Source organism: Lynx rufus, unplaced genomic scaffold (assembly GCF_022079265.1).
Source record: "Lynx rufus isolate CCGP_SWC_20201006 ecotype Redwood Valley unplaced genomic scaffold, mLynRuf1.p SCAF_4, whole genome shotgun sequence".
NCBI classification, from domain to species: Eukaryota; Metazoa; Chordata; class Mammalia; order Carnivora; family Felidae; genus Lynx; species Lynx rufus.
Window position 1 is genome coordinate 62,235,020 of NW_025814856.1, and position 141,572 is coordinate 62,376,591.

At 52.9% G+C, this 141,572-nt stretch overlaps 3 protein-coding genes across 4 annotated transcripts; 1 reads left to right on the plus strand and 2 right to left on the minus strand.

The window, feature by feature from the left end:
* Window positions 1-425: 425 nt before the first annotated feature.
* CCDC201 (coiled-coil domain containing 201) lies at window positions 426-8,844 on the minus strand. Its single transcript, XM_047095529.1, has 3 exons — window positions 8,827-8,844; window positions 2,909-3,334; window positions 426-590 (listed from the first exon to the last, which is right to left on the minus strand). Exons 1-3 carry the CDS (start codon window positions 8,842-8,844, stop codon window positions 426-428), a joined length of 609 nt encoding a protein of 202 aa, XP_046951485.1.
* A 10,657-nt stretch (window positions 8,845-19,501) lies between these two features.
* IGFBP1 (insulin like growth factor binding protein 1) lies at window positions 19,502-23,264 on the plus strand. The gene is made up of 4 exons (XM_047094716.1): window positions 19,502-19,841; window positions 21,075-21,226; window positions 22,127-22,252; window positions 23,139-23,264. The coding sequence occupies exons 1-4, from the start codon at window positions 19,502-19,504 to the stop codon at window positions 23,262-23,264; spliced, it is 744 nt and encodes a 247-aa protein (XP_046950672.1).
* Window positions 23,265-34,382: 11,118 nt separating this feature from the next.
* Window positions 34,383-39,854, minus strand: IGFBP3 (insulin like growth factor binding protein 3). 2 transcript variants are annotated; one of them, XM_047094663.1, is made up of 4 exons: window positions 39,446-39,854; window positions 36,145-36,371; window positions 35,279-35,398; window positions 34,383-34,508 (listed from the first exon to the last, which is right to left on the minus strand). In XM_047094663.1, exons 1-4 carry the CDS (start codon window positions 39,852-39,854, stop codon window positions 34,383-34,385), a joined length of 882 nt encoding a protein of 293 aa, XP_046950619.1. The 2 variants fall into 2 exon arrangements, with proteins under 2 accessions (XP_046950619.1, XP_046950618.1); XM_047094662.1 differs by having other exon boundaries at window positions 39,428-39,854.
* Between the last annotated feature and the right edge of the window lie 101,718 nt (window positions 39,855-141,572).

Sequence of the window (141,572 nt, forward strand, 5' to 3'; positions counted from 1 at the left end):
CCTCCTCTCGACAGAGGGCCTGCACCCCCCCATCTGTTTGGTGGGACCCCAGCCCCAGGAACGCACTACCATAGGGGGGTTAAATTCTCACCACCCCCACAAAACCAGCGCCTGAACTGCCAGAACCACCTCCCGGTGAGTCGCGGTGTCTGACTTCCCCGGAATGCACCCTGAGCCTGCTGGGAGTGTGGCCCCAGCTCTGTGTTGGGGGGGGGCAGCTCACCACGCTCCCTGGTCCCTGGGTGGCCCTGGGGAACCCCCGGGGGCGGGGGCACCTGCTCCCTCCATCCCCTGCTCTCCGTTGGTGCTTCTGAGGGCCTCGCGTGGGATCGGAGTTACGGGAGCCTTAACTTGCCCCCCACCCAACCCAAGCATCACAGTGGAGAGGGAAGTGGTCAAGGTGAGGCCCGGGGGAGCCCCGAGGATCAGGGTTTGAAGCCGGTGGATGGAGGGCTGGCCGCGGGAGCCCCAGAACACAGTGCTTCCTGGCCCGGCCCCAAAATGCAGTCGTCCTCGATGGTGAGCTCGTGATGAGTGGCCTCCTCGATGTCCCGAAGCTGCCTGACTTCCCACTGCCTCACGCGCTCTGTCTGTGGGGGGAGAGGTGTCCCTGAGAAGGCTTACGTTGCAGGAGCCCTGGCTGTCGCTTGAGACGAGCCTCGTATGGCCAGCAGGTGCCCCGTGCAGGCTGCAGACCCCTGCCCCCCTGGGCTCCCTGGTCACCCGGTCCGTCTGCTCCCACGTGCCCCAACCGCCCAGAGGGCCGCATCCTGGTGTAGGGACAGGAGGGGTGGGTAAGGACCAGGGAGCCAGGTCTGACAGGGGTGCAGAGGGGCAGCTGGGGGGCCGGCTGGGCTTGTGTGGGACCATCGGCCTGGGGCAGACAGGTGACTGTCCAGGCTTGCGGCAGGGAGGCCCCCTGACCTGGGGGTCGGGGAGTGGGGAGGTGGGACAGGATGAGCCCTGCTTCTAAACAAGGGGGGCTCAGGCTGTTAGAAAGCAGAGCCGGGGCGGGGGGAGCTGAGCCAGACCACATGGGGGGCGTGCTGGGGCCGGGCCACAGAGGACAAGTCTGGAAGTTCTCAGCCCCTATGGCAGGCCCCTCCCAATTGCTTCAAAATGTAAAAAATAGTGACAACCCTCTGGGGGTAAATAAGGAGCAGGAGAGGCTGGTGCCCTGGTGTGCTGGGGGAGGGGGGCAGATGGTGGAACCGGAGGACGGGGCGGGGCCACCAGCTAGAGCAGTCAGCGCAGCTGGGAGCTCTGTGTCTGCACTGAGAGGGCTGCCCCATCTCTGGGGGCAGGTGGGGACCTGTGACCATCGCAATATCCGCCCCGCAGGGAGACCCTCAGGCCCCTTCCCTTTGTCAGCTCCAGAATATTCCGGCCAGGCTCACTCCCCTCCTGGCAGCAGGCAGGACCACTGGCCCACGGGGACACGCGCGTAGAGCTCCGCACAGCCCTGCGAGGCCGGGCTCCCAACTGCAACCAGGCGACTACAGAAGGCGGGCGGGGGCACCAGGGAAGCTCCCCCTCCCCCAGTAACGCCCCAGAGACGTGAGTGGAGCCAAGCGCAGGGGTTTGAAAGGCCAAAGAGAGGAGCCAGCGGGAGAGGCCAGGCATCCCGCGGTGACCTCAGAAGGTGGACCCCAGCACCCCTCTCGAGGGCAGATGAGGGGTAAGAGGAGAAAGCCACCGCCCAGGCCACCCCACACCCGACTTCCCCTGAGTTCCAGCAGATGTGGGGGGGACAAGGGCCTTGAGGGCGGCAGAGTGGGGATTTCCCCCAGGGAACCAACAGGCCCACTGTCCACCAGACACATCCCACCTCTGGTCAGCAGGACAGGCCAGCTGGAGCCAGCCGAAGCCCCACAGTACCCTTCTCAGAACCTTCTAGAACACAAGGGCGTCAGAGGAGAGGGTGACGCTGCTGTGGGCCAGGGAGCAGAGCTCACAGCAGGAAAGGGGCCCCGGGGGCCAGGGGAACGTGGGGGGAGGCCCCGGGTCTGCACTGAGCCACGAGGAAAGAGCCCACAGCTTCCTGGGCTCACCCACTCCACCTTAAGAAGGCCAGCAGGATTTATGGCAGCGTGTTCAAGAGTTTGGGGAGCAGATGGGAACTGGGGGGCACAGATGCTCCCCATGGGGTCACATGACCCCTCAGAGCAGGCGGGGCAGGCCCAGGACATCAGAAAGGTCTAGCAGTGAGGGAAGGGTAGCTGCCCTCTCTCAGGTCACAGCCACCTCCATGGGCCCTGAGCCCCCAGGTGGGGATGGGGTGGGGCTAAGCCGGGACAGGGCCAGTGTCCAGCTAAGGGCACAGTCAGGGACAGGGGTTGGGGACACAGGGATGTCAGGGACACAGGGACAGGGTTGGGGTCAGGTCAGGGACATGGTCAGGTCAGGGACATAGGGACAGGGTTGGGGTCAGGTTGGGGACATAGTAAGTGACAAAGGGCATAGAGACAGGGTCAGGGACACAGGGACAGGGTTGGGGTCAGGTCAGGGACACAGGGGCATGGTTGGGGTCAGGTCGGGGACACAGGGACAGGGTTGGGTTCAGGGTGGGAACACAGTCGGGGACAGGGTCAGGTCGGGGACACAGGTACAGGGTTGGGGTCAGGGTGGGGACATGGTAAGGGACAAAGTCAGGGGCACAGAGACAGCGTCAGGGACACAGGGACAGGGTTGGGGTCAGGTCAGGGACACACACACTCAGGGACACAGTCAGGTTGGGGACACAGTTGGGGACAGAGTTGGGGTCAGGGTGGGGACACAGGGACATGGTCAGGTCAGGGACACAGTCGGGGACAGGGTTGGGGTCAGGGTGGGGACACAGTAAGGGACAAAGGGGCACAGAGACAGGGTCAGGGGCACAGGGACAGGGTTGGGGTCAGGACAATCCTACCACAGCCGCCAGCTCCTTTGGGTCCCTCCTTCTCTTCCCCGAGGTGTTGGGGACCCCGGGCAACCTCAAGTGTGGAGACCGGCTCCGTGCTCCCCCGGACTCTGCCTGCCGCTGCCTCCGAGTGACTGAGGCGGGTGTAGGAGGATCTTCCTCGGGATCCCAGGGGTCGGAGGCGGGTGCCGGCCAGACGGTAGAAAGCTGCAGGTTCCGGAGGGTGGCCATGGTGCTCCAGGAAAGGCTTTCAGGCAGCGGGGACTCAGCGACGGGGCTCCCTTCCGGGCGGTAGGGGACACGGCCCGGTGGCCTCCTGTGCAGGCTGGGCGTGGCGTCCCGGGGGGTGCTATGCTTTGGGACGTTTCTCGGGGACAGCTGACTCGTCACTGAAGAAGGACCCTCATCTTCTGTGGTGGACTTCAGCCCAGACACCTGTGGAAACGGAGCACGGAGGTCGTTTCTCTACAAGGTCACAGCAGTGAGCCTCCAAGGGCACACCCTCCTCCTGGGCCTGTGCCCCTGGGTGGGGAGTGCGCCGCCCAGAGACAGACCCCAGCGCAGGGCGGGCCGCACTCCTCCGGCTTCGCCTGGTCTGCTGTTTGGTCAAAACCAAGCCCCAGTCAGAATGGTTTTAATGATAGAACCGAAAAACAGACGGCTTTCACGTACAGACACTTGTTTTCAGGAGAAAACTGCAAAAACGTCATCAGTGAATTCATCTTAACATTTACACTCAACATAAAGGAGCAGGAGTCTGGGCGGAGGTGCATGCATCGGGCAGGTGTGCAGGGTGGGGGGACACAGAGGGTCCCCATCCTGGGTCCTGAGCCCCCGGCCTGCAGCAGTGGCTTCGTCAGGGCTGGTTCTTCCTCCAGAACAAAGCCTTGGTGGAACCCCTCACACTCCTGTGCTCACGGCTTTTTCTAGATGCTAACACACTGTACTCGGCAAATAGTTTTATCATCATTATAAAGCCATGGTCTGCACAGTGCTCCTTGAAAAGCTGTCACATCAGGCACCTGTGGGGCTCAGTTGGTTGAGCATCTGACTTCAGCTCAGGTCATGATCTCACGATTCAGGAGTTCAGGCCCCACACTGGGCTCTCTGCTGTCAGCACAGAGCCCACTTTGGATCCTCTGTCTCCCTCTCTCTCTGTCCCTCCCCCACTCGGTCTCTTTCTCAAAATGAATAAACATAAAAAAAAAAAGCAAAGCTGTCACATCAAAACTATGTGACAGATTGAGCAGTTTGTTTTTTGTAAGCAGTTCTCATGTGTCTTTTCAATACATATCAATTCGTGCTGTTAATTAGCACTGCACTGCATCTAGCCAATCTACTACCATGCTAGGTCATGTTCAAAGTCCAATCCCACGTATGGAGTGGGGAAGAGTATCAGTGGACTACAAATCCAATAAAGGAATAATCTCCAAAGTATGTGAGGCATTCCTACAACTTGAGAGAAAAAAAAAAAAACCAAATCATCCAATTAAAAATGGGCAAGAGACACGAACAGACACTTCTCCAAAGAAGACATCCAGATGGCCAACAGACGCATGAAAAGATGCTCAGTGTCACTCATCATCAGGGAGACTCAAGTCAAAGCCATGATGAGACATCACCTCACACCTGTCAACGAAGCTAAAATTAACATAAACAACAGGTGTTGGCGAGGATGCAGAGAAAGGGGAGCCCTCGTGCACTGCTGGTGGGAATGCAAACTGGTGCAGCCACTATAGAAAGCAGTGTGGAGTTTCCTCAGAAGGTTACCAGAACTACCAATGACCCAGCAATTGCACCCCCAGGCACGTAGCCAAAGGGAAGGAATGCATCACCCTGAAGAAGTGACAGCACTGCCTTGTTCGCTGCAGCATCAGTCACTATTCATCTCCAAGCTGGATCCCCCTTGGCAGGACGTCCCATGTGTGTTTTCGGTGGTGGGAAGAGCAGTTTCCAGTGATAGAGTCCATTGCTGACAGTGCTGCCCCAAACCATTAAGAAAGTGGTTGTCGCACAGGGTGCAGGAGGAAGCAGAACTCTTTCAAAAGACCAAGTGTATAAAATCTCCAAGACGAAATGACGCCGACATTCTGGGAAGCCTGCTGGCACCATAGGCGTGGCAGCGGCATGTCCACCGGCTTCCACACAGGGTGCGAACAGCGCCAGCGGCCGGTGCACCACACTGCCACTTTGTGGTCCTTGAATTCCCGCTGTGATGCGTGCATGAAGGGGTGTGATTGGGTAGGGACTGGGGGGAGGCAGAGCTGAAAAGTGTTTTAATGATGTGGAACTGGTCAAGGGCTAAACTTGTCCTCGAAGAAAGCGCAGATGCTCCCGCTGTCTCGTTCGGGATGCTGCGGGGGAGGGAGACCGCGGAGCAGCCTTCGGTTTGCCGTCTAACAAATCACACCGGCACTGAGCGGCTCAAGGCAGACGTTGGTGGTCTGTTTCTGTGGGCCAGGGCCCTGGGGTCTCCCGTGGGGTTGCGGTCTGGCCGTCCTGGTTGAAGTCAAACAGAGAAACAAGGAAAACTAGAAAGTCCAATTTCAACCTCTCTCTGGTCCTGCCCCGTTAGCGATTTGTAACAAAGAACAAAACCATGGAATACGTGTCCCGAATGCAAAGAAGTTCTTGTGTCATAAATGGAATCCTGATACACATGGGTGTGTGAAATCACCGATGATATTCCATGTCCCTGACTCTCTGAATGAGACACACGGCATAGATGCTGTGAGAACAGAGTTAGGTGTCTGAATTTCCCACAGGGGCTGAGAGCCAGGCCAGGGCAGGAGACGGTCTGCAAGCAGTGTGGGGGGAGGGGTTGGGTCTTGCAGAAACGTGCTCAGTGGAGGGTGCCGGGCATTCAAAATCTGACCTCAGGGAGCAATCAGAGCATTCCTAGGAGGTGAGTGCATCATCACTGGGTGGCTCGGGGAGGCACAAGCCCAGCTGGAAACAGAAAACAGGTCTGGCTCCACGTATGCCCGCAGGAGACACCCCCCCCCACCCCCACCAGCCCCTGAGTCAGAAAGCCAGGCTGGAGTGCCCTCCTGGGAGGGGGCCGGTTGCAGAGCTTCAACTGTGTAGCTCCTGGGCTGCTCCTGGCACCTCGTTTCCTTTAGCAAAAGCTTTAGAAATTGATTAACGTGAACTCAAACAGCCCGAACTGGATTTGCTCCAGAGAATGAGTCAGCGGTCTCTCGACACAACTGCCCCGTCGTCGGGTGGCGTGGGTGCATGGGAGAATTCTAGGGGCTCCGCACCCTCCCAGGACCTGGGGCTGTCCACTCCTGACGTCTTCTGTGGCTTTCTAATAGGTGAACGGCACTGTCTCCCAGCGGCAGCGCGGGCTTTAACGACCAGCGGGGGCAAACGCCTTTTCATTTCCTCGCCACCTACATCCCACGTGCGCATCTTCTTTGGTAGTCGAAGTCCAGGCACCCTTGCCCTGGCAGCAAAGGCAAACAATACGCTCGCCTGCCAGCAGGCTGGCGTTGGGTTCGAAAACACGTCCAGCTGCGGACCGTATGTGAAGCTGTGTGGGAGACAGAAGGCTTCTGAAAGATCCAAAGCAGGATGACAAGAAAGGCCAGGCAGGGAGGGACCAAGTAAACACAGGCAGTGCCTCTGATGTCATCGCTGGAAAAGGCCGAATGCGTGGAAAAAGACCCAAGACAGCCCCACGGTGTGATAGGAAACAAAAGCCAAAATGTTTTCCTTCTGGAATTACCTTTGCAACACATACCGTAGCATCGACACAGAGCAAAATCCACAGAGACGTATGGAGAAACGGAAATAAACAAGTCATTGAGGCAAGCCCACATTTTATTTATGTATTTTTGTAGCCCCTGGTAGATCAAAGAGAAAGAAACGATCCAAGTCCCATGAAGGCAATTGGCGCTTGTAAAGGGAAACGCTAAGCTATGCTACTTTATACAGGGACCAGGCTCAGGGCACACGTGGGGTGTGAGCACAGACCGGGGCTTCCACTAAAAAGACACTACAGGGGAATGGGGACACATTTTCTGGTTAGCAGAAGTTACTTCGAACTAACCTGTTAAGGAAAGCAAACTGAGCCAATAAACGACCAAATGTCGATACGCTTCTCCATAAGAAGAATTTGATACATTTTTGATTAGACAATGCTGTCACGCTGACAGCTTACAGAAAGAAGTGTGTGTCTGTAGCGATACATGGGCAATGCAAATGATCTAGACACACATGTGGGAATACTGCCCGGGGAGCTGGGCTTCAAATGAGCAGGGAAGGGAGTTTTTTCCACTGCATGTCGTTGTTCTGCCGGGTTGGTCACTTAGGAAAACAAAAAAATAGCAAAGCCACGCCTCTACCTTGTACCCCACATGAAAATAAATGACAAGGGACTGAGTATTATACTCTTTAAAAATTCACAGGTTACTAGAAATAAAAACAGGATTAATTTTGAAAAATCTGAAACAAATTGGATTGTTAGATCCTCCACCAGGATAAATTCCAAATGGATAGAAGGGGTAAATTTTGTGAGAGGGGCAATGAAATGGGGTCACTTATGTCAAGGGTGTTTAGAGGGAGCCAGGAGGCCATGGGGGGGGGGCGGGTCACACTCAATTCTCATGGTGCAACCATGAACTTTGAACTGTGCCAACCTCCATAAACTCCAAGGACTCACCCCAAGACCCTGCAACTTACTACCATAGTGGACTTTGCTCGGTGAGAGACCTAGGAACAATTCTGTTCAGCCAATCTGAGTTTTCTGCGGCCAACACCAATCAAAACTGACATAGACCAACATTCCCCATTGTCTTAAAAAAACCCTGAGTTCTGTCCCCAGGGGGACATGATTTGGGCTGTTCCCGAACTACAATTCTGAGACCCCCACATGAACACTTTTGTTTTATTTCGGTCCTGCCTCTTTTCTCTGTGGTCAATGTCAACAAACAAACAAACAAACAGAACTATAAAAGCACTGGAAAGAAATATGGGTGATTTCTCTGTAAATCTTGTCAGAAGTAAGGCTTTCAAATGATAGCTCACAACACAGAAGCCATAAAGGAAAATAAGTTAAAATAAATACATTTGAAACTTCTGCAAAGACAAACCGGCAATGTATTCAGTGAAAACACACAGCCCACACCTCCCATGAAAGGTAAATGAGAGGTTAATTCTCCTCAGACTCAGGAAAAAACCAAAACCTAACAAACATGCAAAGACCCTGAGCAGGTGGATGGATGGATGGATGGATGGATGGATGGACGGACGGACGGACACACACACACAAACACACACGTTTTTCTCATACACTGATAAGAAAAGGTCCCTATGCTTTGGGTACAGGCTCCTCCCCACCCCCCCCCCCTCCCAAACTGAGGAAAACTACAAATGTAACATTCTAGTAGAACATAAAAACATCCTTAGCCTGTGGTGGGGGCTGGGGAAGGCTGCAGGGACACCCACATCTGTTTAGTCCCTTACCCCGACACCACGGGAAGACATTACCTAGCTGCAAATGAAGATGCGCAAGGATAGGAGAAAGGTCCCCACTTGTCTGGAGAGGGAACCAGGCGAGCAGAGACTTGGGGAGACTTGGGGCAGCCGCCCAGACCGGCCTGGGGAGTGTCCGAGGGGTCCCCTCCCAGCCACAGCGCAGGGCTCTGGAGGGCAGGCTCTAACTCCCCCCGGGGACGCCTCCCAGCCCGGCACCCCGCTTTTCCGTGCGCACGCGGAGCGGGCGTCGCACGGGCTCCCCGCGGGGCGGACACCGACCGATCCGGCCTCCCTGACGGGCTGGGGGAGGGGCGGGGGTGCAGGACCCGGCACCTGTCTGATGTGTCAGGTGAAGGCGCCTCGGGTCTGAGCGCAGGGCGCCCCACATCAGGGGACGCGCGGTGACTCGGAACCACCCGCCGCCAGCGCCCCCCATAACGGCCTACCTGCGCCCCGGACTCCATCCCGCCTCGGCGAGGACACAGCCACCGCAGCCGCGGGCCCACGCGCCCGGTCCCAGAAGTACCCGCGGGCGGGACCCCACCTGCGCGCCGCCTCCACCTGGGCCCGTGGAGGCGCAGGCGCAGGGAGGAGCGTGGGCGGGCCGAGCCCCGAGGGTGTCCACCTGGTCGGTTCCACGCACCTGTGTGCGCTTCTGGCCCGAAGAGGTCAGGGCCGCGGGGCCGTGGACGCCGGAACCTGAGCCCCGCGAGCGCGCCTGGCGCTGGGTGGTCTACCTGCCTGTCACAGTGAGCTAGAGAGGGGACACCGTCACCCCGCCCTGGCACCCACGGCAAGGTCCGTGTCCCTGCGTCCTGAGCTAGGGAGCGGAGAGCTGGGTGGTTGTCAGAACCCTGCGGGACAAAGGGGCACCGGCTGTCAGATGGGCCCTGGCGGCTCCAGGACTGGCATCAGGGTGGCTCCTGGGGCCTGTGCTAGCCCTCTGCCGGGGAGTGCCCCCCAGGACCCCCACCCCATCCCCCCTGCCGGGAGCACCCCAGCCCCCTAACCCTTCCACCCCATCCCACCCCACCCCATTCCCCCTGCTGAGAGCTCCCTCCTGCCCCTCCACCACCCCCACCCCATCTGGTACCCCCTGCTGGGAACTCCCCCCACCCCACCCCATCCCCCCTACCTCCTCCACCCACTCCACCTCCCAACCCCTCCCCCTACTCCTTCCATCCCACTCCCCTACTCCACCCCCACCCCCTTCCATCCTCGTTCCACCCCCTCCACCCCAGCCCACCTCACCTCTTACCCCCTCTACGGTCTTCCACCCCACTCCCTCCTGCCTTTGCCCCTTCCCCCCACCCCAGCCCACCCCACCCTACCCCCTACCCCCTCCACTCCACCTCCTACCTCCTCTACCCTACCCCAGCCCATCCCACCCCCCCTACCCCCTCCACCCCCCCAAGCATTTCTGGGAGTGGGACTGAGGGGAGGGGTGCAGACAAGAGGCTAGGGGCCCACCTGAACAGCCTCTGCCATAGTTCATCTACACACCAGGTCGGCCTTGCAGAAACTGAGAAAGATTCACAGTCTTGTGGATTCATGGAAATGGATGATGGGTGAATTTTAACATCACTGAAATCCATTTCATTTTTATGTAACCATGACATATAATTAGTAATAATTTTTAAAAACCTCCCCCTGTATAGTCCATCCTTTTCCCGATGGGGAAAGTGAGGGCCACCAAGGGGAAGAGTTTGTTCAAAGTCCTGGAGTGAACTAGGTGGGGCTGCCTTGACATCCCAGTGTCCTGATGTCTCCTCACCATGTCAGGCCAAGTGGCCCCTGTCCTCCTGGCTCCCAAGGGTGCCTTGACCTCCAACCTCAGGGTGCCCTGACCCCCTGGCACATGGGTAGTGCTCTGAGTGCAGCGTAAGGCTCTTCTGTTTGTGTTTGTGACCAAAAACAATTTTGAAATCCGCAGAGTGTGTCTAGGGTCATGTTAGTCTGGCACACGGGCGTCACCTGTCACCAGTGCCCTTTGTTGCCGCACCGGGCAGCCCTCTGAGGAGAAGCATGGGGGTCCGGGCCAGTCTGTGGAGGTCCCCGCCAAGGGCCCAGCACATTCCTTGTGTGGTGCCCGGAATTGGACACCTCTCGCTGTGCTGAGGCTGAATTCAGGCGTGACTCAAATCCAAGCTGTAGATGCACACGTGCCCACTGGCCCGCCACACCGAGACCTTCGTCACAGGTGCAAATAATGCTCTTGGTGTCGGACAGTCCGCCTCAGAGCCTGGCTCTTATCACTTTGAAGCTGTGGGCTTTGGACAAGACATGCAGACAGCCTGGGTCAGTGAGCACGGCGCGCTGGGCTTGCTGACCGTGTGCAGGGAACCCCCCGCCCCCCAGCAGCGCCCGGCAGGCGGTAAACTCGGCAACGACAGCAGCTGCGTCCACGGTACCGCCGGCCTTTCCTTTCCACCTGGCTTGGGGCTTTCAGAACTCCAGCACCCTGAGTGACTGTGGCTTCTGCACTGGATATATATTTGTATTTTCTGTATGTTATGATCTGGCGTCTTTCTGGCTGGGGAGAGGCTCCCCGCCTGCCTGGGGCTAGCCAATCCTTGGAGATGGAAAAGGATCCAGCTGGGAGCTTGCCTTCCATACGGGAACTAGGCGTCCCAGAGCCACACCTCCTCCTCCATCTGGACGCGCGGCCCAGGGGACGATTCTCTCTGGCTTCGTCACTCCAGGGCCAGGTGCCAGGTAACTGGGGACACCCTACAGCCCTCTGGAATTATTCAAGGTAGCCACGCCTAAGCCACTCTTCCTCCTCTGCCCTGCCTTTCCCGTGGAAACCCCGATAAGGACCGTGGGCTTGGCTCTCCCCTCCTCCTGATCACGCTGGTGCCTCCCGGTGGCCCTGAGTGGCATGCTGTGTCTCCTGTCTCTAGGACCCAGAGTACAATGAACTTTCTTCCTAAGCCCCATTCCTATCTAGTCCTGTGTCCCATGGACTTTACTATCCCATATCCAACACATATATTCCTTGGACAGATTCTATGCAACCACTATGCTTATAGTTGCATTTGACCCCAGGGTATAAATTAGAGGCTAATGACTAATACTTTTTGTAAAACAACACAGAAAAGAAAAAAAAAAAACAACACTGTAAGCTTCATTAGTAATCAAGTAAGTGCAAAATATCATATCCCAAACACTGTTTTGAAATTATTCAAATGTGTAAAAAAAAAAGTCAGAATGCCTTCTAAAATGGAAAGTACCAGGTTCACTGGTGAATCCCACTGAACATTTAAAAAAGAAATTATACCAATTCTTCACCATCTCTACCAGAAAATATAAGCAGAGAAAATAATTCTTGACCCATTCTTTGAGGCCAGCATTACCATAATACCAAAGACAGATGAAGACATTACAAGATCTTTCTTGAACATAGATGAAAAATTCCTTTAAAAATACTAGCAAATACAACAATGTATAAAAAGAATTATATGTCATGACTAAGTGGGATTTATTCCAGGTGTGCAGGCTGGCTCAAGATTTGAAAATCATCTGGGGCACTTGGGTGGCTCAATTGGTTAAGTGTCTGACTCTTAATTTTGGCCCAGGTCATGATCTCACAGGTTTGTGAGTTTGAGCTTCATGTCGGGCTTTGTGCTGACAGCATGGAGCCTGCTTGTGATTCTCTGTCTCCGTCTCCATCTCTCTCTCTGTCCCTCCCCTTCTTGCGTGCATGCCCTCTCTCTAAATAAATAAAATAAAATAAAATAAAATAAAATAAAATAAAATAAAATAAAATGGTTTGAAAATCATCTAAGGTAACCCACTGCATCAGGCTAAAAAAATATCATTGTATCAATAGAGGCAGAAAAAGAATTTGACAAAATCCAATACCCATTTATGATACAAACTCAGTAAAATACAAAAAAAGACATTCCTCAACTTGATAAAGAATACCTATAAAAACCTAAACTAAGGGGCACCTGGGTGGTTCTGTTGGTTGAGTGTCTGACTCTTGGTTTTGGATCAGGTCATGATTCCAGGGTTGTTGGATTAAGCCCTACATTGTGCTCTGAGCTGAGCATGGAGCCTGCTTAAGGTTCTCCCTCTCTCTCCCTCTCTCTCTCCCTCTCTCCCTCCCCCCCATCCGTCTTCCCCACTTGCTCTCTCTCAAATTAAAAAAAACAAAACACCTAAGTTAAAACACAGTCAATGGTGAGAATCTCAAAGCTTTCCCACTGAGATCCAAACAAGGCAAGGATGTCCCCTCTCATCAATACTTTTTTTTTTAAACGTTTTTATTTTTATTTTTGGGACAGAGAGAGACAGAGCATGAATGGGGGAGGGGCAGAGAGAGAGGGAGACACAGAATCGGAAACAGGCTCCAGGCTCTGAGCCATCAGCCCAGAGCCTGATGCAGGGCTCGAACTCCCGGACCGCGAGATCGTGACCTGGCTGAAGTCGGACGCTCAACCGACTGCGCCAACCAGGCGCCCCTCATCAATACTTTTTAACATCACACTGGGACTACTAGCTGAAGCAATAAGGCAAGGCAAGGAAATAAAATGTATACTAATTGGGAAGGAATAAATAAAATCTTCTTTGCAGTTGACAAAAAGGTTCAATGAAAAAACTTCTGGAACTAATAAGTGATCAAAGCAAGGTTGCAAGATACAAGGATACAGTCAATCCTTTTTGAATAGACCATCAATGATTAAGTGGAATGTGAAACTAAAAAGCCACCATTTACATTAGCACCCCCAAAATGAAACACCTGTGTATAAATATTACAAAACATGTACAAGATCTGTATGAAAAAACTACAAAACTCTGATGGATGGTATCAAATGACTAAATGGAGAATAGGCATCCCATGTTCATGGATAGAAGCACTCAATATTTTCAAGATGTCAGTTCCTCCCAACTCAATCTACAGATTTGATGCAATCCCAATCAAAGTTGTTGTAAGTTGTGTTGTAGATACTGATAAACTGATTCTAAAGTTTAAAAAAAGAGGCAAAAGACCCAGAATAGCCGACACAATATTGAAGAACAGAGAGAGGACTGGCACTGCCTAACTTCAAGACTCTATGGCAATGCTACAGTAATTGCAACATATGCATCTAGAGCATAGAGAGGGGTGCTGCTGAATTAATTGACAAACAGAACAATGGAACAGTTTAGAGAGCCCAGAAATAGAACCACAGTAAACACAGTCCATTGGTCTTGGATGAAGGAGCAAAGACAATACAACACAGAGAAAGATTTTTTAATAAATGGCACTGGAAAAACTGGATGTCCACAAGCAAAAATATGAACCTAGACACAGACCTTACACCTTTCTCAAAAATTAAGTCAAATGGATCTTAGATTTAAGTTTAAAATGAAAAGCTGTCAACCCTTAGAAGATGACACGGGGAACACCCAGATCACCTTGGGTATGGTGACGAGCTTTTCACTACCAAATGCGTGATCCCTGAAAGAAAAAATGTAGAAGCTGGACTTCAATAAAATTAAAAACTTCTGACCTATGAAAGAAAATGCAAAGAGAATGAGAAGAAAAGCCAAAGACCAGGAGAAAATATTTACAAAAGATGAATCTGATAAAGGACTGTTACCTAAAATGTTACAAGAACTCTTAAAACTCAAAAACAAGAAAACAAACAACCTGATTAATAAATGGCCAAAGGCCGTGGTCACATCCCCAAAGAAGACAAACAGATAGCAACCAAGCCCATGAAAATTGCTCCACATCGCACGTCATCTGGGGACGCAAGTTAGCACAAGGAGGTAGAAGTGAGCACCTGTTAGAATTGCCCAGAGACGCCATCAACACTAAGTGGGGACGAGCACGGGATGCCACTCGTGGTGTGCACAGCGTGACCAGGGTGACAGTACCCCCATGCGGGAGAACACCACGTCCGCGCTGTGACGCAGGAAGACACTTCCCTGACGTCCGCGCCGTGACGTGGGGTAGACGCCCCCATGGGGTCCGCCCTGTGACGTAGGGGAGACGCCCCGTGACGTCCGTGCCGTGATGTGGCGGAGACGCCCTGACATCCGCTGCGTGATGGGGGGATGCCCCCACGTGATGCACTAGACTGTAACACAGCAGCGGCTTCACGTCCTGCTGGTGATCCTCCCCTCTGCCCGCGATCCTCCCCTCTGCACGCGGCCCTCGTCCTGTGAGCAGGTCGCCCCGCTGGCGGAGCCGTGTCCCCCCAGGCCTGGCCGCACCGGTGCCCACGTTGTTGCCGCCCCGCGGGTGGGAGAGGCCCCCCGCCCGTGGACGGGTCCTCCGGGTTGGGGAGGGTCCGACATGGCTGTGGACCCGTTAGGTGACTGGGTGCAGAGCGCAGCCCCGGGCCAGGGCTCAGAGCGGGGACCCCGCCCCCGCCCCCCCCCCCCCCCCAGGAGGCCCCGGGCCGGTCTCGTGCAGCGTTCTCTCCTCGCAGAGTCGCGGACACTTCTGACCCAGAGATGCAGGACATCACCGCCAGTGTTCCCCGAACACTCCCTGCGGACGGCCGCTCAGGGCCCCAGGTTCACGCGGGGCAGTGAAGGGCACTAGTGCCCCCTGGGAGTCCGCCTGCGGGGGGGGGGGGGAGGGGGCGGGAGGCCCCGGGACGAGCTGGGGGTCTGTCGGCTCCTGCGCTGTGCTGCGCAGCCCACCCACCCGCCTGCTGCACCCCTGTTCGTCGCCCCCTCCCCAGGGGCGCCCTCGGGTTCTCGCAGGCAGCTTGCAGCGAGAGCAGAGGGGGTTCCTAAGCCCGAGGCTCAAGCTGGAGCTCGGGGTCCCCCAAGTCAATGTCCCAGGGGCTGGGAATGTGTGTCTCCACCCAGGCCCGGGTGCTGTGAGGCTGCTCCAGGCCCTGACACTTGGGTCGCACATTCTGGAGCAGGTCATGGGAAGGAATGTTTGGGCACCGCGCACGTACCTGCACTTGGTACCCTGATGGTCCACGGGTTGTGCACGCGGGTTGGGTGCCCTCCATCGCCCAGGAAAGCCCTGTCCTTTCCCGGGGCCCCTGGGGCACTGGCCTCGGGTGTGCCAGTGGGAGCCTGTGTCCAGGATCTGGGCTATGTGGATGTGACAGGAGCAAGGCTACATCCCCACCTTGATTAGCGGGGAGTGGGTGTGCCTCCGTGTCAGGACGGTGCCTTCACACTCGGGGGACCGGGCATCGCCGGGGGGCTTGCACGGATTTACATCATCCCCGGTGTTGGTCGGGAACATCTTTTTGTTTTTTTTCCCCCGCAGGTTAAAAACAACTTCCCTGCGAGGGGCCTCTGGATGACGCGGTCCCGCCCGTTGGGAGTTTCACTGCGCCCTTGACCCTGCATTGTTTTTGTGAGCTCGGATTGCCCAATTTTCCGGCTGCTGGTGGGTAAATGGCATGCGGTGTGGAGGCCGACCTGGGTGACGGAAGAGTCCGTGTGGTTTCATCATCTGGCGGTGCCCCCGCCCCTGTGGGGTCCCACGCTATAGCTCAGGGTGGGGGCCCCGCCCCTTTGTTCAGGGCTCACAGTGCCCCCTCACAGGTGGGGAGACCGAGGCCCGGATGTGGAAATCCCAGGTGCCAGCACAGACAGTCCTGCTGGGAGGCCCGGAACTTCCCCGACCTGCCCATAGGCTGTGCCCCGAGTCCCGGACGCAGCAGCTGACATCTGTTCCTGCAGCTCCCGCGGCCAGAGGCCGATAGGCAGGCAGCGCCCAGATGGGACTGGCGAAGACCATGCGTGCGGCCCAGGCCCTTCACGTCCCGTCTGCCTGGGGGCGCTGGCCACCCGCTCTGCTTTTCTCAACCTGGAGCAGCGGTTTCCTGCCCTGTGCAGGTGGAGACTGTCTCCCGGGAGGTGCCATGGCATCCCCCTGTGGCTGGGACTCCATGAGGCTGAAGTTCTTTCTTGCCTGGTGGATGTAATGTGTTCGGCACAGAATGCTTCCCGTGTGTACCCCCAGGCTGCCTTTCCACTCTGCCCCCGCAGATACACCCCGATTACCGCTGAATGTGGAGTTTGTGACCCTCCCTGACGTTGCATGCCCACAGGCTGTGATGGGGCCAAAGTGGGCTTCACCCCAGATGGTGAGATCCCAGGGAGGGTCCTCTGGCAACGCTGATGAGCATGGTGTGGTGCCAGCTGCATACAGTGTGTCTATAGGAAACCTTGATCCCCACTCCCCCTGCCCCTGCTCTCCTGGCTTCGTGGCTCCTGGGTCCAGTAGTCACTGGTCAGAGGGGCAGGGCACCCAGCCTAAAGGGACATCAGAAGGAGGGTCTCAGTGCTGGTCTCTGGTCTCCGGGCCTGCCACCCTGGATCTTTCTGGAGCTCTCTTCTGACCAGCACCCCTGGCCCTGCCTAGACCCTCCCCTGGTGGCTCTGGGCCTTAACAACAGGACCTGAGCCTGTCGCACAATATTTAGGGCCTTTGTCTCCTGTTCCATCTGCTGTCTTTCTAGCTTCTGGGCAGGAGACCCCTGGGTCCTTTCCTGAGCACACGGCCCTCTTCCTGGTCCCTGCTTCACCTACTCTACTGTTGGGGAGGCCCTGCTTCTCCTCCGAGACCTGCCTGGGCTGGCACCTTCTGTGGGAGTGCCCATGCATGGCTCGGTGCCCTCTCTCCTGCTCTTGGCCGCCCCGCTCTGGACTCTCCAGGAAAGCAGTCATGTCAAGGACCAGCCTGTCATCAGCCCTCACGGGGCATCCCTCCTGCCAGGCTGTGTGTGGTGATCGGCTAGCCCGTCCTCCTCACCTGGCCCCGTGCTTGCGCGCACTGCGAGGATGGCCCCCCCTCTTCGTGTTCTCTGCTGGGGGAAGGACAGGTTGCTAGATGGACACTCAAGACAGGTGCTGGGAGGCGCTGGGAGAGGTGGCTGCTGGAGGGATTAGGGATTAGGGGAGGCAGATAAGGCCTCGAGGGTGTAAGACATGCATAACATGATAGGGGCTCCCTATTGGCCCACCCTGCACTCCGTCTCTCCAGTAGGGGTGACTGGGCAAAGTGGCCTCTGACTGGGAGTCACAGAAGTCACGGTGGCATGGACTTGGGGACGTGAAAGGCCGGGCAGAGCCGTGACGCCCATGGGGGGCAGGAGGACCTGAGACTCACAGACAGGCTCCGACCCCTGGAAAGAGCAGCCACCCACAGGACAGACAGACAGGTGGCCCCTGAGGCCTCCAGGAGGACCCGCCCCACTTGTGTTGTTGTGGCCAGAGAAGAGGAGAGATTCTCTCTGGGTTTGGTGGCCATTTGGTTTCTTACTACTCCTCTGAGGCAAGGAGTGGCAATTGACATTTGGGAAATCAACCTACACAGAGAGGAACTTCCACTACGTGTTGGATGAGCGAGACCAGGGGTGGGGGTGGGGGCCTCACTGGGCAAGTGCACAACAGGGTGCACTGTCCAGGGCTGGCACTGGCCCACACACAGTAGGCGGGCCCTGAATGTGTATCAGACCGCCCTCTCTTTCACATACGTCTTTAAGGGACCATCTCAGGTGGACCCCACAGATTCTGAGGGGGGCAAGTCAGAGAAAATTCAGAGCACAAGTTCTTCTTGAGGGAATGGAATCATTGAGGAAACCACATGAAAACTAGCATTCAGGTAGTCGAAAGCATCGGTTGGCTCCTCACCCAGACGCTGAACTTTGCTCTGTAAAAATAATGACAAACACGACCTTGAACTTGTAACTGTGGTGATTTCCGCCGACCTTGTTTTGATTGTAGCTGGAGCCGTGGACAGGGATACAGCAGAGCAAAGACGAGGGTGCTTACGCCAGGCCCCAGGCCCGGCCCAGTAGCTGCAGGGGGAGCCGGTAGGTTAACTGTGATTTGGTTACTCTTGAGGTTGATGATGCGAAGGATATGCAAGTGTCTGACTGTGTGAAATGGTGTCGTATTCACTAGTAACGTAAATCCAGAAGGGTAAGAGTGTGCACAGGGGAGGCCAGTCCCTCAGGGACCTGATCTCTCACCCGTCCGCACCAAGGCAGGCACTGATCCCGGTGTCTTATCTGTTCTTCCCCCCTTTCCATGAATTTAGAGTCACAGAGACATGTCTCTATTCATATTACCTTTTTTATACAGACATTGGATATTCTGTACTGTCCCGGGGAAATTATTCTTAACTTATAAAACTTCACTGGTCTTGGGAATTTCTCTATGTGTGAATGTCGAGCTGCCCCCTTGTTGTTAACAGCCGCCTAGTTTCCGGGGACCTGGCGTCCACCTGCTGGTCCTGGGGATGGGCGGGCCCACTTCTCACTGCCTTTAAAGGTACAATGACTTTTTTGCAACCTCAGAGGATAGCCAGGAAATGGCAGTTTTCACTAAAGAAAAAGACTCGTTAATCAAGTCTGGATAAAAATTTGGTCTGCGTGGGAAAGTCAGGAAGCCCGGGGTCTGGGCTCCTTTCTGCAGCCCTGGCCCTGTCTCTTCATGGGCTCTGAGTTCTGGTCCCTTCTGGAAACCAGTGAGCAGTCTCTGGGGGCTGAGGTGACCCTGGGGAGGAGGGTGGCACCAGCCCTGGGGGAATGTCCCTTCCCTCCCAGCCTCCCTCAGGGGAAAGGCTGTGATGAGTGCAGGCCGTGGGACTGGAGGCCTTCCTGCAGACGGAGAAGTAGTTATGGGCTTCGTCCTAAAAACTGCCCAGGGCTCCTCCTTCCCTCTCCCTGGGCCTTGGTTTCCCCGTTTGAAAACTGGCAGATGGGCTGGCCTCGCACATCTCCTGACTTCTCCCCTCGGGTCTGTGGACGACCATGCTGCTTGGCGGGCAGGGGGATGCCCTTGAACAAAGCAAGCGCTGGCCGTGGGCTCCTGGTTACAATTGCACTTTTCTCCAGGTCAGAACAGTAACAACAGGACAAACACGGCTGGAAACCTGGACCGGTAACCCTCCCTCCACCCACGGTTTGCACAGGGCCTTGGGCGCACGAGCAAAACAAACTTTTTTTTCCAAACTTATTTTGAACGCCAGCCCTAAGCACGCAGCGCTGGCAATCATTAACCACCGGCTGAGGCGGGGCCGTCCCGCACCCTTCATAAGGTGCACGCGGCTCCCAGGGAGCACCGAGCGTGAGCACCGGCCACCGCACCCCCACCGCCCACAGCCAGTGCCAGTGTCTGTCCGTCCGCCACAGCTGCCTGACGATGCCCGGGGCCCCCGCTGCCTGTGCCTGGCCGCTTCTGCTCCTGCTGGCCACCCGGCTCAGCGCGACCGCCGGGGCCCCCCAGCCTTGGCAGTGCGCGCCCTGCTCGCCTGAGAAGCTGGCGCTCTGCCCGCCCGTGCCTGACTCCTGCACCGAGAGCGCCCGGCCCGCCAACTGCGGCTGCTGCTCCTTGTGCACGCTGCCCGAGGGCACTGCCTGTGGCGTGGCCAGTGCGCGCTGTGCCAGCGGGCTCAGCTGCCGGGCGCTGCCAGGGGAGCAGCGGCCCCTGCAAGCCCTCATCCGCGGCCAGGGCACCTGCGTGCCCACCGGTGGTGACACAGGTATGACAGACGCCCCCGCGGGGTCCCCCCCCCCCCGACCTGTCCTCCCACAAGACAGATTAGGGAGGGTGGACAGGGGCAGGGGCTCCACCGAAGGAGTGGCTGGTCGGGAGCAAAGCGGCCGGAGGCCAGAGCTCGAAGGGGAGAGGATCTTCCGTCACCCAGACGAGCCCCACCACCGCGGTCCTGAGGGAGGTGCCCAGGAAAGGGGAGGAGAGGTGGAGGGCCCCCACAGCCCTGTGGGAGAGCTGGGGGGGAGGGTGGCCGGCCCTCCTTTCCAGGGCCTGGATCCTCCGGGGAGGCCTGGCGTGGGGATCCCTCCTGCCAGACCCCTGGGGAGGGTTCGGAATGTCCTTTGTAAGGGACTCCTGTGCAGACTGTGCTTTCCCAGTGTTTACAGAACATAATGTGAACGCAGGCTGTAAACCTCGCTACGTTCACCGCCATAGAAAAACAGTGTTTGATGTGTATGTCGCCTCCAAGGACAATCAGACCTTTCCTGAATTTAGCAGCAATTTATTTGTAGTGGGAAGCAGAGGAAACACCCCTTCCTCTACCCCCTGTCCCCACCTCCCCATCAGCAGGCAGGCGGACGCACGTCCTCTGTGACTCTCTGAGGACTCCCACAGTCTCGTACTCTGGTAGGAATTCACTAGGGTGCGTGACCCTTCCGAGGAGGGACCCCGTTTTTCTGCTGGTTCTCTAACTTCAGAATCAGTAAAATGGAGTCACCTCAATGGTCCTCAAAGGAGTTGGGTCCCCAGGGGCCCTGCAGGAAAGCCAGTGGCTTCCCCCACCTGCTGCTTTAGGAGCAAAAACCCAGGAGGCCCTTGCTAGACCCCCAAAGCACAGAATTGCTATTGGGTCATCACATTTCCTGGAAACTGTCTGATGCATCTTTAAAGAGGAAGTGGGCAAGGGGCACCTGGGGGGCTCAGTCTGTTAAGCGTCCGACTTCGGCTCAGGTCATGATCTCCTGGTCTGTGGGTTCGAGCCCCGTGTTGGGCTCTGTGCTGATGGCTGGGAGCCTGGAGCCTGCTTTGGATTCTGTCTCCCTCTCTCTCTCTCTCTGCCTCTCCCCAAGTCATGCTCTGTCTCTCTGTCTCTCAAAAATGAATAAATGTAAAAAAAAAAAAAAGCTCGACCACCCTTGGGGTCCCCACCTGGATACACTTGAGGGGGCGGGCAAGGTGCTCGGGGAGCGCTCACGGGTCCGGGTGCTGTATCTTTCAGATGTGATGTCGTCCTCCGAGAGTGCAGATATGACCCAGGAGGAGCTCCTGGAGAATTTCCACCTGATGGCCCCTTCTGACGACGACACACACATTCTCTGGAACGCCATCAGTAATTACATGAACAGCGGGACTCAGGTCGACACGTGGAAGGTGAGGCCCGGGTGGGTGTCCAGTAGGGCAGGCAGGCTCCGTGGGGCCCCAGGAATCAGAGCTTTCCTTCTCAAGGCGGGTAGACGCTGCCCACAGTAGCTTTGTCTGGCTTTTCCCGCAAAGACTTTGAGCGGAGAAGCCTGCCAAGTGGCTTCGGCTGCAGCGTCTGGCCCCGGGCCCTGGAGCTCAGCACAGGACTTTATGCCCCGTCCACGTTTAAAAATGGTGGTCAGATGCGCATAACATAAAATTTATGACTCTGGCCACATTAAAGTGTGGTTCTGCCGCCGTCCCCCTCGAGAACGTGTATCTTCCCACGCGGAAACTCTGTCCCCGCTTGCTAAACTCAAACTGCCCGGTCCCATCCGATTCGACGGCCGTTTCCAATTCTGCCACGGGAGGGCGACCAAGAACCAGAGTTGGCGTGAAGAGCTGGTTTGTGGAAAAGAGCGAGAACATTGCTCTGGCCACCAGGCACACCCAGAAAAGCGGAGGTTCTGACCCATTTCCCTGACGCTTCAGCGTCTCATCTGGAAGTGATGGAGTGTGAAGAAAAGTGCTGTCTTATCTCCAAGTGCCAGGCGGACAGCTTAATCCTCGCTTGACCTGGCTTCTGTGAAATAATGAAATAGAGGAAAGGTGTTCATAATCCAGAACTCTGTGCTGTGGGAAGAGCTGTGGAGCCCCCACAGGGCAGAGGGGTAGGGGAGAGGCCGCGAGGGTGGGGGAGCTTCTGTCTCCCTGCAGCTGTGTGGCCTGCGTTCAGGGAGGGCACCCCATCTTCATCTTGACAGCTCAGAGAGCCGCCAGCCCCCTCCTCCGACGGGTTGGGGGGCAGCTCTGGCCCGCCCCCAGAGCCTCCCAGACCCCTCCCGTCAGTCCACTTTCCTGATCTTCCAGGGGCCCTGCCATCGGGATCTCCACGAGGTGCTGGGCCGTCTGAGCGAGGAACAGCAGTCGTCAGGACAGCTTTACAGATTCTATCTGCCCAACTGCAGCAAGAACGGATTCTATCACAGCAGACAGGTGCGCGCCTTGCCAAGGGCTATCCTCTTGGGGACCGTCCCGTCCGGGGCATCCCTGCAAAACCCCTCTTTCCTCGCCGGGGAGGGGGCCAGTCCCAAATACGCACCGTAAAGCCCCATAGCCGACCACATTAGGTAAAGAGCCACCCCTCGGGACTAGGGGCGGCCAGATCCCGGGAGCCTGAAGACCAGCTCCGTGGTCACGGCCAGCGGGGGACCCTGCGCTCGGCCAGGGGCTCTGGGTCAAGCCTGAGCAGGTGGGGGATGGGCCCCTCAGGCTCCAGGTCTGTCTCATCTATAACACAGGAGGAAGCTGGACTTAGGAGAGCGGGTGTCCCCTTGGACATGGCTTCCTGCCTTTCTCCCCACAACGGGAAACCGCGAACTTCGTTAAATACAGTAGCGTCCTCCAGCTTGCCACATAATCCATGAGATCAAAACCAAGCCTACACTTCATTTTCAGGGGCTCTTTAGGACTCAGTGAAACACAGGCTCTGGGGGTGTAGCCAGGGGAAACTGAGGACGAGGCAGAGCTTTCCTGATGAGGAATTTGCCAGGGAGTCCGAGGGGATGGCAGCCACCCACGGGATGTACTCCTGGGCTCAGCGACCCCACTGTCAAGGCCACAGATCAGACAGCCGTGCACACACTGTACCCTTTCGCACATGCGTGACGTCCTTGTCGACTACACACTCGGCCTCGGTCTCCATTTTACAGGGAAAGCTGGGTAGGAGGGTGTTGGGTGAGCCCTCGGTCACGGTTGTGGCCACGGCGAGCTGGCGTGCCCGTGGCCAGGCGCTCAGCCGTGGTGCTGGCGAAGCCCCTCCCCGCCCCAGCTTTGCGGGGGCCACCCCTGACCGTGCACCTCGTGTGTCCTGCCTCTGCAGTGCGAGACGTCGCTGGACGATGAGCCAGGGCTCTGCTGGTGTGTCTACCCATGGAGCAGGGAGAAGATCCCGGGGTCCGTGGAGGTCAGAGGCGACCCCAACTGCAGTCAGTATTTTAGCAGATAGAGCTGCCAGCAGCTGTGCTGTCGTCCGTCACCCGCCCCCCCCCCAAATATTTAAGTATGTAGCATATTTATACTCTAGAAACGACACACTTCCCTCTCCGTGTGTGTATGTGTATATGAGCACACGTGTTGCTGACACTTAAAGCTGTGTATTTATTCCATGTACATGTATCCTTCTACATGGTCACTCTGCCGTGTGGATTTGTATATCACGAGACACGTTCACGTCGCTGGGTGTAAATACTTGTAACTCCTCCGAGCGCCCTGCTCCTGCCTCTACGGAGCAGGGGAAATACAGCCTGGAAAGTGCAGAGCTGAAACGTGTGGCAGTGATTGTTTTCAGGTGACCTAACGGGGGTGGTTGAGCCGTGCCGAGAAAGGACTCGGTCTGTACCCACAGATCCGAGCGAGTGTCAGTTCGCAGGGAGAGTTCGGTGCCGATCGTGTGACCAGAGCTGCGCGTGGTGGTGTTACTCAGAGTTAAGATTGTCTGCGCAGTCAGACACACTTGCACGGGCCGACCTGGTCGGGACAAATACTGCACCCGGGGACACTGCGACTGCCGTAGACACTGGTTGAATGTACCTCCTTTGTTTCTGAAGTCCCTGTCACTCACCCCTCCTCACACAGCTTTGGTTGTTCAGGATCCCTGTCTGCTGCTGGCAGGTCTGCCCTTCCCCCACTCACCTCCTGGGGCCTAACCTTTGATGATCTGCCCCTTCCCTGCCTCCATGAGCAGGCCAGGGCTCCCCCATCTTACATGTGGGACACCAATACTTTCTTCATTTCCCCTCCTCCCCTGCTGCCTCTGTCTTGTGCTGTCCCCGTCATCTGCAGGGTCTTCGGGGCTTCACTGTCTCAGGTGGGCACCCTGCTGGCCCCTTCGGTGTGGATGGCTGGGTCCTGAGCGTGTGGGGCTTTTCTGCTCCTTGGATCCCTCGTTCCATCAACTATTCCTCACTTGCTTTTCCTGATTCTGCCCTGCACGCTCTTCCTTCCATATCTCACCCACCCCCGTGGGTCCCACCTGGCCTCTTGGCTGCCTCCACCCCGTCTCCTGGGAGGCTCCCTCCCTTGGCTGTGGGAAAAGGCAGAGTCTCCCTATCTCAACCCCCACCCTCTGCAGTCTGGCCTGCCCCCAGAGCCTCCCAGACCCCTCCTGTCAGTCCCCTTTCCTGCTCTTCCATTTGGGTCTCTCCCTCCACCCTGTGCCCTGTGGGTGCCATCCTCTCTCTGCCAAGCCCCCAGGAGTGACCTGTGAACTCAGCATCCAATTTCACATTATCTTAAAAGACAATGGACACAAAATCTGCAACCAAACACTAGTAAGCTAAACCTGGCAAGATATGAAAATATTAACGATTGAAATCATCCTGCACTATGACTAAGTGAGATTTATCTCAGGAATGCAAGGTCATTCCAACATCCTAACACCAATTAATGTAATAAATCATATCAATAGAATAAAAAACCAAGATCACATGGTCATCTCAATGGACTCAGGAGAAGTATTTGATAATACCCAGTACCCTTTCACGGTAAAACAAAACCAAAGCAAACAAAATAAATCTCAACAGACAAAGCATAGAAAAAACTTCCTCAAGCTGACAAAAGGGAGCTAGGAAAATCCCGCAGCTGACAGTGTAGTTAATGGGGAAAAGTCTGTGTGCCTTCCCCCACAGACAGGAAACAAGGTAAGGATGTGTGCTCCCGCCACCTCAATTCAACATTCTACTAGAGGTTTTATCAGTTGGCAAGAACGATAAATAAAAGGTATTCAGATAAAGGCAAAATAGGACTACCTCTATCGAAGATGATATGATCTTACATATAGAAAATTCTAGATAACCCACTAAAAGACATTCAGTGAGTTTAGCAAGGTTGCAGGATGCAAGATCAATATACAAAAATCAATTGTATTTCTGTATGCTTGCAACAAACAACCCCAAAATAAAATTTAGAAAACAATCTCACTCATTTTTTAGCGTTAAAAAAATAAAATACTTAGTGGTGCATTTAACAAAAGAAGCACAAAATAAAAACTACAAAATACTGTTGAAAGAAATTAAAGATCTAAATAAATGGAAAACATACCATATTCATGGAATAGAAGGCTTGACATTGTCAGCATTAAACACCCTCAACTAATCTACAGCTTAAACACAATCCCTTCTGGAATCTTAGCTGACTTCTCTGTAGAAACTGACAAGCTGATTTTAAAGTTTACATGGAATCGCAAAGGGCCAAGAAAAGCCCAAACGATCCTGAGAAAGAACAAAGCTGTAGGATTCTACCTCTTGATTGCAAAACTTACTACAAAGCTATGGTAATCAGTGTTACTGGAGTAAGGAGAGGCATATAGATCAATGCGATAGAAATGAGAGGCCATTAACAAACCCAAACACTGATGATTTTCAATGAGGGTTGGAAGACCATTTAATGAGGATAGAATAGGTTTTCTCAATAAATGTGGTTGGGAAAACTGGATAGTCACATGTAAAAGAATGACATTGGACCCCTACCTCACACTATATGGAAGATTAATTCAAAGTCAATAAAGACCTAAACATAAGAGCTAAAAATATAAAATTCTTAGAAGAAAACATAGCAGTAAATCTTCATAACTTTGGACTTAACACAAGACTCTTAGATACAACACCAAAAACACAAGTGACAAAACTAAAAAGATAAATCAAATTTTATCAAAATTTAAAATTCCTGTGCTTCAAAGGCCACCATCAAGAAAGTAAAAGAAGAACCCACAGAACGGGGGGAAATATTTGCAAATTACAAATCTGATAACACTGGTATCTAGAATATATAAGGAACTCTGACAACTCAGTGGTAGATTTTTTTTAAATGTTTATTTTTGAGAGAGATCAGGTGGTGGAGGGGCAAAGAGAGAGGGAGAGAGAGAATCCCAAGCAGGCACCGTGCTGTCCACGCAGAGACCAACATGGAGCTTAAACCCATGAACCGTGAGATCATGACCTGAGCCAAAAATCAAGAGTCGGATGCTTAACTGACTGAACTCCCCAGGTGCCCCCTCAACTCCGTAGTGTGAAGACAACCCAATTCAAAAATGAGCGAAATACGTCAATAGACTTTTCTCCAAAGGAGACACGCAACCAGCCAATTAGCCCATGAAAAGATGTTCAACATCATTAGTCATCAGGGAAACGCAAATCGAAACCCCAGTGAGATGCCACTTTGCACCCGTTAGGCTGGCTGTGGTCAAAACACCAGGCGATGAGTGCTGGTGGGGATGTGCAGAAGTCGTGCACCTCTAGGGTAGTCATGTAAAATGGTGCAACCACTTTGGAAACCAGTCTGGCAGGTCCTCCAATGATCAAACATAGAATTCCCATAGGACCCTGCAGTTCCCTTCCAGGTAGATAGATACATGAGAGAAGTGAAACGCGTGTCCACCAGACACTTGTGCCCGGGTGTTCTCAGGTGTGTTATGTCTAATGGCCCGAAGGTGGAACTACCCAAGCTCATCGGTAGCCAAATGCGCAAACCCAATATGATGCATCCGTTGGCTGCAGAAAGGAATGAAGTATCAAAACACGCCACAACACGGAGGCACCTGGAAACGGTATGCTCAAAGAGACCCGTCATAAACCATCTCACGTTACGTGATCCCGTTCACGTGAAAGTCCACGACGGGGAAAGCGGCAGAGACCACAAGTAGCTTGTGGTCTCATAGGGCTGGGAAGAGGGGGCTGGCGGATAACAGCTAGAGGGCACAGGGGTTCTTATTAAGTGACGACAGTGTTCTAGAATGAGTGGGGACGACTCCACGTGTTGCTGTCGATACCGAATGGTGCACTTTAAACGGGCGAATTGTGTGCTATGGGCTGTCTGTCTCCACAGAGCTGTTAAAAAAAAGACTTTGTTGGGGGCCCGGGTGGCTCAGTCGGTTAAGCGTCTGACTCTTGATCTCGGCTCAGGTCATGATCTCACGGTTTGTGGGTTAGAGCCCCGAGTCGGGCTCTGTGCTGACTGCACAGAGCCTGTTTGGGATCTTCTCTCTCCCTCTCTCTGGCCCTCCCCCACTCGAGGTGTCTCTCTACCTCAAAAATAAATAAACTTTAAAAAAAAAGCTGACAGAGTTGGGCTGTAGGAAGAAGACTCGGGGGGCAGATGCTGGATTCCAGGGCAGGCACAGGAGCCAGGAAGCCAGGTGGGAATGGCTGGGCACACGGTGGCTGCAGACATGCGGGGCCAGCATCTGGAGTCACCTGTGCTCACGGCCCAAGCTTCTCTCCCTGCTGTCTTTGAACCTGTGTTCATCAGCTTCAAGGCTCATCATAATCCCCAGGTGATAGCACACCCTCCTTGCGGGTCTGCGTTTGGATGTCAAGAAGGGGTCCGTGGTCTCACCCTGCAACTTGAAAACCACCATTCGGGCAATAATTTATGGGGAACGCGTTGCTCATGGCTTCACTGTGGATATAGTTGTACCTCATCTGTACTTATTTATTCAAGTATGTTTTCATTTTAGATGATTCTGGTTATTTTTTTTTAAGGTTTACTTATTTCTGAGAGTGTGCAAGTGGGGCAGGGGCAGAGAAAGGGGGACAGAGGATCTGAAGCGGGCTCTCTGCTGGCAGCAGTGAGCCCGACACGGGGCTCGAACTCACGAACTACATGATCATGACCTGAGCCGAAGTTGGATGCTCTACCGACTGAGCCACCCAGGCCACCCCCATTTTGTTTTTTTTTACCATCCTAAAAATGTTCCCATGCAGCATGTGATTTTCAGAGACTTGGTTTCTGAACCTCACATGACAGAGTGATGCGTCGTGCATGTGGCTGCAAGAGGGGGACCCTGCAAATACACCCAGTTTATTCTTCCAAGCTCCTCTCGAGGGGAATTAGGTCATTTCCAGGTTTTCAAAAGTTGTTAAAAATTGATAATCCTCTGTGACTATTCACTGTTGTGTAGACTTACATCCAGCTGCGTTGGTAAATACCTTCCTTATTCACAGTAACTTACTTGCCTGCAGACTCTGTTATGGTTTCCATGTAAAGGATCAGAACATCTGCAAATCCCATGTCTTCCGATTGTTATGTCTCGACGTTTTTGTCTGTGCGGGCCACCCTCTCTCAGGCTGGTGAAGGAAGCAGTAAACTACTCCTAACATCTCCCCACCTCTGACGGTGCTTGGCGGGTTTGGTGTTTCCATGGTCACACATTATTGGGTAATGGAAGTCCTCTTATACTCTTAACTTATTCGCAGTTTTTATTGTGTTGAGTTCTGTAAACTGCTCTTACAGTGTCTGTGTTAAAGTATTTCTCTTTTGGCTTTAACATACTCATGTGATTAGTTATATTTGCTCTATTTGTGGATTTTGTTTTCAAAAAAGTTTTTCTTTTTATGTTCATTTATTTTTGAGAGACAGAGAAACAAAGCGAGAGCAGGGGAGGGGCAGAGAGAGAGGGGAGACACAGAATCCGAAGCAGGCTCCAGGCTCTGATCTATCAGCACAGAGCCCATCATGGGGCTCGAACCCGCAGACTGTGAGATCATGACCTGAGCTGAAATCAGATGCTCAACTGACTGAGCCACCCAGATGCCCCAAGATTTTTAACATTTATTTATTTTTGAGACAGAGAGAGAGCATGAACGGGGGAGGGTCAGAGAGAGGGACACAGAATCTGAAACAGGCTCCAGGCTCTGAGCTGTCAGCACAGAGCCTGACGTGGGGCTCGAACTCACAGACCGTGAGATCATGACCTGAGCCGAAGTCGGCCGCTTAACCGACTGAGCCTCCCAGGCACCCCTATTATTATTTTTTTTTTTAGATTTTTTTTTCAACGTTTTTATTTATTTTTGGGACAGGGAGAGACAGAGCATGAATGGGGGAGGGGCAGAGAGAGAGGGAGACACAGAATCCGAAACAGGCTCCAGGCTCTGAGCCATCTGCCCAGAGCCTGACGCGGGGCTCGAACTCACGGACCGCGAGATCGTGACCTGGCTGAAGTCGGACGCTTAACCGACTGCGCCACCCAGGCGCCCCATATTTTTTAACATAATCTATTGTCAAGTTGGCTCACATACAGTGTGTAAAGTGTGCTCTTGGTTTTACGGGTAGATTCCCTGCTTCCAGCCTCCACTGGTGTCCACTGTTCCTTTTATGTCCTGGTTTCTTCTGTGTAAGACGGGTCCTCAACTGTATCCTCAAGGACATCTTCGCTAGACAGCCGTTCTGTTCTGTGTTCCTTGTATTTGTTCTTTGTTTCAACTATTAGACGGCGCCTGCCGCTGGTGCCCTTCAGTGCCTCGTCTTTCCTCCGTCTCACGTTGTAAGTTAATACCTCCCTGGCTCTTCAAACCTGCGCTCCCACTGATAGTTGCAATTTTGTTTCCAATGGAGACCATCTGCTTTTTTGTTACCTGTTGATATAATGGTGCTGCTCAAAGGTCTTGCAGCTGTGAACTCCCGCTGCCCAGGGCACCGCACTCCTGCCGTGTGGGTCTGCGTCCCCGCCTGAAGCCCTGGTGGACCGAGACTCTGGGATCGTCATTCTGGGAGTCAGCACTCGTACTGCCTGGCTGGGGGAGGAGCCTGGGGAGCAAACACTCCGGATGTCACCTCCCCGATGGCACCTGCCCGAGTGGAAGGGACACCCTGAGCTTGTAACCCTTCACTGCTCTGCCAGGTGTCCCTGCACCTGTGGGGCAGGGCTGAGGGTTCCCAAGCAGTGGGGGCAGTGGTGGGGGCAGAGGGACAGCGACCCCTGTCCTGTGGCTGCTTCCTGCTTCACAAGGTGTCTCTGGGCACCGCCCCCCCCCATTTAAAACAGCCTCAGGCTGCCGGCTCCGACTCCTCAAGTGTCCAGTGACCTTGACATTCTCCTAGGACCCCTCCATGGCTGCCCGGAGGGACCTGCCTGCCGGTGGCCCCCACCTTAACTGTATGGAGATCCTGGTGTCCCTCCAAAACTGCCTCCTCCCGTTTGCTTCTTCAGTTGGGGCGCTGTCTTGGGTAACTCAGTCTGTGTCCTTCTCAGCCCCCACATCCAGTCTGCAAGTAGGGGGCCCTGTGTTCAAAATATGCCCCGACTGCACCTCATGGGCCCCCGGGGGCAGCAGGGGTTTGGACGGCAGTGCTGGGCTGAGGCCTCCTTGCACACAGCGGCCCAGCACTTCCCTCTGCGGCCACCCACCTACCTCCGACTTGGGCCCTGCGCACCCCCCCCCACCCTCCTGTGTGGCTGGCTTGGTGGCCCCAGCACCAGGTGACTGCCCCCTGGCCTCCTTCCTTTGGTCCCATGACTCTTCCGTGTAAAACACAGAAAAGGAAAGGACGGGCCAATGAGGCCATGGGGCTCCCACACCCCTCACTGCGTCTCTTCAGAGCTCGGTCCCCACCAGCAGCACATCCCATGCACCAGTCTTGCCGGGTGTCTTTCTCGACAGGACCAGTGGTTTTGCACATGTTGTTCACCACCCGCGGGCCCTGTCCCAGAACACACAGTGTAGACAAACAGTCCTGGTTGAATTGGGGGCCAGGAGAGGCGACTGCCAGGGCTGGGAGAGTGCCACTCTGTGGGGGGAGGAGGGGAGGGGGGTGCCGTGGGAGCTGGGGCTGAGGGCTGGGGGAGTCGGGCTGTCACCTGAGCTACAGCAGCCCTGACTCCCAGGAGAGGCAGGCTTTTCCACATGGACAGGAATTCATTCGTGTCTCTCGGAAATTGTTGAAATTGCATGAAGTGCAAGTAAAACAAAGCCACTACCTACATTTGTGCAACCAGGGCTGACATTGTGCTTTATTTCCCTCTAGCCGTGCACATGTGTGCGCGTGCCTGTGTGTGCTCTGTGGGCACGTGTGTATGTGTGTGTGCTCTGTGCGCTCACCTGTGGGCACGCGTCTGGAAGGAATGCTGGGCTCCAGGCGTCCGGCCACAGGAGCAGGACAGGAGCAGGACAGGGGCGTCTCTGGCTGAGTTGCCGCAGCACAGAAGCCCCCTTCCCACGCCCTCCTCATTCATGACTCATTCTTCCATGTGTGGGTGTGCTGCTCCGACCCCGGAGGGTGCTGGGGCGGCTGTGTCCCCAGGCCCGGTGCGGCATACGGCCAGGCACGCTCGTTTCTACGAGTGTTTGGGGGACAGTGGCTGGGGTGTGGGGGGGGGGGGCTGAGGGCGGGGGCAGGGAGTGGGCACAGGATGGAGGTTGAGGGGGACACACGATGCCGCGCTCCCCACAAGGCAGCCCGGGGCCCAGCGGGAGCGTCACACGCAGCCCACAGCGCCTCAGGGGCCTGCTGAGCTCCTGTCCCCGATTCCCACACCTGCCAGACTGGTGCACTCTGCGGCCCCCTGGCATCTGCTGTCCCCACAGGCTTGCTGTGCTCACCAGCTCCTTCCCCTCGGGGTCAGCACTGTGCAGGCACAGCCCCCACCCATCCGTGGCCTGTCCCCCTACCCCACAGGCCACCCCTGAGATCCTTTGCGTTGTGACAGCTCCAGAGCTCCAGGCCAGCCTGCGCAGCAAGGCCCTATCCTAGATGCTTCTTTAGTGGGTTAGTAATGGCTCTAAACAGCCAGTCCTGTGACATGTGGTTCATCCTTCCACGCCCGGGGGCCCCTGCTCAGAACTGGGACTGGCCGGCTCCTGCCAGGGCTGCTGAGGGGGGCGTCCGCCCAGCATCTCGGGGTCTCGTCTCCTCCTGCCTCGTCCACTGCCCTCCAGGCAGGGGCTCAAAGGGCCATGGGAGAGGTGGTCCAGGGTGGGTTCCCCCGCCCAGCGGTGAACACTACCCAACGGGGACAGGTCAGCAGGGAACACCACCTAAATGCAGTGAGGAGTATCGGCCATCTGCTGGGCACACCCTCGGCAGAAACGGGGCCACGATCCGCCTCCTAGGCTGCAGGTTCCCAGCAGGTGTGGTCTGATGCCACTGTGGGGCCAGCAGAGGCCTGGGGGGGGGCTCGCTGGGGTTTCCCCTGCCCCAGGTATCCCCCCCCTCCCGCCCCGGGGCGGACTGGCAAAGGCATTTGTTAACAGACACTTGCTCTGTGCTCAGGACATCTTCCCCACTCTGCATTACCTCACTAGCGACACAAAGCCCAGGGTCAGTCACTAACACGGGGCAGGGGGGGTTCTTTATGGTAAAAACTTTATTTACTATTTATAAATACAATGCAAGACAAACTTTTCAAAAATACCTTTTTTTTTTCCAAAAACTTAATTAAAAAAATAAAGGAAAGCTAATAGGTAGGCAGAAGGTCTTGAGACCCCTTTGTGTTCTCAAGGAGGCCGTGAGCCACCCGTGCGACCACCCGGGGCATCCCCCACCCCCCACCCCCGCTCGCCTGCCGGAGCTCCGCTTCCCGGTGGAGGCTGTGTTTCCCACTCTTCTCTAGTGTCTCGTCTATGATGACCTCGCACGGGTTCTAGCGTATCTGGGGAACAGCTCGTGGAGAACATATTTCCTCTGCGCCCATGTGTGACTCAGGGGGGGACGAGGCCAAGTGTGGGGGGTGTGCCCCCAGTGTCCCCGACAAGCCATCCGTCTTTGTAGGTAATAAAACCGTTTTTACTCTTTTTACATTGTGCCAAGGAGGACAAAGGCGAGAGAATAAAATAAACATCCTTTGCCTTTACAGAGCTTGTCAAAAAAACAAAAAACCCTCTTTCTGGAATTGCTGAACAGGAAAACGCTATTTTCTGCGGTCATCAAAGAACCTTGCTCTCATTCCAGGGGAGTCCTGCTGCCCCGGTCCCCCACCCCTGCAGCCGGCAGCAAAGGCCAGTCACCCCCCTACCCCCGCGTGTCTCTGGAGTTGTTCCCTAGAACATTCTGGGTCTTCTTCCTCTTTTTTTTTTTTACATGTGAGACTCCACCTGCGCTCTCTGCCAGTTCCCCAGGACAGGCCACTCGCAGGTTTGCAAGATCTCTGTCACTTGAGCCAGGACGTCCAGACAGCAGGGTGTGGGGTCCCCATTCTTGCAGAACAGAGGCTGAGTGGGGACGGATCGTGCACTCTACAGGTGTAACAACTGCTCGGTCTTGAAGCGGAGGGCCAGCCGTCCCGGTAGACAGGTGGGGACAGCCCCCGGGGACAGGCGGGGTCCGGCCGCGCTGTGCTTGACTTACACGAATTTTTAAAGGAAGCAAGAGGAAAGGCCAAACTATGTCTCACAGACTCCCGGGGAGCGCAAGGGGCTCCAGTCCACCATCCAGAAGAACCCTAGCGCTGCAAACATCTCTTTCTAAACTTTGGTTATAAGAAAAATCAATTCACCACAAAAAGAAATATAAATTGGGGCTGTAACCAGCTGATCATGTCCTTGGTGGTCTCTTGTGCAAAATAAGGCGTTTCTGAGCTCCACGTGAACTAAAACAGACAGAGAAACAGGTTGAAATAACTCCCCCACGTCAAAAGGCTCAATTCCTGCCCTGAGATAACGGGTTCGAGACCCAGGCAGCCGGCACGTCGGGGGGGGGGGGGGTGGTGGCTTGTCCCACACACCCAGCAAAGCAAAGAGCACCTGCCAGTGGGGACATGCTGGTGGAGTCCCCCGTCACCCAGAATCGTGACTTCTTTCTTTCCCGCTGGAAGGGAAGCAAACATAACTCGACAGGGAAATTTCCTCTATTTACTTCAATTTCTCTTGAGGAGACCAAACACTCTGTTTTCCCCAATGGCCCTCTCGTTTATTAAGAGAGAAAATAGTACCGAACAGGACGGCATTCTTCAAAGGCAGGGTTTAAAAATCTCATTTTTGTGTTAGGCGCAAAACGCACTTTGCTACCATCCTACCAATCACAAACTGTCGGAATATCCCCAACGTGTTTTACAGAAAAGAACAGCCACGCCACTGAGTCGGAAGCATGTTCCTAGAGCAAGTCCCTGTGGATCAGACAGCCACCAGGAAGGTAAACCACCCATAGCCGGTGGGAAAAGCTCACTTTTGGAATTCCCTGCAGGTGTGTGAACGTAACACGTCCAAGATCCTTCAAGCGAGGGAAGGGGCCTCAGAGACACCCTGACCTCAGACCCCGGTTCCCTGGGCTGTGCCCTGCGGAAGGGTCTGTCCCCCGCTCCCGAGACGCTGGGGCCCCCGAGCCCAGGCCCCCAGGCTTACATGGTGAGCAGTGTCTACTTGCTGTCCATGCTGTAGCAGTGAACGTCACCCTTCCCCCTGGCGTCGAAGCCCGGCAGCGGCTGCCCGTACTTGTCCACGCACCAGCAGAAGCCTCGCTTCCTGCCCTTGGACGGGCGGCACTGTGGGAGGGCGCAGGGAACACAGTGAGCCCGGAGGCGCCACCACGGGGTCCCGACCCATGGAGGCTCTCTCAAGGCCCTCTGCGCTTGCGTGTAGGAGTGAGTCCTCCAGAGAGGCAGGGCCAGGGCAGTTCTGTGTCCCTCAGGCCTCGGGGACACCTGCAGGCACACCTGGGGACTGGAGCACACATCCCCCAGTGCACCTGTGTCCCAGGGCGCACGGCAGCTCGGAGTGCGCATGTCCCAGACTGCACGCCAAGAGGCCCACCCGGGTTCTCGGTGTGGGTCTGCTGAGCGAGTGACCAATGGGGACGAACGGGGAGCAGAAGTGCTGCTGGTGAGTGGGAACAAGCGTGAAGGTGAGATGGTGGCCAGGGCAGACGGGCTGTGGGACCAAAGCCAGGGCCACAAGCACTTTGGCGGCGGCCTCGCGAATCCTGCAGATCCGGTGGGGCCGTAATGCAGTACCAGACCCATAGAGACGCACTTATCGTGGCTTCAAGTAACAACGCCACCCACGTGTCAGGACCACTGGGCGGGATGGGCCGGGGGGGCTGTCTCAGGGACACTGTTTGGCCAGCGACCTCACGTCCCTATGATGGTTATTCACAATGTCACCCCTGACACAGTGCAGCTGTGTCCCTGTGCTGTCACATTTAACCAAGGGTCCCGGGGGGGGGGGGGGACAGCACACTGCCCGTGGGCGGGGGGAGGGCACGTCGGCCTCCCGTGGGCATCGGGCATGGGATGCTTGTGAGGACACCACTCACCTGCTTTTTCTTGTAGAAGCCCTTCCTGTCGCAGTTGGGGATGTGGACGCCCCTGGGGCTGAGTGTGTCCAAGAACTTGAGGCGGTTCAGGGTGTCCTCCACCTCCCGGCGGCAGGGCCCCTGGGTGGGGGGAGAGCCACGGGTCACTCGGGAGCGCTGGCGGCCTCACGCAGCCCCGCACACCCTCCGAGGGACCTGCCATGCCATTCTCACGAGGACCCCGACTATGGCTCCCTGTCGTGAGGTCCCCTGAGCAAGGCCTGGGGACGGAGTCACCGCAGGTCAGAGACCAGGCGCACAAAATATCGCCAGCCTCACGGACCATCTCTGTGCAGGGCACTGGGGCGCTCCTGCTCATGTCATCCACCTAGACCCCCAGAAGTTCCCCACGGTGGGAAGAGTCACCCAGTGCCTGGGGCTGGCATCCACTGCCCCCTAGGAGGGGGGAGGAGGAAAGGGAGGAGGGGGGAAGAGGAGGGAGGGAAAAGGAGGGGGAGGACACAGGAGGAGGGAGGAGAGGGAAGAGGGAGGAGGAGGGAGGAAGGGAAAGCAGGGGAGGAGGGGGGGGAGGAGGAGGGGGAGGGGGAGGAGAGGAGGGGGAGGGGGGAGGAAGGGGAAAGCAGTGGAGGAGGAGGGGGAAGAGGAGTAGGAAGGGAGGAGGGGGGAGGGGGAGGAGGGGGAAGAGGGAGGAGGGGGAGGAAGGGAAAGCAGTGGGGGAGGAGGGGGAGGAGGAGTAGGAGGGGGGAGGAGGGAGGAGGGGGAGGAGAAAGGAGGAAGGAGGGGGGAGGAGGGGAAGGAGGAAGGAGGGGGGAGGAGGGAGGAGGCGGAGAAGGGAGGAGGCAGAGGAGACAGAGGAGGGCGCTCACATATTCCGTCTCCCGCTTGGACTCGGAGGAGAAGTTCTGGGTGTCGGTGCTCTGGGACTCGTAGTCCAGCTTGTAGCGCTGACTGTCCTTGGCGTGGCCCTTCTTGATGACATCCATCTTGGTGTGCAGGGGCTGGAGCTTGGTGTCAGGCAGCCGGTGTGTGCTGGGGAAGGGCTGGCCCTGCATGCTCCCCGCACTGTGCTCCTCCTCCGACTCACTGCTGTTTCCTTGGAAAGTGCAAGGGACACGCAGATGTGACGGCCACCCACAGTCAGCGGTCTTTTCAAAACCTGACCGCGGCCACCGAGCCACGAGCCACGGCTAAGTGGAGATGTCATTCAGCGATTCCAAAGAACCTTGAAACCCCAGGTACTGGCAGCAGAGGGCAGTCACTGCGGCCCAGGAAGCCCGCTTTCTAAAATGGAATCTGGGGGTGCTGGGGTGGCTCAGGTCACGGTCTCATGGCTGGAGCTTCAAGTCCCACGTCGGGCTTTATACAGCGTGGAGGCTGCATGGCATCCTCTTTCCCTCTCTCTCTCTCTCAAGTTAAGTGAACTTACAAAAATAGAAATAAAGACACTGGAATGTGCGGACTGCACAAGGCGGGGCAGCGCAGGCCTCTCCCAGCCCAGCCGGCAGGGCTTGATACCGTCCACCAGCAGGGGGCGCACCTCCGACACCGCAGGCTACCCCAGGGCAGCCTCCCGGGCCTGGGGACCCGCGCTTCTGTCCCCACCCAACGCCCCGCTGAGTCCCAGGCGCCAGGTGGGGGCAGCAATCTGCAGGTGACAAGCCCCAGGGCCTCTGATCCCAGCGCTGCCTCGTGCCACCAGGCAAAACCAGCTCCCCTCAGAGGCCGGCTAGGTCCCCTGGCTCTGGGCGTTTGGTGGTGTGCCACCGGTGCCCTGGTCCCATCTGTCACTGTCCACGCAAGGGCTGGGGCGCCCAGAGGAGCTGCACAGACCCCACGCGGGCCGGAGCCCTCCATCCCTGAGAAGGACCCCCTCCCTAGCCGCCTCTGCGACCGGCGCCCTGACGCCTGTGCCCGTGCTGGACCATCCGCTGTGTCACTGGGATTTGGATGCGGAGCCAGACGCTGTCTGGGGTCCTTTTCCAGGATGGTGGGGGCGGGGGTGGCTACGGGGGAGCCCTTGGTAGGTCATCAGCAAGCAGTGCTAGGGTTTCCCTCCCGGGAGGGGGTGCTTGGGCCGCTGTCTGGTCCAGAATCTACCACCCCTGGGGTCCCCAGCGCCCTGCCACCCAGGGGCCAGCCCCATGTGGTGACGGCCTGCGGCTCTAGGTGACAGGAACACAGGCCTCCCTGAGGCTGGCTGGAGGACCCAGCGTCCAGCTAGATTCCGTGCTCTCCATGGGACGCGCCCAGGGCAGGTGCACTCCCCTGGGGCTCGGGGAACACTCTCTCCTCCCAGGCTCCACTTCCTCACCCGGGAAGAGCGAGCCCCAGTGGGTGGGGGGAGGAGCTGCCGGGCAGTGGAGCCTGACAGACTCCTCAACAGGTAGAATTTGGTTTCAATTTCCTTGAACCTTAGGGCTTTTTTCCCCTTCTTTTCCAGAGAACGACCGGAGACAAAGGAGATGCTAAGAGTATGTAAATAAACATATCTGCATTTCTTTTCCAAGAACCGAGTAGTTTCTGAAACCTCCCAGGTTTTCTTTCTCATGCCTGCTGACGTTGGCAAGAACAGAAAACCTCGGCATTTAAGCAACAGACGGTCTTAACTTCTGACTGCCACTTAAACTCCCCTCCCCCCACGGGTCTCCTCAAATCGTAGATCTTTTTGTCGCTTTACAGTGAAGCGTGTCAACCAATACTGTGGTGCTCCTACGTAGTAATCCCAACGCCCACCGCAGCCTAACCAAGCACAGCCGTGTCCAGAGGAACGTGAAGTCACCATCTGCCCAGAAAGCACATTAGGAAAATAAAGTGCACACAGCAAATGACCTCATTGCCTTGAGAGACAGACCCATCCAGCGATTTTAGGTCCGCTGGATAAAACGGTGCACGTTTTAGGCAACTGGACTTTTGGGTTTCCACCAATCCTGGAATGGTGTCTGTGTCTCCGGGATCAACGGAGCCAGCCCTGCCTCCAGAGACAGAGGCTCACCCCTGCGTGCAAGTGTGCAGAACTGAAATCATAAAGGGTCTTCCCTCCTGCGGGGTCAGTGCGGGGGCTGCCCACTAGCTCAGGCCAGCTTGGTGCCTGGAGGGCAGGGCAGAACTCTGCCCGCCTCCAGCTCAGCAGAAACTTCGCTCACAGAACCGGGAGGCTGGCCGACCCTGCTGAAATTTGGAGGAAGAGCCGCGGACTCCGCTTACACTTCTTCTCCAAGGGAACAACTCATGTCCCTCACAGAGCCCAGCGCCTGACCGCGGCCGAGCCCGTGGAGTCACTCTGCCAAACGTTAGGTTTTGTCCTCTTGGGCCCCCCCACTAGCGGGACCCCATCCCTTCCACTTCGGAGTAAGTGCAAACAGTCCTGAGGCTGACTCCACCCCCCCTCACCATCACTGAAATTCTCCGAGTCCACATCCCCGCAGTCCCCGCACCTGGCCTCGGTCTGGGGCCACCCACGCACGGGGGGCTGGGGCGGCGCCCAAGGGGGACGATGCGGGGCGTGGCAACCGGGTTCAGCACTCACTTTCCTCCCTGCCTCGGGACCCTGGAGAGTCACCTCTTTCTGAACGTCAGGTTCCCAAACGCGAAAGATACAAGTACCGGATTCCCACCTTACGGTCTCCCGCACACCGCGAGACGCGTCGTTGCTTCGCAAGCCGTAGGTCTGTGCCAATGTTGCCATCTTAGAGACGGACATCATTTCCCACAACGTGCCCGCCCACCCATCCCCAGTCCAAACCAGCCCCGACCACCTCCCTGCTCCCCCGGCCCCCGCCGCATCCTTGGCACAAGCACGTTGGCTCCCGGTTTGGGGGACGCGGAAGCCGCGTTCCGGAGGTGGGCCGCACCGTCCCAGCCCACGTCCCGCGCTGCGCCCGCACCAAGGGCGGGAACGTGCTCCCGGGCACGGGGTCGGTCCGTGACCGCCCCCTCGGCTCCGCTCCCTCGCAGCCACAGAACCTTTGACCCAGTTTTGCCGAAAGCGCTCGGCAATTTGCAGGCGCTCTGCCCTCCGAGAACGTGGCGCGCGGAGGGCCGGCTGCGGGGCGGGCCTCGGGCGAGCGTCCTGCCTCGCGGGGCCGGGGGTCTCCGCGCACACACAGCACCCGGGGCGGGGAGAGCAGGGGGTCCCCCGCGGCCGCGCACCCGGCGCGGGCGGCTCACCTGGCGTGGGCGGCGCGGGCAGCAGGTAGGCGCGCAGGCGGCCGGCGGCGCTGGCGTTGGTGCAGAGCCCGCGGCCGTCCAGCAGCGCCTGCAGCGGGCGCGGCTCGCCGGGCGGCGGCTGGCAGCGGAGGCCAGCACCGCAGCGCTCGGTGTAGACGCCGCACGGCTGGCCCTCGCGCAGGGCGCACGTCAGGCAGCAGCCGCAGCCGGGCTCCCGCACCAGCTCGGAGCACGCGGACGCGGCGGGCGGCGGCGCGCACTGGGCCAGAGCGCGCGCGTCGCACGGCTCGCAGCGCACCACGGGGCCCGCGCCCGCCGCGCCCGCGCCAGCCCGAGCCGCCGGCGGCCCGCGGAGTAGCGCCAGCGCGGTCAGCGCCGCGGCCCAGAGCGCAGGGCGCGCCCGCTGCATGGCGCCCACGGCGAGGGCGCGCTGCTCGGCCAGCCGGGGCGCGCGGGGACCGGGCGAAAGCGCGCGGCTCGAGGCTGCGGGAGCAGGGTAGGCGGTGGCCGGTGCTCCGCGCTGCGCCGTCCTTTTCGCGTCTGGGAGGCTCGGGCGCGCCGGCCGCTATATAGAAGCCGGTGGCCGAGGACACGCCCCGGAACGGCGCGCGGGTGGGGGGAGAGGGGGCGGGCCGGCGCGCACTAGGCTCCGGGGCCCGCGCGGCGCCCCGGGCGGCCGGGCGGCCGGGCAGGGGCGGGGGCGCGCAGCGCGCGGCCGCCCAGGCACCTGCTCCACGCGCGCACTCCCGCCCCAACGCCACCCCGCCGGCCGCCGGCACTGGGCAGCCCGGCCACCCCGCTGTTCGCGGCGCCTCCGGCCACCCCGACGCCGCCGCCCGTCTGCCTGCGGGTCTGGGTGAGGCCGCCCCGCTGAGAGCTGGTGTCGGGGACACTGGCGTGCTCGCTCCGCCCCGGGTGTACTTCGCAAAGCTTTGCAAAATTTAAGTCCTCGGGTCGGGACAGTCGTGGGACGTGTCTGAGTTAGGATACTCGATTTGCTTCGAGGTCTCTGGTTCTGTCTGCACGCGTGGGGCCGTTTGCACTAGCCCCCCCCACGCCCACCCCCCCGGGACGTACAGGTGCGCACGTGGTCCCCACCCGGTTCAGGCCCGCTCCTCAAAGAGGTGCAGCCTCACTGGGTGCTTCCTACCAAGTCCCCAGCTGGCAAAGGGGGCTGGCAGCGAGTGGGTCCTTAGGAGACTTGCCAGAGATTGACGTCACCACTGTTCCTGTCGGAGGGACGCTCCCTGATTATGTTTTCACATGGAGTTTATTTACATCCACCACAAGAAAATAATTAAAAGAATAAGGCGGGCACCGCCGAGGTGTATTTAATAACCGAATAGGCCTCACAGTTGGTTACTTTTACTACCGTTTTCCGGGCCGCTTTGTACTGGGTTGCCTCCGGTCCGCTGGAGTGGAGAGTGTCTGGGATTCTCGCTTCCCTGTGCAATCTAAACCCTGGGCACCAGCGTGGAAGTCCCAGGGCGCAATTGCGCCCCCAAGGTCGCGCTCCGGCCCGGTGGTTTCAAGTGTCTGCGCGCCCCTTCCCTGGGTGACCAACAGAGGGCGCCAGTGGTTCAGGCTTGAATCGACGACCGGGTCCAAGGCTCTTCTGCAAGAGCAAGTGGGTCAGCAATGCAAACCGAAGAGACCCCCGCGGGAAGGGGCTTTCCTGGACTCTCTCGGAAATGGATACTTGCCCTAGGAGGTGGGTAGGTATCTTGGAGGAGCGTTTTGCAGTTTGCAGTAGAAACTGCCCCTGGGGACCCCCGTGCGTTCCCCCCTCCAGCCCGGCCCGCCCCCTGCAGGGCTGTGGGCGAAGCCAGCGCGCACCCACTGTCTCTCTGCCCTGCCGTGTGTAGGTGCGCACATGGGTAGGTGTGTGCGGGCTCCCTTTAGAATTGGGGACCGATGTACTCTTGGCATATAGACATAAAGCAGGAGTAATACTTGCTCCACAGGAAGAGAGAGCTGGAACGCGCAGAGGGGCCTGCGTCCCCAGCCCCGCGGAGGCACAGCCACCCCCCCCCCCACGCCAGCGCGCAGGCTGTGCAGACTCGTCCAGGTTACCGCACACCGTGCGTCACCTCCTGGCTGCCCCCCGCCCCCATCCCTCCTTGTAGCTGCGTGTTATCTGCCTCAGCCTCCGAGAACAGGGTCTCGAATTGCATTGGAAAATTAGAAGAAGCAAAAAACAAACAAAAATCCCTCCGGGTTGGTTGCACGACTCCTTTCCTATCCACGGAGACCTGGATTCTGAAACAGCCGGCTGCGCAGCCAGATTCCTGAGCCTCTGTGTTTAGGCCAGTGTCACCAGGCAGTGTGGCCCTTTTGCAGCGCTGCCATCCGAGTGTGGTCGGAAAGCGCAGGGAGGACACCCGGGTCCTCCCCTGGTCCTGGGCTTCCCAGCACCCTCCCCTCACCGGCCTGGGCCGCGGCCGCACAGCAGTAGCCAGTTCCGCGCGGAGACCCTAGGGGGCGTCGAAGAGCCAGGCGCCGCGCCCGCGGGAACCCAAGGCTGCACTCCCACGAATGTTCCATGACCACGTGCGGCAGGGCTGTCGTCCCCCGCTCCGTGAGGTCTCGCGACAACGAGGTGAGTCTGTGGCAGGGGGCAGCGACGTGGGGGAGAATCATGTTTCAGTCTTGAGTCACTTTTTATTTGACAAAACTGCAAGGAATTTCCCCTCCCCCCCCAAGATCGTAAATGTCGTGGGGTGGACTTGGAGGGGCTGAAACTGAGCTAGGTGTTATGCTGGTTAATTTTGTCAGACTTTGAGTCATCTTGTGTTGGTGGTTAATGAACACACCGGGGGGGGGATGTTCAGTGGAAAGATTCCCCCCCCCCCAAGGTACCTGAATGCTTGTACAGTTAAGTGCAGCCAGGGGAACCAGAGAGACTCAGAACACATCCCTTTTCGCTAACACAATTCAGTTGGCCTGATTATGGGTGGTGATGGCTGGGGTCAGCCTGTCATCTTAACCAGGTGACATGAGCTTGTCATTTCTTTGGGCTCCCTGCTGTAGCTCACAGGCACTGCCTGCATGTGGCCTCCCTCTGCCCAGGCCCTGGCTGACCTGTCACCGAGGGTCCCTCTCCACATGCACATGGATGTCAGGAGCGCCGAGCCCTCTTCTGTGTCCCCAGAGGTGTGGCTATCAGGCTCTCCCGCCACAGGAAGGTCCTAACTCCCAGAGGCAAGTAACGTGGGGGCGATCTCATTTTAGGACTCGGTGGCGAGCTGCTTGAAGCTTCCAGCCAGGGGAGACAGGGGCGGGGACAGGGAACCTAACTGTCCCTCTGTCAGATGTCCTGCTGGGTAAACCTCCTGGCTCTGTGCTCTGGCTGGGAGGATGCGTTAGGACCGTACTGCTGATCAGGTGGCTAGAAATGGCCATGACCTGCAGGTGACACCCGCTACGGTCCAGCGGTCCATTCAGGCCACGTTACCGAGCACCTTCCTGCGCTGGCTGTGTGGTCTCCCGGGCTGGCCGGACCAGACAGCGGTGGGCAGTGGGCGTCTGTGTCCCAGGAGGGGGTGCCTGTGTGGTCACGGAGAGACGGTGGCTTTCCCGTGGAGTCTTACCAGCTGTGGACGAGCCCAGCTGAAGGGAAAAGACAGGAGGAAGGGTGTGTGCACCCAGGGGCCGGCGCTCTGGGTGCCTGAAGGGGTCGAGGGGCTTGGAGGGAGTGGTGTCTCCTGGCGGAGGTGGAATTCTCAGGTTCGGAAGGGACGGCAGAAGTCGACTAGCAGGGTGGTGCTGGTGCCATTGGAGACCCGTAGTCTGGAGCCGGGGACGCCAGAGTCCGTGTGTCCTGTTTGGCCCAACAATTTGGAGGTGGCTCAAGCTCCCTGAGAAAGCCAGAGGACAGGTCTTCCTGGGGCCCCACCTGCTGGGTGTTGGACTTTCTTGGGACCCATCGCCCTTTTATTCGCTCCAGTCTTCCCCCTTTGGGATGGCCCATGCCGTCCCACGATGTTTTCTGGAAGCAGCTGGCATGTTTTCTAGGTTAAAGGATCCACAGGGAGAGGAATTTTGCCCAGGATGGATCACCCATCCAGGCCATTTGGGCGGTTAGGTAACGAGGCTTGGAACTTTTTTACAGTTTACTTATTTATTTATTTATTTATTTATTTATTTATTTAGAGTGAGAGGGAGGGGCACAGAGAGAGGGAGAGAGGGAGAGAGGGAGAGAGAGAATCCCAAGCAGGTTCTGAGCTGCCGGCACAGAGCCCCACGTGGGGCTCGAACTCACAAACTGAGTCAAAACCAAGAATTAGCTGATTAACCGACTGAGCCACCCAGATGCCCCCCCACGCCTGGAACTTTTTGAGTGGATGGTACTTAGACTTTGGATTTAGAGTTCACTCTGGAGTGGAGGGTACTGAGATGAGCCTAACGTGCTTTGTGTGTGGGCCGCATGGTTTTGCAGGCAGAGGGTGGCACGTCCTGGGTTGGACAGTGTCAGCCAAACTTCCTGTCCACGGGAAACCTCAGGATGTGACCGTAGTTTTAAGTAGGTCCTTGAGGAGGTAATCGTTCGAGTTAAGAGGAGGTCATGAAGGATTAGAGTGGGTCTTGAGTCCACTGACCGGTGGCCACGCAAGCAGAGAGACACCAAAATGCGGAGGGAGGGGGGCAGAGATGGGAGGAGAGTGCCTCAGATGCCCCGGATGCCCCAGGGGGCTGTCCCCACCTGAGCTGGGGGTGGGGTTGGAGGACCTTGTGCAGAGTCTCAGAGGGAGTGGCCGTGCCCACACCCTCCTTTCACACTCCTGGCCTCCAGAACCTGGAGGTAATAAGTCCCCCGGTTTGCAGTGATTGATTAAGGCAGCCTTAAGATACAAATACATTTTGAATTTGAAACAATGAGATTTGATGTGATTTTCAAAGCAGTGAGCGAGGCCGTGGTGGACAGAGGGCCGGTGATGAGCCTGAGGGTTGAGAGGTCAGAAGAAAGAAGCCTGGGCCAGCAGTGAGGAAGGAGAAAAGCCAAAGTGGGCTTGAGGTGGGGGGAGAGGAGGGTGTGGAGGTGCGACTGGGGAGGGGGCCGCCCTGAAAAGAGGCACAGGGTCCTGGCAGCATGAAGGACCCACTGGGGTGTTGGGGATTTAAAGTGAGACTGGTCAGCATGACTCTCCCGATCCCTGGACTCAGCAGCAGGTGCTGGCCCAGGAGGTGGCTCGGCCGGGCGTGGTTTCCCCCAGAGAGGAGGCTGGATGGTGATGGGGGCCAGGGACAAGGACAAGCCAGCCGAGGGGCCACAGCACTTAACTCCAAAATCAATTCTCCTTCCAGTTTGATAGCCTTTGCTGCGTGTATTTTAAGGCTCTGAGTTCGGAAGACGCTTGGAGAATTTCTCCGTGTTCTTGGTGAAGCCACACTCTCACCCTGTCATCGTTAATATTCTTCCTTGTCCTGTTGATTCCTTGCTGTGTAACCCACTCATTTGATAGTAGTTTAGGTACATCTGTTTCTTTCTTTCTTTTTTTTTTTAAGCGTTTTTTTTTGAAGGAGAGAGACAGAGCGTGAGCGGGGGAGGAGCAGAGAGAGAGGGAGACACAGAATCTGAAGCAGGCTGTAGGCTCTGAGCCATCAGCACAGAGCCCAATGCGGGGCTCGAACCCACAAACTGTGAGATCATTACCTGGGTCAAAGTCGGACGCTTAACTGACTGAGCCACCCAGGGACCCCTAGATATGTCCGTTCCTTTTGACAGCTGTTTGCATGCTCCCTTTCTGTCCCTTTATTGTTTTTAATTCGCCCACTTAAGAATTAATTATTCTTTTACAAGTATTTGAAATTAGTCAGTAAAGTGATTTACTTTAATCACTTAATTTACCCAAGCTTAATTTACCCAAGCTATTTTCTCCCATCAATAATCAAGCTTTCAAAATCATCACTACATGTTCCCTGAAACATTATCGATGGGTATAATAAAGAGTAAGCTGTCATGGGTAGTCGTGTCTACTTTATAGTGAGATGCTGAAGGGCTTTTATAAAAGGTAGAACCAAAGGGCGCCTGGGGGGCCCAGTTGGTTGAGCGTCCGGCTTCAGCTCAGGTCATGATCTCACGGTTTGTGGGTTTGAGCCCTGCATCGGGCTCTGTGCTGATGGCTCAGAGCCTGGAGCCTGCTTCGGATTCTGTCTCCCTCTCTCTCTCCCCCTCCCCTGCTTGCACCCTGTCTGTCTGTCTGTCTGTCTCTCTCTCAAGGATAAACAAGACATTTAAAAAATTAAAAAAAAAATAAAACTGACTTATGCATAGATAATTTGCCTCAAAGAACTTCTGAGAAGCGCTGTATAAGCATTTACATTGTAGACGGAGCCCACGGTCTCCCCTGGGACCACCCACAGAGTCTACACTTCTGCTTGAAAGCCTGGACAGGGACACATCAGCAGGGGATTTGACTGCAGGACTTTGCCTCGGGTCCGGAGAGAGAGTGCCCAGTTTCATGTGGCTTTCAATCTTGAGCTACAGTTAGGCTGTAGATCCACACTCAACCCAGAGTCAGCCGTGTGGGCGTTTTGTGTACACTCTCCAAACCCTCTCCCTGCTCCGGGTGTCCCGGCTCTGATGCGGACCTCAGAGGCGCCTAGGAATGCACGCGCTCACGTTCAGGGCAGGAGGAACCTTAAGGTCCAGCTTCCCCCGGAGGTCCCAGAGAACACATGCCCGCATCTGGGTTGGCATCCCGCCACTCAGCAAAGCCTCCTTCCCTTTGATCTGTGTCCTCAGTCACATGCATCCCTGTTCCCTGTCATGAAATGTGTCACATTCTCCAGCTCCTTCTTCTCTTATCTTTTGTTTTCTGCGGTTGGGTCATGAAATATTGGGTATGGTTTCATTTGAGGTTCTCCTTAATATCCTTGGTATTTCTTACTTCCTGAATCTCTAAGTTTGTGTTATTCACCACCTTGGGGAAGTCTTCAGCTAAGTTTTTTTCAAATTCTTTTTTCCATGCCAGTCTTTTCCTCTTTCTCTCGCATTATTTTGATTATCATTGTCACTGTTTTTGGTTTTCTTTTTCTCTGCGTTCTTCACACTGGGCAATTTCTACCTACCCTGTTTTCAAATTCACAAAGCCCTTTCCCCTACAACGTCCATTTTGTTATTGAGCTGATCAGGTGAGTTTTTAGTTCATTTACCACATTTCTCTCCTCTCTGATCTCCATGGGGTTATTATTTAAAAAAAAATTTAAATGTTTTATTTATTTTTAAGACAGAGAGACAGAGCATGAGCAGGGGAGGGGCAGAGGTGGGGGGGGGACACAGAATCCAAAGCAGGCTCCAGGCGCCGAGCTATCAGCACAGAGCCTGATGCGGGGCTCAAACTCACGAACTGTGAGATCATGACCTCGGCCGAAAGTTGGACGCTTAACCGATTGAGCCAGCCAGGCGCCCCTCCGTGGGGTTATTTTTTAACACTTCCTATCTCTGTTGGGAACCCCAATCTTGTCTTTCACTTGGAGTTTTTCCTTTGGCCTCCCAGCGTGGTGATAGAAGCTGCTGGAAGTCTGATCATTTCTGCGTTTGGGCTGTCTAGAGGCTGGCCTTTGTCCACTGTCTTTCTTCTAGAGATTTGTTCACTTCCCTTGGTGTTTCTGGCTGTGTCCTCCATGGGGAGTGTCACGTTCCTCAGACTCTCTGTGCAGGGTCCCATTATCATCTCCTGGAGAACGCTGATGCTTTTGTTTGCTTCCTTCCCTGAGCGGGATTTCGGCTTGGTTATCAGTAACAAGTTCTGTTTCACCGTCTGTGGCCCGTGGTTCTAATCTCGGCTCTGCATTCAAAGCTTTGCTGTGCTGCCTTGGGTCTGTCCTACTGTGTGCCCCTCAGCTGAGCCCGGGACTTATGAAGCTTCGTGCTCAGAAGCAGGCAGCCTTTCTCTGGAGTTGCCCACCGGCTCTGGCCCGCAGACGTCCCTTCCCTGGTGGCTTCTTGTACAGCCGTAGCTGTAGCTCCCGGCCGGGGCCACACCTCTGGGCAAAGCTCAGAGCAAAGAGAATGAAAGAAAACAGGCATTTACCGCTGACGCTCTTAGCTTGAGGGGCAAATTCTCTCCGTTCTTCTGGCCGGAAAGCCAGTTTTGCCTCTTCTGTGCTTGGGGCAACACTGAGAGAGGCCAGAGGAATCATTGCACCAGGAAACACTCCATCATGGGCAACTTTTCCATGCGTGGCTCCCCTCTACCTGACCCAGTTGTAGTTACTACACCTGTTAGTTGCGGTCAATGTGGCTGGTATAGAGGAGCTCGGGAAATCTCCCTCCGTTGAAGTCAGCAGTGGCGTCCCACTTGTTAATTTCCACGACTGTACTGTTACTTCCTCCTGCTGGTTTCAAAGTTATTCGTTAGTCATTTTGCAATACTCCCTAGAAACTACAAAGGTCTTCTTAATCAATAGACTTCTAATATTGGTTGATACTTTTATTCTACTTCTGTGCAATGAAAGCACATTCAGAAAGTTTACTTATATTTGTGCCCCCCCCCCCGATTTCTGGGCTGTTGTTGTTATTATGTCTTAATTCTGTCTGTAGATTCCAAGTTCCAGAACATGTTAATGTTCTTGTTTTAATATAGTTAGTATTCCTTTGGAAATAGTCTCACAATTCTTCTGATTTCTTCCATCCTTCAATTTTCCATCTGCAGCCTTCTCATACCAGTGTCTACCAGGTATGTATAGTCCATCCCTTAATCTAAACCTAATGGTGCATTTGTATTTAAAGTTCATTGTTTATATAGCAGGTAGTTGGGTCTTGATTTTTATTTTTGAACCTAGTCCTCTAATCTCTGTCTTTTAATTGAACTTTTTTGTTAATTAACATTTAATACAATCATCCAGGTGACTGGGCTCAGTCTACCATTTTCTGTTTACTTTCTCTTTGTTCCATTGAATCTTTGTCCTGCTTCTCTTTCTTTACATCCTTTCGGATTCGTTAAATACCTTTTGGTATTCTACTTCATGTCCTCTATTGGCTTTTTTGTATTTTTTTGATTGTTGACTTTAGACATTATAAACTGTTCTCAGGGTACAGCGGGTTAATACTGGACCACTTCTCCATGTAAAAGCTTTAGAACAGTGTAATTCTATTACCAGGGCCTCCATCCACTCTTGTGCTATTGAGATAATATATTTTGCTTACACACGTGTTACAAAACACACAGAACAATGTTATTATTTTTGCTTTAAAAAATTAATAGTCTGGGGGTGCCTGGGTGGCTCAGTCGGTTAAGTGTCCAACTTTGGCTCAGGTCATGATCTCACCGTTCCCGAGTTCAAGCCCTGCTTCGGCTCTGTGCTGACAGCTCGGAGACTGGAGCCTGCTTCGGATTTTGTGTGTCCCTCTCTCTGTGCCCCTCCCCGGCTCGTGCTCTGTCTCTCTCTCTCTCTCTCTCAGAAATAAATAAACATTAAAAAAAGTTTTTAAAGAATTAATAGTGTGACATACATCTTTCTATGTTTTATCTTGGCCACGTGTTGACTCCCTCTGGTGCACGGTATTCCTCCCAGGAGACCTGTGCTTTCGTCTTGGATGATCCTGACAGCCCAAAGGTCTCCCTGTGGTGTTTCTTTCAGTGTAGGATCTGCTGCTGCAGATTCTCTCAGCTTCCTTTGTTTTCTGGAAATGATTTATTTCAGCTTCATTTCTAAAGGATATGTTTGCCAATTATAGAATTTAGGGTTGGAAATACTGTCCTTCAACATTTGAAAAAAAATATTTCATGTTCCTCACTCTGGTTTCCTTTGTTTTTAGGAAAAGCCACTAGCCTCTCTTTTTGGTGTTACCCAGAATATGATTATTTTCCCTCTGGGTGTTTTTACCCAGTTTCTCTTTGGTTTTCAGAAGTTTGACTGGGACGTGGCTTGGTGTAGATTTTTTTGTGTTTACCCATCATGGGATTTGTTGAGCTTTTCAACTGTCAGCCTGATGACTGGCAATGTTGGCAAGTCCTTGCTGGTTATCTGTTCAGATTCTTCTGCTCTGTTAACCTCCTTCCTTCTGTGAACACGACCACGTTTGATACTGTCTACATCGGGGACGCACCACAATACCTGTTTTCTGTTCTCTCTGTGCTTCAGTGTGAATCCTTTCTGTGAATTTATTTTTGAGTTCACTGGTTGTTTTGTTTTGTTCAGCCTCCATTTTCCCAACTCAATGTGTTTTTAATTTTGATGGTTCTATTTTTTCATTCTAGAATTTCCATTTGGATCTTTTCTGTAGTTTTCATTTCTTTGCTGAAATTATCCATCTTTTAATTCATCCTTATGCTCTTCTTTAGTTACTTTAGTATATTTGTAACAGCTATTTTAAAATCCTTGTCTGCGAATCCCCAAATCTGTGTCATTTCTCAGCGTATCTCTATAATCTGCTTTGTCTCTTTATTATGGACCTTATTTTCTTGTTTCTCTGAATGTCTGATAATTTTTTATTATATGTTTGACTTTGAATACAAAGGACAGTGGTGAGGGCAGGCGCTACGCTTTGTCAGGCGGCCGGAGTGAGCAGCCCGTGACCGTGGCCCATCCAGAGTTAAGGGGGCGCCATGGCTCGTCTCCATGTTACATACCTGCAGTTCATTTCTGGTCTCAAACACCTTGCAGGTGACACCAGAGTCCTCTCTGTAATAAAACCTTTGGATCTAAATACTTCAGAACTATGGAGATTTCTCTCTTTCTTTCCAGATTCTCCAGTAGGAGAATTGTCAGGACGTATGAGCTAGCCCTTCAGGGTCCTCCAGATTCCAGCCCCTCGCATGCCAACCCAGAAAATCTCCTCCTGGCAGTCTTGCTCATTTTCTGCTCTGTCTTACCTTGTTATAAGCGGTCAGCCTTTTGGATTTTTGCCAGTCTGATGGGCAAGAACTTGTACCTCAGTGTGCACTTGGCCCTTGAACAGCATAGCGGTTCAGGGTGTTGATTTTCCATGTATCACTTTTGTCTCCTCCAGAACTTAACTATAATGGCCTACTGTTGACTGGATGCCTTATTGATAATGTAAACAGTTGAGAAACACGTATTTGTGTATGTTATGTCTACTATATACAGTCTCCTTACAATAAGTTAGCTGGAGAAAAGAAAATGTTGTCAAGAAAATCATAAGGAAGGGGCGCCTGGGTGGCTCAGTCGGTGGAGCGTCTGACTTCACCTCAGGTCACGATCTCACGGTTCGTGGGTTCCAGCCCTGCACCGGGCTCTGTGCTGACAGCTCGGAGCCTGGAACCTGCTTCCGGTTCTGTCTCTCTCTCTCTCTCTCTCTCTCTCTGCCCCTCCCCCGCTCATGCTCTGTCTCTCTTTCTTATTATTTGGAAATGCAATTTTACAAAAAGGAGAAACACTGGATTGATAGCAGCTACTTTTTGGGTGGGAGAAAAAGAAAGGTTGGGGAGGCTGGGGGGCTCAGTCTGTTAAGCATCCAACTTCAGCTCAAGTCACGATCTCACAGTTCGTGAGTTCAAGCCCCGCGTCAGGGTCGGTGCTAACAGCTCAGAGCGTGGAGCCTGCTTCGGATTCTGTGTCTCCCTCTCTCTCTGCCCCTCCCCTTGTGCTCTATCTCCCTCTGTCTCTCAAAAATAAATAAACGTAAAAAAATTTTTTTAAAAATCATAAGGAAGAGAACATACGTTTGCAGTGACGTATGGTATTTATCAAAAAAAAAAAAAAAAACAAACCTGTGTGTAAGTGGACACGTTCAGCTCAAACCCAGCTGTTCAAGCGTCTGAGGAACTTGGAATTTGCTTTCCTCCTTTTATGAGTGAGCTGAACGTCTTTTTCTGGACTTGAAGGTCACTTCCAACTCGCGTTTGTCAGCTCTTCATGTCTTAGCCCTCTTTCCTGTGGGTTTCTTGCCCATTTTCCTCTCTCTTCTCTGTAGAATATCCATGTTTTAAGGCTATTAATCATTTGTGATACAGTTTGCAAATATTTTTTCTCTTTTAATTTTTTCTCTGTCCTTCTAATGTTTTGCGTAGGTTTTCCAAAACCCACCTGGAGGTGTAGCTGCTGGAGACACCTATAGTTATTTCTGATGCAGTCTATTCGTTCAAATTTGTTACTTATCAGATAAATTCCAGGCTTCATGCAGCAGCCCTGCTGACCTCTGACCTGACTCGTCTCTGTGCAACGATCCTGTGTAGCTGTTGGCCGCCGTGGGTTACATCCTCGCATCACCTCACTTGTGTAGAGGCCCTCGGGGCCGTTCCCTGCCTCTGACAGCTTTGGTGAGAAGTCACATCCTCCGCTGAGCTTTCCCCACACCGCCAGACTTTTCATTACTGCCTGTTTCCTTGTGCTCCTATCGTAGAGTTTATTTGGCTTTTAAGAACCTTGATTTCCTGTCTGTTTCTCCTCTGCAGGGCAGGGACCAGATCTCGCTCATGCCTCTGATACCTGTTCCTGAACCCAGGTGTGGAATGATGCTTAAAAGGTGGGGAAAGCCTGGTGTATTGGCCGGGCCTCCTGGAAAACTGGGATGTTGAGGGTGTTGACCCATGATAGTGGGGTTGTGTGTCCTAACCACCCGAAGACGCAGGGATCTAAAACTCAGGGGTAGCAGGGGGAAGGCTGAGCCTTGATTTGGGGCCAGGGTCAGGATGGGCTGCTGCTGGTCCTCTGGCAGCTGAATCGTGGGGGGCAGATATGGGGAACTAGAAGCAAGATCAGCCACTCATCGGACACTTACGCAGCGCTGGCTTGTAGTGTTCCATCCCTGCGGCAGCTGTTGTGAGTTCTGCAGATGACGATCCGACCCGGGGGCCCCTCGGAAAAGGCCATTACAATGGGTGTTTGCAACAGTAGGGACGCATTCTGCGGTTTCCTGGCCCGGAGTGGTCGCGGATCTCCGGTGACCTGGCCTTCGCTACGCCGTTTCCCAGAGCGATTTCAAATAGCCCTTCTCTGCACGGAGGCCACTGTTCACTACATTGAGGAGGTTGCAGTTACTTTCTGAATTTGAGGACATAGGAGAAAAAAGGAAGCCAGATATTTACAGGGTGAAGCCTGGCGAGGTGTCGGGTGTGTGTGGAATGCCCCCCCACCCCGTCCGCCTCTGACCAGAGCACACGGGTGGGGTTTACCCTGGGGGTCACCCACAAAGGCTCACAGACTGCTCTTTGAGGCTGCCCCTCTTTTCTCTTCCAAGCGGATGTTTCCTAAAGGCATGGACCCCCTGCCCCTGACTGGGGTGGGGGGCAGGCAGAGTGGCCCTGACTTGGGCAGCAGTGACCTGAGTGGGAGAACAGGTTCTCTGTGGAGTGTGTGCACAGCGCAGGGCACCCCTTGCCTGCCTGCAGCCTGACTCCGTGGGTCCCTGGGGCTCGCCCGCCAGCCTACAACTCCCGTGGAAGTCCACCCATTCGTTTCCTCTTGATTGTTATTTCGATAATTTGTGTTGATCTGGAGGGCATTTCTTTTAGCCACACGTCCGTGCAGGATGTCGGGGGACCCTCCCCGAGTCATGTGCCCCACACAAATGCACCTGTGTGCTGTTAGGAGGGTCCGGCTTCCCGGACTCCGTGGAGAGCGTCTGCTGAGTGGGGGTCTGGGCTGAACCGGGAACTGGTGGTGTAGGCTAATGGAAGGGTGTCTGGGCAAGTGTCCCTCTGTGTGGGCACATCAGCTGCTTTTAAAGAGCAGACGGAAGGTTTCTCGGGAGGCAGTGGAAATGCTCTCGCCATTGCGCTGAAAACACACTTCCTGAGGACCGTGCACGTGGGTGTGAGCGTGTGCACACGCGTGTGCGGGTGCACATATATGCACAAGCCTGTGAGCGTGTGCGACTGGGAGATTGTGTGTGTGTGAGTCTGTGAGTGTGTGCGCGTGCATGTACGATGAAGATACAAATCCGCATTTTCTGATTTTATCGCTTGTTTTCACTTTAACAAAGTATGTATTAGCTGGAGTCATGACGGAGCAGCAATTATCAAGATTGGCAAGAGCGCAAGCATCAGTTCAAGTCGAAAACAATTTTAGGGGCCAAAAATAGGTCGTGTTTTGTTGAGATGCAGGAAATAATTTTCATTAATTTTAGTTTGAGGGCTTAAAAAAAATAAAGCCTATGTAAACACTTCTGATTATGGCTCCCCCCACCCCCGCTTGTTGCTAAAGTCACAGGATAATATGAGATTTATTTAAAGTGGGGGCCTGTTGGCCTCACAAATCCAGCAGCTCTGAGCGTGCGAAGAGACCCCAAAATGTATAAGATAAACTAAGAGCGAGAGTAGGTGCCTTCTCTAACAACCTAGAGAGACGTGAGCGGATCCCCGGCCCGGCAGAGGCAGGTGAAGGGGACCTAGCGGGGCAGGGATCTCTCTTTGGGGACTATATAGTGACACTGGACCAGGGTAAGGTGACACATCTTTGAAGGAACCCCAAGCCTTGCCTGAATTCCAGCTTTGTCAGCATTGGGATTCCGGTCAGCTTGATGAAGGAAAGGTAATCGGCATGTGCACATCCCGCTGCTTCGAAGGCCACTGTTGGGCTATGGAACTGACGACCCCAACCCCCACAGCCTCTGCCTGGGCGGGGGAGGGGGGGGCGAGGGCTCCAGACTGGGGGTCCCCACATGGAACTTCCTCTGGGGTCCAGGGCTCCAGCCGGTGTGCCCGGACATATTAGCAGTTTGGGTGCCCTGACCACAACACCCCACCTTGCCACGGGGGATTTGAAATAAAAACACACCTGAGACACGTGTGGTGAAGTGTGGAGATGAGTTTGATGAGGGAGCGTGGGGTGGGCTGAGGGCAGAGCACAGGCTGACAGCACCCCCCCCCCCCCACCGTGGATCTGTGTGATGTTCCTTGGACACTCCTGGCCGCCCAAGAACACAGGAAGGGGGTTCAAGTGCTTGCCATGGTGACGTGGGAAACTGAGGCAAACGAAACATCAAATCCCCTTACTGCCTACGGCTCACTGACCAGTCCTTGAAACCGGTGCAGTGACCTCCCTCGATGGGTTCAGCTGCCTCCATGATGACACTTCGCGGGGGACAGAAGGGAATCTCAGCTTCACATCACCCCACCTCGAGGACCCTGTAAGTCTCCTTCCTTTATCTCAACTGCCCCAGGACACACGCTGGCATCATCCTCCAGGCTTAGGGCCCCGAGGGGTCTCAGGACTGAGGTTTCACTAAATGGTAATAAATGGCGTTTCCCTGGCCACAGCGACCCCCTCAAGGTCCTGGAAACCTTGCTTCCAAAATTCCTAAGAGACTTACTCTATCCCCGCGCCCTCCCAAGCTGAGGGTATGTGACGAGTTACCCATCACAACCCCAGTGCAGCTCCTGCTGCCCATGGGTCCTGTCCCCGTGCTTTAATAAACCACCTTTATGCACCAAAGACGTCTTCAAGAACTCTTTCCGGGCCATCAGCTCTGGACCCCCCCCCGTCACCCCAAAACTTCATCAGCGTGACGCTTCATGTGCAGGCTCCCTTTGCCAGGAGAGCTTGGCAGGAATATTTGGGGGCCCTTCGGGAGGACCAGATGGCATTGGTCACCCCGAGTGAGGCCGGTAGATCCAGGCCACAGGTCGGGCCAGCCCAGGGAGGGAGGTGAAGGCAGGGTCTCAGGGCAGGGCCTCATGCGGGGCTGGGGAGGAGCTGGCATCTGGCTGGTCCCCTCCCCTGGGCCTGCCCCGCACAGCTGGCCTGGGAGTGTCCCCACCTGTCCTCGCTCAGTCCTGGTGGCTCTGGACGTGTGTGTCATTGAACTGTGCTCCCAGCTCCCCCTGTGCCGGCCCCCAAGTGGGCAGTGGGACCCCATCTTTGGGGTGGCTGAGCTCACACAGCCTCGTATGGGCCTCGGGGTGGCCCCCTTCTCCATTTGGCCAGTTGGTGGACACATGGCTTCCCTAAACTGGGGTCACCCATCACACGTTGGCTTTCACACCAAGAGTCCTGGCGTCCCTCCCTCCTGGAGAGAGGGCCCACTCCGTGGCATTTCGAACCCGCACCAGCCTTTACGACGCAGTTGTGGTGTGTGCCTGTGTGCTGCGGGCACAGTGTCGGGGCCCGCAGGGTCTGTAGGGGACGCTCAGTTACTGCGGCTCCCGGTCTGCCAACTGCCGAAGGCCACCTTGTGAGCCACGGTGCGCACCCCTGTATACTTAGGTCACAAAAGGTGTTATGGTGACCCGATAATACCCACCCAACTAGGCATTTTGAAGAAAGAAATACTCGAGGGAAAAGTTATTCTTTAGTTAGCAACTTGTTGAAATTTGTCCAAGTCATCAATCGTTAATTAATACGTTCATGCTGATCGACACCATCTACCCGGACAGACAGCGTCAGACCCCCCAGGCTGAGGGCTCCGTCCCCCAGCACGGCCCCTCCCCACTCCAAACACCAGTCCAGGTGTCACCTGGGTTCTGACTCAGCAGCTACAGACCAGCCCCCACCCCACCCCGTTAGCACAAGAGACACCTCCCTGCTCTTGCACTTAGGAAACCCCAAGGATTTTAGCGGCTCTGTGTTGGAAACTGGGACAAAGACCTAATCTCTCTTCCTTATAGTTCATGGTCTCACAACATGTTAACATATTAATCAAGTTCACCAGAAAGCTGGTTCTAAAAGCCCCTTTTGTCCGATGGAAGGGAGCCTTCTCTGAACCCCTTGCCATCAGGACCCCGCGTGTTCCCTCTGCCCACGGGGAATGGCTGGGGAGGGCGTCTGGAATCCCGCTCTTGGAAAGCTGGTGTTTCTGTTCACAAACCAAACACCCGCGATATTCCCAGCAGATACTTATAACTTTGTTTTCTGCAGCAACCATCCCCAGGAAGTGCTCTCAGTCGTGGGTGGAACCCACCAGCACACCCACAGTGGGGAGAACTTTCAGCCTCATGGGACGAGGAAGCCAGAGGAATCTCCCCAGTGGGGCCGCCTGGCCAGCCAAGCAGGTTGATTGTGTGGCTGTGGTTTGCGGGTCTTACAGCTGGCTGCATGAGGGGTGTTTTGTCCGTCTTTGTCGCTGGGGGCCGGGTGGAGGTGAAGGAGGGCTGTGCAGATGTGGTCCGTTTCAGAAGGACCACGGAACTAGGCTGTCTCCCCTTTTTGAAAACGGGCACCTTTTTGCAGTCCCGCAGCAAACATGGAAACTCGGGGTACTTGGAAATGTCAATTCCTATGGAGTCCCACAAGTTCAACTGAAAAAAACTTAAAATACCGACCCTTCAAAAAATCTAAGAGTAATGAGTAGAAACGTATCCACAAGTTCTGTTATTTCAGCTTAGGTGTTTGCGGAGGGTAGTTGGCTCCTGTGACCCCACGTTTCCCAAGGTTACACTGGGTGCACTCGCTGGAGCATTGGCTGTGTGTCTTGCTGGAGGGGTGACCTGTGGTCCCCTCACAGATCAGTCAGGTCAACTTTATCTTCTGAGTCCTGATGGGCAGGCATTGTTGCCCTTGTAGCCGCTTTTCTCACCCCAGAAGCTTTGAGGATAAATAGGGTTTTGTTAGATTGAAGTCTAAGGAGGAGAGTCACGTGGGTGGCCAAATCGGCGGGTGGTGCGGTGGGTGGGGGCCCTGGCATCAGGCAGACAGGGTCTCGGGGCTCCAAGTGCAGGGTCCTGAGGGCTCCCAGGCCCAGGGGGCCTCTCCTGCCTGCGTTTTCTGGGTGCGCTCACTGGCGGGAGCAGAAGTGCAGCCTCACCGAACGGCCGGTGGTGGGGGGCGGGGGTGGCCCCGGCTGGGCTGTCTGTCCAGTCTGTAGACCTGCCGAGGTCTGGGGCCCTATGACCAAACAGAGGCTGAGCGGTGCAGGTTTCCACACCAAGTGGACACACGTTGGCTTTTGGCCTCTGCCTGCCTCTTTAGGATCGAAGAATCCACCCCGTTCATGTAGAGAGGAGGGGTTTTCGAGTTAACTGGTGTCTTCTGTGACGTGTGTGTCCACTGCTCCCTGCCCGACCTCTGGGGCTGTGCCCAGGTGGCTGGTCCTTTCCTCCTGGGCCAGGGCAGGGGCAGAATCCACGGAGAGGATGTCCTGTCGCCCGAGGGGCGGGATCTCTGGCTGGTCTCACGGCCCCTGGCGGGAGGGTGGGAACCGCCCGCCTGCAGGCGGGGCCGGGACTCAACATCACACGCTTGCCGTCACACCTGGCTGTACACCTGCTCCAACTCCCAAATCCCCAGACACACAGGGACAGAAGCACCTTGAGGAACAGCAGGATTGGGCCCCCGAGAGATCCAGGAAATGGGGTCCAAACATTCAGTAGCAGAAGAGTTTTCCGTTCGGAGTATGCTTGTCTCCTCACCCACCCCCTCCCGCGTGGTTCTGAGACAAGGAGGCTCCGCTCTTGGCCGCCACGGTGACCTCCAGCAAGCAGGAATCTGGAGAAGTTTCTGGTCAGGGCAGAGGTCGGGGAAACGGGCTTTCCTGTCACATTCCGGAGGGGCCTGACGTTCTCTGTAGGGTCACAACAGACACTGAGCCATGACACAGAAATCCTCCAGGATTGGACCTGTAATTCTTTGTGTTGGGTCTACTCACGTCCTCATCGACGTCACTTGCCAGACCACAACTTTTGGGCTGTGACTGATCCGGGACCGCAGTGCTGGTGAGCAGGGGCGGGGACCCGTGACCCGGGAGAGTGTGGACAGCAGGCCGTGGAGGTCGGCGGGTCACCTGTGCTGGCCGAGGGGCTCTCGTGGGCACAGGGGGTCCCAGGAACAGTCCGTGTTCCATCAGGAGCCTAGACCTGCAGGACCGCGTGCCAGCCCAGGAGACGGACAAAGGTTCGGGAGGAGGCCGCGGGGAGTCGGTGGCAGGCTGTCAGCCCTCCTGGTATGGACCCTCCTGGTCACAGTGCGGCTGTTAGATGGTCCTGCCTTCCTCCCTCCGCGCCCCCCCCCCCCCGACTTGAAGATAAAGGATCTTCATAAAAACACGAGTTTACTGTTCAGATTCGATCCTACTCACTTTGAGGCATCTCCCCGCCCCCACAGCCATGGCCAAGGGCCCAGGGAACCCGCCTGGCGCTTCCCCGGGAAGCTCGTCTGCCTTTGTCCAGGAGACCGGAAGCTCACCTCTGATGGGGCACTGGCAGCTCATAGTCCCAGGGGAGACGAGTGCTAGCAAGGATGCCCCCCTCGCCATCCCCAGGAAGGTCCAAGGGGCTCTCCACTCAGTGGCCGAATGCACTGTGGCCCTTGCCTTCAGGACGAGTGAAGGTTTGCTCCGGGAAAACCCAGCCATCCTGTCCCCACATATCTCCACCTGCCCCCACCTGCCCTCACCTGTCTCCACCTGCTCTTAGGTGGTTTCCCTGCCCTCACCTCTTCCCACCTGCTCTCACCTGCTCCCCCTCTCCTCCCAGAGGTAGATGTAGCCATTGGTCAGTGAGTGTCCCCAAGGCCCTCGTATGCTTGTGTGCCGTGTAGAATTTGAACAGGACTAGGGTACACGGGGATGGTGTGCGGCAGCTTTTTTCTTGCAAAGCGTGTCGACGGCTCCTTCTACGAGCTCACACATACCTACATCATCCTTTCAATGGCTGTGAGGAATTTCCTATGGTGAAAGAGCCCTGATCTGTTAAACTTCCCCCCTTTATCCCAGTAGGGTAAGTGTTCGGTGACTATAAACACTATGCCATGGGTTGAGACTGTTAAGTTTAAAAAATATATATTTTTAATGTTTATTCATTTTTGAGAGACAGAGACAGAGCATGAGCAGGGGAGGGGCAGAGAGAGGGGGAGACATAGAATCTGAAGCAAGATCCAGGCTCCCAGCTGTCGGCACGGAGCCCGACATGGGGCTCGAACCCAGGAACCATGAGATCATGACCTGAGCCAAAGTCGGACGCTCAACCGACCAAGCCCCCCGGGGGCCCCGAGGCTGTTAAACTTTTAATTAGCTAAAAATTTATGTGGCTGATGTTGGAAATGAATAAAAGTGTCTGTAATGTGTTGAACTTTCCAAGTGAAGTTTTTGATTCACTCGTCCGCCCCACAAGGAGGGGGTGCCGTATGGACCCATCTGTAGGGGACCCACTGGCCTCCAGTCCCCCAGGTGGACCCAGGTGCTGGCAGAGTGAGGGAATGAACACGAGGAAAGGTGGGTGTGCCCCTGGATCATGCTGCCCTTGAAGCCAGCCTGCTCTGACTGTTCCAGCACCTTCTCGTGCACACACAGGGTCCCAGGTGCCGTTTTCCCTCCAGATGCTCAAATTTCATGGGGTCCAGAAGTGGGTTAAATGCGGTGAAATTGGAGGTGTCATCTCTGGGCTGGCGTCACGCAGGGTGATGGAATTGGTCCCAGGGGGTGGCCAGAGCAGGGTAGCTGGGAGGCCTGGGAGCCGAGTCCAGTGAGGTGGGTGTCAGAGCACTTGTGTGGGGTCACAAGTGCACGCTGGGTGGGCCTTCGGCTGCCCAGCAGGGGCTGTGGTCACTGGACTGCGGGCCTGAGGAGCTGGGGCGAGGTGAGGTCGTGGACGTGTGCATCTGGGGGGGCCCTGGATGTGGGGGGACATGTGTGCCGTCAGCGGTCAGCATCCATGTGGCAACCGAGGGACACCCCCAGGCCAAGGCTGTTTCCTGGGGAGGGGACCCTGAGCCACTTCAGAGGAAGGAACTCACCACTTTTTGAAAAGGCTGCTGGAGGCCCTTCCCCTGTGGGTGCCCCTGCGCCCCCGGGGCAAGTGCACCGCTCCAGTGGGCACATCCGAAAGCAGGGCCTCAGGCCGAAGCCCCAGGGCCTTTGAGACACAGGCTGCAGCCTCTGAGGTCCTAGGCTCCCCGACCCTCCTGGAAGCTGGTGCTGTGTGGAAAGTTCCGGAAGGGCCGCTCAGCTGCACCCCTGGTGAGGGGACACAGAGCCAGAACTTTCACCATCCATCTTAAAAGTAGATGCAGACTTTGTGCTCTGCTCACAGTATCTCCTTGCCCCTGGGCTTGGCTTCGAGGGTAGAAGGTCCCGCTCTGACCTGACCCTGACCCGCCTGTGCAGTACTAAGTAAACTCTGAGCAAAGCTGAACATCTCTCTCCTGTCCAAACCCCAGCTTCCTCTGGAATCTACATCGGGAGCTTCCCACTCTCATCCCTGCAAAAAGCCCCCTGCTTCTCAGAATGTCTGCTGAAAAGCTGGCCTCTCATAACATAAAAATACACCCACCTCCAGGGAATGGAGGGAGCGCGGGGCAGCCGGAGAAAAATCACAAAAAACATGTTTTCTTAGCTTCTCGATTATTAACGGAGTTTAGTCGGGATATTAAGCAGAGCCAAGTTGAAAATCTGTTGTTATTTAATATTATTTAATAAAAAAACTGCCCTCCCCATTGAGTGATGATTTGAATATTCGCTCTCTTCTGCTTTCGGGAAAACTAACAGCCAAACCTGGCGCCAACTTGATTAGGTGGTTATTTTGCTTCGAATTCCTGGAGGGCTCCTGGTGCCGTTTGGGGGAAACCCCAAGCTCAGAGCAAGGCTCTCACCGTTGTTGAGTCCTGCTGTTTGCCACTCTGTGCCCTGTCCCCGTGGAAGGGGGCTGGCTCCGTGGGCCACACGCAAGGCTGGAGCTGTGGCTGAGTGCAGGTCTTTGCAGAATGCCTTGTGGTCCTCCCAGACCCTGGGATCGATCTCGGGGGCCTGTGGGGAACTGCCCTCTCTAAGTCGCTTCCTGGGTGGAGGGGGCTGTCACGAGTTTCTCACGGCCTCCCCAGGTTTCAAGAGGGCCGAGACCTTCCACCTGCCCCCCTCGGGCACAGCTGCAAGGAGCAGAGCTGCCTGGTGTCCCCTCACTGCGGTGGCTGCCCTGTGGCCCCCACGGCCCATGCGAGGACCTTTGGCTGCTCTTTCTCCCACCATGTTTGCGAGTAGCAAATCAGCTGCGCCTGAGGGGACCTCCCTGTTTCTTCACCTGCTGAAGGAGCCAAGTCAGGCCCCGCAAGTGCTCGAGACCCTTCACGTCCCGCCGTCCAGTGCCCTGACACTGGCGTCCCCATCCTGCTTTCCTAGCAGGAAGGTCGCTTCTAGAGCCTGTTAGAAGGGGCATATGCTGGGTGCTGGCGCGTGCCGGGCGTGGTATGTCGCTTCCGTGATCCTTCCCACGTCGAGAAAGGGACATTGCCCCATGTGAAGAAGGAGAAATGAAAGTCCAGAGCATAAGTCCCGGGTCCTGGGGACGGCAGGTTCGTGATGCTGACCACGGTCCCCAGAGCTCCTTTGTGGTGCTGAGAGCTCAGCAGGGTGGTCCAGCTGTTGGCGTCTTTCTAGCCCTAGAGCTTTCCGGCTTCCCCCACCTGCCTTGCTGGGCGGTGTGTGCACCTGTGCCTGCCGGCAGACGGGACGCTGTGCTGTCTGGAAGACGAGGAGAAGCCCACGCCAAGGCGCCCGTCCAGTGCCGCCTGTGGGCCGGGCAGCTTTCTGGACTAGAGAGAAGCTCGAGACGCCCACAGCAGCCCAGGACGGGGCCTGGCGGGCTGACGGAGGGCCCGGTGCTCAAGGGGACGAGAAAAATGGCTGAGGACGGGCCAGAGGGCACATGGTGGCCAGAGGGGGTGCCCAGAGCACAGAAGAGCAGTGTGGAGCCGCTGTCCAGCTGAAAGGCTCCTGAGAAGGCCCCCGAGGCCAGTGCAGGGCGGCGAGTCTGGGCAGTGGTGAGTGTGGCAGGGCCGTGGCACAGCTGGTGGGGAGGCCTGCACGCACCTGGTGAGCTATCCACGTTCTGCCCAAGCTGACCCACCAGACAATAGCCTTGGACTTCCAGGCTCTGGGAGACATCGGGGCGACTGCAGGGAGGAGCGAGGAGAGGTGCAGGGTGTGGGTGAGACCCGAGGTTGTATGACTCTCCCCTCGGACCTGGGGGTGCGGGCTGGTGAACCCACGGACATGGCAGGGGCCCTGGCCCACTCTGTGGTGACCTCCTCACAGCCATACGGACTCGGGTCCTCCTGTCCCCTATGGGGCTGGACGGGGACAGTGTGGGGCTGCACGGGGACAGTGTGGGGGCTGGACGGGGGCAGTGTGGGGCTGGACGGGGACAGTGTGGGGCTGGACGGGGACAGTGTAGGGCTGGACGGGGACAGTGTAGGGCTGGACGGGGACAGTGTGGGGCTGGACAGAGACAGTGTGGGGGCTGGACGGGGACAGTGTGGGGCTGCACGGGGACAGTGTGGGGGCTGGACGGGGGCAGTGTGGGGCTGGACGGGGACAGTGTGGGGCTGGACGGGGACAGTGTAGGGCTGGACGGGGACAGTGTGGGGCTGGACAGAGACAGTGTGGGGGCTGGACGGGGACAGTGTGGGGGCTGCATGGGGACAGTGTGGGGCTGGACGGGGACAGTGTGGGGGCTGCATGGGGACAGTGTGGGGGCTGGACGGGGACAGTGTGGGGCTGGACGGAGACACTGTGGGGGCTGGACGGGGACAGTGTAGGGGCTGCACGGGGACAGTGTGGGGGCTGCACAGGGACAGTGTGGGGGCTGGACGGGGACAGTGTGGGGGCTGCATGGGGACAGTGTGGGGGCTGGACGGGGACAGTCTGGGGGCTGGACGGGGACAGTGTAGGGGCTGGATGGGGACAGCGTAGGGCTGCAGAGCTGGGTGGGTGGCAGGTTTCAGGGTGCCCCACTTTAGCCCCCCCGTCCCTACGTGCTTAAACCACAGACCCTTCCCAATGACCCACAGACTCAAAGGATCCAAGTATAAAGAGGCAGAAGTGGGCTCCCGAGCGGGGAGAATCTTCCTTTCCTACTCTCGACCCCACGGCCCACCTGAACCTGGGGTGGTGTCCCCACAGGCCTTCTCCCCAAGTGCCCTGTCCAAATCGGATCCAGCCTGGCTGGCAAGAGACACAGGCTCGAAAGGGTTAAGCAACGTCAAGACAAGAAGGTCTTAGCAGGGTTCCGAGGCAGACAGGTATCTCCTGAGGTGAGAGCAGGTGAGGCGACTCTGGATGTGGGGGGCACATAGGTAGCAGTGTCTTTTCATCCAGAAGATGCGCTCACACCCTCAGGGAAGGTGGGTCTCGGGTCCTTCCCAGTTTAGAAGCAGCGAGCGTCCTGGGGAAGGCACGCATTCCCTGCAGCGTCCTTGACCACCAGGCGGAGAGTTCTAGCACTTACTGAGGGTTTGTGTCAGGGCTAAAGCCGCTGTTGGGTCATCGCTACAAGGAGAGTGTCCGGGAGACCTGAGCTCAGGCCACAAAGCGTCGGCACCTGTCGGCCCCCAGGGCGTCCCACGAGAGGACATTAGTGCATCCCAGATCAACGTGGAAAACCTTCGAGAACATGCGCACGGCGAGTCCCGAGTGCGGTGGAGGAGGATGGAGACATCACTGTGAACAGGAGACTTTAACCTCGAAACTGGACGGATCCGGGCTTACTCAGCACATTCTCCTGGGGGTCACCGTCCATGCAGCCGGGGCCGCCGTCTGCAGACACGGGGTCTGTCGGTTCTGGGGCAGGGGCTGGTGTGGCTCACCGGGGTCATCCCCCTGGGCAGCCCGAGGACCCAGCCATGAAGCGTCCGGGCTGATGGGCGTGCTCCCCGAGTGATGGTCCAATTAGCCAGTGAGACTTGACAGGAGCCCCGTGAGGACCTGCCTCCGAGGTCTGATTTCAAATCCAGTAGAAACTTCATAAAATAGTTCGACTCCTGAACAGAGGGAGGGTTGAACAGGCCAGTGGTGCCGTGCACGGTGAGGGGGTTGGGGTGAGGGCTGGTGGGAGAGGGGAGGGGAGGGGAGGACACACTCTCCAGGGGACCTTGAGCAGAGGGGAAGGGGCCACAGGGGGCCCGGGATGCTGTAAGGAGTGCAGCACCCCCCCCCCCCCAGCCTCCAAGAAGTGGACGGGGCGGGCACACCCCCAGGGCCCCCTTCGTCCCTTGGATCCACCCTCCCCTGTGCAGGGTCACCTATGGAGCGGGGCGCCCGGGCCCCCTCGAACTCGTTCCCAGCTGCACTGAGCGGGAGGGCAGGGCAGCTCTCAACACATTTCTCTGGTTTGCAGAGTCACCGGGTTACTGAGGCCAGGTCGGCCCCACAATCGCTGAGCGCGTGGGAGCAAATGGGCCTGGGAACCACAGAAGTGCACAGTGGGCGCCCAGGGCAGGTGCCGTGAGGCTGCCCAGGTGTGTGTGTGCGTCAGGTGCACAGGGCTTGGATTTGTAGTCTGGGGCGGGGGGGGGGGGTGGGTGGTGGGCTTCAGTGTCTGGAACCGCATGGCCGGCCCGCGCACCTGAGCGCATCCCTTGGGGGCTGTGTGACAGTCGACTTTGGGGGGCAGACCAGAGAGGAGGCAGCCATGGTCAGGACAGCGCCTGTGGCTGAGCTTGGGGGAGGCACGTTACAGGGAGCCCCTCAGGGACGCATGGCAGGTGGCAGGACGGGGACCCCAGTTGGAGTGGTCTGGAGGAGAGGCCGGTGTGGGGCTTGGACACAGCCAGCCACACACAGGGAGAGGGGCCGGTGAATGTAGGGGGCTGTGTGGGGCTTTGTGGGTCGGGGGAGAGCTGTGATAGCCTCGCTGACCCATAGACCCTTCCAGATCCCCCTGCTCAGGAACATTGGTGCAGTTCACCCCTTTAAATGGCACAGTTCCATGGCTTTTAATGTCCTTGTGCAATCATCCCATAATCTGATTCTGGAACATTTTCGTTACCCCACGGAGAACCCCTCATCCGCCAGCACACGCTCTCCATTCCCTAGTGGGGTGCTTTTAGATATTGATTGTTCCTATTTTTCAAAGACTGTAAGTCCCGTTGTGATAAAGAACCCATGGGATTTGGTTTTGCATTACTGGCCGTAACAGTTAATCAGAAACGGCTTTCGCAGGAGGCAGCCTTTCTTTTAAATGTCAAGGGTTTTAAAAATGTGACGTGAGGATTGTGTGTCTTTAAGAGGAGAGGCCTCCGTGTGTTTCTGTGGGGTCTGTGCACCCCCCCCACCTGCTTTGGGGTTTTTTTTGCATCTACTAGGGAAGTGGATGGAAGTTTATGAGGAAAGGTGATGGTGCTTCTCCCTTCTTGGCTGTAGTTCCCTAGCGTCTGTTGTAAACAAAGCTGAGAAGGGAGTCTTCCTAAACCTGGTGCAAATCTCTCAAATGCAAGGAAGTGAATGAAAAATGTAATATCAAAGTTCAACTCATTGCAACTGCACGGCCTGAATCGCAGCTGCTCATTAAACCTCATTCCAAGGACCGATGGTCAAAGCCAAGCGATGGCAGAGAGTCCCCCGGGGGGAAAGTAAACGGTTGGTGAATCCTTGGTTTCAACTGTTTTATTCATGAGGGTGCTCTGCTCTGTTTGGCCAAATGTTTACGGACTCGGACTCGGACCCACACTGTTGGAGCTGGAGGGCACCGCACGGAAGCCCCTTCGTGTCGGATTTTAGGACCAGGGAGCAGAGCCCTGACCCTGCAGTGGTCAGTGGCAGGGCTCCCCCAGGCAGGGGCCAGAGCGTAGGAATTGGGTACAGACTCTGCCTGTGGCGTAGACCAGCTGTTTTCTCTCTTTTCCTCTTTTATTAGTCAACTTGCTTAAACCAAAACACAGAACAACAGTTCACTCACTCCCCCACCCCCGGACTGTGGGAACCACCAACCTGTTCTCTGCATCTATGGGCTCGGTTTCGTTCTGTTTCGTTTTTGGATTCTGTATATATGAGACATCATATGGTACTTGTCTTTTTTATGGCTGAATAATATTCCAGTGTGTGTGTGTGTGTGTGTGTGTGTGTGAGAGAGAGAGAGAGAGAGAGAGAAAACCACATCTTCCTCAGCATCCGCTCCTCTGCCAGTGGCCACGTAGGTTTCCACGTGTTGGCGGCTGTGAACAGGGCTGCAGTTGGCATGGGTGGAGGTACCTTCAAGTTGACAATTTCGTTTCCTTTGGGCGAATACCGGGTAGTGAGATGGCTGGGCCGCAGGCGGAGAGGCCGCACCAGTCTGCATTCCCACCAACCGTGCACGAGGCCTCCCCTTCCTCGGCCTCCTGGCCGGCACCTGTCGTCTCCTGTTAATGTCAGCCACTCTGACAGGTGTGGGGTGGTGTCTCATCATGGCTTGGACTTGCATTTCCCCGACGATGAGTGATGCGGAGCACATTTTCGTGTGTCTGTTGGCATCTGGATGAATTCTTCAGAGAAATGTCTGCTCAGTTCCTTGGCCAATGTTTAAATTTGATTGTTTTTTGGTTTTTTTTTTTTTTTGGCTACTGAGTTGTATGAATTTACTATATAGTTTAGACATTAACTCCTTTTCAGATGTATGACTCGCAAACATGATCCCCCATTCGGTAGAAAAATGTCATTGTGTTGACGGCTTCCGTTTTTGCGCAGAAGCTCTTATAGTTTGATGTCTCCCCACTTGTTTATTTTTGCTTTTGTTGCTTTTGCTTTTGGTTCACATTAAAAAAAAAAATCCTCGCCCAGACCCATGTGCGGGAGGTACTACCCGTGTGTCCTTCTAGGGGCTTTATGGTTTCAGGTCTTATGTTCAAGTGTTTAATCCATTTGGAGTTAATTTTTGTGGGCTAGTTATTTTTCAACATTATTTTAAGGTTCAGGAATATTTTGCTTTGTTTCTCTTCAAATGAAGCCTTAGGTGGACCAAAAAAGGACGAGGCAGGATCGTCCCAATGGGGCTGCAGGCTGCCTGGTCCTCTCGTGCCATCGTGTCCACGGGGCTCAGCGAATCCCAGGAACACTGTTGACCCTTCTCCCCATGCCTGTTGGCAGCGTGGGGCCCATCCTTTGTAAACCATCGCTAGTGTGCTGGTGTCTCTTCCCTTCTCATCCGTGGAGTCTCCGAGCAGAATGACCGTGTCTCTCGTGAGACTGTATAATTTGTGACCTCAGGAAAGATGCACTTCACCGTCCTGCCTGCAGGTGTTGTTCAAGGTGCTGGGGATACAGACACGAGGAAAACCATGGTCTTATGCTCACAGCTAACATCCTGTGGGGCAAAGGGGATGTGGAGGGAGAATGATCAGGTAAAGAGGCAACCAGGGGCACCCAGGGGGTTCGGTCAGTTAAGCGTGCAACTTCGGCTCAGGTCGGGATCTTGGCTCAGTTCAGCATCTCACGGTTTGTGGGCTCGAGCCCCGCGTCGGGCTCTGTGCTGATGGCTCGGAGCCCAGAGCCTACTTCCGATTCTGTGTCTCCCTCTTTCTCTGCCCCTCCCCCACTCACGCTCTGTCTCTGTCTTTCTCAAAAATAAATACACATCAAAAAAATTAAAAGGGGAGCAGGAAGTGCCAGGACAAGCGGGAGTGGTCGAATCTGCTGTTTGCACAAGGCAGCTGGGGAGGGCACCTCTAGCAAAGATACATAGCCTAGATACATAAGGAAGTGAGGGAGGAGCCCAGTGTATCGGGGAACACAAGTGTAAAGGTCCTGAGGCAGAAGCTTGTATGGTGAGTGGGAGGACCAGCAACGAGGCCGGCATGGGACAGAGTGAGTGGGTTCGGAGGGGTGGACAGAGAGGTCTCAAGGAGTCAGATTACGCAGGGCTCTGCCGGCCATGGTAGGAACTTGAGACGGGGTGCTGGAGCATGGGAGTAACATAACCCGATTTGGCGTTTGAAAGGCTCACGCCGGCTGCTCTGTTGAGAACAGGTGACAGAAGTTTGAGCCGGGCGCAGAGAGACCAGTCTGGAGGCTCCTACAGGAGTCAGGCCTGTCATGGAAAATCCAGAGTTTTCGTGACCGGCTTTCCAACCTGCCTGCAGACCCTTCTGTCCGTACCTTCTCAGTACGCCACGTCTCCCTTCCTGTTCTCACCGCCACCGTCCGGGCCCGGGGCACCCTCGTGACTCTTCTCATCCCTGCAGCCTCGTCCTCTGACCCAGCAGCCAGCGGGTCTCTTCCACTCAAGTGCTGATTAAGCTGGAAAACACGATCATAAACAACGTTTCCAAATTCCGGAATCTAATAAAAAATTAGTCACCTAGGGGAATGTTTTATGAAGAAAGAAGCTCCTGAATTTCAGGATGACCCTACTGTGGCATTTTAACTTGCCCTCCTACAACCCCGCACGTCCCAGCTCCATGGTGGCTGTGGGCATGCTGGCCTGTGTTCCTCATGTGACTTGCTCGTGCCAGAAGGGGCAATACTGACCATGGTCTCCTAGATGTATAGCTGTGTGTCTGGCAGGGGCCTCCCAGAAGGATTGCTTGGGGGCTTTGTTTTACTTTCCTTGGAACCTTTGCAGGGCTGGAACAGACTTGGGGGTGGCATTTGTCAGAGGCATTTGAAGACAGATATGTTAGCACGAGGCAACGGGTAACAGCAGAACAGGCAGCAAACAGACTGAAGGTTTAGGATGAGGCTGGGGGGAGGATAAGCACAAGGGAATAAAGCTTTGAACATGTCCCACATTTCCTGGAGGGTCTGGGAGGCCACACACATGCCCAGGGCTGGGAGCTCAGGAAGGTCTGGGAAGACCCTCCACTTTTATCTCTGACCAACATTCATGCTCTGCTCAAGCTGGAAGTGAAGGCTAGGGCGGGATTGTAAATGGCGTGGCCAAGCGTGGAGGGAGCGCACAAACGCAAGCTGATCTGCCAATCCTGGGAGAGTATTTTACGACGTTGGCTTCAGGCATGTGACCTGTCCGTTAAATCACTAGCTGACCTCTGAGCTCGCACAACTGGGACTTCAGTGACTGCACATGACAAGGAATGGTATTCCAGAAAGAGGCACTAAACGACTACAGCCCACAAAAAAAGCAGCCGCAGCAAACCCTGGGGAGAGGGAGATTTTGATTTCCAGAGTTACCACATCATAATATTCAAAATGTCCAGTCATTGACAGAAAATTACACCACATAGAAAGAAACAAGAAAGTATAACCCACTCACAGGAAAAAATAGATAGATGGAAATTGTCCTTGAGGAAGCCCAGACCTTGGATTTATTATGAAAAGACTTTAACTCAATAATCTTAAATCTGCTCAAAGAGCTAAAGGAAAATCATAGACAAAAACTGAAGGAAACCAGGAAAATGAAGTCTAAATAAATAGAGAATATAAGCACACAGAAAGAAAATATGAAAATAAACCAAGTAGAAATTCTGAAGTTGAAAAGACAGACAGTATCTAAAATGAAGAACTCACTAGGGAGGTTCAACAACAGATTTTATCAGGAAGAAGAAAATCAACACATTTGAGGATAGCCCCATTTAGATGCTCCAGTTTGAAAAGCAGAAAGGAGGGGCGCCTGGGTGGCGCAGTCGGTTAAGCGTCCGACTTCAGCCAGGTCACGATCTCGCGGTCCGTGAGTTCGAGCCCCGCGTCGGGCTCTGGGCTGATGGCTCAGAGCCTGGAGCCTGTTTCCGATTCTGTGTCTCCCTCTCTCTCTGCCCGTCCCCCGTTCATGCTCTGTCTCTCTCTGTCCCAAAAATAAATAAACGTTGAAAAAAAAAAAAAAAAAAAAAGAAAAGCAGAAAGGAAAAGAATGAGGAAAAATGAACAGATCCTAAGAGATCCCTGGGGCACCATTAAGTGTAACAACAGATGCGTAATGGAGTCCCAGAAGATGAGGAGGGAGAAAAGGAAGAATATTTTAAGAAATAATTGCCGAAACTCACCAAAATGAGGAAATACCTAAATCTGAGCATCCAAGAATCTCAGTGAACTTCAGGCAAATAAAGATATCCGTACTGTGACACACTATGATCATATTTTTCAAAAGATAAGGGCAAAGAAAGAATCTTGAAAACAGCAAGTGAGAAATTTGTCATGTTCACGTACGCGGGATTCTCAGTAAGAAAAACAGCCAATTTCCCCACAGCAAGCATGGAGGCCAGAAAGAAGGTGGTGAGAGATTTAAGGTTCTGAAAGAAATACAGTCAACTCTTGAACAGCGTGGGGGTTGGGGCAGACCCCCCTCCCCCCTGCCATGCAGCCAAAAGTCCACATACAACTTTTGACTCTCCCAAAACTTAACTGCTAATAGCCTACTATTGACTGGAAGCCCTACCAATGACATAGACACTCAACACATATTTTGTGTGTTACAATGCTGTACTTTTATAGTAAAGTACTGTAGATAAAAGATGTTAAAATCATAAGGAAGATGAATTATATTTACAGGGCTGTACTGTAATTGTTGAATCTACATATAAGTGGACCCGTGCAGTGCAAAGCTTTGTTGTTCAAGGGTCAACTGTAACCATTAATCAAGAATTTTATATCTGGCAAAACTCTCCTTCAAAAATGAAGGTGAGTGGTGCCTGGGTGACACAGTCAGTTAGGTGTTCAACTCTCGGTCTCAGCTCAGTTGTGATCTCACGGTTCATGGGTTCAAGCCCCCCATCAGGCTCTGTGCTGACAGCACAGAGCCTGCTTGGGAATCTCTCTCCCTCTCCCTCTCTCTCTATCCCTCCCCCACTCTGTCTCTCTCAAAATACATACATACATACATACATAAAACTTTTTAAAAAATGAAGGCAAAATTAAGACATTCCTCGGTAATCAAAAGCTGAGGGAGCTCATTACATTTAGGCCTGACCTCTAAAAAATGCTAAAAAGATTTCTTCAGGCTGAAATAAAGGGGCAATAGATAGAAACTCAAAGCCATATGAAAAAATAAAGAACATGTGTAAAAGCAACTATAGAGAAAAATATGAGAGCTAGGTACTGTATTTGGGGCTTATAACTCTTCTTTTGTTTTTTCCTGTATGGTTTAAAATCCAAATGAATAAAAATTCAATATAAATCTATGTTAATGGGCACCCAGTGTATAGAGATGTATTTGTGACAAAAACAATGTAAAGGAAAGGAGGGGCTGTATGATAGTAGAGTTTTTATATAATTAAGTCTAAGTTGGTATTATTTAACCTATGTTGTTATCTATTAAAGATGTTATTATCTCCAGGTTATGAAGTAGGAAATAACCAAAGAAAGATTTAATTAAGAAAATAAACAGAAACTATTAAGAAAAGAAAATGAGATTGGAATAAAAACAGTATACTAGAGAAATTAACTAAACACAAAACAAGGTAGTAATGGAGGAAATGAGACACAAAAATGGTATAAAACAATATGAAATATAAATAACAAAATGGTAGAAGCAAGCCCTTCCTGGATATTAACTACTTTAAATGTAAATGGGTTACAGTATCCAAATAAAAGGCAGAGATTTATGGCACGTATTTCTTTCAAAAATGATCCAGCTCTGTGCTGTCTACAAGAGACTCACTGTAGGTACCAAGACACAAAGGAGTTGGAAATAAGATTGGTAAGGTATTCCATGCAGATCCTAACCAGGCAATAAATCGAAAGGGAGGAAGACACGTGATGATGGACCAGGTCGTGCGATGTGACCAGTTGCCAAGGGATGCTGACTTTCTGTCAGTGAAGGAAGAAAGGAACGGATTCTCTCCTGGAGCCCAGAAGGAGCCAGCCATGCAGACACCTTGATTTCAGCCCTTGAAGACAAATTTTGGACTCTCGCCCTCCAGAACTGTCAATTTGTATTGACTTAAGACATTAAATTCGGAAGAAATTGTTACAGCAGTAATGGGAAACTAATATTTAATCACAGTGAAAGCAGGGGTTTGTCCCTTTTTTCTCCCTTCATTACAGAATCTCCAGCACTTAGAATCTCCCGTATTTGTTGAGTGAAACGAAGGAAGCCAGCTTTTATGGTCTAGATTTAGGTGGGTCGGCTGAGTGTGCGGAAGACAAGATGGGAGTCCTCTTGGCATTACTTCTGCCTGCACTGGGAGCACGGTCATCAGCCCAGAGTGGGCGTGCAGGGAGAGAGGAGGTGTGAGGACCCCCTTCCCACACACCCTGCACAGTGGTAGTTATCTTCCCCGGGGGCCTGGCCACCAATAGAACATAAGTTGGCATCATTGGCAGGTTGTGGATTTTTCTCTCTCTGGGCAGTGGGGAGGCTTGGAGTTGGTACAGCCACACTGTTAACCAGACTTGGAGTGTTTCAGGCATGCAAGGGAGTTGAGTGGTCATAATGTAAGATCCAACCTGCGTCAGGAGGGACTAGGACTGGGGTCCACGGGTGGGAGTTCATGCCAGGGGCTGACATCTTCTGGAGCCTCAGGGCCAGAGAGCGTGAGTGTGAGTGACGAACAGGGGATGACAGGTGTGATGTTTGAGTGGACAGAGGAGCCGCCGTCATCGGTGACGTGGGGTGTGGGATGCGCTGGGGCGGTGAGGACAAACTCTTTGAGAAGAGGGACACAAAGGCAGGGAGGGTGGGTGCTGAAGGGATCTCTCCTGGGGCTTCTCTGGAGACATTGGAGAGATCAGGACGATCCAGGAGCTAAAACTACCCGGAGTGCACGGAAGGAGCAGTCTGCACGTGGCTGCAGAAAGTGGGTGGTGGTCGCCAGCCATGCATCTGACAAAATCCCGGCTGAAAGCAGCACAGGGGGGCAGCCGGGGGGTTCGGGGTCACAGCTGGAGCTCACCCATGAGGAGGGACACCGAGGCCAGAGATGGAGGGAGGGGGTGCCTGTGGGGGCCCGAGGGGGACATACAGGAGAGTCTGTGGGGGCAGTGATGATGGGGTCTGGGACTTCTTGCAGTCACCCGGGGACCCTGCGCCTGGCTGAGAAGCCCCTGTCCTCGGTGTGGAAGTGCCAGCCTCCGGGACGGTGAGAGATAGGTCCTCACTTGAGTGAGTGGCCGGACACCTGGTTAGCGAGTAGCACCCCCCCCCCCCCGGCTGACTTGAACTGAACTACCTGCTCTCTCTCTTACAACACCCTCGTGATGGCCGGCTGTGCTCTCCGGGGCCCTTTCTTCTGAAATCTAGTGAGCATCTTGGTGGACGTGAGGCGTGTCTCTCGGCCTGCAGGTGTGCGGGAAGAAGGTGGTGTAGCCGCTCTGACACTGGGTCCACCGGCTCCCTGCCCTTCCTTCTGGGATGGCCTTTCCCTGGTCACCACGGGCACCATTCCTGTGTCCCTTCCGGTTCTGCTCAGGCTTCTGAGATGTCCAGGGGCCCTTCCCTGCAGCCCCCCCTGGGCTGCCCCTCCGGTTCCTCCTGGACCTCGGAGCCCCCTCTCAGCTCTGAGTCGAGAGCCCAGTGCCATGTCCAGGATGTGGGACAAGCATGTGAGGAACGAGGGAGGGAATGCAGGGCAGGTGTTGATGGAAGAGTTATTCATCACAGAACGCGCCGTGGTCTATTTCGGTTGGACGCATCGCGACCCGTCTCCGGTTCGAATCAAGCCCTCGTTCCCTTGATGGTCCCCTTCACTTTGCATTCCTGATGTTGCTGGGACTTCGGTGCAAGATAAACAGACCCACGCTCAGGGAGGACTTGACTGGAGCCCAGCCCTGGAGAGAGCTGTTGTCTTGTGTTTGGTGCTCATTGAAATGTCATGTTGACTTTTTTTTTTTTTTTTTTTGTTCAGGAAGCAAGGATGACATCATAGCTTCTTGAAACCGTGTTATTTATGATTTCCAAGGGATTCATGGAATGTTTTTCTCTCCACCAAGTGAGAGAAGAGCTTTTTCATCATAATACAAATTTGGCGAGGGGGAGAGGCGCGTGCCCTCGTTTGTGTTTGCTCTTAAGGTTGAAAAGTCGAGAAGACTGCAGATGGTAAATGCCACGGAGTTTGGAAGAGAGGCTGAGCACCCCGCTGCCGGCCTCTAGGGTGCAGACCCCGTTGGCCCAGTGCCCTGGCAAGCCTGGGCCACAGCTTTGCCAGCCCCTTCCGTCCCGGTCACCAGGCTTGCTGGTTGGGCTGGGCTGCAGCCCCCGCGTGAGCTCCCAGCCCCACAACCTGCAAAGCTCTGCTTTCAGGCGGGACTTCGTACACAGAAGGAATTGGGAAGACTAAAATCATGTAAAACCACGGTTATCCAGCCCAGCATGGCCCTTGTCATTCTTCACTCTTGCAACCCAAATGGAGCTTTTTCCAGGAATTGATGGCTTCAGGTTTTCCTTCCCCTTCCTGTTGTCTTGATGTTGACTGTTCCCCAGGATGCTGGCCAGGAGATCAACGAGAGGCGTCCTCCGCTCTGTCTCTCCGTGCTCTCTGTACCTGCTCCGTCTCCAGGGTACACGGCATTGTGGGACATGTTGAAGACACCCAGAGTCACGCCCAGGGATGTGCTGTTGTCACAGAGCAGATTCTGGGAGCAAGAACGACTTTCCCAGGGTCGCCCCACCATACCGTCCTGGAGCACCGGTGTATAAGAGTCCGACTCCGTGATGTTGATATGGATTGTCCGAATCAGAAATACAGAGGCCAGGAAAGGGTCGTCGTGAATGGGAACAGTCTCAGAGCTTCCTTCCCCCCCCCCGGACCTCCATTTCCCTGCCTGCAGCCGAGGGAGGAGAGCGTGTATGCTGGGTCCTGCACATGCCAGGGACAGCTCAGATGCCCGAGAGAGTCTGGGTGCACAAGGACGTTCTGCCATCATGATTCTGTCTTCCCGCCTGGAATGTTTGCTCTGGGCAGGGGGGTGGGGGGGCGAGGGGGGAGCGCGCCCACACCAGAGCCACACAACCCTGGGCTCGAATGCAGTCTTTTCTTCTGTCTTTGGGGATCACGGTTTGCTCTTGTGCAAGGAGGGCATGGATACCCCTCTCACTGGCTTGTTTTGAGGTGAAAAAAATACCGTGACACGTTTAGCACGTTCCCAGCAAATCGTATGTGCACAATTCACGGTAACCCGTCATTATTTTTTAAATAAAGTGCCTCCTCATGAATCCTCGAGACAGGATGCTTGAAACACGGACGTGTTTCTTTTTGTTTTCTAGAACTGTCTTATGCCAAATGCTCTTGGGATGCAGGATTGTATTTTACTGGAATGAATTCATGGGTTGAATAGTTGGCAGAGGAAGAAATTATGTGTGTGTGTGTGTGTGTGTGTTTTAAATTCTTTTATTCCTTTCTCACAAAGTAAGAAACTGGTCACTGGTGGCCCTAATTGAAAATAGCGCCGGGGAGCCTGGGTGGCTTAGTCCGTTGTGTGTCCAATTCCTGCCTCGTGGTTTGTGAGTTTGAAGCCTGAGCCTGACTCTGCACTAACAGCTCGGAGCCTGCTTGGGATTCTCTCTCTTCCTCTCTCCCTCTCTCTGCCCTCCTCTGACCAAAACATAAATTAACATTAGAAAAATAAAATAGGTCTGAACATAAAGTATATGTCACAGTGCTTCTCAGTTTGGGGCTTTAAGACTGCACAACGAAGACGCTGCAGACCAGGGGTCAGCACGCTGTCCTGAAAAGCCCCAGGGGGCACGTTGCTTACACCTGACAGGTCCCCGTCTTGGCATCGACTCAACTGTGCTGTTCAGTGCAAGGGCGACGATCGTGGCTGTGTAGCAGGGACTCCTTTCTCACGCAACACGAGGGGCCCGAGGGCTGCGCTCTGCCGTCCCCCCCACCCTGTCCCCTGTCCGTCCAAGATCATCCGCTTGGGCTCTTTGCGAACCGTGTAATGCTGGCACATCACGTCCTCCCTCTGAGCCTTACTGTCCTCCTTTCAAAAGAAGGGGGGTTTGGAGACTCTAGAACAAGGTGGTGACCGTGTCTGGCTCAGCGTCAGGCGTCCACCCTGCTCCTCCGTGGGCTGGGACCACGCTTGCTTTCGTGGTGAGCTCTTCTGTCTGTGTTGGCCCAGGCGGGCGCAGTGCTGGCTGGGACTCTGGTTGGGGGGGTGCCCTATGGTCCCCCTTAGACCGGGCAGCTTCCTGTCTCGTGTTTGCTCCCACGGGTCCCCTTCTCCGCCGTCTCCACCTGGCTTCCTGTTACCGGGTGGTGCCCTGGCTTCATTTGCGCTGGGGGGTGGCTGGTATTTATAACGTGGTAGGGGGATGTCGTGGGACTGGTTTTCTGGCATTTCGTGTGGTTTCAGCGCTCATCTCTGAGGAGTAAGCAAGATGTAGGTTTTTGTGGATTAGTGCTTCAAGGAAAAGGATCAAAATGTTTCTCCGTGAATGAGAGACATGGTCACACCAACTTCAGGCAGGACCCTGTTTCGTTTTCTAAGACAGTGATTAACTTCTGCCCTCCGATGGGGGATTCGCCACCTTCCATGGCTGCCCTCCCGCTGGTGTGGACAGGCCCGGTCCCACAGAGGCTTCACGGGCCGGTGAGTGTTTCTGGAAAGACTCCTCATCTGTGTTTGTAAAAGTAGGGGACCGTCATTACCGCGTTCTGACGCCCATGCGGAGCTCAGGGGCTCCCCAGACACCCCCACTCTCAGTAATGTGCTGGAAGGACCCAGAACTCACTGAAAGACGCCACATTAGTGGTTCCGATGCAGCGAGAGGACGTGGATTAGAGTCGGCCTTGGGAAGAGACTCTGGGGGGCTGGTGGAAGGTTCCAGAGGCAAGGCTTCCAGCGCCCCCTCCTGGTGGAGGTGAGGACGAGGCTGACTCCTGTTGGTAAGGATGTGCGACAGGACTCGGGCTGGGCTCTTTGTGTCTGGAGTTCCTGCCGGGGCTTGATCTCCTGGGCAAGGCTGACTGAGGAGCCCGCAGGAAGGGTGGATACTGCTGGGCTCGGAGTCGCTCACAGAGGCCAAAGCCCCCACGTGCAGGAGCATTTCCCGGCCGCCGGTGTCCCCTGGGTGTTGTCCTGCGTGTCCAGTGGGGGGACGAGGAGGTGTCACGTCACATGGATGCATCATGCTGTGCGTCGTCTCCTGGGCAGCGGTTTTGCAGAGAATCAGGACGCTTGTTGTCCACAAGTGTATGCTCACACCTGGCCTGACGGGTCCCCCACACAGAATCTCCCACAGGAGCCTGAAACACGGATGATCCCCAAACGCGCAGTGGTAGTTTAGACCCTGTGTCAGAATTCCCTAAGGCTTCCTCCCTTCCCCCCGCCTCAGAGGAGTGGGGTGGCGGTTCTGCACCTGTATCTCCTGCCCCACCTGGCTGGGCGTGGGCGGCTGGAGCCCCTCAATCCACTAGGCTGCTGCCTGTGGTCTGGGCCAGCGCCGTGGCCAAACCTACTGTTCCTTCCAAGATGGAAACGTCAGTGACCTGGAAATAAGGAGAGACAGCAGCTGGGGGTCCAGGGTGAATGAGGGAAAGCTGATAATGATAACGTGGAAGCACCTTGACTGAGGTGCGGGGGGAGAGAGGGTATCGGGTCCTGGCTCGGTCATGCCAGATGCTGGGAGGAAGGGAAGCTTGCCAAGGCCACTCCTGCTTTGGGCCGACAAGGTCAGGTCGCTCTGGGAGACAGCTTGGTGACTCACCCCACGTGATGGCAGCCAGGACCAGTCAGTGCTGAGCAGGACTCAAGTCGCACGCAGGGTCTGTGCATTTGTCTGTCAGCCGCCCCTGCGACTGTCCGTGACGTGGTCAACACTGGCCCTGGGGAATTCCAGCTATGTGGTAGGAGCCAGTGTGTGAGGACGCGGGCACCGGGCGAGCAGGGTTGAGTCCGCCTCCGTGCGTACAGACAATGAAACACGGCAGGCAGGGGGAGGCTTGGACTCAGCTCCCCTTCTGTTAACCTCACGCCAAATCGTTCTGCACAAGTTTGTAGTAAGGTACAGACAGCAGATCTCGTGTGCGGGCAGTGACCTCGGTGGTAGGAAAGAACGGGAAGTGTGTGGGATGGCACTACAGGATGGGGCGGTGGTTTCTCTAAACCTGGCCCTGCCTACACTGGCCCTTCCATACACAAGGCACACTCATTTCGTTTTTTCTTTTTAAGTCTATTTATTTTTGAAGGAGAGAGAGAGAGTCTTTACAGGAAAGACCTATTTACCACACTTCCTATTACGCGATACAACACGCGTGGCTTTGGAGAAACCATCTGTAAGCCGCGACGAAAGGCAAAATGAAGCAAACAATGGTCAGAAGAAGCAAAACCACCATCGGAAGCAGACCCTGGATGTGGGGACTGGGATTATCCGTCAGGGGACTTAACGTAACTCTGTCAAGGGCTAAAGTTCAAAAGGAAGAAGACAGCAAGCAAGGCAGGTGGGCAGTGTCAGAAGAGAGGTGGACACCATAAACATGTATCGGGAGGACGTGTTGGGTGGATTGGAAGAAACCCGCAGGAACAGGAGGGAAGTGTGTCTTCAACTGGCTCTTCAGAAGGATGCCTCAAACAAGAATCGCTCAACTTGACTACAGTCTCTAGAAACTTCCTGAGGTGGAATACAGAGAGAAAAATAACAATAATGACCATGATAAATGGAGCAGGATATCCAAGAGCTGTGCGGTAATATAAAAGATTATAACATGCCCATGCCCGGAATGCCAGAAGGGGAAGGAAAAGAGAGTGGGCAGAAGAAATATTTGAAGTAATAGCCAACGCTTGCTAAATTAAAAAAAAATTATTTTTAGTGTTTATTTTTGAGACAGAGACAAAGCACAAGTGGGGGAGGGGCAGAGAGAGGGAGACAGAGAATCCGAAGCAGCCTCCAGGCTCCGGGCTGTCAGCACAGAGCCTGATGCAGGGCTCGAACCCACGAACCGTGAGATCGTGACCTGAGCCGAAGTTGGACGCCCAACCGACCGAGCCACCCAGGCTCCCCAACACTTGCTAAAATTAATGGCAGATCACAAATCACAGATCCAAGAAGCTGGTCATAACGTATTCACGCTGCAGACGACCAAGGCCAAAGAGAACATTGTGAACAAAGCTGGGGAAGAACGTGCCTTGTCTGTGGAGGAGGAAGAATGGAACTTTCCTGCACCTCTCTAAAGGCATTGGGTAGCTCAGGTGAGTGGGAAACCAGTGAGGACATGTGTTATTTGAACCGCACCGTCCATCAGCCTGATCTGATTGGCATTTACACAGCACGTCGCCGACGGGAGCAGGTTACCTATTCTTGTTCAGAACATGTGGAACAGGCACCGAGGCAGCGCACATTCTCAGTCACATCGAGAAGAATGGAAATTACACAAAATACATTCTCAGCACACAGTAGAATTAAATAAGAAGTGAGTAAAAGAAGAAAAATGCTTGGAAATACCCAAATATGCGGAGGTCTGACAACACGTTTCTAAATAATCCTGGGGTCAAAGAAGAAGTCTCAAATGGAATTTTAAAAGCAACTGAACTAAATAAAAATGAAGACACAAGTGGTCATGATTTGTGGGATGCAACCAAGGCAGCCCGGAGAGGGGAGCTGGTGACGCTGAACGCACGTGTTAGCAAAGAAGGGAGAAGAAAATCAACAACCCAGACGTCACTCTTAGGAAACTAGAGAAAGAATGGCAGTTACAGAGCAACTATAAAGCAAGCAGAAGAAAAGGAACAATAAAATTTGGAGCAGAAATCAACAGGTGGAGAAATAATGGAGAAAATTAATGAAACAAAAATACAGTGACTTGGAAGCGTCAATGGAAATGATAAACCTCTAGCCCAGACTAACCCAGAAAAAGAAAACTTACAAATTTCCACTATCGGGAATGAAGGTGGGGTCGTTGCTACTGACCCACGGTCATTAAAGGATAAGGAACCATCACAAACAACCATGTGCCCGTTTATTTTACAACTGACATTAAACAGATTGGTTTCTTGAAAGATGCAAGCTATGAAAATCCACTCAAGGGAAAATTGATAACCTGACTGTCCCTAATCTATTAAATAATTGAGGGGGTAGTTAATTAACGAATGGATCCTTCCCGGCACAGACCAGGACGCACAAACAAGGTGACGAGGTGACGTTGTATTGGTCACACACATGGAGCTGTGATCTATCAGACTTCCTGGCATGGATGTTGTCGGGGCCACGGGACAGACGTGTGGAATTCAGACGTGTGGGCTGGAGAGAGAAATTAAGAGTCATCAACTAGTGGATGGTCCTTCAAGTTCTGTGTCTTCCTGAGGTCATCCAGGGGAGGGGGAGAACCACACCATGGGCACTCCGACATTAAGGAATCTGGGAGGAAGCAGCAACCGACAGGAGCGGTGACAAAAGTATCTGTGGAGCAGGCAGCAAGCCAAGAAAGAGGAAACGCAGTGAGGAAGTGTGTCCAGGAGGAGGTGTTGGTCAAGGCAGTTCAGCAGTGCCCACAGATTAAGTCCAATGAAGACAGGGATTTGACCTTGGATTGGCAACATTGCCGATGACCTTGACCAGCACAGCCCTTATGAACGTAGAGGCACAAATCCCAAAATAAGTAAAACGAAACCGAAGCTGGGAGTATCCAGCAAATGCCAGGGCTGGGTTTTCTTCTAGGAAAGCACGGGGTTCATCTGGCCGTCCATCTCTGCCTCCTACCCTAGTCCTGCTGAATGTCCCTGAGCCGCAGCGTTGACACGTCTGGTCTGTTCTATCTGTCCGTGTCCCTGCAGAAAACCCGCCATTAACCCCCACCAGCTGCCAGATAAGGTCCAGGCTCCTGCATGCGGCACGCCCTGTCCGTGTTCTCTGCGGGTGTGTTTCTCACGACCCTCACCCCGTGTGCACCCCGTGAAGCTGCCATAGTGCCCTCCTTAGTGTCCTCTGACCGGCTGTGCGAGGTCGGGCTGCTATGTCCTGACATGTACTTGTGGGTGAGACACTTGTTCCCAGTGGGCACCTAATTCCCCTCCACTCCCAGCCTCCTTGGACAGACTGAAGGCCAATCCCGTCCCTGTCTCCGGGCAGTGGGCTCTGAGCAGGAGCCATGTGTTTCTCTTCGGTGCTGATGCATTTCAGAGCTGGTGCAGGAGACCAGAAGCACCTGTGGGATGAGAATGAGGCCATTTGGGTCACCGGTTGCCACATGGAGGAGAGATGCCTGGAAAACCATCTGACCCACATCTGCGTCTTCGTGTGTGAGAAATATTTCTTCGTATCAGGCCATTGAGGTCCAGGCCCAGACGTTTGTGATGAGACAAACACCTGTTGTGATTCTGTGTCGCTGCCCAGGCATCTGACAGCAGGACAACCTCCCCTCGGGCCTGGAAGGTCACATTCCCACCTTCTGCTCTATTTAGTCCCCTCCCCCCTCCTCCCAGGCACTTTCCAAACAACCACCTACATACAGTAAATCCCGGGAAATGCCCACACCCTCTGTCCCCGCCCCCCCGTAAGTACCAGGTGCTGGTGCCCTGCGCTCCCCAGGGACCGTGGCCTGGGACGGGGGACGTGAGCCCCCACCCCGTTTCTGGGACCCTAAGTGGCAGGTCCTGTGACTTTACCTCCTTGACATGGAAACCATGCCCTCGGTGAGTGGTGTGAGCCCCTCATCCAGCAGGCCACCGTCCACATATCATTTTTGCTTTCTTTCCCTTTTCCTGAGTGTGGACATTCACTGTTACATTGGTTTCAGGTATGCAAACATGGCGAGTCAGCTTTTTTTTTTTAAATTTTTTTAACATTTATTTTTGAGAGAGTGAGACAGAGCACAAGTGGGGGAGGGGTGGGGTGGGAGGACACAGAATCCGAAGCAGGCTCCAGGCTCCGAGCTGTCAGCACAGAGCCCAACGCGGGGCTTGAACTCACGAACTGCGAGATCATGACCTGAGCCGAAGTCGCCGCCCAACCGACTGAGCCACCCAGGCGCCCTGACGATTCAGCTTCTTTATGTTATGCTGTGCTCTCCGAAGCCTGGCCGCTGCCTGTCTCCCTATGGCGCCATTACAACACCACGACTCTGTTCACTGTGCTGTTCTTCTCATCCTGTGACTCGTTCCTTCCACAACAGGAAGCCTGTGTCTCAGTCCCTCTCCCCTTCTCCCTTCTTGTCCACTCCCTACCCTCCTCCTCTCTGGCAATGGTCAGTTCGTTCTGTGTATTTACGGGTCTGTTTCTGCTTTTTGTTGTTTTGTTTTGTCTTTTGGATTCCACACATAAGTGAAACCATATGGTGTTTGTTTTTCTCTGACTTATTTCACTTAGTACAACACGCCCTGGTCCAGCCATATCGTCGCAAATAGCAAAAACCCCATCCTTTTACATGGCTGTGTAATATTCCTCTGAGTGTGTGTGTGTGTGTGTGTGTGTGTGTGTGTGTGTGAACCACATCTTTGTTCCCCATCCATCCTCCAGTAACACTTGGGCTGCTTCTGTGTCTTGGCTGTTGTAAATAACGGTGCGATAACAGGGGTGCGTGCACCTTTACAAATTTTTACCCCAAGAAAATGAGAATATTAATAGTCTGAATATTAATATGAATATTAGCTGAGACTATTACTGTTCTGAGTTCAATCCTCGGGCTCCGGCTTCTCACACAACCCCCCTGACTGACACCGTGAAGCTCTATCTGATGGTGCTGCCACGTATCCCGGCTTGTGCTCGTCTGCTGTGTAGATGGCTGTTGTGGACTTGCAGGAGTAGGTTGGGGTCCGGTCCCAGCTCTGGCCCCACTGGCTCACTGTCTTTAGCTTCTCTGTTTCTCCCCCCTTCCCTGTCCCGGGGAGAGTTCACTGTTCCTCCCGCACTGACCAGAGGGTGAATTTCTCTGCCTTAAAGACTTTCAGTGTCTTGTCAAGTAAGTTACGTCATCCCCATGAGACTGTGAATTCATCGGCAGCATTTCTGTGTTTTATAAAATATTTATCTTTCAACAAGTACAATTTGCTTGGAAACTGTCCAATATCCAGTAGGTTTATTGTATTAAATATGACACCTCTGTGCATTCTTTATGGGAAATGCAAATGAGATCATAGATGCTGTGAGTTCTCATCAACATTATTAGCAATTACGTTCAATCTACGTCTCCTTCAAAAGTAACTGATCTCCAGGGGACCTTTGGGATCCTGGCAATCCTCATTTCTTTATCTGCTTGGTGGTTTCCCTTGGCTTGTAATTATTCCTGAAGGCAAATATTTATGCTTTATGTGAACTCTCTTTATGTGTGTCGTATTTTCTAATATAAACATTTAATAAAATACAATAAATAAATGTTTCTCTTTTATTCTTGTTCCAAAATTAACGCATTTTAGGACATTTGAAAAGTAGTGGTGTGCCGGGAGAAAATATCATGTATCGTCTCCCTGTTCCCACTGATCCCTGCTGTCACGGTGCCTGAGTGTCCCCCAGGCTGTAACATGCCACCGGCCGCCCGACCCACCCTCTCATGCCCCCACCTCCTCATGGACTTTTTAAACAGAAGAACCGAACGTTGGGACCGGACTCTTAGCAAAACTGCAGACTTACGTGGATCCCGCTGGGTGAGCTCATCTTGTGTGCTCACTGTGTTTCTGCAGGATCACAACCTCCCATGTGCCCCACGTGTCCCGGTAGTGAACCCCCACATCCTGGGAAACCTGCTGGTGGTCACCCCACCGCTTGGTCTTGTGCTGTCTGACATTTTCCAGTGTTTCCTCGTCCACCGTGACCCTGGCCATTCTGAAGGGCAATGGTCAGGGATTTTATAGAATGTCATTTAATCCGGGTTTGTCTGGTGTCTTCTCATGAGGGCAGCACGGATGTGGACTTGGGGAGAGGTCCCCGGGGTGATGTGCTGTGCTCATCACATGGCCCCGGGGGCCCCAGATGTGATCACAGCCTAACGCTGGGATGTCCGAGGCCTTACTGGGGGGAACTGAGGGCTTCCTCACATGTCTCTGCACGGAGACAAGTGTCAGGGTGACCGGCCATGGCAGCAGATGCACGAGCACACACACATCCCTCCTGCATTCCGTACCCCTCGCCCCTTCCGTTTCTGTTGTAGGATCCGCTATTGGATTCCTGGGACGGGCAGGTCGCGGTGAGCATTGCCGTCTTCCTGGAGGTGAGAGCGACTGTCTGCCAAGCTCTGCGCCAGGGCCTCTGACCCCGAGAGCTCACAACTGCACCTCGGGGAGGAGTCTGCCTTTCCAGGTAGAGCACAGAAGTCCCGGCTGACAGAGGGAGGGTGACCCTGGGCGGGATGTCGGACACCACACAGGAGGGGGGCGGTGAGCAGGGGTGCCGGCAGAGGCAAGGGGCCTGGGGCGACGGCGGCAGGACTGGAAACGCCAGGTGGGGCAGGATGGTGTGAGTTACCCCAGGCCGTCGAGGAGCCGGGCGGGAGCTGGAGGCTGACACGGACGCAGGCCCGGCTGCGGCCCAGGTGGGACGTGCGGACGCAGCTGCAGGCTGTGAGCAGGTCCGACACTTGCGACTTCTCTTGCTCAGACCACACGGCGACACGAGGACTTAATTTCTCGGCTAATTACGTATACGATTTTTCTACATCTATATAGGACTTCCCAGTCTGGACACTAGAGGCGACCCAGGAACATTAGGCCGTACCATCGATGGACAAGACTTTGAGTGCCTGGTTTCCTTTTTGTGAGACATAATGAGCCACAATCAGATGAAAACGTCATTGTGCATCCTCGTTGCTGGAGCCTCTCATTACACATTTTCTGCAGATTTGTCTTCAGTTGTGCAACAGAAGGGCCCACGGGGATTTGGCTCTGGGGAGAAGGTGTCGCACGTAGAAAAAGCAGGACCTGGGAGGCAGCCATCGTGCATTTGGAGCGCTGGGTGTGGGAACCAGCCTCTGCTGTGCTGGAAGCCTTGGGTGTCCTCCCTCGGTGGCAGAGTGAGGGTGACCGGGCCCGAGCGCCCGCCGTGTGCCGCAGACTCGCTCCCAGGGCCCTTTCCTGCCTGCAGACACCTGCAGGGTGGCATCTAACCCAAACTGAGGTCCCCAAGGGGCATCTCAAGGCAGGTCCCATGGGCAAGGGGAGGGCCTCGTGTCCCACAGACATGGTAGCTGCCGATCCGTGCTGGGCCTGCTGTCCACGTGGGAGGAGCCACAGTGTTTTCTCTGGGCCAAGGTTGGGGGGGGCTGGACACAGGAGGAGTAGTTCTGAGTGGGGTTTCCAGGACGCCCAGCCACGTGCGTGCAAAAGGGAGCTCCAGCCTCCCAGCTTCTTGGCTCTTAGACCCCAGGCCAGCTGACTAGCTCCCCTGAGCCTCGGTTGGCTCATCTGACTGACCAGGCACTCTGTGCCAGATGCACGTCCAGGATGACAGCGCCCAGCGGACGCTGGCCTGTCCTCGCGGCGTTCAGTCTCCCGGGTGGGGCGGGGGGAGCAGAAAGTAAGCAAGTAAATATGTCAGACACTCAGAGAAGGAGTCAGATGCGGCCAGATGGGTGGGAAGGGCGTTTTTTAGCAGAAGGAGCAGCGGTGGGGCCCTGGGGCAGGACCGACAGAACCTGGGAACAGGCTTGGGGGAGGGGGGTGTGCTCCCCCCGCCTCGGCTGCGCCTGGTTCCCCAGGTCTTGCGGAAGCACTGAGTGCCAGCCCCAGATGTTCTGATTCGTCAGGTCCGTGCCTGAGGGTCTACGTTTCTATTATGTTCCCTGCTGGTGCTGATGGTGTTGACGGGGCTGGTCTGGGCTGCACATTTCGGGAAACGTGGTGTCATGGGGACAGAGAGCAGGACAGTGAGGTTGAGTCAGAGCAGGTGGATGGGGACCTGGAGAGATGGCGAGGCCAGGGGAGTGGGTCCTGGTGCTCTGGGGAGGGTGGTCAGACAGACTAGTGTGGAAGGACAGACAGACAGACTGGTAGGGAGGTGCAGACCCCTTGCAAGTTACACTTTTGGGGCGGAGATGTTGGACTGGATCTGGGAGGTGAGGGAGAGAAAGGCAGGAGTCCCAGCACACGTGGGGCCTGAGACATAAGAGAGGAGGCTCGGGGAGCACTACAGGGTAAGTCCCCTCCCACCCCTCCCAGCACTGCGGGGTGTCCCCTCTTGTCCCCTCCCAGCACTGCGGGGTGAGCCCCCTCCGGTCCCCTCCCAGCACTGTGGGGTGAACCCCCTCCCGTCCACTCCCAGCACTGTCCCCTCCCAGCACTGCAGGGTGAGCCCCCTCCCATCCCCTCCCAGCACTGCGGGGTGAGCTCCCTCCCATCCCCTCCCAGCACTGCGGGGTGAACCCCCTCTCCCCTCCCAGTACTGTCCCCTCCCAGCACTGCGGGGTGAGTCCCCTCCTGTCCCCACCCCCAGCTGTGGCTCCGACGAGCTGACCAGGAGGCAGAGATGCTGGCTGAGTGCAACTGGTGGTCAGGGGCCTGGCAAGGCGCTTCCCGTCCTGCGCTTTGTCAAACTCTGCCCTTCTCTGTGCCCGCCCAACACTCCGGGACACTCTATCTGGAAATTAGTATTCCGTGGGTGCCTCGAACGCCCGCCTTTGGAGGTCACATCGGGCAAATTCAAGGTCAGTGGGACCTGGAGCAAAGTGCCTGGCCCTTCCTCCGAGCCCACAGGCCCGTTCTCCCCGCCCGTGTCCCCACTTCCTGTGTACAAATGTCCGCCTGTTTGCGGCCTTGTGGAGATGACACAAGCCAAGGTTTGTGGACAAAAGTCCTGGTGAAGATAGCTCGTCCGTTAACAATGCTGGGAGGCTGCAGATGCGCCTGAGGAATGAGAACCAGAAGCAGGAGACGCTCTGTCTGCGAGCAGAGGCTCAGCCTGGCTCATACGCCTGCGGCTCCGCGCTCACACGTGCCCCAGGCTCTGCACTCACACACGCCTGTGGCTCTGAGCTCACGTGCGCTCACTGGACAGTCGGCCACCAGCAGCTTCCGGGGGGTGGAACAAGACTGTCTTGGGTTTCCCATTCCTGTGACTTCCCAGGTTCGTGGGTTCGAGCCCCGCGTCGGGCTCTGTGCTGACAGCTCGGACCCTGGAGCCTGCTTTGGATTCTGTGTCTCCCTCTCTCTCTGCCTCTTACCCTGCCGGTGCTCTTTCTCTCAAAAATAAACAAACGTTAAAAAAAAAAAAAAAGGAACATACCAGATCACAGAATAAGTGTCTGGTTTATTTCACTCAGCATAATGCCCTCCAGGTTCGTTCACATTGTTGCGAATGACGGACTTTCCTACTTTGTGAAGGCTGAATATTATTGCATCACACATCTATACATACACACATTATTCCATTCCATATTATATATATTATAATGCATTATATACATTCTATTCTATACATATGTATCCCATTATTAACATATACGGCCATCCGGAAGCTTCTTGGCTTTGGTCTTGACTTCTTGGTTATGAAACGTTTTTCCAAAGAAGATCAGTAAGCGGCCAACAGGTGCCTGGAAAGATACTCAGCATCCCTCACCATCAGGGAAATGCAAGTCAAAGCCACAGCGAGGTACCAGCTCACACCTGTTAGGATGAATGTCATCAAAGAGAAGATGATGAGTGTGGGGAGGGTGTGGAGAACGTGGAACACTCCTGCACGGTTGGCGACGATGTAAAATGGCACGGCCGCTATGTGAACAGTATGGCGGCTTCTCAAAAAATTGAAAGTGGAAATACCATGTGACCTAGCAATCCTGCTCCCCTTTGCATCCACAGGGGATAAAGTTACTGTCTTCAGAGACAGTCCGCACTCCCGTGCTCACGGCAACATTATTCACAGTAGCCAATAGATGGAAATGGCCAAAGGGCCCGCTGACAGAAGAATGGATAAAGTAGATACAGCACATACCTGCAGTGGATTATTATTCAGCTTTGAAAAATAAGGCAATCCTGCCTGAATGAATCCAGCACGAATGAACCTGGAGGACGGTACGGAGAGCGAAACAAACCAGTCATAGGGGGACACATCCTGTAGGGGTTTTAATTTAATTTAATTTAATTTAATTTAATTTAATTTAATTATTTACTTCAATTTATTTTATTTTCTGTAGTCACTATGTGATTTTATTTAATTTTTCTTGCCTGGATCTATTTTCCAAAATCATTTTATTTATTTATTTATTTATTTACTTACTTACTTATTTATTTATTTACTTATTTATTTATTTATTTTTCATCATGACAGGTGCATCCTTAATCCCCCTCCCCTATTCCACCCACCCCCCCCGTGCTGGTGACTATCAGTTTGTTCTCTGTAGTTGAGAGTCTGCTTCTTGGTTTGGCTCTGTCTGTCTTTTTCCCTTAAGATCATTCTTCATGTTTCTTAAATCCCACATATGAGTGAAATCATATGGTATTTTTCTTTCTCTGACTGACTTATTTTGCTTAGCATAATACCCTCTAGCTCCATCCACAGTGCTGCAAACAGCAAGATTTCTTCCTTTTTGATCACCGAGTAATACTCCATTGTATATATGCCACATCTTCTTTGTCCATTCATCAGTCGCTGGACACTTGGGCTGTTTCCATGGTTTGGTTATTGTAAATAATGCCATGATAAACAATGAGGTGTGTGTTTCCCTTTCAATTAGTGTTTTTGTACTTTTTGGGTAAATACCCAGTAGTTGATTACTGGGTCATAGGGTAGTTTTATTTTTAGTTTTTTGAGGACCCTCCACACTGTTTTCCAGAGTGGCTGCACCAGTTTGTATTCCCACCAACAGTTCAAGAGGGTCCCCCTTTCTCCACAGCCTCACCAACATTTATTGTTTCTTGTGTTGTCCGTTTTAGCCATTCTGACAGGTGTAAGGTGATGTCTTATCGTGGTTCTGATTTGTATTGTCCTGATGATGAGTCAAGTCGCGTGTCTTCTCATGTGTCTGTTAGCCATCTGTATATCTTTGGAGAAATCTCTGTTCATGTCTTCTGCCCATTTTTTAATTGTATTATTTGTTTCTCGGGTGTTGAGTTGTATCGGTTCTTTATGTATTTTGGATACTAACCCTTTATCTGATATGTTATTTGTAAATATCTTCTCCCATTTCACAGGTTGCCTTTTAGTTTTGTTGATTGTTTCTTTCGCTGTGCAGAAGCTTCTTATTTCGATGGGCTCCCAATAGTTTAATTTTGATTTTGTTTCCCTTGCCTTGGGAGACGTGTCTAGAAAAATGTTGTGAGGCTGAGGTCAGAGCAATTATTGCCTGTGCTCTCTTCAAGGAGGTTTATGGTCTCAGGTCTTCCGTTTCACCCATTTTGAGTTTATTTTTGTGTGTGGTGGGAGAAGGTGGTCCAGGGTCATTCTTCTGCATGACTGTCCAGTTTTCCCAGCAGCATTTGTTGAAGAGACTCTTCCTCTCATTGCATATTCGTATGCTTTTATTTTTTAGGCGTATCATTTTAGGTATCTAAAATAGTCAATCTCATTGACACAGAAAACAGAATGGTGATCGCTGTGGTGGGGAGAAGTGGGCTGTTGCTGGTCGACGGGTATGAAGTTTCCGTCACGCGCTGAGGTTAAGGGAGAGGTGCTGTGGGACGAGCGTCCACAGGCAACAACACTGTGCCGCGCACTGACGTGTTTTCTTAAGAGGGCGGTCTCACGTGTTCCTCCCACGACACAAAACAAAGAACAACAAAGGGGCGTGAGGAAACTTTTACAGGTGACGGGTAGGTTTATTACGCTGATCGTAGTGATGGTTTCACAGGTGCATCCATCTGTCCAAACTCATCAAGTTTTATACGTAAAAAATGCACAGTTTTGTTTGATTATATTCAAGAAAACTATTCAAAAAGGGAATGCTGTATAAACAGCCATACTGTGCATAGCCTTTGTGTGGCCTTTCGTCACTCCACGTAATGCCTCACCATCCGCCCAGGACCTCACATGCACCGGCTTATTTCTTCTTATTCCTCAGTGCTGCCGCGCCTGTTGGAGATCATTTGGGTTGTTTCCAGTTTTTTTTCTTTCGTGTGACATGAATGATGCCGTGAACATTCATGTAAATTTTTTATGAACATGTGTTTTCTTTTCTCTGGGGTAAATGCCCCCAAGCGCAATTTTTTCCTTGTAAAGAAAGTGCATGTTCAGTCTTATCTGTCCAAAAGTTAAACTATTTTCTGGAGTGACTGCGCCCTTTCACATGCCCACCAGCAGTGCAGGAGGAGAGCTCTAACTTCTTCACATCCTCACCAGTATCTGATGTTATCACTGTCTTTTATTTCAGATATTATTTAGACATAATGATTTATCATTGCGGTTTTAGATTTGCATTTCTCTAAAGGCTGGAGACGTTCAACTTGATGCAATTAGCTTCTGTGTTGTATGGAATCCAGTGAGGAATCCAGACCTCGTCTTTGATGAAATGTCTCTTCCTGTCTTCTGCCCAGGATTGGACTGTTTGCCACTTTCCTATTGAATTTTAAGAGCTCTTTGTATATGAGAGGACATCAAGACCTTTTTTAGAGAAGTGGTTTGCAGATATATTTATCTTAGCCTCTATCTTGTCTTTTTATTCTTTCCTTCCCGGTGCAAAAGTTTCAAACTTTGATGAAGTCTGACATCAAACTTTGATAGAGTCTAATTTATTAATTTTTTTTTCTTTTATGGTTTGGACTTTTGGTGTTGTGTCCAAAAGTCTTCACCTAGCCCTTGGTCCCAAAGATTTTCTCCTGAACATTTTATAGTCCTACACTTAAATCCATGACATTTTAAATCAATTTTGTACACGGTGTGGCATGAGGTTTATGTAGAGATTGTTTATTTATTTATTCATTTACTTATTTACTTACTTGATTTGCCCATGGATTTCCACCACTGGTTGAAAAGGCCAAGTTTTCTCTGTTGAATTACTTCTGTTTGTAAAAAACCAGCTGGGCATGTTTATTGAGGTTCTGTTTCTAGTATGTTCCAATGATCTTTGCCTGTCTCTCCACCAACACTACTCAGCCTGGATCATTGCCGTGATGGTGGTGAGTCTTATCACCCTGCTGCTTTATTCTTTCTTTTCTCCAAGATAGTTTTAGTTATTCTGGTTCCCTTGTCTTTCCATATAAGTTTTAGAATAAGCTAGTTTATATCTACAAAAAAATATTCCTGGGATTTTTGCTAAGAATTGTATTATATGCATAGGTCAATTTGGGGAGAAGTAACATCTTTTCTGCACTGAAGCTTCCAACATATGGTATGTGTCTCCGTTTATTTAAATTTCATTGACTCCTTTTATCAACATTTTGTAACGTTCAGCATATGGGTCCTGTACACATTTTGTTGGATTTCTAACTAGTTACTTTTCACAATTTATTTATGTGGCTATAGTAATGGTGTTATGTTTTAATTTTTGTTTGCAACCTATTTGTTTTTAGAATATACACATGCGGGGCACCTGGATGGCTCAGTCGGTTGAGCATCCGACTTCAGCTCAGGTCATGATCTCACGGCTCATGAGTTCGAGCCCCGCGTTAGACTCTGTGCTGATGGCTCGGAGCCTGGAACCTGCTTTGGAGTCTGTGTCTCCCTCGCACACTTACCCTCCCCCGCCCATGCTCTGTCTCTCTCAAAAATAAATAAACATTAACAAATTAAAAAAATAATATACATGCAATTGATTTTTTGTGTTGATCTTGTATCATACAGCATCACTGAACTCACAAGTTATAGGAGTTTTGGGGCAGATTGGGGTTTTCTACAGAGATGATCATGTCACCTGAATATAGGGATAGTTTTATTTCTTCCTATCTCATCTGTTTGTCTTTTATTTCCTTTCATTGCCCTATTGCTAGGACTTCTAATGTGATGTGGAATAAAATGTGAGGGTGGCTGTGCTTGAATTTTTGCCCCTCGGAGGGGGGTACATTCAGCACTTCACAGTAAGTTATGATCTAAATGGGGTGTTTTCAAAAATGAACTTTTTTTTTAAGGATAGTTTTGGATTTACAGTAAACTGTGAAGCTTATTTGGAGAGTTCCCTCACCCAGCTTCCCCTAGTATGAGCGCCTTACATCAGTATGGTCCATTTGTCACAGTTAATGAACAAATATTGATGTATTTTTAACTAAAGATCATCCTCTGTGCAGATTTCCTTTCCTGTCCCAGGAAAACATTAGATTTTGTCATCATGTCTCCATGGGCTGTTGTGGGCTGTGACGATTTCTCAGACTTTGTTTTTGATGACCTTGGCCTTCATGAGGAGGACTTTCCCGCGATGGGAGAGGGGATGGGTTATTGGAGGAAGTCCACAGGGGTAAAGAGCCGTTTTCATCGTCACATCAGAGTGCTGTGGGTGTGATTTGTCAGTGCCGGCGTTGACCTTGAGGACTTGGCTGAGGTCGCAGTTACCAAGCCTTCCCGTGTAGAGTGGCTCCGCCCCCGTCCACACTGTGTCGTCTGCACTGAAGGAGGCGCAGTCACGGGGTGGGAATTTGTCCCTCAGAGACATTCTTAGTGTCAGCCACCCACTGTCCTGTCAGGTCCCCGACCTTGGCAGACCATTGCACGGAAAAGCAATTTCCACATGGAACGCTCACTTAATCCTCGTGGGTCCTCCCTGAGCACCTCTAAGGCGGGTCTGGAGTCGCATGCTCTTGTGCGTCCAGTCCTCTGCCTCCCGTGTCTCCTCCCCCTACCCCCCTGCTTTGTTCTCCTCCTTATCCCCCCTTCCTTCCTCTCAACAACCAAAGAGTGCCCTCCATGACTCACCAGGAACATTCCAGTAATCATCGGCTGGTCCCAGGGCACCGTTGGCCTTTCAGGAAGCTCTGATCCAGGAGCACCTGCCCGGTTCCAAAAATATGCATTCCCGGCATTTTCTATTTCTTCCTCTGTTTACAGACCAGGAGGTGGGATACTGTTCTGGCATTTCTGGTTTTTGCGTGACTTCTCAGCCTCCTGTGTTCTGTAACATCCGTGGCGGCGAGGCCCTGGAATCTGAAAAGAAGGGGATGCATGTGGGCTGAGTATTATCAACAGCCCATTAGCGCCATTCTCCACCTCCCACCGCAAAACTGTGGCCAGCACGCCTGGCTTCAGGCCGAGCCTTGGTGCTGGGCACACGTTCTCTGTAAATGAGATCTCAGCCGCACCTGGGTGGGCCTACTTGGGGGTGTTGGTGAGCGCTGTGCTTTCAAACGGCTCCCGAATGCGTGCTGCTCGCTCTGCGATGCCCAATGCACCTGCCATATGAGAGCTGGACAGAGATGGACAGAGAGCTTCTGTCCATCAACAGATGCTTCTCTAAAGCAGGTAAGAGATCAAACGCTCCAGTTAAAAGGCAGGGGTTGTCAGACCAGATAAAAAAGCAAAACAAACAGTATGTTGTTCTTTAATAGGTGCATTTTGTAAATGATTATTTATTTTTGAGAGACAGAGAGAGAGCACAAGCGGGGGAGTGGCAGAGAGAGAAGGAGAAAAAGAATCTGAAGCAGACTCCTGTCTCTGAGCTGTCAGCACAGAGCCCGACACCGGGCTCGATCCCACGAACTGTGAGATCATGACCTGAGCTGAAGTCAGACACTCAACCGACTTAGCCACCCAGGCACCCCTGACTTTTATTTCAATGTTTATTAATTTTTGAGAGAGAGAGACAGCATGAGTGGGGAAGGGGCAGAGAGAGAGGGAGACACAGAATCCGAAGCGGGCTCCAGGCTCCGAGCTGTCAGCACAGAGTCTGACGAGGGGCTCGATCCCATGAACTGTGAGATCATGACCTGAGCTGAAGTCAGACGCTCAACCGACTGAGCCACCCAGGTGCCCTGAAATTAGAGACATTCTTAGTGTCAGCCACCCGCTGTCCTGTCAGGTCCCCGACCTCAGCAGAGCATTGTCTGCCAAGTGTATGCACTCAGATATCTTTGTAGAAATGATATTGTTACAGTAAAATCCTGGCTTTGGATTTTGGTGCAAGATACGCTGTAGCTATGAGAGACAAGATCTTTCTGTATCCGCCACGGAGGCTGTTTGGTCTTGAATAAATAGTGAGTTGACCTGAACCTATCATTTCTTCCCCCCAAGACTTGTAACGCAGGTAGAAAGAGCCAGCACCCCCTCTGTCTTTATAAGTCCATCACCTCGTGTCACCAATGCCCCAGGCCTGCTGTGTAAACAGGCAGGAGCATGAGGAGGGAAGACGGGGCTGGAGAAAGACTTTACATCAATTCCAAATTTCCGGCAATAAATTCCATTCCATTACGGAGAGTGTGCCAGCCAAGACGGGTTACACTGGTCAGGGGTGTGGTGGGCAGGAGTGGAACGAGCAGCTACCCTGAATCGGTGATGTGGCCGTGTGCATTCATTCACTCATTCATTCATTCACCCACTCGTTCGTCCCTGCCCCCACTCCCCCCCGGGGCCCCGGGAGGCGCCCCCGATTCCCCACGGCCGGCTGGAGCACAGCCATTTCAGCCTCGCTCCTGGAGCCTGGCTTTCTCATGGGCACGTGCTCTCGCATGGTGAGAGCACACGGGCGGCCGGCACACGCAGCCCCCCTCAGCCTATCCCCGGCAAGTTTCCGGCACGCCTGCAGACTCCTTGTGGACGATGCTGTTTTTAGCTCTGCGGTTTCTCGCTGGGAATCTTCCGTGTGCGCACGCAGGAGCCCACGCCGCCGTCTCCTCGCCTGCAGGATGGACACCGTGAGCGTGTTCCTCCCGAGGCAGCCCCGTGCTCCCTGAGTTCACGTGTGCGAAGTGCAGAAACGGCGCCTGGCACACTGCCATGACGTGTGCCCTTCACGTTCCTTCCTGGTGGTGCTGGCATCGGGACGGCAAGGTGCTCCCCATCCTCTGGGGCCTCACGGTGTCACAGGGCTTCCCTCCTGAGCCCTGGTCTGTCCCGCTGGGGTGAGGGTCAGACAGCAGAGGCGGCCGCATCTGAAGCCTGGATGACGTCTGGGTCCACTGTGAACCTGGCTGTCGAAGGTGGTCGGTCCTGGGCCAAAGGCCGTGGCACTACCCTTGATTTGCTGTGGGACGTCGGAAAATCCCGTAATCAACTCCCACCCGTGCCTGCTTGTGATAAAGAGGATGCTGGTGACCTCCTACCCGGGCATGAAACCAATGCCATGGGATAATACTGAAGTGCTCCCTGTTTGTTCATTCGCTCAGCAAACAAATATTTGCTGAGCACCTATTTTGTGCTGGTTAAAGCTTTTCCATCGAGCGTAGTTATATACAGTGGAACATAATTCTGCCAATAACCACCCCATCACATTTTACCAATGTAGGGTTCACAGAGATCCATAAGAATGGTGCCTGGCGCTCAGCCAGCGGCCCCAGGACGGGCTATCTGCGAACTGCGCTCCTGGGCGGAGGCCTGCGGAGCCCGAATCCAGGCCTCAGCCCCGTGGCCAGCCCTTGACAGGCCCCTCCAGGTTCCAGGTATAATTACGCTGCTGTGTTGAAGTATTTAGACCTGTGCCTCTTAATTCTGCTTTCATCGCTTGCTATTGTCTATTTTGTAAACTATTCTACATTTGTATCTTTTATTTTATTTCCCCGTCGGGAATATTTTGAGTAATTTTTTTCAGAGCAGAGCAAGGGGGCACGTAATTTCAATTTTTCTGTGTATCTAAAACTGTCTTCCTGTTTTCTTCAAATGATTTGAGAAAACTTGGACCGTGTGCGTCAGGCTGTGGTGCTGGGTGCGGTGATGGGGACGTTGTTACGATTCCCACAGGCCCGGTGCCTCTTTGGTTTTCATCCTTTAATCTCTTGAAGAACTCTGTTTTGAAGGTTTCTGTGCCAGACTCTCCAAGGACATCGTTTTCATTTCACTCAATAAACACCGAGGAGAACTGTCAGGTGACACGGAACTTTCGGGTTTAACTTTAGTGTCAGTTACCAAACTTGCACAAAGGGTTTGGACCAGTTTATGTTCCTGCCAGACCTCGCCAGGGCTCGAAGTGGCAAATGCTGTGAATTGCAGTCACTCGGGAAGGCACACGGTGCAGAGGGTGGCATTTGGATTTTATCACTGGCTAACTTGTGTTAGTGACGTTTTGTCTGCAGGCCCCCGGGACTTATCCATACAGGTCTCTTTCCAACACACCCTGTGAAAGTGAGCATTAGGCGTCACGGCACCCAAGGGGCTGCTGTTGTGCCAGGGTTTATTTTCTGCCAATTCACACTTTATGCGTCCTGATGCATCTTAACCACACTCCCCCCGAGTTTAATCGTAAACAAACGTGGTTTTCAGCACGTTTTCAATTTTCGACGGCTCCCATCTCCCAGAAACACTGGGCTGTTACCAGCCACTCACGGCGTCGCGTCTTCTTTTCCCTTCTCACTTCTGCTTCGAACCCAGGGCCTGGAAGATCCTTTTCTCCGAGGAGCGTGCCAGGAGGCGCATCGCTGAGTGCTCTGGAATGCCAGCTCCACAGTGCAACACGGCCAGCACGTCCCTGCGCTCCTGACCCGGCCCGTCCCAGGACCAAAGGCAGGGCTCCCTTGCAGGCCGTGTGCTCCAGACCACAGCCACCTGTCGGCTACCTGTCCCGGAACGGCAGCTTCTCTGACTTGGCTGGAAAGCTGTTTGGGCTGGTCACGGAGCCGGAAGTGCTCCACGGGGGCGTAGGGGTGCTGGGGGAGAGGGTGCTCACTACCTCCCGCCTTCCTGGGTGACGTCACCTCGAGGAAGGGAAAGTCGGCAAGATTCTCCGGCCAAGCTACCCAGGGTCCCAGGGGAGAAATTCCACAAAGCAGAGCAGTGTGGTACCCAGGGCGTGGGGTCATGGGCAGGGGCGTGGAGTGACGGGCAGGGGCGTGGAGTTTCCCCACACCACATCACCGTGTCCTGAGTTCACGGAGGGGACGTGGAGGCCGGAGCCGTGGCATTCTGGGGCACAGACCTCCTGGGGTCTGGGTGACGGCGCTCACCCTTCCTGGGTTATCCTACCTGGGATGTTTAGATTTTATAAACCAGGCGTAGTGTTTATAAACACAGCCACGCTGTGTTATTGGGTCTCTGTCTGCCACACACATCTGTGGCACAAAATCCCAAAGGTGGAGCCTGTGTGTGCCTTCACCATTGTCCCCAACGCCGCCCCTTCCTGGGGACGTCACCCTCGTCAGCTTCCTGTGCATCAGCCCAGAACCTTCCGTGTGCTCGTATCAGGTGCGGTCCGTGTGTGCTAACACTTACATGTCCTCCCGTGTGCCAGGAACGTGCACGACAACACCCAAGCAGCGAAAACACATTCCCGCTTTTTCCACTAACCAGACCGTCACCGAACGGGACCTTTCTGTTTCATGGCTTTTCAGAATTCCGTTCTGTAAGTGAATCATAATTGATTTAATTCTTTCCCTTAAAAGATAAAATATTTAGGTTGTTTCCTATCTTTAGTGGCTCTCACATACCAGCGTAGACCCTGAACTTCTGACGTGCGGCACCGAATGACCAAATGTGCGGGGTTAACATTTAGAAACGGGATTCCTGGACAAAAGCCGTGTGCGTGTTTGCTTCTTACGGCGCAATGATGCTTCGGTTTCCCTTTACAATTCCACTTATGTCTCTCTCCTGTGATGGTGGCCGAGCATTTCCCTACCGTCTTTCCCACTGGGGGCAGTCGGAACCCTCTGCCCTCAATATTTACTCTCACGTTTGACGTGTTTATAGGGATGCGTTGTCCATTGCAAACCCCTTCCGAGACCCGGAAGGTCGTTTTAATGGCCCGATTCAGGTCACTTTGTTTTCGGAAACTTTCCTTGAATTGTATCTTTGGTTTCTTCCATTCTACTGTCTGCAGGTGGAATTGTACAGGCACGTGTTGGTGACACTCCGTGTTGGTCTCCCTGCCCGAATTTTATCCTTAATTGTGTTGAGTCTGCCCATTTCCATTTCCTTGCAGCTGTATTTCTCAGGACACAGAGAAATGGCTTTTAAAAAAATCTGTTCATATTTATTTCTGGTTTTGCTGCACCCAGCTCTATGGGTATCGGTTCTCTGTTTCCCCATTATGTATCCGTTGGGCTCTTGCATTTTGACTTTGGCATTTGATACTTTCAAAGCAATGGGCTTGTAAACTACTCAGCGTCTGGTGTTCACTCTGACAGGCGCTTGGAAGTAATTACCGAGTGGAGGGATCTCTGAGCTTATGTCTATAAAACACAGATAATACATTTTACACAATATCCTAAATTTAATCTTTGTGTTTAGTTTTTGTCAAAATGTGTTTTGCAAATCTATCCTTCTTTTCAGCGTATTTTTTCAATTTCCAAATGAAGACAGATTAAAGACATTTCAGGTTTGGCTTTTTAAACAGAGCTAAGGTTTTTTCAAGCCCCGATTGTCTCTTTTGTCCCTCAGACCAAGACAGCCCGCCTTTAGAACCGGGTCGGAGTCTGTGGCTATGTAGCTTAACTGGATAGCTCACGAGACTCTTGAGGCCAAAATTTGGGGTTGGCTCCATGCTGGGGCATGCCACCGTCCTCTGTCGCAACAGACTATCACCCCTGTCCTAAGAGAGAGCCCAAGGCGTCCACCTACAGCACAGAGGGAGTCTCAGAGCAGCCTTGCTGGTCTCCCGGACTTTCTGGGTGGCCCCGGGGAAGTGTCGTCCCTCCCCTCAGCCTCGGCCCCTTTACATGAGAAAGAGTTCTGAAGGAGAATTCCAGGAACCGTCTAATCCTTCACACCGCATGACTCTGGAGACATCTGCTTTATGCTGGATGTTCTCCACCGGCCCCTCTAGCCCTGTTCCCCACCAGCCTGACCCACACAGACAGCATCCCTGGGCCCTCGCCCTTGGCCTCCGGGTGGGTGTGGCCGGCGGACTCAACGGGAATCGGATCCAAGGGACAGCTGTTTTTCTGCTGCCTGCACAGCCAAATGGGCACTGGAAACTTCACTGTCTGCCTTCATCAAACTGGTGAAATATGAACACCTCAGTGTTTGAAAGGTCTGTGAGTCACGGACCCAACACACAAAAAATGTAACTATAATGTTTCAGGGATAATCTTCTGAGAATCATCATTCTTTCCTGTCTTGAATTCTGCAAACATAACATTGTAACATTGTTCCTTCCAGTAAACACACACACACACACACACACACACACACACACACACATGCACGCACTTGCACACACACAATATTTTCAGTCTGAGTAGCAAAATAATGAAGATTGTTTCAAAATATTTGAGGGAGACTATTTCCTGGATTTCCTTCCAAAAATCACAGTGTTTCTCCCCCAGGGAGGAGGGGGGGGGAAACCCCTTCATTTAAATAACTCACTTGAAAATGTATCATCTAGATATGGCTTTCAAACAACTAACCTACTCACGAATGTTTCTCTGATTTGCCTAAAAGTGCTTATGTCTTCCTTCTTGGTTCAGGGTGCAGAAACAGTCTGTATCAATCAGCACGGTGCATCTGCAATGTTTACATTCAAAGTTTAAGAAACTGCTTTTCTACATGTGTAACTAAACACTGGTTATGGGAACCTTGCGCGGCCGTAGAAATTGCACTCATGGGACCCATAAGGTCCGCGTGTATCGGAACAGATGAAGGTTTGCAGCTGTGGGAACAAAGCTTCTGTGGGACACTAAATTGTGTAACTTCATTACCCCTGCCCCCCACAGGAAGTCTGGGAGCCAACACGGCATTCCTGAAATTTACGGGCAGAAACACGTGCAGTTTATACGAAAACCCCAAACAGGTGGGACCAAATCAGAACCTCACGGCTCAGTGAACTCGCTCACCCCCGGCAGCTGTGTGGATGGTCACGGTTTTGACGGGTAGCGGGCAGGTGGCTCCGTTCTCACGACTCTGTCAGAAAGACAGGACATGGTCTGGGTCTTGATGGGAGCCTCCTCTCTGCTCATCGACTTTTCAAATATGGTGAAAAGTTTAGAAGCAAACAATATTCGTCTGGGGAGATCCTGAAGAGTGGACTCATTAAAATATTGGGTTGACTTGGTTATGTTGATTGGGATAAGTAAGAAGGAGCTAGGTCACAGTTTCAAAGGACTCTGTGAGATGCCCCTCATGGTCCCTCATAATGGGCCAGGGTACTTTGCTGTCACAGAATCTCTCACCGGGCTCAGGTGAGTTGACAGAGGTATGTAGGAATGCTTTTTCCTGACATCTATATTTGACCTTGTTAAAAATCAAAGCCACAAAAATCCAACTTAAAAATATTGTGTAAAATGTGTCCCTTATGTTTCATAGACATAAACCCATTCTTCCGTTCACGTATTGAATTTTCGCCTCAGCGACTATTTGCTCAGTGCCCAGCAGAGTAAACGCACAGAATGCAGTAGCTTAGCCCAGGCTACACAGAAGACGTACAGAAGACAGGGGTCGTCTGGCCCCAAGTCCAGGGTGAAGAGAGGCGCGGGGGGCACACTCAGGTCTTTGGGGCATAAATGGATGATTTCCTGTGCCCTGCAACTCCTGGGGCCGTGTGGGGCCGTGGGGGCCGTGCCGGGCCATCCGGATGTCAAATAGAGAGATGAACAGTCTGTTACGTAGCCTTGGGCATCTTACAAACCTGTTGGAAAGAGGAACACGGGGACTAGGGAAGAATCGGATGGATGCGCTGTGTAGAATAAACCGGTGGCACGGTGAGAACTTGGTGACAGTTGCACTGGGGCCTTCGAGAAGTGGCGGCTTTCCAGTCTCCCTGAGCAGGAGGTTGGCCGTGATTCTGCATTTGGGATGAAGGGATTGCTTCCTGTACTCACCAGACTCAGCTGTATGGAAGCTCAGGTTCCTCATTTAATAAATGAGGAAAATAATTCCTACCTCACCCAGTTGTCATGCATATTGAAGAAAGAAACTCTCATTATACATTCTTCGTCCTGTCGGGCACAGTAGATTCCTCATCAATGGAGAACAAGATAAAAGGCCATTCCTGAACGGGCCATCCAAGGGTGTTCCCTCCAAGGCCACGATTAAGGGGACAAACGAGGGCACCTGGGTGGCTCAGTCTTGACTTGGGCTCAGGTCATGATCTCACGGTTCCTGAGTTCCCCACATCGGGCTCTGTGCTGATGGTGTGGAACCTGCTTCGGAATCTGTGTCTCCTTCTTTCTCTGTCCCTCCCCTGCTCATACTCTCTTTCTCTCTCAAAAATAAATAAAGAACACATTAAAAAAAAAAAAGGAGACAAGTGAGATTAAGTCCTGCCCTGCTTGCGCCTTTGCAAGGGGGCCATCTGTGCACCCCGGACCGTGACTGTGCTCTCTGCCTCAGGAGCCCCTCCAGTCTGGCTCTGGCTCCGCCTCCGGCTCAGCTCCAGCTCCACTGTCACATCAAGGCTTTGCGGGAAGGAACCTTGGCCACGAGCCTCTTGGACTTACAGGAGCCACTGCGGTAGCCGGCCAGGGCGTGAACCTCCCAGGAGTCAAGATTTTGTCCCCGGAGGTGGTTTAAGTCAAAGGGAAGGTGACACGTGACGGCCCCGTGAAGTTACAATGTGACATAACCGGGCCCGTTTAATCGAACCTTACCTGTTCTGTGTGCTGTGGCACCCGGCACCCGCCCCTGAGTCTCTGACCCCTTGGCGTTGCGGCAAGGACCCCAAGCTTCTAGGCCTCACAGAGGCCGAGCCAGAAGACAGGTAGCTCCCGGCGCTGGCCCGGGGGGTGAGAATCTCACACACCAGTGAATCTGCAGGCAGTTCCCCATGAAGCCCCAGGAAAGTGTTCAAGCTCCGCTCAGGGCCTGAAACCTCAGACATGAGACCACAGGCTGGGAGGAAGTTATGGGTCCCCAGAGCCGAACCTTCCAGCTGGTGCTTGAACCCTTACGTTGCTCACCAAGCTCTCCCAGCGGCATCGGCCTCACCTGGGGATGTTATGGGAATGCACACGCTCAGGCCCGTCCCTGTGACCCCCTCACGCACTCCCAGCAGCCTGGCTTCGGGCCAGCCCTCTTGTGACTGAGAGTGGGTTGAGCCTGAGACCCTGTCCTGGCTGAGTGCTGGAATCTGGGATGTGCAGGGGGTGACATCTGAGATCGGGAGGCTCCCTCACAGGCCCTGGCAGTTCAGACAAGTGGACACGGGGACCCGGACATAAGGGATGTGGTGGGCTCACAGCTTGTGCATGGTGGGGGGGGGGTGTGGCTCACGCTGGTCATGAGGACAGCAGGGTGGGGGGGCAGTGCTCTGCTCTTCCAGGCCCCCCCACCCCCGGCTGCTGCTCAGACCCTCAACGCGGGAGCCTCTGCCCTGCTCAGCTGTTCTTTGGGTCACGGCCCCTCATCTGGGGCCTGCTCAGATCCACCCAGAATCGGATTCTTGCCTTTCAGCCTTTCAGCGCCCGGCCAGGGTCTCCCCACATCCCTGCAGAGGGATCCCTGTGCTTTGACCACTCTCAGGACGTGCCCTGCCCCCAAACCTTGCCCCGCCTCTGTGCCTCCCTGTGCGGACCCTGTCCGGTCTCTGGCTGTGCCTGCCATGACCGCTCAGACCTCTCAGGGCATCAGGACGGAAAGAAAGGCCATTTTCTGGGGGAGTAATAATAACCTGCATTGTTTGCTATTGTCTGTGTTTCCACAGCTAGTTCAAAGGCACCGCGGGCTAACCACATTTTATATTGGGACTTGATCCATGAATTATGATGGATCTGGGGACACAGTAGCTCCCCAGGTGGGGGACACCCTGTCTCTCCCGGCATCTCCCGTGGACACAGGGAAAGAGGGCAGCACGGAGTCATGTGCCCAAGCTGGGCTGTGGCTCACCCAGGTTTAAATTTGTGACCTTGACCAAGCCAGGAGGGCAATGAGAACAGGCTTTCTCACAGGGCTTCTGGCTCCGCTATTCCAACGTGCAACCAAATTTCAAATTTTCTGGGGGAGCTGTGACACTTCTGTTTCCTCTCTTGGCTACAACTCGGACATTGAATTGGCTACAATTCAAAATTTATTGAATTTTTAAAAGGAATTAAAGTTTTTGCGAAATTTGGGGAAAAAATGGTATAATTCAACTTTACTCTTGACGTGACGAATGTTTGGGAATTCACTGTGATTCAATCAACCCATGATTCCATCTGTAATGAAGAAAAACCAAAGAAAACCAGTATTATGAAAATGCGCACGTGGCCTCAGGAAGCAGGTCTGGTTTTCTGTTAAAACTGAAATAGTTTTCAGTCGTCCCCTGAGAAGCGAGGGGTGGACAGAGGTGAAGCCCAGGGTGTGCTGGGTCGGCCACTGTCTCGTGCACCCTGGCTGGGCTGTCAGGACGCACCCCTGGGCCAGCGGAGGGCCCGGAAGCCACTGTTGTGGACACCACCCAGGCTCTGTGGTACCAGGCCATGCTTGGAGCCGCCGTGGCCTGTGGCCGGTGGCCTGGAGGTTTGCTGTCCATGGGCATCAAGCCTGCCCTGGAAGATTCCAGAATCCTTGGAGCTTGTGCTCACACCCCTGCCGGGAAGGCTGATGTACTCGACACACGTTACCGAGACCCATTATGTTAAGGGCCACTGATGGGGCGTACAAGGCACACTGTAGGGCAGAAAGGGTCCATTTACAGGTCAGGTTCTGACAGGGAAAGGACACCAAAGACACGTCCATGTGACACGTGAGAAGCCGCAGATGATGAGTGCCAGCGTCACAGGCAGAGTGGGGGCATGCGTGGGGGCCTGGGTGGGTGGCTGGCGCTGGTCTGGGCAGTGGTCCCACGGGTTGTTATGGGAGGTGAGGCTGGGGCAGACCCTTCAGGGACGCGGGAGAGGGGTCAGTGGGCGGCAGGTGCTGTGCGTCCCAGGGAGACAGGCCAGAGGGTCCTGGGCGGTGGGGCGCGAAGAGCGAGGACGGTGGGGCGGGGGGCAGAGGGACCACGCGGGGTGAACAGGCCCAGGGCAGGAGTCCCGGGGGCAGGGCAGGGTAAGGCGGCTCAGTCTCAGGCCACAAGCAAGGCGCTTGTGCAGAAGGTGCAGGGGCTTTGCTGTCGGGGAGACGCGTGAAGCACAGGTTCACGGACCCGAGCGGGCCGGCTGAGGCGGCAGCAGCAGCGGGGGCGTTGGCTGGGGCCCAGCCCTGCCCAGGGGAGGAGGCGCCCGGACCTGCACTGCGGGGGGTGGGGGTGAGGGATGCAGGGTCCCTTGTGTCCACGTTGGGCAGGTGTCCCGTCCCAGGCCGATGGGACCCAGCCTCCCCGTCCGGGAGCCTGAGAGATTCGGGGGGAAACACGGTTTACAGACAGAAGTGGAAGACTGGAAAACCATGAAGGAGTCATTTAATAGCTGAGAGTGGAGCAGACACTGAAGGGAAGGGACGTTGAGGACGTGAGGTGGGTGCACACAAGGCGGACTCTTCTGTGTGCTTTAGCGTGTGCGTGCGTTCACGTGCTTGTACATTAGCGCGTGTGCTTGCTCTGCGTGCGCGTGCATTAGCACGTGTGCATGCTTTAGAGTGTGCGTGCATTACCGCGTGTGTGCTTTGCGTGTGCATACATTAGTGCATGTGCGTGCATTAGCGCGTGTGCGTGCTTTGCGTGCGCGTGCATGTGCTACTGTGCAAGCGTGTGTGTGTGCATGTGCTTTCGCATGTAAGGTCAGTGTCTGCACGCTGACCTTGTGCACGTTCTCACGTGAATAATGTGGCCCCGTTAAGGCGCCTGCTCCCTACCCCTTGAATGGGGACAAAGCCCTTGGACGGCAAGCACTGCGAGGCCGCCGGCTCTGCAGAGGCCGGGGGAGCGGGGCCGCGGGGCTGAGCTTCCAGTTCCCGGCAGACGGGGCTCACACAGAGCCGCCTCACTCAGTGGATACAAACACGGGGCGCCCACTTAGATCTGAGTTATTTCTCATCACCCAGGCACGCGAGCCCGAGGTCAAAGAACACGACTGCGTGGGACACGCCAGACACGCCGAGACTGAAATTATTCATTGTTTATCTGAAATAAATTGTTTTTTAAAGTTTGTTAATTTATTAGCACGCTCACGAGAGAGAGAAAGAAAGAGAGAGAGAGGGAAGGAGGGTCAGAGAAAGGGAGAGAAAGAGAGAGAGAATCCCAGGCAGGCAATGAGTTGTGGGTGCAGCCTGATGGCAGGGGGGTGGCTTGAACCCACCAATGGTCTCCATGACCTCAGCGCTCAACCACTGAGCGCCACCCCTTCCCCCCCCCCCCCCCGGGCCCCTGAGATAAATTCTCAGTGTCTAAGCTTCCTCCCTTTTTAATTACGTCCCCACGGTGCCTTGGCGCTCCTTGCCCGTGCTTCCTGCTTACGGATTCCTCGTGGTGACCCCGTGTTCTCCATCCCTGGCGTTGTGCACCTGCTCAGGGTCACACGCCCCTGTGTGCTTCCTGTGCCACTGACCTCCCCCTGACGAGGAGACACGCTCAGCACCAGCACCGGGAGCTGGTCTCCCGCCACAAGCCACATAATGTGGACAGCTGTGGGGGCTGCCTGCTCGCGGTGGGTTTCCATAGGCGCTGGCCGCCCCCTCGTTCGGACCAGCTCGCGCGTCCATCTTTGGGGTGGTGTTGCCTCCCGTGTCCACCGACACGCACAAGAGAGAGCCTGGCCTCCTTTCTGTCCCTGCCCTTCACACGACAGTGATGCTCCCCTCGTCCATGTGTGGAGGGGAATTTACTGACATCCACGCACAAGGAAGGAGTCCCCGAGGGGGTGACACCCATTTCTAATGTGGTCACGGCAAGTGCTGTAATAATGATCCATTTCCAGTCACAGTTTCCTTTTCTGCTCCTAATTAATGCTGTCCCTTTTCATAATAGCCTTTCGCTTAAAGGGAAACATTTTGTTCAATTATTTCTTTAACGTGTTCGACAGGCTCCTGTAGGTACAATAATATTATTTGATTTTCTTTGATTTGCATATTCCTTTTGCTGAAGAGACCTTGAAAACCAACTAAGGAACGAGAAGGCTTCACTGGGTGAATTATTTAAAAAGTCAGCATGAATTTGGGGATGTTTTTCCAGAATTAAAGAATGATTTCAGCATTCGAAATGAACTGAAGATTCAGTTGACTTTGTTCGAGACAAACCAAGGGATTTTCGACATGAGGACTGAGCAGTGTGTGTTGCTCAGGTGGACGAGTCTGAGTGTTGAAGGCAGAGGACCAATCATGGCCTTGGATCAGCTTTGAACAGACAGCACGCCTTTACACAAACATTGACCCAGTGTTTGTACCATTTCCACCGAAAACAGGAGGCGTGAACCCCTGGCTCAACCAGAGAATCTCTGCAAACATTTCTGTTCTCTCTGAAGTCCCTCCGGGAAGAGCCCTCACTCAGAAGAGCCTTACGGGCACGGCCTCATCCCAAGAGACAATACTGTGCAAGCAAAGGGAGGTGTTTTTCTGCATGAGAAAGTTGCGGCCTGAGGTCTTGGATAACCTATGTTGACAGTAAACAGAGATAGGGTGCCTGGGTGGCTCAGTCAGTTGAGTGACTCTTGATTTCAGCTCAGGTCATGATGTCACAGTTTGGGGGATCGAGCCCCGCATCAGGCTCTGAGCTGACAGTGAGGAACCTGCTTGGGATTCTCTCTCTCTCTCTCTCTCTCTCTCTCTCCTCTCTCTCTCTCTCTCTCTTTCTGTCTCAAAATAAATAAATAAACTTTAATTATGGGGGTAAATTCAGCCCTGAAGTTTCACACCATCTATCCCGGAGGAGAGGGTTGGTTCTGAAGACACCGGGAAGCTCTTCCTGGGCCGCTAGCTGGCCATTATCGGGCAGTGCTGCATAGGGCTCCGTGTGACCCTGGCCAGCTGGGCTGTCCCTGCACTGGGATTCGGTGACCCCCTGGTGCGTTACCTTCCTGGATTCCATGAAATGCAGGGAGTAGAGCAAAACGAATTGGGGACAGAGGTGATTTCCAAGCTGCATAGTTTCCTTGTCTGAACTTGCTCGCTCCATCCTGGGCTCTGTTACCTGTGACTCCCAGCTATGACTTACAGCGCTGAGCCATCGGTGGGTAAGCCGCAGCCGGGCTGGCGAGCCCAGCCTGACTCAGGCCCCAGCAGGTGCTGGGCTCTCGCTTCTGGTTTCCCTGCGCCCTTCGGGCGCCAGTGCCAGGAAAGATATGCCATCTGGGAACATGAGAGCAGCTGTCGCTTCTCCTGGCACAGCGTTGCCGGGGGAGATTAGAAACGCCTGCCTGCAGGTTCCGTGTGTGCAGTCGGGATCCCCCTCTGAAGGTGAGCTCATGAGTCATGGCAGGTGTTAGGTTTCATGTGGCTGGAGGTCACGTAAGCGTCGCCTCCTGGAGTCGGAGGAGGCCCAGTGGCACGTAGTCCTGCTCTTCGGAGGCAAGAGCCCTGCCCGGCCTCCCCGGTGGGCGTCCCCCTGTAAGAGCTGGGAAGCCTGTTGGAGGAATATGCTTACGCTTGAGTTGAAGACCGTCTACCCCCACAACTGAAGTCACCCAGGGGAGTGCCGCCCGAGGGTCAAGCTAGACACTGTTTGAGATAAAACTACTCTACGTCAGATGCGTTACTCTTGCCCTGAATAGCCCCTTCCTGGTGCTCAGGGATAAAGCCACGTGTCCTTTTTTAAACATTTTTTTTAATGTTTATTTATTTTTGAGAGAGACAGAGCATGAGCAGGGGAGGGGCAGAGAGAGAGAGGAACACACAGAATCTGAAGCAGGCTCCAGGCTCCAAGCTGTCAGCACAGAGCCCCACGCGGGGCTCGAACCCACGAGATGTGAGACCATGACCTGAGCCGAGGTAGGATCCCCAACTGACTGGCCACCAGGTGCCACACTGGTCCTGGTGCTACCTTCGGGGGCCCGTCTGGGTCAGGTGCTCCCAGAGCAGGTGCACCGAGCCCAGGCTTCATGTGCAAGAGGTTTATTAAGCCTCTGTTCCAAGAAGAAATTAGGAAGGGGTCCAGAGGAGGTGCGGGGCGGGGGTCAGGAAAGGGACAAATTAAGATTCAGGCAAAGTCTGGGGCCTGGGTGATGCCTGGGGGGCACTTGCAGGGACGGGAAGCCTGTTCACAGAGTTTGCCCTGAGGAAGGAGCTGGGTTTTCACTCCCACCCCTGGCCACATCCCCTCCCAGCTTCCAGGTGGCAGTTGGCTGAAGAAAGCCCTGGGAGGCACTGGGAGCTGGGGACAGAGCTTGGAGTGGCCCCGGGGACGTGAACACACCGCCCGCGCCTGCACCAGGGTCAGAGTCCACGCTGAACGCTGCCTCGCTCCAGCTTTCAAATACTTGTGCGGCCCTGATCGTGCTGTGGAGTGTTTTGCACAAGAACGTCTGTAGGTGCCGGGACTTCAGGACCACCGACGCTACAGACTTCTAGCCCTCGCCAGGCTGTGTGAGCCCCTCCCTCCAAGAGTACACTGTGCCCTTTGCAAGAGAGCGACCGGGGTCTCTGGCCGAGTTCATAAAACGGGAAAATGTTTGGTTTATGAGCTTGATGCTGAGCGTGATGGCAGAGAAAGGGCCAGCGGGAGCTGGCACAAGAGATGGGGAGTGGGTGTCCTCACCTCCCTCCGCGGGGCTCTGACGTGTCCTGTGTGTGCAAGGCTCCAGGAGGCACCCCTTGACCACGTGGAGTGTGATGTCCCCACTCGCCCAGTGCACTGAAGGGACACTGAATGTTGTAACCCTATATGTTAAATATGCACCACAGGACCCTTTCAGGATGGAGAAGACATTTTCCGGAAGATCATGTTGTCAATATGGCTGTGTTTGTTTTTTTTCTCGCCTGCCAAGGTGTAGAGAATTACTGGAATAAAGAACTCTCTGGTCCTTGAGGGAGGCGTGTGTGGCTCTGGAAGGAGAAATGGATTAGCTTGGCCACAGAGAAGTCTGCCTGGGGAATCTGCTCCCCGGGGGCCGTGGGCAGGGAGGGGCAGGTGTCCCCGGAGGAGGAACAGGTGAGTGGAGCTTCCCGGCCCACCTGCCTTCCTGTGGCTCTGACACTTTCCCCGAGGACACCCCGACCCTCCAGGTCCAAGCTCTCTCCGCGCCTCTGCCTTCTGCTGAAAGCTGTCCCAATGGCCTGGTCCTTGGCGGCCAATGACTATTCATGTTGCTTATGTCATGTGCACCTACTATAACTAAGAAAGACTATGTCTTCTCGATGGTGGAGGAATCAATATTCAATCAGTATTTGTTCAATGAAACAAGGCATGTGAGATCTTATTTGTTTTCTAAAGTTTTATTTACCTTTTTGTGAAAGAGAGAGAGAGAGAGAAAGAGCTTGAGCAGGAGAGAGGCAGAGAGAGAGGAGAGACAGAGAATCCCAAGCAGGCTCCAGGCTCTGAGCTGTCAGCACAGAGTCTGATGCGAGGCTCCAACACATGAACTGTGAGATCATGACCTGGGCTCAACCGAGTGAGTCCCCCAGGTGCCCTGGAGGCAGGTGAGATCTTAAAGAGACCGTTCTTGCCCTATTTTCTCTGCGAGCAGAAAATAGAACGTATATACGTGAACATTATACACACACGGAAAACAAAGCCAAGTGGTAGTTAAAGAAGAAAAACCAGCCGTCAATCCAACAGCCTGGTGATCACAGCTCCTCAGACAGTATCTTGAACGTGGTGTTACTTGGTTATGTGCATTTCCTGGGGCTGGGGACGGGGCGTTAGCGCTGCAGGCTCTGTTCCAGGTGCTGCGAGGCTGTTAGCCAACAAGATGAGCAGAGGTCACGGGCAGAGGTCACTGCCAGCCTGCACTTGGAGTTTTGAGGGAGAAAAACAATAAGGCTCAGTGCAGCGAGCAAGCGAACACTGGGGCAGGTTGGAAGAACGGGCAGGTCTGTGCTGAGGGGGAGGGACACAGTGTCCCAGCTCCCAACTCGCAGGCGGGGCCTCACAGGGGCGGGGGGGGGGGTGGGGGTGGGGGAGGGAAGCAGGACGTGGCAGCCAGTGAGAGCGAGAGGTCAGGGGCGGGGGGGCGGGGCGGTCCTGAGGACTCCGATCTTTCAGCCACACGCGTGGCCCAGGCGGGGTCTGGACAAGGTGCCAGGACGACCCTCCATTCTCCAGGTGTCACTCCTGATTAGGGTGTGCATCTGCACCTGTGGCCATAGCCCCATCTGTGTCTATTTTTACCCTACCTCCAGTTTTTAACACTAGGTCAAGAGCATTTCCCCTTGTCACTTAAAAACTTTTATATTTAACACGATGGCCATAGAAAGCACTCAGCAGTTTGGACCTTGGCAAGTGCACAGATTTATTTGTGTGACCATTTGCTTAGGTGGATTGACCGTTAGTCACGTGGGGCCTCAAGGGGTTAGTGCTGAGGCCCTGGCTGTCCACCATCTGTCTGTTATTCATCCGTTATCTCTCTGTTATCTGTCTATCCAAATATCTATCTAAATATCTATTTATCATCTATCACTTGCTTATTATCTCTCTATCATCTATCTGTCATCTATGTATCTATCTATCTATCTATCATCTATCTGTCTACCCACCAAGGAGCCCCTGACATTAACAGCCTCTTTGTGATTGGTCTTCTGCTATGAGACAAAAACAATCTCACAGAATACAAACCTCAGACAGTTTACTCGGGGACCACGACAATATGGGGCAGAATAATTTGTGCACAGACATGCGTCACTGGGCAGCTTACAAAATACCAACAACTCCCTTTTACCAGGCGAGTGCCTTCCTCATGTAGCCACAGAATTGCCCCCACTGTCTGACAGCATCCAATCTAGAACAAAACCCCGCCTTCTTGGACCCTCCCCCCAAATACAGTTGCCTGCGCCTTTTAACTGAGCCGGCCCACGGTTCTCCAGGGGAGGGGTCCTCCCCGTTCCAGTGAGTGTCAACCCACCTCTGTCAACTGTGGTTTTCACCTGGGGGCACTAAATATATATATGTATGCACATACGTTTATGTGTATTTAATATAAATAGAATATACTTATTGATAAGGGAGCGTGGGGTGGGCTGAGGGCAGAGCACAGGCTGAACAGCCCCCCACCCCCACCCCCACCGTGGATCTGTGTGATGTTCCTCGGACACTCCTGGCCGCCCAAGAACAGGAGGGGGGTTCAAGTGCTTGCCGTGGTGACGTGGGAAACTGAGGCAAATGAAACATCAAATCCCCTTACTGCCTACGGCTCACTGACCAGTCCTTGAAACCGGTGCAGTGACCTCCCTCGATGGGTTCAGCTGCCTCCATGATGACACTTTGTGGGGGACAGAAGGGAATCTCAGCTTCACATCACTCCACCTCGAGGACCCTGTAAGTCTCCTTCCTTTATCTCAACTGCCCCAGGACACATGCTGGCATCATGCTCCAGGCTTAGGGCCCCCGATATACACCCGAGGGGTCTCAGGACTGAGGTTTCGCTAAATGGTAATAAATGGCGTTTCCCTGGCCAGAGCGACCCCCTCAAGGTCCTGGAAACCTTGCTTCCAAAATTCCTAAGAGACTTACTCTATCCCTGCCCCCTCCCAAGCTGAGGGTATGTGATGAGTTACCCGTCACAACCCTAGCTCCTGCTGCCCATGGGTCCTGTCCCCATGCTTTAATAAACCACCTTTATGCACCAAAGACATCTTCAAGAATTCTTTCTTGGCTGTTGGCTCCAGATCTCCCCACCCCCGACACCCCCAAACCTCATCACTTATGTTCAATTTCCCTACAGAGGGTCACACTGAATCTGTGCCTGACAAAGCTGTACTAGGACTTTTAACCACGTTTCCAGTAAACACATGACTCCCGGAAGCCATGCCCTCCCATCTCCCTCACATCACCCAGCAGCAAACAGCTCCTGTTCCCATGGAAACGCATGCGTCCCGGCCCCAGGTGGACCAATGGTTTAGTCCCTAAGTATTTTCAGGAATCTTCATCAGTTTCTATGGTAACTCCTGCGGCGTTTTCCAGCACCCACTAGGTGACACTTACTCAAAGGACCGTCAAGCCAGTTTTGCAAATTGTATTATTGCCCTTGTCACCATGCATTTCTCTTGTTGATAATAAAACAAAATTGTAAATATAAAAGAACCAGTAGATTCAAGGTAGGGAGTATTTTGTGCATATAAATTTGTGACATTCAACCAGATGCCTACACTGTTACAGCATGTTTTCCAAAGGCAAAGCACGGGTGTGTGAGGCTGGTACTTAGTCGGAGGTGTTGAGAAATCTGAAGCCATGCACCCCCTGGGGTTTACAGGGTGCTGAGACTCTTAATTAGAAACAGGGGAGGGGGGTGTTCTTGACAGCAGTGCTCTTGTGATGGGCAATATTCTCTAGCACGATATCCCTCTAATTTCTAAGTCGGTTTTGCTCTGCTCAGTTTTAGTGGAAGAAACAGGGCTGGGGGGAGGCCTGTCAAATTTGAATACTTGTCCACACCTGCACAGCTGGGACCCGGCCTCGTGTTCCTAGGGTTTCTGGAGCCAAACTCGTTCTCTACAGATTTCTGCTTGCACTTTGCCCCACAGTTACGCTCCCCACTAAGCCAAGACAATGTGCAACCAGACTACTAAGGGCACAGCCTACTTGGCCAAGTCAGTGGATGCTGTGTGTGCTCTCTACTCTGGGAATGTAATATTAACATACAGAATGCAAATCAAGGTAATTATTTTAAAAGCACCTGCGTGTTAAATTCCTGGGCTGGAGGACGGGAGGTACCAAAAGCCCTGTTTCCAAAGCTGAGTTGATGGTGACTTGGTAAGCCTTGGAATGTCTTCCCTGATACTGTCATTTATCAGGTTCATTTAAGGAGAAACATTTGGGAACAAAGTGGTGTAGAGTACCTGCTGTGTGCATACAGTGAAACGTCAGGTCGAATCATTTCCCTGCATTGTTATGCTGTTGGTGTTTTTAACAGGGAAAGGCAGCAGCCTTTGAACATCCTGAACACCTCCTTGGATTGTTTCCTCCCTGAGCACATTGTGCTCCTCCTCAGGTCTCAGAAGGCCCGGCTCTGGGGTTTCTTTCCAGTAAATCGTACATGCTTCCTACACACGTGCTAATCACAAGAGCTGTCCCACAGATATGTGTCCTGCAGCACTCTAGGCTCCCTACAGGGACAGTGACCACATCCTGCTGTCCTTCGAGGACTCTGCAGAAAGTGTGGGATGCATTTGGAAAACTGCCAGTGACAGGAAACTCTGACTCACCTTTTGTGTTTATACATCTTTCTTCAAGTCCAAGGATGTTTTCTTTCTTTTTTTTAGGTATGTTTTCCTGGTTTCAGTAGCTCATAATTTTATGGTTTCACATCTAAGGCCAGTAGGTTACACATTCCCCCACAATTTTATATTCCATGGTACACAGATTCAGTTCATCTATTTTAAAGAGATGACATTTACTTATATTTGTTTTCCTGAAAGGGTTTACAACATAATTTGGAATTTAAAAATCAAGTAATGAAACATGTGGCTCGGTGATGTGAAGTTTTGTACCTTATAATCTGCTTGTGCAGGTGTGGATAGAGATGTGTGTTTGGAAGTAGGTTTACCAAAATGGCGGCAGTTACTGAACTTTGTGGTTCGATTCTATTTTACTTTGACCTGTTACTTACACTTTTAAGTGTTTGTTTCTAATTTATGATAGGCAAACATGATTTCCCCCAAACAACAAAGATACACTAAAAACAGATATATTGGAACTTATAAATAAATTCATGCTGGTTCCTTGACAAAAAACAACAACCCAGACAAGGTTCTAGATTCCGGGGGCACCACACTGAATAGAATCACATTCAAATCATACCTTCAAAGAATGACTTAGTTCCTGGAGATTATTTTCATCACCTGGATAGTGTGAAGTCTATTTCAACATGAAGGTAACCAGGAAAACTGCCATGCTGCAGCATGGGGCTGGGGACATCCAGTGCTGGAAGGCGGGGCACGCAACTATGACAACATAAAGAACATTTGTCATATAATCTGTTTTGAACAATATGATTACTTGGTCAAAGTAATACATGTTCTTTATTCCACATCAGAAACCCATGGAAATTATAGAAGTTGTATACACCTGTGTCATATCGCTACACAGGTAACACCACTGCTGACACACAGTTGTCTTCTGACCCACAGATGCTCACACATGCAAGAAAACAAAATTAGGATTTAGAGCAGATACGTGCAGCCATGTATTTTGCTTTTAAAAACACCATATCACTCGTGAGTCTTTTCGCACATTACTCTCATCTTGTCTCTTTTTATGCATCAATCTATTACCCTTTCCAAGGTTGGGACACCCACAGAGGATGCCAAGGCTGAAACAGAAAACATAACGTACACATTATACAGTTGAGCTAGATGTGACGTGCCATATTTCTTTAATCGGAAGCAGTTATTCTCAGAATTTTGTGAGATTTCTGAAAATTAATGTTTCATTTTGTTTCCTCATTTTGATAATACATGAAGGCTAAATAAAAATGCTAGTGTATGCCAGATCTCATGGATGAACATATCATTACTTAGCACTGCCTTGAAATTTCCAAGACCAGATTTATGCTTCTGTTTGAGACTGCTCTGTCACCAGACAGCATTGATTTAATTGGAATTAGTTACTTAAACAGAGAAGGGACAGAGCCACAGGTGCTAACCCAGTTCAAAGGCCAGTGTTAAACTCAGCATGAAATGCAACTCCAGGTCACATTTGCCTTGGTCGGTCTTCTGGTTTGTACTTTTGTTTAGGTTGTATAGGAGGATACGAGCTGTAAGCATACTGTGTGTATTTGCTACTTTTTATTTATAAATAATTATAGATTCCCTTCAGGGGAAGTTGTAGAGATGAGCCCCATGTCCCCTGTCCCCCTGCTGATGACACATTATGTAACTAAGTACAGTATAAAAAGAGTGGAGTTGACTGTTATGTCACCAGTTTTGTGTGTACCTCTTCCTTTGGGGGTGGCCTATACCACTTCAGCCACATGTGGATTTGTGTGACCAAACCACCATCAGCATGTCAACATACAGAGCTCTTCCGTCAACACAAGCCTCTCCCTCATGCTTCCTCAAGTGCTTGGGAAGGGTTTCTGCTCTGCTGTTGTTGGGGAGTGTTCCATAATGTCACCTGAAGTCTGTTTGTTGACAGCATCAAGTAAAAATTATCCCACCCCAAACCCCAGTGGCGCCAAGGTTGGAAAAGCCTGAGCTAATATATTAGTGAGCTTTCTCTGGATGATAAGGCGCGATCAATGGCATGCAACAGTAACAATTTGTTTTCCTGAATCTGGGGCTTCCACTCTTCCAAGCCTCCCAAGCTGACCTTGGCTGGAGTCACTCGTGGTTCATGGGTCAGTCCTGGGCTGGGTGAGCAGGGCTAGGATCAGCCTGGGGTGGCCCCACTGCACATCTCTTACATCCTATCCCTGGAACCAATGGACCAGTATCTTCTCCTGGTGACTGCAGAGCACAGGACGGGATGAGAAATTTCCAAGATGCTTCTTACATCATGTTGACTAGTGTCTCATTGGCCAATCACATGACTGAGCCCAGTATTGGGGAATTTCGTGACCCATAGTTGGGGGGATGCAACTTTGCATGGGTAGAAATGGTGCTGATGAACCGGGATCGTTAATGCAGTCTACCACATCTTTGTTGGTTGCATATTTTCTTTTTATCATGTGCTTCATAAATGAAAATTGGTTTTATGATTAAATGTAGAATCACTTTTAAGAGGAAAATATAACCCATTTACATTTATTGTAATCTGTAAATTGTCTATTATTATTTCAGTTTTATTTTATAACTTCTTTCCCCACTGCCTTGCTCTTGCAAGTGGATGTCTCCTTTTTCATATATTTATTTAATATTCTGGAAGTTATGTATTCTTTTCAATCCTAATATTGAACACTCTTTTCCTTTCATGCTCAGTGTTGACAGTCACTCAGTTTATATTAAATTCCTTTCTCTGCCCAACATATAGGTAAGATGGCTTATTTATTTATTTATTTATTTATTTATTTTTAATTTTTTAAAAATGTTTTGTTCATTTTTGAGAAACAGAGAGAGAGACAGAGCATGAGCAGGGGAGGGGCAGAGAGAGAGGGAGACACAGAATCCAAAGTGGGCTCCAGGCTCCGAGTTGTCAACACAGAGCCCAACATGGGGCTCAAACTCACAAGCTGTGAGATAATGACCTGAGCTGAAGTTGGACACTTAACTGACTGAGCCACCCAGGTGCCTCTAAGATGGGACTATTTTAAATAAGCTTTATTTCTCTTAATTTTCCCCATCTTTATTTCCATTACATTTTTTGGTATTATTGTTCCACTAGGGCCAGCTCAATGTTAGTTTTTTTTTTATTTTTTTTTTATTTTTTTTTTATTTTTGGGACAGAGAGACAGAGCATGAACGGGGGAGGGGCAGAGAGAGAGGGAGACACAGAATCGGAAACAGGCTCCAGGCTCTGAGCCATCAGCCCAGAGCCCGACGCGGGGCTCGAACTCACGGACCGCGAGATCGTGACCTGGCTGAAGTCGGACGCTTAACCGACTGTGCCACCCAGGCGCCCCAATGTTAGTTTTTTTTTAACACAAGATTTAATTTGCCTTTCAAGAATTATTTTCTTCCTTGCATTAGATTTTCAACCAAAATTTACAGCAAACATTGGCATTATAATTATAAGTATGGCTCTGATGCTTCCCATGATTTCCTTTCATGACCCACCGTGGTGAGTTCTGTGTCCTGGTTAATCTTGCTAATTTTCAGGCAGTGTTTTCCAGGAAGCATATACTTTGATGTTCTACTCCCTGGATATCTGAAAATGCCATTCTTTTGTCTTTATTCATGAGTGAAATCTAGTCTAGAAAATTTACAGTTAAGATGGTTTCTGTTCAACACTGTGTCAAACATGTGCCATTTTGTTATAATGGTAGTGTTGTAGAATAGGAAACAAATATGTGCTTATTTTGCAGGTGGCTTTGTATTTTCCTTCACCTACACATCCTGAACTCTTTTTAAAGACTGATGGAGTTGTCTCTTTTTCCCATTAAATCTTGCCGGCACCCGATCCTTAAATCTTTCTTGGGCTCAGAGATTTGTTTCAACTGTTTCTTTGGTTATTGATTTCATTCCATTTCTTCAGTTTTCTCATCACGAGGACCACTGTGCCTTTCCGGGTCTGTTCTCCTTGCTCCATGGCTTTTCTGGACTTATGTTCATACATTTGTCCATTTTTCCTCCAGGTTTTACACACATCCTGCATGTTTTCTCAAACCCTCATGCATCCCTCAGCTTTACAGTGCCTCTGTCATCACCGACCAGCATTCCTGCCTTCTCTACTTCACTCTTTGCTTCCTCATTTTTAGTGTTTCTTCCTCCTGAAGGCTTGTTCTGATTGGGTGCTTGTAATGTTCATCCACCCCTCCGTTTTCCTGGGGATGTTTGTTCTCACAGGTGCTGTGTCCTTAGATTCATGGGGTGTCTCTCTTCTTTTTAATGCAGTTTTCTTTTTGTGCCCCCTTTTCATCATTACGGGAATGGCTTTGGCCACATTTAGGACTGGGCTGTAACTGCGGGAACCGAGACCGGGTGTCCATACTCTGGGAGTGGCGTTGGCGTCATCCACTCAGGGCTCCGCCACGCCCTCCCCTCTGCTGTATGGGGCGGACAATTCAGCCGTGATCCTGAGATTGCCCAGTGCCTTGTGGGGTCCAGCTCCTTGTGGGTCCCGAGGCTAGAGGGCAAATACCCACCTTTGCTCGGGAATGTCAGCGAGGTTTACAGTGCCTTCCCCAACAGCCTCATGGCCTCATTGTGCACATTCCCTCGTTGTGCTCATCCTCTGAATGCGGCTCATCCGTGATGCCCCTGGCAGTGATTCCTCACTTTCTGGCTTGTGGATGGGCTGTTTCCTCCCCCACTTTGAGTTTTCCTACGTCGTATATTCTGCCACTCATCCCAACGGCAACCTTCCCGGAGGGTGAACAGAGAGACACACATTACGGTCTGTATCTCGCCAACACTTCCTGACCCTTTGCTTTATGAAGCACCTCACTGAAAGCTTCATGGGAAGACATGGGAATGGAACAAAGTTAAGTGGCCCAGAAAGGTGATTAAGATCCCGGGATCCTGTCAGAGTCCTGGATCCAGTTCTCCCGTCGTGGACACAGGTCTATCCTGCCACACGACACGCCCCACTCTCTTGGCCCTTTCCCTGTGTTCTCCATTACGAGGGGACAGTGTTGGGGCCCACCAGCAGTGGGCAGTGTTTGCCACCTTCCCGGTGACTGCGATAGCCCCCTCAACTTCAGGGTGCAGTTCTGGTGCGAGTTTTTCCATGGCACTGTCGGCTCCCCTCGGATAGGCGTAAAACCCGGGGAGGTGGCTGGGGATGGCCACTGGGTCTTCCCTCACCCCCCTTTCACAGGCCGGTAGTAACGACTTTCTTGATTGATCAGTAGAAAGTGCTCACATTCTCCCTCCAGATGTACCCGCGGTGACACGTGCTTGAGGGAGCGAGGGACCCTTTAAGAGCAGGTACACGTGTTTCCATCACACAGAATTTGGCTTCTATCGCCGAGCCCTGCCTGAGGGTCAGGCATGTGACGGTTTACTGTCAGCATTTCAAATACCCAGCACAGCGAGGGGCTTTCTTCTGTTCTTTGCGTATTTGTCAGAAACGGCTTTCTGTAGAACAGAATTTGTGTTCCTTTGTGCTCATATCAGCAAGTTTATTCTATCATTACTTCCAGAGTGATTTAAATAATCAGAAGAGCCTGCATTTTGAAGCGAAATCCTGATGTATGCCCCATCAGCATGAAAGTACTTTTGTAGCCTCAACTTTAACATGTTTTAAAAATATATTTTTTTTTTAAATTTTTTTTTCAACGTTTTTTATTTATTTTTGGGACAGAGAGAGACAGAGCATGAACGGGGGAGGGGCAGAGAGAGAGGGAGACACAGAATCGGAAACAGGCTCCAGGCTCCGAGCCATCAGCACAGAGCCCGACGCGGGGCTCAAACTCACGGACCGCGAGATCGTGACCTGGCTGAAGTCGGACGCTTAACCGACTGCGCCACCCAGGCGCCCCAAAAATATTTTTTATAGTTTATTTATTTTGAGAGACAGAGGGAGAGCAAGTATGAGTGGGGGAGGGTCAGAAAGACAGGGAGAGAGAGAATCTCAAGCAGGCTCCATGCTGTCAGCACAGAGCCCGACGTGGGGCTCGAACTCATGAACCAAAATCGAGAGTTGATGCTTAATCCACTGACCCCCCCTGGTGCACCTCAACTTCAGAGATTTCTAACATGCTTTCCTCACAATATACACACACTGTCCCTGAACAGATATACAAGTATGTCTTCTAGAGTCAGGGTGAGGGGAGGGCCTGAATGTGCGTTAGCACTCGTCAGAGGAAAGGACGGAGAACCCAAGAAGTGACACACGTTTCAGGGTCGCAGGGACATCACAGCAGAGCGAGGACCAGCGCCCACACCTCAGGGTCTGCTCCACAGACACGGGAGGCAATGGCTGCTCCCGGGCACGCCGGTGGCCGTCACCACTTTGGACAATGTTTGGGCGTATTGTCTGCCGAAGATTCACCCCGGCACACCCTGGGTTGTCACACCTCAAGGTGTGCAATCCGCACGCGTGCACATGTGTGACCTCCAGCAACGCTGTGAGAATATTCACACGAGCAGTGATACGCTCGCCTCCAACCGGGAAGGACCCAGTGTCTGTCGACATTTAACGGATTAACGCACTTTGTTCCGTTCAGATAACGGAGGCACTACCCAGCGATGCAAGCTGACAAAGTACCACTTCCCGCAGCTTTAAGAATGTCACAGACGTGATGCTGAGCAGGAGAGTCCACTGATTCTGAGTTCAGAGTCGGAAGTGCCCGGTGGTGACAGCGCTCTGACAAGTGGTTGCCTCTGAGGCGTGTGACGGGGAGGCAGCACGGCTAGTGTCGTGTGTCTGGATCCGTGGGTGTGGAACAGCACATTCATAAGGTGTATGCTCTTCTCCGTGTGTATTATGCATCAATAGACACGTCTGTGCACGTAAACGTACGCACAGTTTATTCTGTGACTGGTCAAACCCTTTCCCTCGGAGTATCTCAGCGTGCCCATCTGTGAAATGGGAAGGAAAACCAATTACTTCCCAAGTCCGTCCTGTCCCCTGTCCCCCTTCCCAAGTCCCCTGCTTCTCTGCTCCCGGGTCTGCTGCAGACTCAGCTGGTGAGGTGAGCCCTGGAAGGGGGTGTGGATCCCCCTGAAGACTCCTGTCCTCTGCCTGCTGCTGGGGTCTCTTCCCAAGAGGTTTAGGGAGGAAGTCTTGCCCCAAATTATTGAAAACCCGTCATTTATCAATCTGGGGTGTTCCCTCCTGTCACCGACTCACAGAAGTCTTAGCTCTGTGTTCTGGCCTCCAGCAAGGCACAACCTGCTGTCCTCTTGGCTCAGGGTCCCCTCAGTTCAGGGTCCCCTCTGCCTGGTCCCCTTGGCTCAGGGTCCCCTTGTGTCAGGATCCCTCAGCTCAGGGTCCCCTGCAGCCTCCGTACTCACCACCCATGTTCCCAAAGGGCCCCCACTGAGAAACCTCCTCTGGGAGACCCCTTCCCGCCCTCCAACCAACCCGGGCCTGCGGGCAGCATGCATCCCGCCGCCTGCCCTCCTTGTCCTGCTAGCGCCCGCCTGCTCCCACTGTCCACACACATTCTTCTAGTCCCCTGGTGTGGGACCCCTGGTGGCACAGACGCTCAGGAGGGCAGGGCTCCTGTCAGCAGCACCCATGACCCTGCCAGGCAGAAGTGGGAGCCATTTGCAAACGGTTTCGGGAGGGAGAAATGGAGGAGGCCGAGGTCAGTCTTCCGGCAGCTTGACCTCAGGTGAAAGGTGCTCCCTACCGCGTCCACGTGCGTCCCTGTGTCTCAGACGAGCTCGTGACGCTGGGCACGTGCTGACCCGCGTCCGGCTCCCATCTGGTCACCTGCCAGCTGGAGACGCTGCCTGAGTGGGATGGCACAAGGGCCCGAGGGCCCCCATCCTTCTCTTTGCCACATTCGTTTGTGCTGCACTGAGGGGCCGAGGTTGACAGACCGTGAGCCTGGAGCACAGGGCACGGGGCACGGGGCACGGCGGCTCTACTCGGAGCCCGCGGATCGGGGAGGTCATCGGGAGCAGCTCCAATCACAGGAGGGCACAGCCGAGCCTGGGTGCTGGGACCCGGGAGGCTCTCCGGGTGAGGTGATGTGAATGCACAGGGAAGGCAGGGGAAGGCTTCTAGTCTGGGGAGCTCCGGTGCCCTTGACCCTTGAGTTTTAGCAGCCTTGGACGGTTGCAAATTTCTCCCATGTACATCTTCATCAGGCATTTACGTGGTGCTTTTCACGGAGCTGGGAATACGTGTGACGGGCGAGGAGCCAGTACTGGGCAGGGACTCGGGGGCTGGGCCGGCTCCTGGGGTGCCGCAGGGTGGTCCCACATGCACCTGCCGTCAGTACGAGCACTGCCTCCTGGGCTCCAGAGAGCGCGGATGGAGATAGATGATGTCAGCACCAAAGGAGAGCCCACAGACGCTGGAAAAGGAAGGTCAGGGAATATGACTGACACATCCGTGTCCTGAATGTGACATGTGGGTATCAAACGGCGCCTTCTTCAAAACACAGACGACCCAGGGGCGCCTGGGTGGCTCAGTCAGTTAAGCGTCTGACTTCGGCTCAGGTCATGATCTCACGGTTCGTGAGTTCGAGCCCCGCATCGGGCTCTGTGCTGACAGCCCAGAGCCTGGAGCCTGTTTCAGATTCTGTGTCTCCCTCTCTCTTTCTGACCCTCCCCCGTTCACGCTCGGTCTCTCTCTGTCTCAAAAGTAAATAAACTTTAAAAAAACAAAAAAAACAAAAAAAACCCCACAGATGACCCAAACTGGATTTTATTCCCGTGAGTGCTGATAAAGAGCTTTGAAAGTCTTGTCCTGAGGCTGCTTATCCACAGGAAACCCAGGGTGCAGGGGCGGTGAGACAGGGCAGCACTGGGAGGGCCCACAGGGGCTGTAGACCCCTGGCATCCTGCTGTGGGGTTCCTGGGGGCGTGTCATGTACTGGGGCTTTGGGGATATAGGTTCGATTTGGGGGACATCACGGGTGAAATTGCTATTATCCAAATATGGAGAAATGAGCGGGCAGCTGAGCCATCCCTGGGCACACGACAGGGCGAGGTCACACGCCGGGGCACCGGCCGCTTGCAAGGAAGCGCCTTCTGGACAAGGGAGGCATCCGCTGTCCGCAGCCCCTTTGATGGAGACCGAACGCTTCCTGGCCCTTGTGTTTGGGTTGGGTCCACTGGGGGCTCCACGAGAGTGTTCCCACTGGAGGAAGGAAGGTCAGAGCTTGGAGGTGAAAATACCACTCTCAGGGCCATGAGGAGGAGAGAAGCCACGGAGAAGGGGGATATGGAGACCGCGTCAGGGCTCCAACGTGAGGGCGCTGGTCTGGGGGCGACAGGAGATGAGAACAGCGACGCTGTCCCTAGATGGTCGGTCAATAGCAATGAGGCGGAATCGGGAACTGGCCGCTGAGATTTTCTGTGAGACCAAACGTGCCCCATTAAGTTGTATTTTCAACATATTTCCCCTACTTTCTTGCAAACAGGGCGAACGTCTGTGCAGGGCACAGAATCTCGGGAGACGCAGCCCTGCACTGCCCTAGGGGTCGATTCCCCGCACTGGGCATGGACACACGGGGGACACGGTCCCTGGGGTCCCGGGCTGACGTCTCACGGCGGCCGCGGCCTCCTGGTCCCACGCGATTCCTGGGTGGGGAGCCCGAGACAAAGGTCAGAGGGCCCGAGGTCGCCCCGGCATCAAAGAATGTGTCTGGACCAACGCAGGCATTTTCCAAAGGCTTATTTTGTGGTGACTAAGACATTTCTGCAGCGAAGCTTTAGAATTTAGAAATCGTCTGGCATTTCTGGCAGGAGCAGGGTCGTTTCCACTCAGAAATCATTCCACTGCCTCCTTATTGTTAAATGTTTACGGAAAGACTGTTATCGGAAAGCAGCGTTTAGCAATTATTTCTACGCCGGTTCTTTTTCCTCAATTCCATGAGCTTTTACTTGGGACCCACCCAAATACTGTCTGTATTGATGAGCACTGTCCTCGCTTTCCGGCTGGAAGCTGAGTTTATGAATGCAACGTATTGATTAAGGAGGAGCTTGGCTTTGACAGCACTGGGGACAGAATAAATTAACTTTTTCTTTTCCTTCCTTCCTCCTTCATTGTCTACTGGGAGCAACATGTGGCCTAGCTGTGGTGTTTGAAGGGGCCGCAGGTGGCTCTGGCCCCGGGGGTGCCCGCGAGGATGTCACAGCCCAGGGTGGGGCGGGAGGTCTGTGTGGGGCCCTCTGCTGAGCACGTGTGGGAACTGCTTCCCTCACCAGGCAAAGCCCTTACTGGGATGATCCTTATGTGTCTGGATGAGGACATAAGTTAGAGGGCTAGTGACATTTCTAGGGTGTCACACAGCTGACAAGGGACAGGTGTGCAGGCCACCAGAGGGTTCACTCAGCAGGAGGACCCGGACAGTCAAGTGGGGGACTGAGCGGGGGAGTCCAGGTCGCCTGGACGGGGTGGCCCAAGGAAAGTGTTCAAGGTGGATCAGGTGTGCACACAGAAGAGGGGAAGGACGCTTCCCACCGGTGGGAAGGAAGCCATGGAGGTGGGAGGGGAGGGGCCGTGGGGAGGGTGCCAGGTGAGGCGTGGGTGTCCAGGTGGGTGGAGTCTCCCCCAGTGGGTGTGGGGGAAGGTGTCGGGTGGGCACGATGCTCAGATACTGTTTCACGGAGAGCATTCTGGATGCTGGGCCCAGACACGGAAGCCGGGACTTCTGGAGCAGTGGCTCTGTGGAATGACGGGGTCGGGCCGATGCCCGGGATGGGGAAGGGCGGTGAACACTCACAGTGGCGGCAGGATGAGCTGGTGCTTATGGAGGGGTGCAGGGGAAGTGTGGGATGTCCCCCCGAGTCCCTGTTTGGGTTCCTGCTCTTTTCTTTATGACAGACATTGACCTCCGTGCACAGGAGGGCCCTTCCGTCTTTGGGAGTGGCGCGTGGGGGTCGGGACCCGGCCGAGCCTCCCACAGTGCACGTCCTTGCCTGCCCTGCTGTTGCTGCCTCACCTCCTCTGTCCGGACTCCGAGCTTGCCCCGATGCAGCCATGACACAGACCACTTCTCTGTTTCTTCTCTGTCTCTTTAACTTCGGGAGCTGCTCCCCCCTCACAGCGTGCTGGCAGTCTGCCCAGGACACAGGGTGGGTTTCAGTAGGAGCCTCTGGGCGCCCGTGGGGGGTGTCTGCGGCCGTGTGGGGAGCGACGGGCTGGCGGGGGCCCCACGGGGACCCCACCCCCCCGCCCTGTGGGACGGCAGGCTCCTTGAGGGAATGGGTGGTTCTCGCTCGAATCTGAGTGCTCGGAGCCTGCGAGTGCCTGGCCCAGTGCCGAGACCCAGTGACATCGCGGCATTAAGTTGTGGTCACATCACAGGCCCCGGGGGAGGGGAGGCACGTCACCCGTGTGGTCTCTGTCCTGAACCCGGAAGCTGGGTCCACCGTGAGAGGACAGCAGGCCACCCCGAACCAGGGCCAGTGCCCCGCAGCCTGCCTGGTGTCCCTCACAGGGGCCAAGGCTGGGACAGAGGAGAGACCCAGGGTCACACAGGAGGAGGCCGTCCGCCTGGTCCTCAGAGAGGTGCTCACTTCCCCTCTGTGGTGGCTCTGGGCCCATCCACTGCGTCTAGAAGACCCCGGCTCACTCCCTCTCACGCCCATCCCTCTGATGTGCGGTGTCCCTGTCCCCACCTCCTGAACAAGTGCTCTTCGTCGCCTCCCTGCAGACGCTGCGGGGACTTCAACTACACTAAGGGGACACCTCGTTAGCGCCCTGAGCAGATGGCGAGCCTCTGAGGGACCCCCAGGAAATTGGATAAACTCCAGTTAACACATCGCATGAGCGGTAATGTCCTGTTTGGATAGATGACCGTGGTGGCACAAGACCTTGGCTTTTGGGGAAGCTGGGTCAAGGTGCACGGAACTCTTTGGACAGTTTTTCTAAGTATTTGTGTCCAGAATTATGTGGAGAGCCAATTGTTTAAGTTTCTAAGAAATGGCTAAGTAAATGTCCCCTCAGCTTTCTGTCTCAGGGGGAACTAGAGCCCGGAAATGTGGTGTCTGCTGGGGCACCCCTGCCTGCCCCGCCCCCCATGGGTGCCATACCCCTGCCCCCCACTCCAGAGCACTGCACCCCTGCCTGCCTCGCACCCCTGCCCCCCACTCCAGAGCAGCGCACCCCCGCCTGTCCCAACCCCCCTCCACTCAGGGGTGCCGCATCCCTGCCCCCCACTCCAGAGCACTGCACCCCTGCCTGCCCCCCCCCCCAGTGTGGGTGGGCAGTGAGCAGAACAGCGGGACTTATGGAGTCTTGTCAGACGTCCTCTGATGCTGTCCTTTTCCCGTTTTCATCAGTGGGAGAAGCTTCTCCCAAGTGGCTGATGAAAACTCCAGCAGGATCTAAGGATTTTTCCTGGTCCCTTGAAGGCAGCTAGGAGTTTTACGGCCATTTGAATTTGCAAAAGTGATTCTGAATTCAGAAGTTTATGTGTCCCAAGTTGAAAATAGTTATGAACGCTTTGGTCTTGCATCAGAATGAAGGTTTTTCTTCCCTGCACTAGCCAGTAGCATTCATAACAAGTCTACAGGTCGACAGAAAATACGTTTATGTTGTAAAAACAGCATTCAAAGTGTTTAATGTAGGGCTGTGCACAAAGCAAGCGCTTATTACCTGTGGCAGGTAAGAGTAGCGTCCCTCCTGGAGGCCACTTCACAGAATGGGGACGGAGCAGCTGTGTCAAATTCGGCACCTGGGATGAAGACAGCTGGTCTCTGGACACGGCAACACAGTGGTCCTTCAGGCTGGCGCCGGGTAATTTTGGTGGCCCGCTGGGAATGGCCGGAATGTCACTAAAGAACCAGAGGAGAGGGGTTGCATATGGGGAGGAGGTCATTTGGAGAGGATTCTCAAAGGGAAGCAGAGAAACTGGGAGAATGTTGGCACAGAGCGCTGGATCACGTATGTGCATGCGTGTGCACAGGTCGGGGAGCAGGTCTGCGTGTTGATGAGAAATGACCAGAAGAGAGAATCACTCACGGGTGTCTAACTAATGGGCAGGTGCAAGCTGGTGCCAGGTGGGCAGGGGGGAGCGCGGTGATCAGGGGCAGGTGGGGGGAGGGCAGTGCTCTCGGGCAGGTCGGGGGGACCTGGGACCAGGTGTGGGGCAGGATATCCGGAGGGAGTCCTCTTCTGATTGCTAACTTCCTCAGTGACGGGGAGGGGTCACCAGCTGAGGAGAAAGGACCCATTGATATCCCAGGACGTTAGGAGAACAACGTTGGGAACCTGGCACGATGGCCGGGTGGCTATTGGTCCCACAGGAGCCTGCCAGGCCTCCGCTAGGGTCACGTTAGAAAGGGACCACCTCCTCTCATTTGTCCACTTCTCAGTCCTGTGTCTCAGTCCCGCCCTCAGCCCTGGCACCCGGTGGTGGCTGGTCACCAGATGATAGGCCTGCTTGTCACCACCTTTGAGAGCCACCCTCCCTGGTGGTGGGAGGCTGTGGCTGCAGGGCTCTCTGTCCACCTGGGCGGCCTTCAGGCCCAGGGGTCCACGTCAGTCCCACAGCCTGCTCCTGCCAAGAAACGCATTAAAAAAGTGTATTTTTTTTAAAAAGAAAACAAATATTATTTCCAATGTATTAAATTATATTATGTTTAAACTATTTAAATACTGGATAATTTTAAAATAGTTTAAAAACAATTTCTGAAGTATTTTTTAGTCTTTGATGTGACGTGTGCCGAAAGGCTTGGCCGAGGCTGGTGTTTGGATTTCTTGTTTCACCTGCTGGAAGCGAAGCGATCCCATGGCTCGCCAAGCTTTCGCTGTTTCTGATCTCGGATTCTGCTGGCTTCAAAACCTCTCCGCCCGCTTTCCTGCTACTTGACCCCAAAAGTAAGTTACGCCGTCACTCAGACTCGAGAACGGAGCATATTGTCTTAATAACTCGGCTGCACGCGAGCGGGGATGTGATGGCACGGTGTGTGTCACCCCCTCCAGCCCCACGTCACCTGAAATCTTGTGGACGGGCATCGAGGGCCCCCCGGTCCCATGAACATTCACCCCGTAGTGTAGGGTGAATTTACACGTGGGCTGTTGGAGGCCACCTCCTAGGACTGTGTTTGCAGTCAGAATCCCTGTGTTTGCACCCACACTCGCATTCAACAAAGAATTGTGTTTTTCTTTTGCAAAACTCTCCTTATATACACATACCCACAGGCTCCTCAGGGAGGAGCGAATTCGAATTCGTGTTGGAGAATCTGGCTGTGTCCACTCAGCGTGGGGAGCTGAGGTCGTATGTGCTGATTTCCCCCCAGGAAATCAGCCACTCCTTGTCTCCCTTCCTTCCTGTCCCTCCGATCTGCCGCTGGGGTGCACGCCTGCCCCCCGCCCGGGAGAGTGTCCCCTCTGCTGTGGATGACATACCTTTTTCTCCTTCTTACTGGAGACACTGTTCTTTCTGAAAATGATCCTAGTTCACCGACATCAACGATGCTTTCAGACATGATTGGATCGCCATGACTAAATATATCTGGGGTATTATCTGGAGTATTTCTCTCGATTTCGTGGTGATGCGCGGTCCCTGCTCAGTGTCACCTCACGGGAGATCGGAAGGGGCGAGTGGGCCACACGGTGTTGGCTCAGTCCCCAAACCCTGAGCAATGAAGGATCCCCTGCCCCACTGTCCCCATCCTCGGCCCCTAACCATGTCCCCGGTCTGCGTCTTCAGACCAGATCTCACTTCCAAACATCCCCAGTGAGCATGGAGTGGACACGTCAGAGTCGTTCACAGAGCCGTCCCCCCGCCCTCCTTCGGGGAGGTGGCCGTGGTTTCTCCCTTTAGGGAGCGAAGCCAAGTCCGTTGTGCCTGTGGATCATCTTTTCCTCTTGTTCCCCCCCTGCCCCCCGTGCCCTCCCCCCCCCCCAACCCCCGCCTTGATCCAGCCAGCCTCTCCCTCAAGGCCACTCCCAGATTCAGGCCCAAATCCTACCCTGACACCAAGGTGCTGCTGTGGTAGTGACTTTTCTCTTTGCCTCTGGAAACTCACCATCCCACCCACCCTTCATGCTTCTGCGAAGGGTGATTATCCCAAAATAGAAATGTGACGTTGGGTTCCCGCTCCTGCTTGCGACCTTTAGATGGGCTTCTGTTTCTGACCATTTTGTAGTAACAGGGGCTAGATTAGCCTTTCCACCTGCAAGAACTGAAAAACTGGATAAAGTACAAAAAACAAGGGCATTGCAGACGTTGGACATCAGACGATGGCGAGCAGTGAGACCAGAGGGATGGGAATCGGGTGAGGTGGCTCCACATCTGCTCCACGGCCAGGGTTTCCAGAGCAGGAAGGGGTGGCTGACTGTCCACACAACCATCAGAGGGAGCCTGGCCCTGTGAATCCCGATCTTGGTCTCTGGAAACCAGAGACAAGCATTTCTATGATCCCAGCCCCGCCCCCCCCCCCAACCGCCGGTTTGTGGCCATTTGTCACAGCTGCCTGAAGAAACTAACACAAAACTGTTTAAAATCTGAAAAAGTGGGGCACCTGGTGGCTCAGTCGGTTGAGGCTCAGGTCATGATCTCACGGTTCATGGGATCCAGCCCTGCATCAGGCTGTGTGCTGACAAGACAGAGCCTGCTTGGGATTCTCTCTCTCTCCTCTCTCTCTGCCCCTCCCCTGCTTGCTCTCTCTCAAAATAAATAAATAAACATTGTAAAAAATCTGAAAAAAACAGATGAAAAAGTCTAAGAAAGATTGGGGGGACAGAGCATCAGCACCCGTGACTGAAGTATCGAAAAGAGGGGCCGGGAGGAAAATATCTGAGGAAAGAACCAGAATTTTCCCACATCTGAGTCAAACTATAAATGCACAGATCCAGGAGGTTGAAATGATTCCAGTCACAAAATGAGGGAAATGGCACCAAGCATATCACGAGCAAAGTGCTTAGAGCACATGATAGGGGCGCTTGGGAGGCTCAGTCAGTTAAGCGCCAACTTCAGCTCAGGTCATGATCTCACGGTCCGTGAGTCCGAGCCCCGTGTTGGGCTCTGTGCTGACAGCTCAGAGCCTGGAGCCTGCTTCCGATTCTGTGTCTCCCTCTCCCTCTGCCCCTTCCCTGCTCATGCTCTGTCTCTCTCTCTCTCAAAAAAAAAAAAAATTAAGAGCACATGATAAAGAGACAATATAAGCACAGACAGGAAAAACAAGATATAACTTAGCTACAGAGGGCTGGTCTCCCACTGTGATGAGGACAGTTTGTCATCAAAAACAAGGCACAGAAGTCAGTGGGGAAACATCCCCAAGGTGCTGAAAGGAAGAAGAAATCTATTAACATTGAACGCTCTTCCCAGTGAAAATGTCTTTCAAAACAAAGGAGAAATAAATACGTTTTTCTGACATATGAAAGTGGAAGCCTGTGGCGGGCAGACCCGCACCACAGGGGCTCCTTCGTGCACCTGGGGACCCGGGCCTGGGAAGTGACAAAACACCGGTGATCAGGTGATGGCATTGTCCTTACCCATTTGTTCCCCCGGAAGATGACGGATCGCTTGGAGCAGAGAGAGGAAGAACACACTGTGTGGCTTATCACAAGCGAAGACGTAAGACTTACAGTCATGGCCCCGACCCTGAAACGTGCGCCGTTGTGAGTTTCGTACCCACAATGCGGTCCACAAAGCCTACATCGGCCACAGAAATAAGGAAATAACACAGGAGAGTTACAGCCAGCGAGTCCATGGGGTGCTGGGACGGAATCGAAAAACATCAACGGTTTTCAGCTACAGCATATCAAACACATGGGCGCTGTGACTCATGTGCACATGCACACAAGCACGCACGCACACGCACACACGTGCACATGGTGAGCACACCCACACATATGGGCAGCCGTACAGGCTTCTCTTGGGCCCTTCAGGGAATTGAGGGCAGAGGGCAAATGATCCCCCTGAAACTGGGATAAAAGGTGAATTCAGAGACACAGTTGCCCCCCGGGCAGTGGCCCTGGAACCATGAACCAGCGGGTACCCACGGCCAGCAGGGAACTGGGGTCGGGGGGTCGGCCAGTGTGGGAGTGTGGGGGTCCTGGGAGCTGCAGACGCGGGGGGCCCACACTTCCACGGATTACACCCATGAAAGCTGTGGCAGCTTCTCATCATGAAGAGTCAAGGAAAACACCCTCTCTACCCTGTCTCTGGCGGGAAGGGGGCAAAATAAGCATGCTGACTCCCACCCAGAGCCTTCTCTGCCAAGCCTGCTCGGCAAGGGAGGGGATTGTGCTGAGCTTTCTGAGACCTTCCTTTACCCAAACTCAGCCCCGCTTGTCTCCCTGTTCCAGGGAAGGAGAATAACCCTGGGGGGGGACTCGTGAGGGTCACAGCCCAGGGATGGGGATGCAAACGCAGGAGCAGGTGGACGTTGTGTGAGTCCGGCGTGACGCCCCTCACTCAGCCCAACCGCCGCGTCACCGGAGCGCTGTTGCAGTGGCGGTGGATTGCAGTCTCCAGGCACAGACTCTCGTGCACAAGCTCCAGGGAGCCCAGAACAACAGAAAATGGAAGCTTCTGACATCTGAGGGGCCATGAATGTTAAACTGAGCCTGAGTCCCCAACAGAGAAACCAAAACCTCACTGGAATTCTTCTCACTTCAGTTCCTGTTGCTGGACATATCACGTCCACTTCCACCCCCAAAATTGCAAGGTGTGCTAGAAAGCACGAGGGTGAAACCATCTGCAGAGACAAAACGAGTGTCCGAATGGAACTGGGATGGGCAGAGACATCGGGATTACCAGACAAGGAATTTGAAATAGCCATGCCCCCGTGGAAGGCTCTCCGGGCACAAGGAGAGAATGTACAGACACAAATGAGTCATGGGAGCAGACAGACTGCCAGAATCAGAAGGAAATGGGAGAAATCAGGAACACAGCAGCCTGAAGACAGTCTCGGAGGAATTAAAGAGCTGGGCGCGGTCGGGAGAGGGTCAGTGGCTGGAAGATGTGTCCAGCAGGAGCTTTTCCGAGCTTCAGATCCAAGAAAGAAAACAGGAAACAGAACACGGTATCTAAGAACTGTTGGGTAATTTCAAAGTCCTAACGAACATGCAGGAGAGAGAAAGATACACAGGACACGTTTGAAGTAATTGCGTGCACACATTTCCCCCAAATTAACGGCAGACACCAAACCACAGAACCTGGAAGCTCAGGGTCCACCATACGTGGATACGGCACAAAACTGCGTGTGGGCACGTCATAAGCAAGGGATAGAGAATCCAAGGCAAAGGGAAAATCTTGAACACAGCCCAAGGGGGAACATCTTACGTGTACATGAACCAACATGAGAACCGCATGCATCTTCGCCCCCAAACCATGCCAGCGAGTGGGGGGAGTAGGGAGGGGGAAACCCAACCACACTAGCAACTGAGAATTCCTATCCGGCGATGTGATCCTGCACCCGCTGTGGAGAAGTGAGGACATCCTCACACAAAGTAAACTAAGGGGCTTCGCGGCCAGTAGAAACAGCACAAACGTGGCAGAAATTAGACCAACAGTGGCGATGATCACTTTAAATGTGAGTGAACTGAACCCACCAGTTAAAAGCAAATTGTTATCAAGGATAAAAACAAGATGCAACCAAGCATTGTCTGAGAGAAGCCCGATTTGTAGAAAGACACAGGCGGCTGAACGTGAAGAGGTGGGGGTCTCCTGTGCTAACTGGCCACCGTGAGCTGGACTAACGACATTAACGCCAGACACAGTGGACTTCAGAGAGAGAGCAGACAGCAGGAATGTGGAGGGACAGCTTACACAGTGATGAAGATGTTCTCCAAGAAGACACGGCAAAGGAAAAAGCAGACCACACATAATGGGTGCAGAGTGTCAAAGCACGTGAGGCAAAAACTGGAGGGGAAAACACATGAATCCACTGCTCTGGTTGGTGGTTTTCCCTCTCCTCATCCAATGACTGATGGATCTGGCAGCAGAAAGTCAGTGAGACTACAAATGAATAGTAATCAATAACATCCATCAATTTGGCCCAATTGATGTCCATGGACGATCCATCCAACAACAGCAAAACACACATTCTTCTCATGCCATCAGGGCACATTCAGCAAGGCAGACCACATTCTGGGCCATAAAACACACCTGACAAAGATTCAAAGAGTAGAACTACAAAGTGTGGTATGAGACCATGTAGAATGATCTAGAAATCAAAGGTCAAGACTTGAACAATCTAAGCATGTTCTGTGCCCTTTAATGGGATGGCCAGTCAGGTGGGACCATGAGAAGAGACACAGGAGAGTCTCAGGAAAACAGAGGTTATTGAGTCCCAGGTCCCAGGCAGCAGGTGTCACGGATCGTGTTTTCCAACCACAATGAAATGAAAGTAGAAATCTTAATGAGGAAGCCTCCACACACTTGGGAACTAAAAAATACACTTCTACATAATCCAAAAATGGCTCAAGGAGGAAATTTCAAAGGAAGCCCATGAAAACTATACTGTACTGAGTAAAAAGGAAAACAGAAGGAGGACACGTGTAGGGCTTACAGGTATACGGACACCATGGAATGAGCGCGGGAGGAAAGAGAAAAATGTTCAAATGGATCCTATACATTTCTACCTCTAGGAACTTCAAGAGAAAAATAAATCCAAAGCAAGCACAAGGAAGGAACAATAAAGAGAAAGCTATAACCAATGAAATTGGAAACAAGCAAGAGAAAAAACTGAGGGAAAAAAGAGGTTGTTCCTTAAAAACCTCAGTGAAATTGATAAATATCTAATCCTTATTAGATTAATAGATAAATATCTAATCCTTATTTGTCAGCCTTCTGACAAAGAAAACAAGGAATAGGACACAAGTTACACACACCAGGAACTAGTCCAGGGAAATCTCTGCAGTTCTTGTGGGCCTTGAAGCAACGGTAAGGGATAGTACAAACAGCTCTGCACATATAAACTTGACAGCTTTGTAGGATTGAACCAATTCCTGCAGAAGCACAAGCAATCCCAGCTCACCCAATACTGAATCAATGATTTGAAGACTCCTGTAAACTGTTTAAAAAATCGAACTTTTATTCCCCCTCCCAACCCCAAATAAGCTCTGGGCCCAGACGGTTTCATTGGAGCATTCTACCAAATGTTTAAGTAAGAATTAAATAATTTTTAAAAATGTTTATTTATTTTTGAGAGAGAGAGAGAGAGAAAAGAAGAGAGAGACAGAGTGCGAGCAGGGGAGGGGCAGAGAGAGAGGGAGACACAGAATCCGAAGCAGACTCCAGGCTCCGAGCTGTCAGCACAGAGCCCGACGCGGGGCTTGAACCCACGAACCGTGAGATCGTGACCTGAGCCGAAGTCGGACACTCAGTCGACTGAGCTACCCAGGCATCCCGTGTAAGAATTAATACTTATTCTTCACAATCTATTCCACAAAGAAGTGAAGGAGGGAAAACTTTTAAATTCTTATTATGAACCTAATATTACCCTGTTATCAAAACCAAAGACACACACACACACACACACACGAAGTACAGGTTAACTTCCCACATAAGCACATGTGCAAAACCGTTTTGCTGAATGCTAGCAGTTAGAACCCAGCAATATGTGAAAGGAATTATACACTGTGACCAAGTGGGGCTTCTTCCAGGTGTAAAACGCTGGTTCAGTAGTCCCATGTCGATTACTGCACTACACGGCATTATTTTTAAAAAGAAAATCACATGATCATATCAACAGATGCAGAAAAGACATTTGGCAAAATCTACCACCCACTCATGACAATAACTCAGCAGGCTAGGGATAAAAGCAAACTGTCTCAGCTTGATAAAGATTAGAATACGGAAACTACAGCTAATGTTATATTTATGAGGAAAGACTGAATACATCCCAACTGCTGTATATTGCATGTTCGTGTCCCCGAGTTCACATGTGAAAATCCTTACTGCCCTGGTGATGGTCAGTGGGAGATGAGACCTTTGGGAAGTGACTATGTCCTGAGGGTATAATCTTCATAAATGGGGTTGGTGCCCTTCTGAGAGAGGCCTCAGGGAGCTCCCACACACTTCCTGCCTTTCAAGGATATGACAAGAAAATGGCTATCTGTAAGCTGGACACAGGCCACCAGCAGAACCTGACCATGCTGACCCCCTGATCTAGGACTTTCAGCCTCCAGAACTTTGGGGTGACTAAGATACCTCTCAGATCAAGAAGGAAGCAAGGACATCTGCTCTCAACACCCTTATTCAACATAGTGCTGGAAGTTTTTGTCAGTGAAGCAGAAGGCATGAATATCAAAAAGAAAGGGAGGAAGGAATGAAGGAAGGAAAGGAAGGAAGGAAGGAAGGAAGGGAGGAAGGAAGAAGAAAGCTGTCTGTTTGCAAATGTCATAATTATCTACATTGAATATCCCAAGAAATCTACATTTCCAGTAAGTTCAGTGATGTCACATGATAGAAGACAAATACACAAATCAACTATTTTTATATATACTTGCAGTGAACATGTGGATAACAAAATTTGAAATACTATACTATTTAAAATCTCTCAAAAAATATATGTAAATATTCACGGATGGGAAGACCCAATACAGTTTTAAAGCCAATTCTCTCCAAATTAATATACAGGTTTAAAGTATATCCAGACTTTTATACTTTTAAAGTATACTTTTATACTTTGTAAAGTATAAAGTCTATCCAAGCCCCAGAAAAGTTTCCAGGCACCATATGATTATTCCAAAATTTATATATAAAGGCAAAGGAACTAGAATAGCTAAAACAACTTTGAAAAAGAATAAAGTGGGAGGAATCAATCTACCTGCTTTCAAGACTTATTATGTATCTACAGTAGTCACATTTATTTGGCATTGGTTGATGGGATAGATGCACAGTTCAGTGGAATAGTGCAGAGACCCCAGAAACAGATCCTCACAGATACACCCAAATGCATTTTTTTTTACCAAGGTGCAAAAGCAATCCCATGGAGGCAAGACAGTGTTTCTGGTAAATGGTGCTCCAACCATTGGTACTTTGTTGGAGAACAAAGAACCCCAACCTGAATCTCATGCCTTATGCAAAAGTAAACTCAAAATAGACTTCAGTGTAAAACATAAAACATAAAACTTTTAGGGAAAAAAAACAACAATGGAATAGCTTAAGGATCAAAGGTAGGCACAGATCTTAGACTTGACACTAAAAGCATAAATGGTAACACTGATAAATTGGGCTTTGTCAAAATACAAAGCCTTTGCTCTGCAGAGTCAAATGAGATGACAAAAGGACAAGAATAGATTTACAAGATTGTAAATATTTGCAAACCACATATTTGGCACAGGACTAGTATCTAAATACATAAAGAACTCTCAGGAGTCAACAATAAAAGAAAAAAAAAAACAGCCCAATTAGAAAATAGGCAAAATCCACGGAGGGATGTATCACCCAAGAAAACATACAGATGGCAGATAAGCACATGAAAATACATGCAACGTCATGAACCTTCAGGGAAGTGCCAGCTAAAACCACCGTGAGGTATCAGTCCACACCTATGAGACGTGAAAATAAAAAGTATGATAACATGAAATGCCAGCAAGGATACAGATCATATCTCTTGCTGCTGGGAATGTAAATTGTAGAGCCTCTCTGGAAAAATATCGACACTTTTTAATGAAATTAAACATGCTACTACCACTTGACCCACTGTTTCCACTTTTGGTCATTTCTCCCAGAATAATGAAAACCCAAGTTCACACAAAACCTTGTATATCAATGTTTACAGCAGCTTTATTGGTAACAGCCCCAAACTGAAAACAACGCAGATGCTCTTTAATCTGCAAATGGTTACACCAACCAGAATACATCCATTCTACTGAGTGCTGCTGGACAATGCAAAGAAAAGAGCGATGATACACACACCAACCTAGACTAGTCTGCAGAGAATAATCATGCTGAGTAGAAAAGGTCAAATCCCAAAAGTTACATACTGGATGATTCCATGTATAGAAGATTCTAGAAATGACAAAATTATAAAAGTGGAGAACAGATTAGTGGCTGTCAAGGATTAAAGAGGGAGTAGGTGGGAAGTCACTGGGTGTGATGATGACCTTGCAGCATGCAAGGTCCCTGTGGGGATGGAATGTTCTGCATCTTGACTGCGTCCATGTCAGAACTGTGGTTAGGATATTTTACTATAGTTTTGCAAGATGTTACATTTGGGGGAAACCGGTAATCAATACATGAGACCTCTGGGTATTAGTTTTTATTACAACTGTATGTGAATCTATAATTATTCCAAAATAAAAAGTTTAATTATGAAAAAAAAGACTGATTGTCAGATTGGATAAAAAAGCAAGATTCAATGATATGCTATTATATAAAATCCACTTTAAGCATAAAGACAAAGTTTGGCTAAGGGTTAAAGGATGGGCATAGGCTTTACCTAACTCTCATCAAAAGAAGCTGGAGTAGCTGTTTGAGCATCAAAGTCAACTTCATAGCAAGTGATAGTCTCAGGAATAAAGAGAATTTCATACTCATAGTGGTGTCATTCAATCCAGAAAATATAGCAATTCTAAATTTGTATGCACCAGATAACAGACCTTCATAACTGATAAGGCAGAAAGCTTTAGAACTGCAAGAAGAAATAGGCAAAGTCACAATTTATATTTGGAAATTTCAACAGTTTTCACCCAATAATTGATAGGGAAAAAACCCAATGGAAAATCAGTAAGGATACAGAGAACTGTAGAACATTATTGGCAAACATGTGTAGTCACAATGTATAGAACAGTTCACGTAACAGCAGCAGAGTAAACATTCTTCTTCAAGTGCACACGACACGCTTACCAGGGTACGCTGTGTTCTCGGCCAGAGGTCAGCCAAGTGTGGATGTGCCCATTCTCTGCAAATTCACCCATAGCTTCAGTGTAACCTCAATCAGTGTCAGTGGTCTTTCGTGGAAACTGGAAAGCTGATTCTAAAATTGATGTGAATTTGTAAAGGATCTAGAAAGCAACTTTGCAGAAGACCACGGTCAGAGAGCTTCCACTCCCTGGCTTCATGCCTTGTTTTAAGCCCTTACTAATCAAGACCGTGTGGTATTGGCATCAAGAGAGACAGATCGGTGGACCCCAAATAGACCAATTGGTAGAAATACAGCTGATTTGTTTTCTGAAGAGGCAAGTGGGCAGTGCGGTGAGGGGAGAATTTATTAACTAGAACAAGTGGGCATCCATACACAAAAAAATAAACTTCTTGTACACAATATGCTAGAATGAACTCAAAATTGATTACAAACTTAGCTGTCAAACATACTGCAAGAAAACACAGAATAATACACTTGTGAGTGGGTGCGGCAAGGATTTCTTAGAAACCAAACAAGCCGCTAAAGAAAAAGTATATCATTTAGACTTCATTAAAATTAAGAACTTCTGGAGGAAGTATTTACAAATCGTACATAAGATAAAGGGCTCAATACTAATCAAACCTGAAAAATGGCAAACACGTGAACCTCACTAAAGGAGAAACACAGAGACGTAAAGGAGAAAAGAAGCCCGCAGAAGGCTGCTGTAGAGACTGGGCAGGGCGGTGGGAACCGCATCGAGTTCTCCCTGCACCTGTCGGAATGTTCTGCCTGGGGAAGCCACTCCCTGCTCAGTGCTGACCCAGGTGTGAGGTCACTGGAGCTCTCATACACTCTGGAATGGGAACTCCTTTCTGAAAACAGTTTGGGGGAGCCTGGGTGGCTCAGTTGGTTAAGCTTCCGACTCTCGATTTTGGCTCAGGTTATGATCTCACGGTTAGTGAGTTCAAGCCCCGCATCAGGCTCTGCGCTGACAGTGCGGAGACTGCTTGGGATTCTTTCTCTCTCCCTCTCTCTCTGCCCCTCCCCCACTCACTCTCTTTCTCTCAAAATAAATAAATAAATAAATAAACCTAAAAAAAACTTAATTAAAAAAAAAGTTTGACCATTTCTGAAAATGCTGAACACAGCCAGTGACCCAGCCGTCCTCTTACAAGTTTTGCCCAAGGGAAAAAGGAAACATGTGCCCATATGAGGGCTCCCACAGGTGGTCAGGTCCCCAAGATACTGGGAACCAGCCCAGATGCTCGGCGACAGGTGAACGAGAAATAGATCGAGACGCATGCAGGTAACGGAGTAAAGTCCGGAGGAAAGAGGAATGAAAATTCACACTCACAGCTGAACGGATGAATCCCTAACCACTGGACTTGGTGAACGAAGCTGGCCAGAACAGACCATGTACTGTTTGGTTTCCTCTACATGAAACTCTAGAAAATGCAGACTGCTCTGTAGTGACAGGGACTGTGGGTAGGGTGGGCCTGCCGATGGGGCAGGGGCACCAGGGATGGTCACAAAGTTGTGTGGGCTCCATCACAGCTGACCCTGGAAAGCCTTTCTGATCATCTGGTCGGATTGTATTGTTCTTCTGACCAGTGTGTTACCCAAATCGTGAGCGCGCCATTCAGGGTAGCTTTCTCCCTCGGACAAGCACGATCCTTAATGACGAGATATTGCAAGTTTCAGAGACAAGATACTTTCACTTCGTTATGGTTTTTCTTTTTAGGATTTTTTAGAAATTGTATTTGAGACAGAGAGAGAACAAACAGAAGAGGGGCAGAGAGAGAGAATCCTGAGAGAGAGAAAGAGAGAGAGAGAGAGAGAGAGAGAGAGAGAGAATCCCAAGCAGACTCCAAGCTCAGCACAGAGCCAGACATGGGACTTGATCTCATGCACCAGGAGATTATGACCTGAGCCGAAATCAAGAGTTGGACACTCAACCCACTGAGCCACGCAGGCCCTCACTCCTATATGTGAAGTAAAACCAATAATGCATTGTACGGAATCGAAGATACCAGCCAGGCTCTCAAGCCCCATTACCACCGTCTTACGCACCAACATAAAACTCTGGCAAATACTGTAGTTGAACAAGCACTGTGTAGATCACCAATCATCTTCATTCAGCACATCCAGTGTGCAGTTCCCACTGGGCATCCCGGGCGAAGACCCGAAACCCCTCTGGCCTTTAAGCCTCCTCCCTGGGCTCACACAGGGTTGGGGGAGGGGATTATAAAACCAGTTTCAAATTCAGATGGTTAATTGTGGGGCAAGCTTTATTTTTGTAATTATTTTTTATGTCTATTTATTTTTGAAACAGAGAGAGACGGAGCACAAGTGGGGAAGGGGCAGAGAGAGAGGGAGACACGGGATCCGAAGCAGGTTCCAGGCTCTGAGATGTCAGCACAGAGCTCGATGAGAGGCTCGAACCCACGAACTGTGAGATCATGACCTGAGCGGAAGTCAGACGCCCAACTAACTGAGCCCCCCAAGAGCCTTGTGGGGCAAGCTTTTATCGTGAGTTGTTGGAGCAAATACTTTCCTGCGATGAGCCTTTGGGGAGAGAGATGATTAGCTTCCCCGAGAGCTCCTGCCCGTGGGGCACCTGCCGGGGCGCCCTGGGGTCTCAGCCACAAGGCACTCGGCCCCGGGACTCCACAGCCTGAACCGCTGGAGCCTCAGAGCTGAGGTGATTAACCTTCCTCGCAGCTCCTGGTGCCAGGGCAGCGGTGGAGATCTAGCCACTTGGAGAGAGAGCAAATAGAAATGTGGCCACTTAGAACCCAGGCTTGCTGCTTCTCTGACCAGGCCTTTAAAGTAAAAGGAAAAAGACTCCACCCTCTCTGAACTTGCCTGGCCACCACTGCAGGAGGCTGTGTGAGGTCTCCTTTGGGAGGGACCTGCCTCGATTTCTCAGCCCGCAGCTGGGAGGACAGGGCCCCATCCCTGTGCAGCCCGGGCACCTGCCCAGGGATCCCCCAAGTCCCCACAGGAGGTCCGGTGCCTCCGGTCCCCGTGGTACACACCTGTCACTCTCCTGTTCTCTATTCCATGTTCCAGGCCAGTTCAGTAAATACTAGGGTGGTCCCAGCCAGTCTGGGCCATCCTGCCGCCTCCCTTTCTCCAGCAGACACCCCGCTGCTCCAAGACCCCCTGTGCTCTGAGTGCAAAACCCCAGGCTTTTGGTGATGTGAAAAAAAAATTTAATGTTTATTTATTTTTGAGAGACAGAGAGAGAGACAGAGCGCCAGTGGGGCAGGGGCAGAGAGAGAGGGAGACACAATCCTCCAAATTTGTTCTTTTTTGTTTGGCTATTTATTCTGTAAATGCAAGTGCTGCCTTTTGGTTTTATTATTATTATTATTATTATTCTTTTTAATAGGCTTTAATTTTCAAAGCAGGGCTCCTTCGTAATTACACTGGAACTCCAGCTAAGTTGTCTCAGGCTCTTTTTGCATCATTGCTGGTGGCGATCTGCATTCCAGAGGGAACCGCCCGTTGAGTAATCCAAGGGGTGTTGCTGTTTACACACTTTGTGTAACTGCATTTACCCGTCAGTAGGAACAATGTGGCCAGTTAGGGTCTACACAGCTTACTCCCTGTGGGCTCTGTTCCTACTACCGTACTTCCATTACTTCATTTAACCCCACACCTCCCTCCCCGCCATCCTTTCTTTATAAGAGGAGGAGGCAGATTATTGCCCGAGGACACCCAGCTAACCGCAGGCTTTGAATCCGGGTCCCCCCTGCCCACCGGCCGTCTCGTCCTGTCATGCGTGATTATGCCCCGTTCCACATGCACAATGTATTCGGTTCTGGTTTTCCGGCCCAGGTACTGAGGTACAATTCCCGTCCAGCCAAAGGCGGAAACTTTAAGCTCACGGCTTGCTGAATGTTGGCATAGATTTATGCCCCTTTCAAGTCAACCACACCTGCCATCAGAAACAGCCACAGTCCGGGGTGTCTTGGGTTGATTTCGTCTGTTGTGGAGACAATTTCAGAGAGATCACATTTATCTGTGTCAGGCCGCTTGTGCTCAAACGCGGGAATCATATGGTAGTGTGTATCCATAGTTTTGGGGTTTTCTTGCTGAGTGTTGTGCCGGTTGCATGGGTATAAGGTGTTTTATCTAATTTCTTCTTCCCCCCTCAGTCTTGGCTGCTATGAACATTTGTTGCTCTGTGGACACATGTTTTTATTTGGGGGGCAGGGGCCAGGCATGGGGTTTGGGGTCCTGTGGCTGGCGCACGTTCAACTGTGAGAATGGATGTGGGGGTGGACCTTGACGTCAGCGACGCGTGAGTTTCTGGTTACCCCACGCCCTTGTCAATACCTGTATCGTCTGTCACTTTCGATTGTGGCCATTCTGGTGGGTGTGAAAGGGTCTCACAGTGTGGCTTTGATTTGCATCTCCCTGGTGACCGGTGATGTCCAGCACCATCAGCGTCCGTTGATCATTTGTTTTTCTTTCTCCGTCAAGCGTCTGTTCACGTTTCTGCAAATTTTAATGCGTTTCTTGTTGGTTTCTTTGTACCTTATGATATATTTATGTATCATAGATAACATTTATCTATTCTGTCTACAAACCTTTTCCAGATATACAGCTTGGAGATATTTCCCCCCAGTCAACAGCTTGCCTTTTTGTTATCTTCATGACGCCCTTTTTATGAGCACAACGTTTTAAATTTTGATAGAGTCTACATTTCAGTTTTTAAAATTTTTAACATTTTGTGTTGCTCTTGGTTAGTGTTTTATATGACCCGACTAGGAAAACTCTATGGGGCACTGAATTTGCAAAGATACTCTTCTCTGATTTGCCTCTCCGTGCATGACACACTGGAATTATCTGTGTGTGTTGGGGACTGTGATGGGTTTGTTTTCCACTGTGGGATTATCTGGTAGTGTTGACATTTTTCTTGAAATGCCTATCAT

What these genes read in the sequence shown, in the direction of transcription:
- CCDC201 (XM_047095529.1), bottom strand. An exon ending in CAAAGGAGCTGGCGGCTGTG is followed by an intron (nt 591 to 2,908) that starts GTAGGATTGTCC and finishes CTCCCCCCACAG; the next exon opens with ACAGAGCGCGTGAGGCAGTG.
- IGFBP1 (XM_047094716.1), top strand. Translation starts at nt 19,502, where the DNA reads ATGCCCGGGGCCCCCGCTGCCTGTGCCTGGCCGCTTCTGCTCCTGCTG. An exon ending in GCCCACCGGTGGTGACACAG is followed by an intron (nt 19,842 to 21,074) that starts GTATGACAGACG and finishes TGTATCTTTCAG; the next exon opens with ATGTGATGTCGTCCTCCGAG. An exon ending in CTCAGGTCGACACGTGGAAG is followed by an intron (nt 21,227 to 22,126) that starts GTGAGGCCCGGG and finishes CTGATCTTCCAG; the next exon opens with GGGCCCTGCCATCGGGATCT.
- IGFBP3 (XM_047094662.1), bottom strand. Translation starts at nt 39,854, where the DNA reads ATGCAGCGGGCGCGCCCTGCGCTCTGGGCCGCGGCGCTGACCGCGCTG. An exon ending in AGGTGAGCCGCCCGCGCCGG is followed by an intron (nt 36,372 to 39,427) that starts GTGCGCGGCCGC and finishes GCACTTTCCAAG; the next exon opens with GAAACAGCAGTGAGTCGGAG. An exon ending in CCAAGCGGGAGACGGAATAT is followed by an intron (nt 35,399 to 36,144) that starts GTGAGCGCCCTC and finishes CCCCCCACCCAG; the next exon opens with GGGCCCTGCCGCCGGGAGGT.